The following is a 142,659-nucleotide window of genomic DNA, read 5'->3' as shown; positions in this document are numbered from 1 at the left end:
TAATGCTGGTGTTATAGTTATAGGGTGACAACAATGAGCCCTGTAACTATCAGTGGGCCTAATTCCCGCAATCTGTGTCTCTCCTTCCTTTGCGTCTGCTTCTCCAGACTCTGCTTTTTATGACCCAGGGGCCATGCCATTGACCCACCTCAAATGCTGCTCCGAAAGCTGCTTATAGCAAGGGATTTGTTTGAAATGTTTTAAAGTTGTTTTTTTAAAAACATCTAAATTATTCATGCAATAGCTTTAATGGTCCAAGGTATTATACATTTTCCTCTTTTATATATATATAAAAATTCCTGTGCCTAGTACACCCAAAACAGAAAAAGGTACTGATGCCCAGATCTCAGCGACACTCCTAGAGGTCAGAAGTAGGGTCAGGTGAGTCAGATGCAGGTAGGCTGGCTCCAGGCCACCATAAAACACAAGCTGCAGGAGGAGAATTTTAGCAACCAGAGCTCCAGACACCCAAGATGGAAATGAAGCCTAATTTCACCCCTCTCAGCCCTAGCTTTCTGTCACGTAGCCAGACAACAGCAGAGCTGGGACCTGAACTCAGAGCTTTCTAACTCTGGGGCTCTGGTCTGCGTAGCACCACCTGCCACCTTGCAGGTGAGGACCCTTGGTGGCTAAATCTTCTTTGGGGGAGCTCAGGGAGAAACGATCAAGTTAGCTCTGCCCCTTCTAGACACGTCTCCCCCATGCCAATGCCACCAGCAGCCACAGGGATCTCTTGAAACCACAAATCCGACAGTGACATTTAGGTTTAAACCCTGTGGTTGTCCCTGGGGCCCTCAGAACAAAGTCCTCCACCCTCCGTGACCTCAGGCTGGTCACAACCTGGCCGTGCCTGGCTCCCAGGCTCCCCTCCTCACCTCTTCACCCGGGAACATGACTTCCTGTTCTCAAATGTGCACGCTTCTGCTTGTCCTTTTGCACAGGTTGTTCTCACTGCCTAGAACACGGTTTTCCTGCCGCCCCAGCCCCCTTTCTCCTGACTCTTACTCACCTTTCCATTTTCAGCTCCCATGTCTCCTCCTTTAGGAAGCCCTCCTGATTGCTCCTAGACTGGGGTGCGTGCCCTGCATTAACAACATCTGTAGGCCCCCAGAGCTGCCCTATAGTTCTCATTTTTTAGTCCATGTTGTAAATACTTTAATTGTTCCCCTTGCTAATTAGGCCCCTGACTTCTCCAGAGTTAGCCTGTTCTCTTGTCCTACCTCCTCTTGTCCATGCCACCACCAGCTCTACCTAAATGATTGTAATCGACTCCTGCCTGCCCTCTCGCTCTCTGCCTCCCCTCGCGCTCTCTTACCACCTGGCAAGTGGTCTTCCTGAAACGTGAGCCCGATCATGATGCTCTCCTGCTTAAGGCCATGGAGAGACTTCTTCATTGCTCCCATAATAAAACCCAAAGTCCTGGCCACAGCTCACAGGACTCTCATTTTCAGGCCCGATCTCCCCAACCCCAACCTCCTCTTGTCCCTCTCTCCGTTTTGCTCCTTCCATTCAAGCCCCACCAGTTTACTTTCAGATCCTAGAACCCATCAAGCTGATCCTGCCTCAGGGCCTTTGCACATGCTGTTCCCAACACCTAGAGTATTCTTCCCACTCCTCACAAGATTGGACACTCTCTTTCTGCCCAGCCAGCTTGAAGGAATTTTCTCTCTGAAGCAGAGTGACCTTGGACTCATGGGTTTCCATTTACTGTATGTGTAGATCCACCCTGATTATAATTGTTTGAACTTACTTACTTTTGTTTTATTCTGCTAAAATGAAGTAGGCAGGGACATTCTATCTTGCACACTATTGTAATCCAGTTACCTGGCACACACCTTGACTCCCCAGAAGGATTCGGTCACTATTTGTGATAAACAATGCAGGGAACATTCCTGGCCAAGCCTCGAGATGCTGAGAATTTTGGTGACACCTCAGGGCGACTCTGCTTCTTAAGGCTTTGAGGTGGCCAGGGACCTGTACCCCCCTGCCTCCCTCCACTCTACAGTCACCCAACCTCCCCTGGTGAAGTTTTTCATGTACAGAAGAGTTGACATTTTTAAACAAAATAAACATGTCATAAAGTGGCCTGGTGTTGATGGGGGTTTAAACAGGCATCTGTCAGAGGAGCTACAGACAAGTAGACAGAAGGATGGATGGACAGACATAGGGTCAAGCAAGCCAGGGGATGTCCAACGCCAGCCAGCCGGGCTAGTGGGTTTGTGGCTGCAGCTGGAAGGGCGCTTTAGAATCATGGCCTAGTTCCCAGCTCTGTCAGGTATGGGAAAGCCCTGCTTGCACCCGTGTCACCCTTGGAAACCAGCATCCATGATCCCTAAGCTTTAGGAAAGCTCTGGGCCTGTAATTGGAAGCTGAGGGCTCATTTCTCTCTTTTTAAAGGCCTGCAGGGAAGGAGAAGGATCACATGATGGAGGAGGGCAGAAGAGCAGAGTCAGCTTCCCTACCCCATTATCTTTAAGCAGAAAGACTAAACTTGTCTAAAATAATGTTATTTGTTCTTGCCTCCTGCCCAATTTCTAAGGTGGATCTTAAGGACGTGCTCTTAAAGTGGGAAGGAGAGGAAAGAGGAGAGAAAAAGAAGAAAGGAAGGAAGGAAGGAAGGAAGGAAGGAAGGAAGGAAGGAAGGAAGGAAGGAAGGAAGGAAAAGAGATGAAAGGAGATGAGGAAAGAGAAGAAAAAGGGGGGAAGTATGGAAGAAAGTAGGCAAGGAGAAAAGAAAAAAGAAAGAAGGAGAGAAGAGAGGGAAAAAAGAAGAGAAGAAAGAGGGAGGGGCAAGAGAAAAAGAGAGAGAGAAAAAAAAGAAGAAAAGAGGGGGAAGAATTAACACACTCAGTCCCTAATCAGAGAAGCCCCGGCTCCTCTCCGGTCCCGAAGCCACAACCCTAGGCCCCTTTCTGGACTTGGCAGGCCAGGCTTGCTGGTGGAACCCCACCCTGGACCCAGGCTGTCCCCTCCCTCCTGGACAAGGCTGGTTACACAACCGCCTCTGTGGACTCCATCCAGGAGCTGCGGTCACATGGGGCAGCTTAGAGGGAGGGGCGGAGGAGGGAGACGCTTCCCAGACCCAGGCTGTCGCCACTGCTGCCCCCCTCTGCCCCGTTAGCTTGGCTGGGAGTCAGCTCTTCAGCCCACTGGCTCAACCAGACTGATCCGAGAGTGTTCCCAGATGTGCGCTGCGGGTAATAAAAAGGCGAACTGGTTCCTGTCAGCAGCAGGAAACTCCAGGAGGGCGACCCCCAGCAACCCCTGGGCAGATGTTTGCAACGTGTGCTCTGGTGGCAAGGAAGGGAGGCCTGGGGCACCAGGACAGCCTGGTCTGCTGCACAGGTACCACACTGGGGTGTCACCACACCCCCTTCTCCTTGGACACATGGCAGACAGGGATGGGGGTCCTGGGACATTCCCTTTGCAGGGCCCTGCTCACATGGCTTACTCCCACCTTGTTCCCATCCCATGTTGGACTTACCCTGAGTATCGACATCTAACCTTTGGGTTTGCCCTGCACCCTGATTCGTTGCTCAGTGGAACTGCATCCCTGACCATGGAGAATGGGCTTCTCCCAGCCCAGAACCTGAGCTTCTAGGCGCAGGGGCCAGTTACAGTATTTTGCCCTTGCCCAGTTGGCAACAGGGGAGAGCATGTGACCCAGTCGTAGCCAGTCACGATTTGCCATTCTCCTAGGCATTGTGATCGGTGTGGGAATGGGCATGTGACTTAACCTGGACCAATCAAAGTCCTTCCCTGAGATTTTTCTAGGTGGACAGAGATGGAGGAAAGTGCCATTCTGAGTGTCAGACCTTGTGAGAAGCAGTGCTAGAAAGATGTTCCTAGTAATATAAACTGCTCCACAGACAAGGAGACTGGGGGTACAGAGCTCACACAGCAAGTTGGTGGCAGGGTGGGAAGGGCTTCAAAGGTGCTGCTTCTCGTTCTGCTTGGCTCCTTAGCCAGAGCATGTGAGTAGAGGAGGAATGGAAGAACCACATTGAGTGACCCTTTGACCTTGAGTGTTAGAGCACCATGAAATTGGAGCAACTGGAAGGGGGGGGTGCACTGACAGCTTCGGCAGTGTGCAGGGGTGAGGAGAAGGACTGTCTCACGGGGTCCTGCAGGAAGAGGCCGATTTTTGCCTTAAAATGCAGGCTGAAGCCAATTAAACCACCTCAGCTAGGTCAGGCCCTGGCAAAGCAGCTGAAGTGACTCTGGACAGTGGAAGAGTTAAATGAGGGCAGACCTGAGCAGCCAGTCTGGGCAGAAGTGGGACCAAACTGAGTCCAGCCCCTGGAGGAAATGGAGGATTCTTTCCCTCCACCCTCCAACTGACCTTTTGGAATAACCTGCATCTTTTCCCTTTTTTTCTAGTAGGTATGAGCACCAAGAAGCACTTGCTTTCATAGCGATAGCTTATCTATTCTTCATAATAGCTCCATGAAGTAGGAACTATGTGTCACTCACTTTCCAGATGAGGAAACTGAGGGTCAGAGTGGTGATGTAACTGCCCAGGAACATAACTGCTAATAACTGACAGGACTGAGCCCGAGATCCAGCTCTCCTGACCCCCCTGACCCCCAGGCAAGGTCTCTTTCCTCGGCAGGTAGCACAGTGGCTCCCACTGATAAGGCCTGGGGGGTTGGGGAGGAGGGACAGACACATCTCCAGGACCTGGGGACCCCCGAGGAGCCATCCCTTCTCTCCCTTTATCTTTCACTTGAGTAACTCATAACACCCTCATGCCCCCTGCCAAGTCTCATGGCTTGACTGTGGTCTCTGCCTCCCTTCGCCCTTCTCCTTCCGGCCCCTCCTGCCCTCTGTTTTTATCTTCTGAAAGCCAGGCCCCAAGGAGCCAACTGTCCAGCAGGCATCGATGGTCACACACACACATACATATACATACCAGGGTCTGCTTTGGAGAAACTTTAAAAGGAAGCAACACAGCTGCTTCTGGTCTGAACCCATAAGAACCACTATTTAGACAAGACCACTTGGCTTTCTGGCCCATTCAGGGTGTTTTGTTGGAGTTACTAGAGCCAGGAGTTAGCAGTTGGCAGGGGTGGGTGGGCTGTGGGAAATGTTCTGATTCCAATATGGTCCCGAGCATCTCTCCCAGGCCTGAGAATCACAGATGCAGCCTGAGTGAGAGCTGCAGCCTGCGGAGTCCTGGGGTGTGCAGCGCCTCCGCAAGGCAGGATGTTAGAAAGGTCAGACCCTCCATATGCAGATACACCTGGGCTCAAGTGTTGCCCCAGGTTTCCCACCCCCAGTTAACTTAGTTGTGTGATCTCATCAAGTTCCTCAACCTCTCAGAGCCTCAGTTTCCCCATCTGTGAAGTGGGGATAATGACACTTGCCCATCTGAGGACGGCTGAGCAAAGCCTGAGTGAGTGTGGAGGGCACCCACATGCTGGCCATTATACACATGAGCACCAGTGTCTCAAAAGCTACCCCCCACCAAGTGTGACAACTGAGTCAGAATCATAGAGCCAGAGACGGCACCACCCCTGCCCCCACCTTCCTGCTCTGACACCTCCTTGGGGGCTAAGGCCTCCAGCCCCATGACCCTGAAAGGTTAGGGGTGGTCATAGGCAGAAAATGAAGCAGCCTTGCCAGCAGGGTGGGGGCCGGGAAGAGAAGGGGCGCTGCAGGAAAGGTGTGGCCGGAACCCCCGGAGCCAGCAGCTGGAAGGAAGGAGTCGCCAGGTGGGCCCCACCCTCTGCAGGCAGCGCCGGGTGGGCAGAAGGCCAGGGCACTTGGCAGGACTGTTCCAGCCTCCGGAGACCCCGGGATGTCCTTCAGGACTGAGGGCCAAGCATTGTCCCTGATTACAAGAGGTTCTGGCTGGTGGCTTTCACACGATTTATTATATCCCAGCTCCTGTGGGAACTGGCTCCTGTTCCCTTGGCTCAATGGGGCTTCGGATTGTGGCCCCTCCATCTGCCACCATCCCTAAGCTCAGCGCTGCCGGATGCAGACAAGGAATGGGGAGGGGAGTGAGGACTTAACTTCCATTCATAGTCATTCATTCAATCTGAATTAATGAGTGCCCACTGTGTGCCAGGCCCTGTGCTAGCACTGAGGAGAGAGTGATACCAATTGTATATAAGCCTGTCCTCTATTCCTTCTGTTCCTTCCTTTCTGACCCATCAGTGCCCTTTATCATTAGCGGTTAGAAGCTGGACTAGGGCCAAATCACAAGTCAATTAAGCCATGGGATGCACCTGGGTAGTACCCAGGCTCTGGAAAGGCAGCCCCAAGTTCAAATCTGCTTACTGATCCGGGCCACTGTGCTCAGTTGTTTAGGTTGTGCACTGCACAAGGTGCCACATTTCAGGGAATGCTATTCATACTATATATTTTTATTTAAAAAACATTTTTGGACATTTTTATTTAAAAAACATTTTTGTATTTTTGTTATAGCTTTATTGATCCTAAAGATGGGTTGTTCACACATCGATTATGTCAATTTTCTGTCAGATGGCAACAAAAGGACTCAATCTAACAAAATCAGTATAATGCAAATTCTCGATTATTCCTAACAGTTGTTATTAAAATTTTGAAATCTCCATTATTTTGTGTTCAATGGTTTATACAGAATGCCTCTATGTTTGGTATACTGTTGTTTTTGAGAAATGAATGATAGTATAACTTAAAAATATTTATTGGGGAAAGAGGCAGCTCTTTCTAAGGAGCCTGGGCCAGGCTGTTCGACTCTCTGAGCCTCAGGCATCTGTCTTATAGGCCTAATCGGTGAGCTGAGGATGCAGGGAGCATATTGGAAGTCTGTCGTGCACAGTAGGTACTCAACAAGTGGTTCTTGTGGTTATTCCCTCTGATTGCAGCTCTCCTGGAGATTTGCTCTGCAAAGGAGAGGCACCATGGTGCCTCAGTTTACCCACTGAGAAGCAGAAGCTGCTTTCCCCAAGATCACTGATGGGAGAGAATGCTTTGCATTTACAGAGAGTCCTGTTCCGCCTGAGCTGAACTTCCCACCTCCCAGCTTCTCCAAATTTGGTCTTGCCCAGACTCCCTTACCCTGTTTCCTGTCCCCCCCCCCTCACCACTGGCCCTCGATGTTGGCCATCATTGATGGGGGCCCTCCCCAGAGCACCCAGAAGCTGCCCAAAGAGGAAATCCTCTTCCTCCTATTACAGGCTGGAAGCTACAGAATGTTTCTTTTGGAATTTTTTGGCTTCCACGTTGTAGAATGTCCTAGCCTTGTCGGCCACAGGAACCCCGCTCCCCTCTTGGCTGGCAATTCTTCAGCCAAAGACGCGCTTAGACTTTACCTCCCTTCTCTCCTCCCCGCCCCCCAACCTCTTCTTATATTAATATGTTTGTTGCAAGGGAAACACAATATGCCAAGAAACCCAGAAGAACTGACTGGAAAGTACCCAACCTCACCTACAGCTGATGGTTTCCTAAACTAGGGACCCCGAGGTGGCAGGAACCTGTGTTTGTGGCCCCAACATGATGAAGGGCAAGAGAACGGGGAAATCCTAAGGGCTAGATCAGATCCTGCGTTGGCCTTTGAAGAGAAAAATCCAGCTCTTTATTCATTTAGCTCCCAACCCTCCCCTCTTGGCAGCAGAATAATTAAATATTCATGCATTTTCTCCTTCCCCTAAAATAGTGATAAGTCAGATTTCTGCACACACATAGAAAAAGTGCCCCAAGGCGAGGGGTTGGAGCCCAATTTCAGTTGAAGACAAAGCCTCCACTTCAATTTAGGAATGAAAACACCCTTCACCTTTGCTGCTGTGAATTTCCTAGATACACACGGTCAAGACAATCTGAGAATTATGAGGCTCCAGGACCAATTAGGGCTGTTTGTGTTGACGTCAAGTCTGGAGGAATTTTTTTTCTTCCCCTTGCAAGTATTTATGATACTGACAGATGCAACAGGGAAAAAAAAAAATCCCAGAACAGGAGTAAGCCTTGTGGGGCCATGCGGGTAAGGATTCAATGTGAAAAGCAGTCTCTGGTTTTGTTTAAACCACCAGATTTGTCTGTGCCCCAGTTCTGCCACTGCCAGTGGGAAGACAGGGAAAGAGAGCAATCATTGCGCACCTACTTTGTGTCGACACACTTCAGGCATGTTATAAAGAGTAGCTAGTTGAAACCACACAACAAACCTGAGAGCAAGGTGTTCAGCCCATTTTGCAGGTGAGAAAACCAGGGTGTTGAGCAGCGGAGTAATTTTTTCAAGGTGGCAAGGCCAGGGAGTGGGCTCTGAACACTGGTTCTTCCAGCATCAGAAACCAGCACACTGTTTGGAATTCCATTCCGTTTAGGACCTACTGTGTGCAAAGCACGGTGGGGTGAAGGGATGTGTCAGGTGAGGCTCCCATTCCTACGAATGGCCACCTAGTGGGAGGAAAAGGCCGGTAGCCTAGGGACTCTGCACCCAAACAAGCCTTTCCTGGGTACAAGGGAAACTGGGGGGGAAGCAATGGAGGGGAATCAGGCTCAGGGCAAACTAGGCCTCACCCAGAATGGAGTTCCAGCTGTGTCTCCCAAAACTGCCTGGGGAGGGGCAGGGCCGCGGTTATGCTTTATGCACCTGCAATTCTCACTCAAACAGGTATGTACTCAGCACTTTCTATGTGCACGGGCACGGCGCATGATGTAAGTGTGGCCTCCTCCCCCTGGAGCCCCGGACAAGCGGTTGCTCTCTCTGATTTCAGTATCTCATCTGGAAAACGGGGAAAATGAGAGAAGCCCCTAGCAAGGTTGTTGTGAGGACTCGCTGAGATGAGGCAGCACAGGACCTCTGTGGATTTATGCAGCCAGAGGCCTGGGTTCTAATTTGGCCTGCAACTTGCCCTCTCTGCATCTCGGTTTCCTCATCTGGAGAATGGGTTGGTAAGAGTGCTATCTTATGGGGCTCTGTGATGGTTAAAAGTGTGATTTATAAAACAACACATACATGTGTCATGCAGTGTTCTGTATACATGTTATGTTTTATAAAATAAAGATTGTGTATGATAGGGGAAGAGGTATAGTACACAAAATCCCTTAGTCTAGGCACAGTGACTGGTTAGGAAACGTGAGTACTACTACTACTACTACTATTACTACTACTACTACTACTACTACTACTACTACTGTTATTATTATTTTATCCTGTAGGTCAGTGGGAGCCGTGGAATTCTCAGGGTGAGGGGGTCACACTGAGCAAAGTTCTGTTTTAGGCATATTATAAATAAAGATCAAGAAACCAGGACCACCAGCTCATGCCATGCCTTTGTCTGTGTGACAAAAAAATGCTCCAGCTGGGTGATGGAACCCCTAGTCAAGGCACATGGCTTGTTGGATGGTGCCAGGTAGTTACTCTTGCAGAGTGAACAACCTGCCCCACAGTACCCAGCAGCCCTGGTAGAGAGGACAGAATGGAGTAGTGGGTAATTAGAGTCTCCCCCTCTAAATTTCTTTGCCTCCGTGGCTCAGCCCCACAGCCCTTCCACAGAGCAGGCAGCCCCGAGACTGGAAGCCCACGCAGCAGATGGAAAGGCTCCCCAGCTGGCATGTGTGGGGGTGGGGGGAAAGAGGGCTGGTGGAGCCATTTCCTGTGCCCCAATCCCAGCTCACTCATTCTCTGACCATATTTTTCCACCTTACTTTTTTCTTTATGATGTGCTCACACATTTTCCCTCAGAACATGCTCACACATCTGAAGATCTGTTTTTTGTGAATGGAATGGAACTTGAGAGCTGGAGAGGAAAGTCCCTGTGCGGCTGTACTGACGGAGAAGGTGCCCCTCTCCACGGGAAAGACAAGCCAGGCGGCCCTCAGCTGGTGAGACGGACAGGGCCAGGTGGGGAAGGTCATGGTGCCGGAGAGGCCAAGACACCGCCCCACCCCCTCACCCCTCCTCCCCAGCTGAGTTTTCTGGGCTTTGTGCTGCTCCACGCCAGTATAGGACCACCCACGGAGAATCTGACCTCTGCCGAGGATGGATCTGGGGACTTCTGGAGGCCCATTCTGCAGTCTTGGGCCAGTCCTTGGCACCAAGTAGCACTCATTCATTCATTCATTGGTTAAAAAAATACGAACGTGTGCTTACTATTGTCAGGAAGTAGCACCAGCTACTGCTGTGAACAGGTCAGCGGAGCCCCTTGCCCTCACAGACTGGTGGGAAAAAGCGACCAACACATGGTTCTGCACATTACCACGGACTAGGGGCTTCTCTGCAAGCGTTAGATGCTTTGCATGTGTTAATCCTGGCAGCAACGCTAGGCTATTGTTACCGCTCATTTTACAGATGAGGAAATTGAGGTCCAGAGACATTAGACTACTCGCAGAAGAATAGAGCCAGGTCCTGTTGACCCCTGGCCCGAGCGTCTAACCACGATGCTTCCTAAAGCTAAGGCCCAGCTACAGCCAGGCCACAGGCCTCTTGGGTATGGGGCTCCCTGGGGTGGAGAACTTCCGGCCCCTCCCAGTGGTCAGACAGGGCCTGCTTTGTAGGAAGTGCAGGTTCCTGGCAGAGTTGTACCCTTCCCAACACAGCGGCAAAAGGAGTGTGAATTGGGGGAATCATGAAACTTCCCAAGGCTCCTGCCTCCCTAACCCGAGGAAAATAACTCTCACCAATGGGTGAGTGTGAGGCTTAAACAAAGTTCATTGTAGTTAAAGCATGCTACAGTTTTGGGCATATAGTAAATATTCAATAAATGCCGCTTGCCCAGTGAACAACCTGCCCAACAGCACCTGGCTACCCTCTCTGTTCCCTTTCATTAAAAGGCTATACATTTAAACTGAGAGGGTCCAGCAAAGGCTAGTTGTGGAGGGTAGGAGGATTTGGATGGCATTTAGAGCAGCAAAGAGGTGGCCATCTCAACCTCCCTGCTGATTCTAACATGCCTATCTTTGTTGAACAGAAACTTTGCAGGCCAGAAGGGATTGGCACAAAATACTCAAAGTGATGAAAAGCAAGGATCTACACCCAAGACTACTCTGCTCAGCAAGGCTATCATTTAGAACTGAAGGACAGATAAAGAGCTTCTGAGACAAGAAAAGGCTAAAGGAGTTCCTCACCACCAAACTAGTATTACAAGGAATGTTAGAGGGACTTCTTTAAGACAAAAAATTAAATAAAAAAATATGAATAATAAAATGGCAATAACTACATATCTATCAACAATTACTTTAAATGTAAATGGATTAAATCCTCCAATCAAAATATAGAGTGGCTGAACAGACAGGAAAACAAAACCCGTACACATGCCTCCTACCTACTTCAGATCAGAAAACACACGCAGATTGAAAGTAAAGAGCTGGGAAAAAGGTATTTCTTGAAAATGGAAACAAACAAAAAAACTGAAAAAAAATTGTGATAACAATGCTTATCCCAGATAAAATAGACTTTAAAAACAAAGGCTACAACAAGAGATAATAAAAGACCCAGTAATCCTACTTCAGAGTATTTATCTGACGAAACCCAAACATTACCTCAGGGGTACGTGTGTACCCATATGTTCATTGCAGCGTTGTTTACAATGGCCAAGACGTGGAGGCAGCCTGGGTGTGTATCAGTGGAAGAATGGATGAAGAGGAGGTGGTACATACATACAATGGAACATTGCTCGGCCATGTAAGGGGATGGGTTCTTGCCATCTACAGCGGCATGGAGGGAACTGGAGGGGATTGTGCTGAGTGGAGAGTCAGACAGAGAAAGACAGATGCCATGTGATTTCACTTACACATGAAATCTAAAGAAAATAAACAAAACAAACGCATAGATACAGAGAACAATTTCATGGTTGCCAGACAGGAGTGGGGGTTGGGAATGGGTAGAAAAAGGGAAGGCATTAAGAAGTACAAATTGGTTGTTACACAGTAGTCATGAGGATGTAGGGTATAGCAGAAGGAATATAGTCAATAATATTGTAATAACTACATATGGTGTCAGATGGGTACTGGATTTATCAGGGTGATAGATGGAAGGCGGGTTGGGGGACAGGATGAAAAAGGTGAAGGGATTAAGAAGTACAAATTGGTAGTTACAAAATAGTCATGGGGATGTAAAGTAGAACACAGGCAATATAGTCAATAATATGGTAATAACTATGTATAGTGCCAGGTGGGTACTAGACTAGTCAGGGGGACCACTTCTTAAATTATATAAATGTCTAACCACTATGCTGTACACCTGAAATTAATATATTGAATGTCAACTGCAAATGAAAAATTTTAAACGAGGGGGAAGGTGAAGGGGAATAAGAGGTCCAAATTTCCAGGTATAAAACAAATAAGTCATGCGGATGTAATGTACAGCATAGGGAATATTGTCAATAACATTGTGACAACATAGTGTGGTGTCACATGGTTGCTGGACTTATCATGGTGATCACTTCTTTAGGTATATAAATGCTGAATAACTATGGTGCACACCTAAAGCTAGTATATTGTATGTTAGCTACATTTTAATTTAAAAAAATCTTAAAAATAAAATACAAAAAAAGAAAGTCCCCATTTCCTATTCCTTCTCTCTGCTTTTTTAAAAATACTGAGAAGTAATTCATACGCTATAAAATTCACAATTTTAAAGTGGACAATTTGGCAGTTTTTCATATATTCACAAGGGTGTACAACCATCACCGGTTTATAATCCCAGAACATTCTCATCACTCCCAAAAGAAACCCCGTATTCTTTAGTGTCACCCTCATTCTCCCTCCCCCAGCTCCTGGCAACCACTAATCTACTTTCTGTCTCTGAATTTTCCTATTCTTGACATTTCGTATACACAGAATCATATACTATGTGGGTCTCTCGTGACTGACTTCTTTCACTTAGTAGGATGTTTTCAAGGTTTGCCCATGTTGTAACCTGTGTCAGTGCTTTATTTCTTTTTACAGCTGAGCAATATTCCACTGTACGGCTAGACCACAATTTGTTTCTCCAGTCATCTGTTGATGGACATTTGGGTTGTTTCCACTTTTTGGCTGTTGTAAATAGTGCTGCCATGAACATTCGTGTACAAGTTTTTGTGTGGACATTTTCAGTTCTCTTGGGTAGACATCTAGGAGTGGAATGACTAGGTCGCATGGTGACTCTATGTTTAACCTTGTGAGGAACTGCCAGGCTGTTTTCCATAATGGCTGCCCCATTTTACATTCCCACCAGCAGTACACACGGCTTGATTTCTCTCACCAATGCTTGTTATTGTCCATTATTTGATTCTAGCCATCCTGGTGGGGGTAACGCAGCTTCTCTCTGCTCCTATCTCTCTCTTCTACCAGATCTTCTGAATATAGAACTGACGGGCTCTTATTTAATTGGGGGCTCCCTCTAGACTGAGACTCCAGGAAGTCAGGGCGCCCACCTGTCTTGTCCACTACGGTCCCGTAGGGCCCAGTCCAGAGCAGTTGCTCAATAAAAATTGTGGTAAATGAATGAATGGCATTGTGACAATTCTAAAGCATCCACATGTGAACACAAATCCTGACTGCATCTTGCTTTGAGTTCTAAAGATTTTTTTATTGTTTAGCAGTCCAAGGAACCATATCCAAATTGGCATTCTGTGGAAATTTCCAAGTTCTCATTAAGTTCTCCTCCAACAACTTGTCACTTCAGGCCTGGGAGGGACTTGTCTCGGGGGCGTGGGGCATGGATGACTTTGCCGGGCCCCAGGGCTGCAGTTTCCCTCCTGGACGGCGCCCTGGCCTGGCTGGGCCCAGCCGCCGCGACTTGGCCTCCGAGGTGGTCATCTCAGCCAAAAGTGGCGGGCCGTCAATTCATCAGGGCGGATGTGCCGATGCCGCCCTCTGAGAGAGGAAACACGAGAGCTCAGCACTTATTGTTTAAAGAAAAAAGTCCTGCACAGCCCTGAGGATGATGCTGTGAAGTGTCCCTGTGGAATCAGGGAGCCAGTGGGGAGGTCACCCTTTGTTCCCTCTGACAGAGGCCGCTTGGACGGTGGCCGGGCTTCAGCCGAACCCTGAAGTTAGCGGAGTTGCTCTTGGGTGCCTTCCCACTTTCCTTGCTCATGCTCCCCATCCTCTCCTCTCTGCCAGAGAGCTCCTGAACCTAAGCCCAGCCAGCTAGTCCCCCTGCTCCAGCACCAGGAATAAAAGCAGCCATCACTTACAGAGCACTTATTAGGCGCCAGACCCTGTCAAAGTGCTGTGTTCTTGTTTATTCCTCCTATGAGGAAAGGGGCTGTCTTACTATTCCCATTTCACAGATGAGGAAACTGAGGCCTACAGCGGGTCAGAACTGGTCCACAGTTTCATGGCTGGGAAGTGGAGGACTTGGGATTCGAGCCAAGCAGTTTGGCTATGGCTGTCCCCAAAGAGGGGGCTGGGGGTCTGTGAGGACCTAGGTCAATGTTATCAGGAGTTCAAAACAGAGGAGCAAAATAAGGACCCTGAGTGTTTAGCATATGTCAGTGTGAGTCAGCAGCTGGTGAGTTCTCTCTCTTTGTTACAGGATTCTTTCTTTGAATAAATGCTGTGAGACAGAGACCTTCGTTGTTTGGGGGGCTTTTTAAAAATGTTCGGACTTAGCCATATAAAAAAGTTGTCGAGCCTGCATTCGTTTCTTCCAGATTATTATTTTAAATTTTCCTGATGGATGAAATCAGGATACGGTGTAGAGGGAAGGCACGGGCTTTCACACTCAGCTCTAATCTTGTCTGGCATAGAACACAAACTGTTTCATGCTTCAGTTTCCTCTTTGGGGAACTAGGATAAAGTACCCATGACCATATCCCTGGCTGCATTGAATGTTGTTCCCCCTTTCTTGCACTGACCGCGAGGGCTCACCTGTCTCCCAGGTGATTCTGCCCCACACCTCAAGGCCTGGAGCCTGTGGACACCGGGACAGGCCGGATGGGAAGAAACTTGAGCTTTGGATTAGGAAGCAGTGGGGGTCACCGTGCCATGATGTAGACGTTGGCCTGTTCCGTCTGCTGTGAGTGCATGAGACGAACCAGATGGAGGTTTCCAGCTTTTAGATGTCTTGGGTTATTAATTCTCTTTTTTCCTCCGTTTTGGGGACCAACATAGGGTGGCCAACTTTTTGTTTTGCCAAATAAGGACGAGCTTTAAAATACTACTTACAAGCACTGCCATTTTACACCAAACAGGAAATAAGGGACCACCAAAAGCAAAAGAAGTCAGCGATCTTGGAATATTTTTTACATGGGATCAGCCCTGCTTTGTGAGTACACGTTTGCATTTCCCATATTCATTCTTGTTTGTTTGCTTTGGGCTGTGGGAAAGCCAATCAGGCCTGCTTTGGTGTGTGGCTGGTATTTGGGGACTGCTGGGCTGGGTCATCTCCCCTGTGGTGGTGACCCACGCAGCACCCAAGGCCGGTGGCTGTTACAGAGACGTGGCAGGGGAAAGCCTGGGGCTGCTCTGAGCTGATTTCCCATTGGCTAGGGGATGTCCTGGCGATTCCATCCTACTGAGGAAGTGGGCTCCAAACCAATTGGCCCAAAATCCTCATGGACACCTTTCGCCTAGCCCTAAGGTGCCCTGAGCTCCCAGGAAGGCTAGTGGTATGGCTTCTGCACTGTGGAAAATTTCCCTTCGCCCACTGGCTACTGGCTCCTTGCATCTCGACGCATCCTGTCCTAGCCTGTCCACTTGGCAAATGCAGGACCGTTTGTTCCCGGACGTGGCCCCCGGCCTAGGAGACTGCTGGGCACAGAGTAGATTCTTATTAAATACTTGTCAGTTATTGACCATGTCCAAGGACATGGACTCTCATGGACATTACACAGGCATTCAAAACGAGATTAATTAACAATATTTGAATCTAGGTGGTGGGTATACAAATTATATTGTCCTATTTTTTCCCCATCGTTCTATATATTTGAAATCTTTCTAGTAAATGGGGGGGAAAAGAAAAATGATACCAATGCAGAGTTTATAAGAAACAACATGGGGATGCCTGTGATATGTAGAGATTACAAAATCATAAAAATTATTTACCAAAGAGATCATAAAGAAAAGTACCCAAATGTCACACATGGATATCTCTGGATGTGGATTATAGGTTTTTCCCTCCATACTTTCTATCCATGTTTCTGGATTCTCTACAACTAGTGGTGGGGGTAGGGGAACGCTTTTGAAAAAAAGTGTGAATAAGATGCATCTTAGGGTTTTAATTTCCCCATTGTCCTTCCCTTTCTTCTCCTGGGGGCTGCTAATTGTACTGAAATTGTCCTCTCTGCCTAGGATAGAACAAGGCTTTCCTGTTCCATGGAAATATTTGTGCTGCCAGGAATCCAGCAGAAGAGAGAGAGGCCACTTCATGGGAAACTGAAGCTGGGTTCCCAGGAACTGGAGGTTTCCTGGACAGAGCTCAGCTGTGTGCTGAGGATTTTCTGCTCAACAGAAAGCTATACAGGAGTCAGAGTGAAGGGTGTTCTTTGATATGGGATAGACCTCTAGGGTGGCAGAGATAGAGACACTTGGTCCCACCCTCTCATTATACAGAAAGGAATGTGAGATTCAGAGAGGGGAAGTGACCTGCGCAAGGTCACACAGAAGGCAGTGGCCAAGGCGGGACTTGACCCCAAGACTCCTGAGCCCTTCCCACCCAGGGTACCCTCACCATTCTCCTGGGCTCTCCCCCAACAGTGCTCCTGGATTTTCCTGTTTGGTCAACCAAAATAGCAACTATTTCAACCCTTTCCCGACTTCCTGCATCACCAGGTTTTGAAATCATCCCTGTGTTTTCCAAGAATAACATATTTTTCTTTCTTTTCTTCTGCTCATCTGAAGAAATCCGAGAACCCTTTCTAATTGTTTGGACAAGACAGCAGACAGGCAGTCATGCCACAATCATGATCTCGAGGCCCAAGAACCTGAAGCTATCACTGGCCTGGAGAATGATGGGGCATCAGGCGTGTCACTGGTGCTTCATCATAAGCCCTGAGTTCTAGGGAACATAGGGTGTTTGCCAAGTTCCCCAGATCCCTGATGTGGGACCCCCATCAGGAAAAACTGAGGGAGTCTACATTGAGCTGCCCTGGCCTGGAGCTTTAGTGTCTATGAGTGCCGATTGAGTCCATGGGGAGTTGGTGGATGTACAACATGCCAAAGTGGGTCCCTACAGCCTAGACTACATTGTCTAGCCTCCCTTGCAGCTAGCGGTGACTGTGTGACTAAGTTCTGGCCAATGGGATGTAAGCACAACTTAAGTAAAGAAAGAGGCATTCCCTTCTTTGCCTCTCCCTTCCTCTTACTGACTGCATGGTACTGTGTTTCCCTGAAAATAAGACCAGGTCTTATATTAGTTTTTGCTCCAAAAGACGCATTAGGGTTTATGTTCAGGGGATGTCCTCCTGAAAAATCATGCTAGGGCTTGTTTTCCAGTTAGGTCTTATTTTCGGGGAAACACAGTAGATGTGATGGCTGGAGTTTCAGCAGCCATTTTGGGCCATGAGGCAACTCCAGCAATAGAAGCCAACTGAAAAACAAGATAGAAATAGATTTCCATCTTCTTAAAGCATGATCACTTGGGGTCTCCTTTTACTTGTGGCCAATATTATTCCTAAGTAATACACCATCTTTTGGTTGGGGATGAGTCATTTGCAGAGGGGCTGTAGTGGACCTATCATGTGTGAGATTATTATGATACATAATAATAATTGCGACACTGAGCAGTGTGTATGTGTAAAACCCTTAGCCCAATGCCTGGCACAGAGTCAGAGCCCAATAAATGTTAGCAACTGTGCTGCCGTTAACAATAGTTCCCCCTTATCTGCAGTTCTACTTCCCATGGTTTCAGTTACCCACAGTCAACCGTGGTCCAAAAATATTAAGTGGAAAAGTCCAAAAATAAACAATGCATAAGTTTTAAATTGTGTGCTGTTCTGAGCAGCGTGATAAAATCACACACCATCCCATTCCATCCTACTTGGGATGTGAATCATCTCTTTGTCTGACGTATCCATACTGTATAGGCCACCTACTCTTCTGTCACTTAGTAGCCTACTCAGTTATCAGATTGACTGTCTCAGTATTGCGGTGCTTGTGTTTAAGTAACCCTTATTTTCCTTAACAATGGCTCCAAAGTGCAAGAGTAGTGATGCTGGCAATTGGGATATGCCAAGAAAAGCTCTCGAAGTGTCTGTACGTGTAGGAAAAAACATAGTACACATAGGGGGTAGTACTCTCCCCTGTTTCAGGCATCCCCTGGGGGTCTTGGAACGTATCCCCATGGATAAGGGGGGATACTGTACGGGTGTTTAGACCTTGGACCCTGGTGTATGGGATACAACGGGCTGTCCAGGGTCTGAGGAAAAAGCCCAGGTGGAGGGAGCATTGGAACAAGAAGAGCAGATTGGCTGTGCAGTGACATCATCAGGCACTGTGACAAAGAGCTTCATGGATATTATTTTACAGACTGCCCCACATACTGACCCCAGTGGAGCAGGCACATTCCCTCTCACTACTTGGGTGAGGAAACCAACTTCAGAGAGTGTAGGTGCCTCCCCAAGGCACCCCACCGAGCTGGGTTTGGACTCTGCACTCTGGCTCCTTCCTGAGGGTCTGTGGGCTGAGAACAGCAGCTCAGGCAATGGGAAGAGCAGGAGCAAAGGTCACCCAAGAACGCACCAGGGGAGTGGTCTGGAGCTTAGGTCCAGTGCCCAGGAGGGGGGAGGTAAGATAGGCCAGTGAGGGAGGGCGCGGGGCCCCCAGGGTTTGAATTATTTCTGTGTCCTCTTGGGTCAGCCCCAGAGATGGGGTGAAAGACCAGGCTTTGAATTAAAGAGGAGTTTCCTGTGGATGTTGCAGCACATGAACCTAAACTTGGTGGCTTAAAACAACACACATTTATTACTTCATGTCCTGGGGGTTAGAGTCAGAGCAGGAAGCAGAGTCTGAGGGTGGGAGGGGCCTGGAGAAGGAGACCCCCTGCCTTCTGGGGCTTCTCATCGTGTGGAATGGAGACACTACTTGGTTCTTGATTACTCTTTGCCAATTCAAGGCCTGAGGTTGGGAAAGCACCCCCTGCCTATGCTTGCTTGACCTGCCTCTGCAGCCACACCCCTCCCTGAGCTGCCCCCCTCCCCCAGTGCAGCCCATCTAGGATGGAGCTATTACCTAGGGCCGGACTACCCCATTGGTTTCACCAATAGACCCAGCTGGGTCCTCTCAGCATATGCCCTAAGCTGGACTCAGAATCAGAATCAGAAAGGTGTTGGGACTGATTATGGATTCTGTAGCAGCCCTGGGATGAGTCCCTTCTGAGTTCATGTTCCAGCCTGCTGGCTTCATGCAGTCTGAAATGTCAGTACAGTGTGATGTGCTGTTAAAAGAAAAGCTAGCTCAATCTTTGGCTGCATTAAAAATGTCAGAGGCTTGGATCCCGGGAGGGAAGAGCTCCCTGAGTCCAGGGTGGTCAGACCCACATGGAGCTGGGGGTCCCCCCGGGCACTGGCAGGCCATCTGCCGATGGGCACCTATGCCTCCATCCTACCCAGGGGTACTGTGGGGCCCCTCCCAGCACCATCTCACTTCCTCCCTGAGGTGACACTATGAGGGTGGACAATTACTGTCCCCACTTCACAGGTGAGGAAACCAAGGCTCAGAGAGGAGTCCTGGCCTGCCCTCGGACCCAGCTAGAAGTAGGGAACCTGGACTCAGTGCCCTGGGCAGGAAGCTCCATGAGGCAGGGACCAGTCCGCCTGTGGAGGGCTGTATCCCCGCAGCAGCCCATGACCGGGGTGGAGGAGACGCTCAGCAAACACCTAACGGTGGACGGACGATGACTGGGCCCAAGGACGATGCTTTTCGGGGGTGGAGGAGGGACAGGGTTGGACCTGCGGAGGTGGGGGTGATTAACCTGGGAAACAGAAGGTCTTCCAGGGAAGACCGTCATAACACAGCGCAGGACCCAGGACCATCTCTGGGTGCTCCAGGCTAAGTGTTTAACCTGAATCAGTGTCCCAGGAAATATCATGGAGCCTAAATGGAGCGATATTCCCCAAAGCAACTGGCCCGGAGTCTACAAAAATCGCAGCACTGCGCCCGCGAAAGACAGCAGGTGATCCTGGCCTGGGTCCTGGACCAGGAGAAAACTGCTTATTGACTAAAATGACATTATTGGGGCAAGTGTGAAATCTGCATAAAGTCTGTAGATGAGGTAATAGAACCCAGTAAGACGTAACAGTGTTAATTGTCCGATTTGATCTGTATAGTGTGGCCGTGTAAGAAGCTGGTCCAACCCAAAGGAAGCATACGAAATACTTGGGGACAGGGGCATGGCCTCTGCCACTTGCTCAGAGGATAAAATACACAGACAGAAGGAAAGGGAGAGAGAGAGAGAATGATAAAACAAACAGTAAAATGCTCACAATCAGGGATTTGGGTAAAGGAGTTCTCGTGTTGTGAGATGTCAGCATCCGTGTTCATTTCCTGGGTGGTCACATTAGGTCTTGCAGGAGGATGTCCTCCTCTTCTGAGGTGCTCGCGGGCGTTTGGGTGAAGGGTCAGAATGTCTGCAACCCTCTCTCACGTGGTTCAGCAAAAAATACACTTATAGGAAAGAGAATGAGAAAGCCTGTGTATTCTAAATAGAAGGTGCCCTGAGGTTCACGCAATTTTTCTCGAGGACACAGACCTGCACGCCCACTCCTGCAGCCAAGGGCAGTGAAGGGGTCTGGGGCCCAGCCTGTCTCTTAGCCTTTCTCTCTCTAGCCACAAGATGTCCCTGTCAGGCCCCACGAGAAGGTGTTTGGCATATATTAAAATTTCTTAAAGTTTCTAAGATGTGAATTAAACTGTTGCCCTCTCTCTCCCACTCGCTGCTTTTTCTCCCATCCTGTGTGAAGACAGTTTTTTTTTTTTTTACTGGGATGTGCTTCCCCTGGTGTGTTTCCTGGGGCTCCCCCAGCCCATTTTTCCCTCCACCATCGAATTCCCCATTAGCAGGTCTCTGCTGCCCTCTGGTGTCCATTGCGTATAACACCAAACCCACCCTCTGAGGGGCAGAAATCCGAAAAAGCTTTGCAGTTTTAACTTGTCCTGAAGGAGTTGGAGTCTCCAAAGAAACAGAACCAAATGCGATACCTGAGGAGATTTACTTGAAAGAATTGTCTCATGCGATTGTGGAGGCTGGCAAGTCTGAAATCCACAGGGTGGGCTGGAAACTCAGATAGGAGGTGACCCTGCAGTTTTCAAGCAAAATTTCTTCCTCTCTAGGAAACCTCAGTTTGCTCTGGTGACTGGGTGAGGCCCATCCCCATTGTCGAGGGTCGTTTCCTTTACTTAAAGTCAACTGATTGTAGCTGTGACCACTGCTACCAGACACTGTCACAGCAACCCAGGTTTGTGTTGGATGAAATGATCGGTACTATTGCCTAGCTGAGTTGACCCCGAAAACTGACCGTTGCAGTTGGTTAACGGAAAAGATTACATTTTAAAGGGAAATTTCCTGTCTCAGATTATGTTTTTTCTGCTGGTTTCCAACTCCCGTTTAAAAAAAAAGAAAAGAAAAGAAACCACCCCTCTTTGCTAAGAGAAGGAGCCCAGTATGGCTTCTGAGTGTGTAGGGTGAATGAGAAAACAGACGAACAGGGTTCCGCCTGTCACAAGGCTGGCCCAGTAGATGTGGCCCAGTATCATTGTTATTATAATGGCAATTTCCTGCTTGAGTAGTTAATGAAGTGGGAAAGAGGGAAGGAGAGAAGAAGGGGGAGCGCGCGAGAGACATCATAGTATCAATGCTAGGGGGTCACATTAGAGCTTTTCTCCAAATGTGCAGAAAGTGAAAAATACATGGCATCAGAAGTACTCTTCGATCTCTGGCTCAATCAGAGATATAAAGCAGCGAGGTGAGGGGAAATGGAGCTGAGTAAGTTGGGACCCTTCAGACATGCTAAAATCCACTTTGAATTTTCAGGGTATGAGAAGGGTCCTGGCAGGCTGTCCAGTGGGCAGTGGGCATTTGCAGAGGCTTGAGGAGTTGTGATGGGAAGGGGCCAGAGCCTCCACCCCCTGGGGGAGAAGGAAGAGAGGGCTCAAGAAGGTGTGATTGGCCTAAATGCTAGGGGCAGGGGGCAGGACTGAGAAAGGACATTGGATTTGGTGACTGGAGATGGCACGGTGACCTCAGAGGCAGTGGCTGGAACTGCGAGTGGGAGGGGAGGGAACGGAGAGCGAGGAAAGGCCACTTGTTTGCAAAGTTCTTGTGAGAAAGGGAGTCAGAGGAAAAGGAATAAGGAAATTGTTTGGGGAGAATTTCTCCCTAAGGAGAGCGTGCTTGTGTTGAAGCTGATGGGAGGAGCTCGTAGGGACAAAGACAGAGCAGAGCTGCTTGTTGGACAGGAGGACCTGAGAAGGTGCCAGGGGTGGGATCCAGAACCCCCGCGGTGGGAGGGTGTCTCCTCGACATTGGCACTTCTTGACACAGAGGAGACTCAGCAAGGCTTGTGTGTGAGGGAATTAACCAACGGGATAATCAAGAGTATAAGGCACAGTCCTTTCTCTCCAGGAGCTGGCCTTTCAGTCTGGAAGTTAGAACACCTCCCTCGAGGAAAGACAAGAGGAAGCCCCGTGGAGTGTTCCTGGTAAGTGGGTGCCGGGGACGGGTGGGGTGCAGGGAGCTATGGCATTGGAGGAGAGCCGGAGAGGAGAGGAGAGGAGAGGACAGGGGACTGAGGTGAAGTGAGAGGTCCCAGAGAAACTGCAGGTCGGCCCACCCCTGCAGGGAGAGTGTGAAACGTAACGGGAGCATGTGGAGCTGTGGGCAGTCTGCTCTCCCTGCACCCAGCGTGAGTGCCCTGGGGTTGTCATAGCAAACTGCCACTGACTGGGTGGCTTAAAACAACAGTCTTATCCTCTCCCAGTTCTGGAGGCCAGAGTCCAAAACAGGTGTCAGCAGGGCCGCACTCCCGCTGAGAGCCCTAGGGGAGGATCCTTCCTGTCTCTTCCAGCTCCTGGTGCTCCTCTAATACTTGTGCTCCTTGGACAGCAGGGGCAGAAACGGCATCCCTGCCATTTCTGCCCCTGCTGTCACATGGCCGGCTTTCCTGTGTGTGTGTGTGTGTGTGTGTGTGTGTGTGTGTGTGTGTGTGTGTGTCTGCTTCCTCTTCTATAAGGACCCCAGTCAATGGACTAGAGCTCATCCTACTCCAGTATCCAGTATGACTCAGCTCAGCTAATCTTATCTGCAAAGACCCCATTTCCAAATCAGGTCACTTTCTGAGGTTCTGGGTAGATGTGCATTTGGGAGACACTATCCGATGCGGTGCAGCCCCCAAGGGTGACAGGTCCGAGACTGTAAGGGGATTTGACTGCGTGCAGGGACAAGTGTGCTGCACAGAGCAGGGCACAGGACACGCCCCCCAACACATAGGGAGAGCCATGTAATGACCCATAGAGCTCGGGGGACTGGTCAGAACCACCATGTGGGAAGTCAGGGAATGTGGCATGCCCAACACAAAGCTATCGCAGGAGAGAAGAAGCTAAGTTATGTCTATACATTACTCAGTGCTCCTGCAGGGAGCACCAGACACAGAGAAGTGTGGGGAGGGGGCTGGACACCAGCACAGGATGGGGGGCGCCTGGGACCAGCCACGGGGGAGCCATCACCACCCTGAGCCCACGTTCAAGGAATAGCAGGGTTGTCTGGCCCCTGCCCTGTCCTTTTGCCCTCCTACCAGGGACTTCTCCTAAGAACGAGGCAAGTAGATAGTGCCATGATATCACTAATAGGGGAGCAGACTGACGGCCAGAGAGGTCAAGTGACCTGCCCAAGGTCACACAGCAGAGCTGAGGTCTGACATTTGAACCTGTGTTTAGCTGACTCCAAAGGCTTTGCTTTTATATATGCTTTTTTAAAAAGGGCTCTTCATTATGAAAACCTCCAGACATATGCAAAATGAACAGACTTACACAATGAGTCCCACACAGCAACAGTGACCAGCATTCTGCTATTCTTGTCTCTCCTGTACTTCCCCCCTCTTTCCACACAATCTCTTATCATCGTTGTGGTTATTAGTTTCTTATTTCTTTTCTTTAGATAAAATGTAGGTACACAGAAATGCATAACTCTTGCAATTAGTAAAATGTACTGTACTTAATTAGTACAATTTTATACATGCGGTTATATTTTTTTGTGTGTTGCCTCTATTTTCTTACTTTTCTAACTAAACAGGTAGTTTTTATAATAAGGAGGGAAAAAACAATAAAATGATGATAAAAATGTTTAAGATGTTCCTTTGGGCATGTGCCCTGTCCCTTTCATCCAGCTCTAAGGCCTCAAGACATTCCCCCCACAAATTTACTCTGTACTTTTTCACACACCCCTCCTGAGAAACTGGATCTCCTAGGACCCTACCCACTAGCCCACCAGGGGAAGGACAGATGGCCTGCTAGCAGGAGGAGGGGCCTCCGCACACAGGACCCACAAACATACTGTGTTTCCCTGAAAGTAGACCTAGCTGGACCATCAGCTCTAATGTGTCTTTCGGAGCAAAAATTAACATAAGACCCGGTCTTATATTACATAAGACCGGGTCTTATATTATAGTAAAATAAGACTGGGTCTCATATTAATTTTTGCTCCAAAAGACGCCTTAGAGTTGATGCATTAGGTCTTATTTTCGGGGAAACACGGTAGCTGGGCCAAGGACAAGCTGCCCTAAATCCAATCCCTGCCTCCTCCTGGGGAACCACAACACTGTCTGGTTCCACAAAAACCTCCATCTTCAAGGGGTGAGTAAGGGGCTCTCTGGGCCCCCCCTGAGTCAATGCAAGTCTGGGCGAGGCCCTGCTAACCTGCTGGGAGAGGCTGGCCTGGGGAGGGGTTGCCAGGCAACCAGCCTGAAGCTCCTCCCAGGGCAGCTGTGGGTGGCCACGTTGCCCTGGAACCAGGTGGCAGCGTCCCTTGAGCCTGGCCCAGGCAGCTGCTCCCAGCCCCGCCCTGCTTCCTTGGGGCCTGCAGGACCCCTGGGGCCCTGTCCTTGTTTCTCAGGACCAGGACAGCTGGTGCCTCTGGTCACAATGAACACTGTTCTCTTCAGGTAAGTGGCTCCATGCTGGTGCTGGTCCTGCTGGCAGGGAGAATGAGCAGGGTTTTCAGGGCCTGATGTACCAACACAGATGGGGCAGCTGGGATTGCTTGGAAGGGGTGGAGGGTGGGGTGATAAGGATCGGCTCCCTCTCACACCACACCCACTGCAAGGTTGAGGGATCACAGAGGCTTCCAGAATCTGGTCTCTGTTTCTCCAGCACTACTGCCCACAGCTCTGGGTAGCCAAATTCCTAGGGTCCATTTCCACCTTCCCTCGCTGGAAAACCCCTCTTCATGCCCCAAAAATGTCCCACCAGGCATCACCCCTTCTGTGGGTTTGTCCTGACCCCACTGCCTCTGGCCTCATTCTATCACCGCTCCCTGACAACTCACTGAGCCCTCATCCCATTGTTTCTATGCCTGGTTCCTCTGAGCGTGGCAAATTCGAGGGTGTCTCTGCAGCCCCCTGGGCCTCACTCCCGTGGATTCTGGTTCACAAGTCTGGGCTGAGGGCCTGGGAAACTGCATGCTTAACTTGGGCCTCAGGTGATTCTGATGGAGGGGGTTCCAAGGACCCCACCTGGAGGAACTGATACTTCAGATAGCTGTGTGATCTGGAGCAAGAGACCCTCTCTGGGCCTCAGTTTACTCATTTTAAAATGGTGATAGTAACAGAGCCTTACTTACGGGTAATGCCTGTGGAATGTTCTGCAAACTGGGAAGTGGTGAATGAGTTAGGATTTGTTAGGAGGAGGACAAAGGGCCCTCCTCAGAGTTTCCAGCTTTAGGGACGTGATTGGAGGGCTGTGCAGGGGACTTTGGTCAAACGGAGAAGCAGGGGCTGCGCTAGAGAGGGGCCGGGAGGGAGGTGAGTACCAGAGGCTGTTTAGGGACGACGAAATTCAGCACGTCCTCCACTCATTCCACACCCTTTCACTGAACACCAGCAATGGATAGACCCCAGGCTGGCAGCACAAAAAAATGAGGCAGTAGGCTCCCATCCCACAACATTGAGAGTGACAGAAACCAAGCACAGTAGGAAGTGATCAGGGACACGCAAGAAGAACAAACTAAAGCTTCAGGTTGGGGGCGGGCGGCGGGGAAGTTGGGCATAAATGGAGGGAGCACGGGATTTTGAAGCAGTAAGACTCCGCTGTATGACGCTGATGGGGGATACAGGGCATCAGGCCTTTGTCAGAAGCCACAGAACGCACAGTGCCAAGAGTGAACGCTAGTGTAAAGTATGCATTTTAGTGAATAATAACGTGTCATCACTATCGGCTCATCTTTTGTAACAAATGTCTCCAAGTCATGCAAGAGGTTACTGACAGAGCAAAGTGGGTATGCTGGGGGAGGTGGTACACGGGAAATCTCTGTACTTTCCACTCTGTTTTTCGGTACACTTAAATCTGGTCCCCAGAAAGCTCATTAATTTTAAAAAAGGCTTTGGGGTTCAGAGAAGGGAGAGAAATTTGACAGCTTGGGTAAAAGTTAGAATTGGAGGAATTTCAGAGGGAAGAGGCCATGGCAGCTAGGGAATAAGGAATAATTCTGCCAGGGAGACAAAAGGTCCTCTAAAAGGTTGCAGGGAGGGAGAAGGCCCGGTTTGGAGCCACACACCCCTTGGCATTCCCGCCTGGCCACGGGGCAGCTCTGTGACCCAGTGAGTCTCCTGCATCCAGTTTGATGGGCTGACACCTAACCTTGAGTATTGTCCCAGGGACCAGATGTCGGGCACGGCGCTTGCCACCTGTGAGAAAGGTGGTGGGTGGGTGAGCCCTGTGTCACTGCCCAGACGACCCCTCAGGTCCCTGCCTTCCCAGGGACAGCCAGGTGAGGGTGATGGAGAACACAGTGAGCAATGCTGAGAAGTACTTTGGCCAGTTCTGCTCGCTACTGGCTGCCTACACCCGCAAGACGGCCCGGCTGCGCGACAAGGCCGACCAGCTGGTCAAGCAGCTCATTGACTTCGCCAACACTGAGAACCCTGAGATGCGGGTCACCCTGAGGAACTTCGCCGAGGACCTGGCCAAAGTGCAGGATTACCGACAGGCCCAGGTGAATGGACCTGACCCCATTGCCAGGGTCGGGTCAGAGGGTTGGAGCCGCCCTGTGGGAGCCACAATCCATATACATCTCCTCCCAAGGTGTCCCCAGAGGTTGGACACTTAACACTATTCCCTCCCTAGATGTGCGTGTGTTGAGGGGGGGAGGGAGGTCACATCTCCCTTTACAGGACTGGGAGCCAGGAGGCTTTGCAGAGTTTGATGAAGGGTGGACAAGGCAAGAAGACCCAATAAGTCAGTTCTAAGGGCTGCTGCTGTGGGCTCCCGAGTCCCAGGCAGGAGGCACATTCCCCAAGGCCCAGAGGGCCTGGAGACAGGACAGACATGCTGGGGGCTGAGGCTAAGGAGTCTGCAGCATGTTAGGAAATCATTAAAAACAAAAATCTCCTGCCAGCCCAGAACACTCCTCTCTGTGATTGTCGAAAAGAACAAAATAGCTTTTCTACTGAATGAGCATTAAACCAGACAGGCAATCCGATTAGTGACTAGTGATGGTAAGGAGAGACAGAAACCTCACTCCCCGCACAGCCAGGCCAAGAGAAGCCCTCCCATGCACATTCTCCAGACCGGTGATAACTTGTGGTCAGGTGAGGGGACAGCACCATTTGTCACACAAGACTTCCTAGTTCCACTTGGTGATGGGGCGGCCCCCTGTATTAACTAATTACTGTTATCCAAAGGAAAAGGAAAATCTCTCAACATTTCTATGACAAGCAGGTGGTTATAGCCTGGAGCCGGGCACCAGGGTGAATCTCCTTAGCTACCATCACTTTGAAGCTTACCTTTCAAAGATATGACTACCCTTCCTGGGTTGTAAAACCAGCAAGAGGTTTCTTTAGCTTTTAAAAAGGTTTAGCTCTGTCTCAAAGGGACAGAGCATGGAGTCACAATGGCATGTTTTCTAAAAGAAATGCTTTAAGGCAAGGGATGGGAAGTCGCTTTCCCCTTTGGCACCTGGGAGAATTCATTCTTTTAGATTTGTGTTTACCTTTCGAGGGTCATAAGCCTTGGTGAAGGAGCAGGGGCTCGGTGGGGAGCGCAGCTCTCTTGGCTCAGCTGGTGAGCCAGAGTTTTCGGGGGAGGCCATCCTCAAGGCATCAGCCTGACCTGGGAACTTGTTAGAAATGCAGATTTTCAGGCCACACCCTGGACCTGCTGCTGAGTCACAACAGGGTTTTCAGGAGCCCCTTGGGGGGCACCCCTAGGCCTGCTCTAGTGTGACACGTGAACAATGCCGGGAGCAGGGTAAGCACTTCCTCAACATTAGCTTTAATTGTGATTATTACTATTACTGATGTTTATTAAAATGCCTAGTATTAGGCTTGGCATGCAGGCAGTAGCTCAGCGCGTCCCCCTCGCCCCCTGCTGCGGATCCCAGGCTGTTCTGTGTCCTGAGAGGGTCTGTCTAGCCCCCGGCAAGATCCTAAGGCAGTTTGGAGAACGGAATTAGTGATGGGTCTCATGGAGCTGACATGATGTCCTGGGTGGATACAGTCATTACAACCATTTTACAGGCGAGGAAACAAGGCTCATCAAGATGAAATGAATTTCACGAGCCCTTGGGAGGCAGAGCCCTGAGCTAGACCAGTATGCCCAACCCTGAAGGGTGAGGGTGCCCCCCCCCCCACACACACACACAAGCTCCTACCATGAAGCTCCGTGTGTGTAGACGGCTCTCTATACATACAGGCTGGAGGCCATGCAGTCACCAGGCATCTCCCTGGCCCTGCCTGCTCTGATTCTCCCCCAGGTCGAGCGGCTGGAGACTAAGGTCGTCAACCCCCTGAAAGTCTATGGGACGCAGATAAAGCAGACACGGGTGAGCAAGGGCACTGCAGACCGGCTGGGTTTGGATGACAGAATCCCTAGAAAACGGCCCTCCTTCCTTCTCTTAGGCCGAGATCAAGAAATTCAAACATGTCCGGAATAATGAGATCAAACAACTGGAAAAGCTGGAGAAACTGAGGCAGAAGTCGCCTTCCGATAGGCAAATGATTGTATCCTTCCCTGGATTTGGGCCTGGGGCCTCTGGCCCAGGGTGGCCACGGCGCCTTCTGGTGGGGGCTGCTGGTTAACCTGGCTCCTTAACAGCGCTTTTCTCAGTCTCAGGTGAGGGCCACATGTCTGTCTGGGCAAGATAGAATTGCACACAGGTAATGAATGACCTCACAAAACGGCGAGGTGAGCTTTTCCTTGGGCAGGTGTGTGCTGGACCCTGAGCTTGGGATGAGAGAGTCGGGGGTGGGGTGTGGGGGGAAACTGGGGCCAGGAGCCCTGGGCTCTATCTCATCGCTGACACTATTCAGCAGGTCAGCAGTCACTCCCCTTCTCACGTTACCTATTTAACACTCCCTCCAGGTAGGCACTTCTAGATGAGGAAATCCAGGCTAAGAATGGTAACTTCTCCAATGTCACACGGGTGAGTTAACAGGCCAAACCTGAAACTCAGCTGAGGCACCTGACTCTGAAAATCCAGGTTCTTCATGTGCCTGTGTAGTCGGGTCATATAGATGTCGATCGAAGGAACCAAGGAATTAATTACCTAAGAGTGTTCCAAAGGCTGGAATTAATTATTGTCTAACGTGAAGCACCTGTTGTAATAAAAGCTCAGCTAGTACCCACTGTTGAACTCTTACAAAAATCCTCCAAAGCAGGTCTTATTACTGTCCCATTTATAGGCCAGGAAATTGAGGCTCAGAGAGGTTAAGTGAGTTGCCCAAGGTCACACAGCTAGCAAGCAAGTCTGTCCAAGCAGCACCATGCCCCTTTAGCGATGGTTCTACTTGGCCATTCCTTTGATGACCAAATTGGCAAGAAATACCCATGAGGCAGGAGAGCTGGCCCACAAGCAGGGCAGGAGACAGAATGATCCAGAATGGAACCACTGCTGATACTTTTTATCACCGGGGCAGGCAGAGACTAGTGTGCAGAGGGCCTCGGTGGATGCCAGCCACACCACCCACCAGCTAGAGGAGACAGTGGACGCCTTTCAGAAGCAGAAGCTGAAGGACCTGCAGGTAGGGGTGGTCGGTCCTTTGTTGGAGGTACTGGGGCCTGCCCCATGCGTGTGTGTGTGTGCAGGTTTCCCCTGTGTGAGAGTGTGCACACATGTGTATGTGTGTGTGATCGTGTATGTGAGCTTGTGGCCACGCAGCTCCAGGACAGTTAATCCCGGTCTAATCCTGGCTACAGGGGTAAGAGGCCGGCTGCTCAGGGCAGCTGTCCTGCACAGCTGGCCTGCCCGGAAGCCAGCATTCAGCAGCCCTGCCCTCTCAATACCCAGGCCCAGCTCCCCACCAGGAGAACTTGGCAGAGTTTATCTCCCCGGGCCCCTTTCGTTTCCACACAAGGACCCACATGACTTGGCATGACTTCCTCCATGAAGCTGTAAGCGCATGGGCACTTCCCTCCTTCCCCTGGGTGCTACCCCACTGCAACCCAGAACCCTGGGCCCAGAGCCTGGCCCCTTCTTATAAGAGGGCCTCAGAACATTGGGATCTTGAAGAACAAGCTGATCACAAAGGCCCCTCACCCACTTGACCCCTCTCTAGTCCATTTACCAAATTGCAGCCCCAAGGATCTCACAAAAGGCAGCTCCAATTTGTCACTCCTGGGTTCCACACAACCCCGTGGCCTCCCTTGTATAAGGATAAAGGCTGAAATCCTCCCCGAGGCTCCCGAAGCCCCATCCCAACCCTCCAGCCTCATCATGGACACACCACTCCAGGCTCAAGTGCACTGAGCCCCTTGGTACCTCAGGGCCTTTGCACAGGCTGTGCCCTGTACCATGAAGTCTCTGCCCTTACTCTGCCTTGAGATATAACACTCCTCATCCCTCAGGAAACTCGCCTGACCTCCAGAGTGGTCCAGCCCCATGGTTGATACAATGCTCTGCTCCCTCCGGGGGCAATTAGCCCAGTGGGATAGATTAATTGTATCTTTAATTCACTCATTAATCTAACAAACGTTGAATACACATCTATTATGTGCCAGTCACTATGTCTGAAGCTGAGGACACCATAGCCAGCAAAGTGAGGCCCCTGTCCCCATAGAGTTAACACCCTGCCTTGCCACAGGCCCCCAGTGTGCCACGCGCCACTCATCAGGGAGAGGACGGCATAGTGGAGAACTTGCTGTCCCATGCCTGCCTCCCACACCACATGGCCACAAGGCAGACCCCTGCATGTCATGTCCCCTGCTGGGTCTCGGGCACCAGGTCCAGGGCTTGGCACTTAGCGGTACTCAGTAAATATTTGGGAAATGCATGAATAAATGAACAAATACACAAGTGAGTGAAACAGTGGTAATTAGTGCTCCAGCATCCACCCTGTTTTCCCGAAAATAAGACCTACTCGGACAATCAGCTCTAATGCGTCTTTTGGAACAAAAATTAATATAAGACTGGGTATTATATTATATTAGACCTGGCATTATTATATTATATTATATTATATTATATTATATTATATTATATTATATTATATTATAGACCCGGTCTTATATTATAGTAAAATAAGACCGGGTCTTAGATTAATTTTTGCTCCAAAAGACGCTTTAGAGCTGATTGTCTGGCTAGGTCTTATTTTCAGGGAAACACGGTATGTTGCAGGCAGGACCTAAAACCACCAGCTGACCTTTTTTAACCCCTGATGTTTGTGAGGCCGGAAAGCCCGGCTCCACGGGGTGCCCAGTCAGAGCATACAAGATTCTTAGCGCCCCTCCACGGTAAGGGCCCAACAGAAGCATGCGGTTTAAAGTGGGCACCTTTCCACTTTTGGGGTTAACTTTGTAAGAGAAGCTTATCCAAACCACCCCCTAAAAAGCCTTCCAAATTTTAAGAGAGAAAATCCAGACCTTGAAATAATGATTACCACTATATTGGTTTTAGCTCACACTTCTAATAAAATGATTCCATTTGCAAAATAGCTCTCCAGCTTATATAAAAGAATGTAAATAACGCTTTCATACAGGGGTTCACATACCTGAGTGCGCATCAGAAGTCACCTGGAAGGCTCCTTAAAAATGCAGACGATGGGCCCACCTTGGATTCCCATTGGATGGGTCTGGGTGGGATGGAGAATTGGCATTTCTGACACGCTCCAGTGCGGGGTCGGGGGCTAGTGCTGATGTGGGGAGCACGGGCTGAGGGCTAACTGAATCTCTGTGAACTGGGGCCACCCTATCCCTAAAGTTCAGGTAAATAAACTGGGGCTGGAGAGGACAAATCATTCCCCAGGCCCCATACCAGCAACGGCAAGATGAGGCCTTGACCCCACTTCTTGATTCACAGCTACTATCACCAGCACTGCCTCCCAGGGGCAGGAGAGCAGGAGGCAGGAGGCAGGTAATTCCATGAGTCTTGGGCCCGTCTCCTCTTTCTTCTCCCAGGGTGCCTTGCAGACTTCCTCTGGCCCACCTCTCCCAGGTGCTTCCCATGTTACCTGAAGTGCCCTGTTTCCAAACTGCAGGCTCCTCCCCCAGCACTAAGCCTGTGTCCTGGTAGGACTCCACACACAGTGGGAGCTTGTGCCAGCTTCCCCCCCCACACACACACAGTAGGAGTCTCCTCCCAGGCCTGACACACAGTAGGAGTTTGCACTAGGCTTGCACACAGTAGGAGCCCCCACCGGGGCTGAACATGCCGTAGGAACTCTGTAAGAGCTTTCTGAGCCAACACAAACCATCTGATCAAAAAGAGGCCAACGTCTTTATCACTAATTACGTTTTGACAAGCCAACTCGTCAGGCTGGGGGCCACTGGGCCGAGCAATGTCAATCAGCAGCAACCCCTCCCTATCCTGGAGGACCCACTCACAGCCCATGGGTGACAGAGGCTGAAGGTTTGTAGCCATCAACTTTTGCAAACACCTGTCCTCAACATGAGAGAAGCAAAGGCTGAGTGCATGAGCCCAGGTTGACAGAGCAGAGAAAAGGATGCCCCTCAAAAAGTCCTTGCTGAGAAACAAGGCCTCTACATTTCTGGAACAATCCCTGCGCAAGGCAGCTTTTGAATGGGGATGCGTTATCTAGTCAAACAAACACAAATTAAAAATAACATACTGACCAAGGACCTGTCCCATAAGAACAACCTACATCCCTCAGCCCCCAGTCTGTCTGCGGGGTGTCACATGCAGGGTGACTGACCCCAGGACTCTCCTTCTGAGAGTATTCTTTTTTTGGGGGGGGGGCTTCTCTCCCCATAGAAAATTTTTTCGGACTTTGTAACTATTGAGATGGTCTTCCACACGAAAGCAGTGGAGGTGTATTCCAGCGCCTTCCAGGCCCTGGACAACTATGACCTGGAGAGAGATGTAGAGGTAGGTGACACACGCCCTAGGTTCTGTTTGGTGGCCCTGTGGGGCTGAAGTCGGTTAAGGTTCTGTCTTGATAGAAGCGGTTTCTGTTGGCAACATTTTGCAATTTTTATAATATCGAAGGCTCATTTTGATGAACTATTTTAAACATCTGCCTCTGGGTGTCCAAACCTAGAGCTGGGGAATTTCCACACACGTTCTCTCTGGAATATCTATGTGTCTGTCATCACTTGGGTGTTTAAATCCAAACAAATGAGTCAACAACGACAAAAAGCCTCTCCAGACTGACGACGCTCAGTATTGTTTGGATATAGACAGGGTGCTTGTTCCCCCCCAACCTGAGCGGATGAAAATCCAGCATGCACTGTCTGAGTGACTATCGCGCCCGCACCACACCTCGGGGTGTAAAACAGCAGTCACTCGTGATTTCCGATTGTGGCTCTGAGGCGGACAGGACCGGCTCCAGGTCCTCATTTGCACCGGGTTTCGGTCAGGAGCTGGGGCTGCAGTCCTTTCACGGGCTTCTTCACTCATGTCTGGTAGATGACGGCTGTCGTCGGGGGTCCAGGCCAGGCCACGTGATTTGCAGAGCTCAGTGGAAAATGAAAATGTAGGCCCTCTGTTCAGCAAGTATTAAGAATTTCAAGATGGTGACAGCGGGTTCCTTCTGAGCTTGGGGCCCTGGACGACTGCAGGGGCCACACACCCACAGAGCCTGTCCTGTCTGCGTCCTCAGTGGGGCCTGCAGCCCAACACCTACCTGTGGCCACTCCACGTGGCACGGGCCTGGCCACTGGTCTGAGATTGATCATCTGAGAGAGCCAGGCAGAACCTGTATCACCTTGTATGACCTAACCTTAGAAGAAACTTAGTGTCGTTGCTTCTGCCACATTCTGTTTCTTACCAGTGAGTCACTACGCCCCATTCAAGGGGAGAAGTGAATTCCAAGGCTTTGTAGATAAACTTTAAAACCACCCCATGAAGTTAAAGGCAGATGGAAGGCGCTCTTGTGCATTCAATCATCTCTGTGATACTCCTTTAGGGGTAAGAGTGGCCTCTCCTTTTCCCTGTGCGGCTACGGGCATGTTACCTAGCCTCTCAGGGCCTCCGTCTATAAAACAGGACGACATGCCCACTGACCCGGCGGTTGTGGACCCCGTAGAATAACGGACAGGAGGCGCTCAGAGAGGTCGGTGCAGGTGGGGGCTCCTGCAGTGTTAGCTGAGCACTGGCCTTGGCACCATCTTCCCTTCCCACCCACCCCCTCTTTGTTTCCTGATTGGATCTAACCCACCTGGGTCTCTCCTCGTCAGGATTTTAGAGCCAAGATGCGTGGAGTTCGTGGGCATTACAATGCTCAGCCGCTCACGGATACCACCCCCTCAGCAGCCCTCCCGTGGTCTCTCCCAGCCCAGGTGAGCACTAGGGGTGGGGCTGTCAAACCTGTGACAAAGTGAGACAAAGTGAAGTGACCTCGGGGAGGCCTTCTGAGAACATGGGTTGGAAACGAGTCGCTGCGAAAGAGGCGCTCCTGGAGGACTGGGGAGGGCTGCTGGCCAGTCTGACCTGGACTTGCCTGGAAGAGGAATCAGTAAACCTCGGAACCCAGGGGTGCTGCCGCCACGTGCCCCGAGCGCCCCCTAGAGGCATCCTGCAGTATGTCCCCTTGAGAAGAGGGCTCTGGAAGGCGCTCTTCCGCCTCCTAGTGCTTGTCCCCTTGGGTGTCAGAAGCCAGCATTTCTCAGACTTTAGGAAAGTAATACGGTGCATGTGCTACGGTGACCTCACGAGCCCAGGGAGGCTTGCGATCAGGCACATTTATAGTTCTGCAGGGAAACCTCTGAGAATTTAGCCAAGTAGCTGAGACTCTAAGCACCCTCCAGACAATAGGGTAGGTTCACTCACTCAGTGGGTGGGAGGCGAGGCAGGAGCTTGCCCCACAATGTGTGAAGGGGGTACGGGGTGTCTCTTAGCTTTCTGAATAATTCTCTCTAAAGGCAGGGGAGCAAGTACAGCCCCCAGCCAGGCTGCCTGGGTCCACACCCACTGCTCCAAGCTGAGTGACATTGGGAAAGTTCCTTAACCTCTCTGTGCCTTAGATTCCTTACCTGCAAAGAGGGTGGGGGGGCGAATAACAGTACCCCCTCATAGGGTTGGACAAATCTACACGAAGCACTTAGAAAATGCTCGATCACTTGTGGCCTCATTATCACTGTTGTTGCTGTGATGATGATGATTGATGATGATTTAGAGTGACCAGAACATCATACGGAGCCAGAGGAGAGAAGAGGAAGCGCGTGAAGACCATCCTGCCGAGGAGGACCCCGTGGAGGACCTCAAGGGACTGGGCCGGGACTCCATCAATAGGATGAGAACTCCCCAGGTGGAAAAATAGGGTCCGCCCCTGAATGCTCAGGGGGCTCTGCTGTGTACCCCCAGCAAGTCTCATGTCCTCCGAGCCTCAGCTTCCTCACCTGACAACGGGGACAATATTACTCACCTCGCAGGTCGCTCTGGGGATCACTGTGCCTCGCGTGGTGCCTGATGCATAATAGGTGCTCAATAAATGTGGGGTGCACCCCAAATTGACTTGGGCTGGCTCTCATTTCTCACCTATGACCTGGGGATTCGGGTGTTTAAACCCTGTGTGCATGTCAGCGTCCAAATTCCCTCCTTTTATAAGGACACAAGCCCCACCGAAGTAGGGATCCACCCTATCTAGTATGATCTCATTCTAACTAATTACATCTGCAGAGACTCTGTTTCCAAATAAGGCCACGTTCGGAGGCCCTGGGAGTTAGGACTTCAATGTATAAGTTTGGGGGGGAGAAATGTTTCACCCCATAACACGTGAACATGATATGCAGGGATGACCTTGGGACGAGCAACACATCACAAAAGTCCAGGGAGGTGGAGGGGTGAGGCAGGTGAAGGTAGGGGTGGGTACATGATTTTCTCATCAGCAAAGTGGGGAACACAAAACCTTCCTCATGGGATCACTGCAGGATTAATGTCCTCACCACGGTGACTTTTATTACCCCAAATCCAGGTCCCTGTCACCTCCTCAGGGAAGCCCACCCTGATTCCACCCAGGAGAACACTCCAAAAATAACTAAAATATTCTGTATTTTCTGTATAATAGATAAGTTATAGAATAACATATTCATTGATATAGTACATATAGTCACATTTTAGACTATATATTTTCTCTTATACTTCATAACTGTAAGCATATGTATGTGCACACACACACACACACACACACACACACACACACAAATGTACTTTTTTTAACCTCAGCTCTGTTGCAACCCCACTGCTAGTTTCTAAAGGAAAATAACCTGTTTATTCATCTGGTGGTCCCAGAGCCTGATGGTGCCTGGCAGATAGTAGGTGCCCATTAAATGTGCCCTCTGGCCCAGTGCACCCAGAGACCAAATGTTCCTAAGTACAGGGTTGGATAGTTGGCCAAGAGCCTTCTCCTGCACTATCTCCTTGCGGGGTAGCGGGGGGGGGAAGGGGTTGTCACTTGGAAAGTGGCGACAAAATTTCTACTCTTTTTTGGGGCCCCCAGGTGGGAGGTCGCATGGGCAGGGACAGAAGGAGCATGACTTTTGGGGTCTCTATGAACTACTGGATTGACTGTCTTCCTCCCTGTGCCTTTCTTGCTTTTCGCTCCAAGTTACTGAGAGCAAACTCACCCCACGTCTCCCTGAGCAATCCGTGAAGATACCTGAATATGGGAGAAGAGAGCAGTCACTTCTCATGACATTAAAAAATGGCTTCATGAGTAAGACCCTCGTCCCACATATGGGAAGAGCTGAGATGTTTCTTTAAGAGGAGCACAGCGTTTCTGGCACTGTGGCAGGAGGGAGCCTGGTAGCACGCTGTCGACAGGCGCGTTCCACGGGAATTTAAGGGGAAAAAGGTCACTCTGAGTGTTCCAGAAGTATCAGTGCAGTTTTAAGCTTCAATAAGGTCAGAAGTAAAAGGTTACAACTTGAAAAACAAACAAACAAAAAACCCCCACCATTTGAAAGCTTGTTTAAATTTCTTTTATATTTAGTGTTGTGATTTTGGAATAATACATTTTAAATTTGTTCCTGTAAAATTTAAACAGAATACTTTGGTTTTTTTTCTTTTTTCTTTAATGGGTAGGACCCTTCCTATGGGTATACCTCCCTGGGTTTATACTCATCGGGAAAATGAGGGAATGGATTGGACAGTGATAAGCATCATTCTGCCATTTGCAAAGTACGTTTGCATACACTGCATTTAATTTTCACAGGAACCATCAAGGATAAATGATTTCCTTCCCATTTTACAGATGAAGAAACTGAGGCTCAATTATTTGGTGAAAGGCATAGTCAGTTGTGCGGGAAGTAGAACGGGACCTGACCTACCACTCTGCCCCTGCTCTGTAGGGTTTTAGTGCCCATCAGAAGGGTCCTACCCCTTCCGTGGCGTTGCCTCTGAATCCAGTCCAGGGCTACTGCTTGTGGGATTCTCTTAGCACCAGAGGAAACATCCAGATGTGATGTCCCAGAGCTGGGGACATCTGCCACCTGGTCCCACCCCTCCATGTTTGGTGAAGAGGGGGTAGGGGTCCTCAAGACTGGGTGGGAGAGCTGGGGACATGGAGGCCCCTGTCCACACCGAGCACAGGGAGAGGTACTCCAGCGTATCTCAGACAGTGGGGAGGAAGGTAACCTGCCTGCATCTTTGTCTGAGCCTGTTGCCCGGGTACTGGAAGACTCTTCTCCCAGGCCCTTTGCTGCTCCTCAGCTCCTCAGCGTCACCGCTCAGATCTGTTTGGGCCAGAGCATTAGAATGCAATGCAGCTACTGACCTCTTCTAATCAGAAAAAGAGAAAGGCCAAACATTTCATAAAATGCATCTGTCGAACCAAGTTGGAAAGGACTGATAAAGGCGTCCTGTTTGTATTACGTAGAAGCTGTAATCAGTTTCCATTTACAACACCCAAGCCCCCAAATGCAAGAGGTGAACAGCCTGGGCTCAGAGGATAAGCGGGATCAGGATTCCAGCTGGAAAGGGTTTGAGGCATCTTAGAGGCCTGGACTGAGACCCAGTCCAGGATGGGGGGCCACTCCAATCACTGAGATACCCCCAAATGCCCAAACTGACAATTCTGGGCTCTAGATTATTCAGAGGAACGCTGCCTTTCTTAGAATTCCCCATGAGACACACACACACATCTGGACAAGGCCCAAACACTCACCACTTAAGGTGAACACTTATCACTTAAGATAAAAACATTCACCCCAGTAAAAAAAAGTTTTCTTCTGAAAAGCCACTGATGTCACTGAGAAGATCGCAAATTCTGTGAAAAATCCTCACAGATATGTGAAAACAATAATTAAAGAGACTGAATTATTTTTTTCTCTAAAGATAATTTATTTCAGTTTCCACCTTCTGACAATCTGAGGTGCGATATATATATAGACATATATGTATATTTTTTTTCTTCACAGGAAACAGCTTGATGTTAGCACTGTTCTGAGATCATCAACCTTGAAACTTTCTCAACCTTAAACTACAGCTTGTACAATATCACCAGATGTGACACAAAATTGCGTAACTGAGACACATAAAAGACCTGCACCACTGAACTCTACTTTGGGGCTCCTAAAGGTGATGTCCACATGTGGCAATGCCAAGAGCAGGTCTGAGACAAACTGGGGTGAAAGGGAAAACAGATTGTACCCCAATAGAAGCCACAGTTTATAACAAAGGCAGCTGACTACCATGTTCTAACACATTTACATATTTTAAGGGGATCTACGTCTGTTGTTCGAATTTCCTAGTATTCAGACATTTGGCTTGTCTTTCTCAAGGCGTCCACGGGAAGCGATGGCCCCAGGCTGGCTCCCAACCTCGGGGGCGGGAGACCCTGAGCCTTGCTGTCTCCAGCACAGGAGCGATCGGCAGCCCACCTGGGTCAGAGTCTCTGTGGAGATGGTGCCCAGTGAGCACTCCCCTTTCTCTTTCCAGAAGCACATTGCCCAGGGCCATGGAGAGAATTGGCACAGTTCCCCCATTCTAGGACTGACCCACACGTCAAAGGGGATTTACCAGTTAGTCCTTTCTAGTTAAAGTGCAAACACTGCTCAGGGAGCTCCAGGGGTGTATGCCAGGTGGGGGTGGTGGGGCGCTCTGGTCTGGCTTTGCCTTGTCAAAGCCTGGAATCTGCAGGTTCAGCCAGGATCTGGGCTCTCCCCCACGGCTCAGATGTCCGGTGGGAGCTGTGCATGTGGAAATGACGGGAAAATAGGCAACCCAGACCATTCTGACTCTCTCCTGGAAATGATGCGTATCCCTCTTTCCAACAGGAACGAAGGACAGGCACTGGGAGCACTGCTCCACTTGAATCCTGGGGAGCCAGCTAGGGCTGGGGGTGCACTCCTCAGCTCTCCACTTACCCCCCTGCTCAGAGCTCAGACTGGCCAACTTGGGGACAGGCTAACACCAGGTTACCCATGGAACAAAGCGGGCTGGCCCCTGAGGTGTTCCTCCCACCCCTCCTGACGGGCAGGACACACTGGCCCAGGTTGTGCAAGGGAGACCCAGGCCCAGAATGAGCCCCCCCGCACCCCCTCCCGAGAGCCTGCCTTGGTCTGAGCATTGAGTGTATCCGCTAAATGTGAACCATCTGGAAATGATTCATCCATTTGTTCTCCGGAGAACCAACACATTCCCATTCCCAGCCACATGGCAACAAGACGTACGTGCTGAGACATGTGGCTGTGTGGCTTGAGTAAACCCTGTTCCTGTCGGGGGTCTGAACATTGCACAGTAGTCCATTAGGGGCACTTCCAGCCAATACAACTTCCCTTTACCATGAAACTCGGCTGAAAGCTTTTCAAGGAAAACCCAGCCTTGAGAATCATAAAAAGGAATAAATGATTTACAGGAAAGCAGGGTGAGACGGCTGAGTCATAAGAGCAATGCTTAAGGAAAACGAAAAGGCTGGGTGAGGGTGGGAGGGGGCGAGAAGACTAACCCTCGGAGCTGAGGGTCTGTAGGGCCCTCCACCCAGCAGCTTCGTCTACAGTTGAGGAAGATGAGAGAAGAGACGAGCCTGAGACCGCTGCGCTGGGCATGGCGGGAGGTGGCTCACGGCACCTGTCTCCAGCAGTCGGGGCTGGGCCTTGAGCCCTCCTACCTTCCCTCGCTTCCCAAGTCCTCATCATTTTGGGCAAAGGACTGAGCCCCCTACTGCACAGTTGTCTGAAGTTTCAGGTGACTGGTCATCAAGCTGACCTAACCACAGGTCGAGCGGGATGCTCCCTAATTAAAAAGCCAAAGGTTAGGGTGCTGTTACACCCAGGAAGACCAGGCTTGCAGCTTGCGGCCCTGGCTTCCAGTTCCAGACACCTGGGTTAGACGAAGCCTCTTACAAACTCCTCTGTGGAGGGAACGCTGTACCTTTCACATCAGGAGGCTGGAATAGCAGGGGCCCCGGCTGATAAATGAACCCACATACAATAGTCCCGGAAAAGCACACCTCAAGCTGTTGCCTTCTTGCCGTACCGTGAAGCCCACTGCCTCACTGAGTGTGCAGAGGTGAGAGTAGAAGCCAAAGGTGGTGCTTCTGATTCTCGCCCTGGCTTCTGTCCTAGACCCACCACGGCTCGCTGGGTTAACCCAAACCCCGCAGGCTGTCATTCGGGTACAAAATTCAGGACGTGGACTCTTTCTAGTCCCCCTTTTGGTACTGTAAGAACGCCTCAGCCCACTTCTTTTGTTTTGGTCTTTTGGCAACAGGAAAATCAAAGTCTACTCCACTTCACTGTACAAATAACTTACACTATCAGAATCTGGCTCTCCTGCCTTTGGTTAAACACGCACGCGTTCGCACACACACAGCAGATGCTATGTGCCTGTCCGCGTGGCCCCTCTGGATCCATCGATATTGCTAACATTATAACAGAGGCTAAAAACACATCAGCGTCTCAGCCTCATCTTGTTTTCTGAGCGCGGAACTTTGTCCTCGAGAGTGAGCTGTCCTTTGGCTCACTATGGTTCCCACAGCCCTGAGGGACCGATGGCAGAACATCTGAAGTGACACTGCTAATGACAGGCCTTCAAAGCTCCCAGCTTGGGACACGCCACCTGCTGGTACTGGAAAGTCCCTTCTTGGATATGCTCTGTGCTTCCTGCACTGAGTAAGGTTCCTGAGTTGATGGGAAGGGCTACCAGAGCTCTCTTTGACCAAAGCGTGCTGTGTGTGCACTGGGTCACCAGCTCCCCACGCTGGCTGGCACCTCAGGGAGTGTGTCTGTGTCTGCTCTGACCAGGCGGAGGGAAGAGAATGTCACAGGGAGGGGACAGGGAGTATTAGTGAGGCCAGCTGCCAGCCCCCTTCCAGGAATGCTGTGCTTCTCCAGGTAACACTGGCCAGACGCACTCCACGGTGAGATGCTCAGCGCCAGGCAGCTGCCGACAGGAGACAGGCAGCCACCGAACCCCCTGCACTGGTCACACCATGGCGGCCCGCTGACTCTGCCAGCGTCCCCTTGTGGGGCTGAGCATGACGGGCAGTTCCTCTGGGACACACTTACTCCACCCTGAGGAGCTGGATTTAGGAGAACAAGGAGTGAGGGGAAAAACCAAAGCAACCCTTGCTTTTACCTTTAACTGCTATCTCAAGAGATTTATTTTAAAAAAAAAAAAGGGTCTCCAGACCATGTGTGAAGTTAAAGTGCTTGAAACAGCCGAAAGAAGTTGAAGCTGCATTTCCTTCCAGAGCCTGTGTGCTAGCCCCCGGCCCACCAGCACCCCTGGAATCTACTTTTCTTCCTCTGGAAATCAGACTGAATCCAAACTTCTACACAAGAATCTTAGATATGCAAGGATAAGTCTTTTGGGCATTTCGAAGTCTTAATGCATTTCCACCAACTACTGACAAATGAATACTAAAGCCGACAAGGGCAAGCTAAGGGGAGGGGCTCTACGGTGGCCCCGCAAGGGCCTCGAACAAGCCGCTCGGTGTGGCCCCACTGTTAGACGGGGGGAAAGGAGCACAGCACATTGGGGGCACGGTTGAACATTTAAAGGGGGGATGCATTATCTGAAGGAGGCATTAAGGGGCCACACACTCATCAATGTGTATTCAGTAGAGACATGCACCGTCATGGGGCCCAAACAGTGGGGCTGGGGCCTCACTACACAGCCTGTGTGACCAGCCCTGGCGCCGCAAGCAAACTGGCAACAGGACTGTGCTTTCTGTTTAGTGACATCACCAGTGAGGCTGACGTCTCTCTCCCTCCATCTCTCTCTCCCTCTCTCTCTCTCTCTCTCTCTCTCTCTCTCTCTCTCTCTCTCTCACACACACACACACACACACACACACACACACGCTGCCATCAGAAAACAAGCCGGGTTTCTGAATCCCTGCTCTCCAGCTTTTGGCGGGTAACAGTTCACACCACACGCTCAGAACGGACCATGTTTCACGGCGCCTCTCTTATGATCACCCCGATGTGCATTCAATGGCTCAACCAATGTCTGCTCTTCTCTGGAGCATTCTAGGGAGGCATGCATTCTAGCAGGGAACCCTTCTGAGCAGTGGCTGGGTAAGCGACGATCAGGTATGTATTTGCTACACTCAAGAAAAGACAGCAAGGTAATGTGACTGTGAGTCAGAGGAGGTAGTAGGGAAAACAGGATGGGCGAATGAAGGGAGAAAAGAGAGCCCCGTAGGCCTATTTCAAGGTCATGGCCCAAGAGTGATGGGCAGGAGGCAGAGGAAACCAGGCTGAAATATTCCCAGCATGCTGGATGCCTGGGGGTCAGACTTCAGTGCCCTCAGGCTGGTACCCAGCCTCCAGAAGTGAGATGAGGGGGGGTCTGTGCAGAGTCTGCAGGGAAGAGTTCAAAGCGCTGGGGCTGCAGAAGGTAAGGGCACCTTCCCGAAGCTGCCAGGGAGTGCAGGGCCCAGCACGCTCTGAAGTCACTCTGCCAAAGAGCCAAGTACAGCTGCCACCAGGAGCTGCCTGGGCCCAGCGTCTGTAACCGACAGATTTTCCTGCCTTTTTTGAAATGAAGAGCGGCACTGTTTGCTTTTAGAAAGGGTGGCTGTCTTGCAGCTCCTGAAGACACGTTTCTGTGCTGCTTCCTGGGACAGACAGCCCAATGCTCCTCCCAGGGAGTGAGTGGAAGGGCGTTTTCTGCTTCAGAAGGAAGCTGTCAGCTGCCCAGGAACACTTCAGACAGCCTGACACAGACACCTCAGTGCTGGTGTGACTGATTCAGTGATGTCTCCAGGGCACTTCACAGCCTGCATGTGGCCACGCCTTCTGCCCACAGGAAGGCATGTCCTCTGCCCCAGTCTCTCTCCCTCCCTAAAATAGGAGGTCTCGCTCCTCCTCGAGGTTCCTGTGACTAGTGCCTGTTACATAGAGGTGGGGGGCAGGAAAAGGCCAGCACCGGCCGTGGACCGACACTGAGAGGGTCCACTGCCCCCTCTGCCCCGTGCCACGTGTGAAGCAAAGGGCCCACGTCATCACCCATGACTGCCCCATGACTGCCCCGAGGGCACACACCCTGTCACTGGTGTGTGCCCTCACCCATATTCCCACAGGCACCCCACCCTCTCCTGCAGGAGGCTGCAGGCAGACCCTGCCCTGTGCCCCCCAGCTGGGCCTCCCTCCTCCTCCCTCAGTCCTATGTCACAGGCCTGACACTTGGGGGTATGGACAGTCACCTCGTGTTAGCCATGTAATCCCAGGAACACTTTGGCACGTGGATAGGGGAGCAGACACAGGCAGAGAGGAGGCGGGGAGAATGGGCATCGGCGTCTTTGAACTGCTAGTTCTGGGGCAGCATGGAGAGGCTGTAGGTGCTGTCGATGTCATGGATGTCATGCAGGGTCGTCGGGTGGGGTGACAGCCAGGCGCTGGCCCAGGAGAGGGCGTGAGCCTCAGTCTTCCTGAGGGGTGCCTTGGGCGCCCTCGGGTGGCCTACTCAGCGGCCATCTGTTCAATGTGGTCGCTCAGCAGCTTATATTGCTCTGGAAGAGAGAACAACGTTATTTTGTGAAAGAAAGATGGTGGCACGGACAGGCATGTCCTGCTCTTCTCCCTGGGGCAGTGACAAATCAGAACTTCATCAGGAGCAGTGAGTGCAGGCTTCTGAAGGTGCGTGATGACACAGAGCCCTCGGCCACCAGCATGCTGCCTGTAGGGAAGGGCACTCCTTGGAACCGAGGAGCCTCTTCTCATGGAAACGATGCTACAGAGGCTGGCCGCACAGGCCCTCCTGGTGTGGGCAGATAAACTGTGTCACGGGAGCCCCCTTTGCCATGGAGCCTGCACCGGGGCCACATGGTGCGAGACAGTGTCTGTGCTCTTTGCTGGCACTTTGGTGGGGCTAGTGACAATATCTAAGAACATCGAGGCGCCTCTAACACTCTCCCAGCTCTTGAGGCCATTCCTTTGCGGCTCCTTTAACTTGGTGCAGGAAGAAGTGGGTTTTTTTTTTTAAAGAATACTGCTCAATCCAAATACACATTTAAGTGGAAGGCTTTGGAGACCATGAGGAAGAGCTATTTGTAGCAGGTGGGGTGATGCATGAAGGTGGACCCAGGAGTAGATTAGGGAAGCTGACATGAGCCACAGATGCCCTTTTGTGACAGAAGTCAGAAACTCTAGAATAACCTCAAGACCCCCTCTCCACCTACCATACCACCCCTGTACCTCATGGCAGTGTGTTTCAAGAAACAAAGGAAGGGCACACAGTGGCCATTTAGAAGGAGGGGCACCCTGTGGCCAGAGTTGGACCATTTTCAAGTTCAGAGTCGAAGCAACACGTTACATCTTTACATTTGGACCTGCTGAGCTCCTCCTAGCCCCTGGCAAACCCTGCCTAGCAGAAACGGATTTCCAACTGGAATGAGAAGCATCCGTGCATTTACGTAGACAGAAACAGGAGGGGGGACCCAACCATGTAGTTTACCATCATGTTTCTCATTAAAATAGGAACAATCCTCTCAGCAGGGTGAGAAATCTCAGTCTGCAGAGCGTTTGTTGCTAAAAGCGTGTTCCTTCCCACCTCCGGCTATCCCTCACCTTCGTCCAGGTTGCCGATCACAGCCTGCTTCTTCAGGAAGTCATTGCACAGCTTCTTGCTCAGACCAAACGCCAGCATGTTGTGAGTAAACGTGCTGGAGGGGAAAACACCCATGAGCTAGCACCCCTCCTGCCTCCCTGGGGAGAGGGACCCAGGACCCAGGCCCTTCTCTCCTGGAGGCCCAACATGCATGCCACCTGGAATAGTCAGACAAAAGTCAAAACAAATCTTCCCTTCTTCAGCCAGACAACCACACTCCCTGCGAAACTGCCCGCCACCAGGTGAGCTGACAGGATGCATTAGGAACTGGGATCCAGGCCAACTGTCATCAATCCTACGCTTTTGAGCTGCTTAGGACCACACAGTTATACTGACATGGTGTCACGGGTGTGTGCCATCGTGAGGCGTGGCGCTCCCCTCACGGAGCCCCCAGGTAGAAGCATCTACCTCAGCCAGCGGTCCCCTCCTCCCCAAGTCTGGGTGTCAGTGTCAGCACCTCACTCTGCCCTGCTTTCATTCCATGGATGACTCGGGGTGGGAGAGGCACGGGTTCGGCCCCCAACGCGTCCCACTCTCTCTAGGTCCTGAGGGGCCCCCAGCGCTCTTACCCCAGTTGCCCGAAGGTAATGTTCTCGTTGAACCTCAGGCTGTCATCACGCTCCTCCTGGGTCATGTGGCACCACTTCTCCCTGGAAGCACAGGAGGTGACAGGAGAGGGTGTTCAGAGTGCCACTGCATGCCCAGCGACTTACCCCTCCCCCGCTCAGACCTACAGGGGTCAGGGGCACCCAAGGGTAGCTTCCCTGATGTTCACTTTGCTTTTACACAAAGTCTGCCAGAGTTCTGACACTCTGCTTGAGGGGCACGAAGTACAAACTTATTTATATCATCCTTCCTGAGATGAGAAGATCCAAAAGCTCATGTGCTTTCTACTGAGCGGAGATGACATGTGCTTAGTGGCTGCCTAGTCCATTCTCTAGGATACAAGAATGCCATCTCCCATGTTTTTCTCTACATTCAAGGATGGGAAGTCATGGCCCCCGTTTAAGGTGGAGAGACACGCAGAGGAAAGGAGCCTGCCGCTTCCTGTGGGGAGAGGGCATCCAGACCCCGGCGAGACTTGAGCTATGTCTCCATGCCTCACCAGCTTTGGGGGCTCTACCCTGCCAGTGAGGGGATGGCCCACTGTGGGAGGCAGTGCCCACAGGCTCTCCTGCCGGGAGGCCCAGGGAGCAGGGAGGCTGGAAGGCTTCTGTTACCCACACTGTCTGGTCAGGCAGCCTCGGCTCTGCCGAGTGTCACCTTCTTCCACTTGGTTTCCTCACAAACGATGCTGACTCTCCATGCCCCTCCCAGAGTGCGTGGACCAGACCCACCGTTTTCCCCACAGGGAACTGTGACCTGTGCCCACCAGGAAGACAGCACAAAGCCTCTCACACAAAGTGCGAAGCCCCAATGAGAAAGGAACTCGGTCTGTGTGCGTGGCTTCACAGGTGCAACTCTGGAGAATGAAACTGCCTGCCTGTTCTCTCTGGAGGAATATTAGTGAGCACAAGATTTGGGAAAGCAGAAGTTCTTCTCAGTGATACTAATTCAGTGCCCCTCCATGAAAGACGTCTCTCCCTCCCCTCATGCCAGAGCATCTTTGTCCCAGGGGGACGGGGGACTGTCGCACTCCTGCACTGTTCCACCACTGGTGTCCCCCAGGATAAAGAACATGACATGTCTATCCGAGAAGTGTGATACCTGCAGGAGATGCCGATGGTGAGGAAAAGCTCGTTTTAGCCTACTGCCCCTTAAAACTTAAACTCTGGATGATGCATCTGATTAAAACAAGGTTAAGAGAAAGACCAAAGAAAAGGCAGAGAAGAGGCAGTATGAGGGACGAGGGGTCAGGTTAATGGAGAAGCCAGAGGAAGAGAAACAGAACCAAGGACATCAACACTTCACCTCTCCATCCTCCTGGCTCAGGGAGGCCACTGGTGCTGCCACAGCTCAGCGAGAAGCCATCAAGGGCCCGACAGAGGCAAGGGGCCCTGCAGCTCCAGACTCCTCATGCTGATGCCCGGACACCCATGAAGGTACCCAGAATATGCTTCCAGGTACTGTGCTAAACCCTTCCCATCCTCTTTCCCACAATGGCCACGCTTAGGATTGTCCAGGCATAGGTCCCCCCATCACCACCAGGCCCACTGTATACAGTTGTGCAGGCTACAGACTGCACAAGCCCAGATCACGCATGGGAATGGCTCTCTTAGAATCATGCAGCACAGCCGCCCTGACCGCCATTCCTCCTGACCCGGACAAAGAGGTGACTCTTTTCTGTGGTTAGGAGTAGAACTGGGACATTTAATGGGATCTCTGAAGAAAGAGGTGGAAGGTCATTAGCAATCAGCAGATCAGGTGATGCTTATAATCAAATCAATTCCTCTAAACTGAATCGAACAGCCAATGCCAGTTGAGGTGTAATACTGCACAAAGGGTGGAACATGTGTCTACATTGCTGCAGTGGGAATTGGGACGTGACCCACAGCCTGCAGAATGGGAAGCCTCTGCAATGGAGCCGTCTCTGCCTCTGAGAACAGAGAGGACGCCAATGGCATGGTCGGCAGAGTTTACCAAAGAGGGAAAATCATGTTGGTGGCATGAGCTTGACCTGGACTCAGAGCCACCCTTCCTGCCCCCAGTCTCGAAGCAACCCTTGCTCCTCTTTCCAGGTGAGGCCTGGGGCATGTCTGGGTGTCCCCGGGGCAGGTCCAAAATGTGCGTGGTCAGACCACATCTGCTCCGCGGAGAAGGCCTCTGAGACCCAGAGGCTGGCCTGCACTCGCCAGCTCGGCACCGGCCGGCTCGGGGACCATAATGCTCCCACCCTCTTGGGCCTGGCTGTGGTGCTAAGAAGCATTGCTCCGGGAAGGCTGGTTAATCGCACTCAAGCAGAGATATGGTGGGAACTCCGGGGCTTTCGATTAAAGGAGATACCGGTTGTACCTAAAAGCTCCTTTTAGAGCCATAATAAGGCTGCGTAAGAAACAAGATTTCTCATAAAACAGTAAGCATTAAAAATATATAACTGATTACAGCATGCTTTGGGAAATTTCCATGGGGGGAAAAAATCACTGTATCAGAAACGATAGTTTGAATAGGTCTTGAACTCTAAAAATATATTATAAAAGATATCTAACAAATACAAAGTTCAAACAATTCAAGTCAGACCCCTCACACACAGGCTCCCCATCAGGCTGGGAAAGAGACAGCCACTGTCCATTCTCCATGACGCCTCAAATTTGTTATTGTGGGTCTGACAGGCCCCTGCACACCTCTGAGCACGTGACCAGACAGACAGACCCTCTGCACCCAGCCACGACTTCCAAGCTGGGATTCCGAGCATGACACAAGTGAAGTCATGGGTGTGGTTTCAAGGTCTATCTGGAAGGGGCCGGCAGAAAGCTCGTTTCCCTCAAAATTGGAGCCGACTTTCTGGACTTCACTGCTCTGTCCTCTCTGAACTCCCACTGGGCCTTCTGGGAGGTCTCGGGGTGCCTTATTTGCTTCCTGTCTATTTTGGGGTGCTCTGTGCTTGGCAAGCTCTCACCCGGCACCAGCCTGTCCCAGCGCTGGGCTTGCCTCCCAGGAGTGCCCTCCCCGCCCTGAGGTGGCCCTGGAAGGGACCCCCCCAGCACTGTAACATGAACCAAGTCACGTGGACACACACCTCTTCTTCTCCTCTCCAGCATCCCCTCTGGAGCGGCAGCAGAAACAGGTCAACAGAGGAACATGTCAAAGTCATGCAAGATATGTGAATGGAAAAAGAGAACAAGCGAAAGAAGGAGGGTTATTACCGGCAGAGACGGAGAAGGACAGAGAGCGACAGGGTATTCGAGAGCAATCTGTCTCCTAGGCGTTTGAGAGCTCAGCGACAAGAGGAACCCCATTCACCTACAAGCATCTAAGCATTTCCTTCCCTTTCGTTTCCTGGCAGAGCATAGAGTTCTCTCTCTTGAGTCCTCGGGAAGAGTGTCAGTGTGCCCCCCACCTGCACCCTCTGCCCCCCCCCAGAAAATGCCGCCACAGCAGATTGCTGTGGGGTATAGGCAGGCCATCGTGCCCCCACTAGGGTTTAGTTGCCCCCCCCAGAAAGATTTCACCTAAGATTGTCCCACGTGCTAGTGGACTGAAATCTTAAACAGCAGGATCTGCTGTCTCTCCTGCAAGGGAGGAAGGGGTCTCCCCAGTATTAGAGACGAGGGGATCCATCTTGTTAATGAGGAGAGGTTCAGAGGCGTCACAGCCCCAGGACTGGCGGGGCCAATAAGGGGGCCCAGGACTGGGAGGGATGCTCTCGTCCTGCCCGGCGCTGTGGCCGCGGGAGGCGGCCTTAGTTCGCTGTGGCCAGAGAGAGAACTGAGAGCCAGCCCCACAGCGTCAGTGCCCGCCCCTCACAGCCGCCACGTGCTCTGCGAAATGCTTCACCAAAGGGGTCTTCTGAAGTGGCAAGGCCACCCTCAGCGAAGCTGGAGAGGTCTGTTCAGGCTGCAGACCAGAGGAGTAAGTTGAAAGCAGCAATTGCATTTCTCCGGATGTTAGAGCAAAGTCTGGGGGTGGTGGCCAGCCCTGCACCCCAAGATCCTGTGGCAGTGGTTCATGCTCAGGATTCTGACTTCTCACAGGGAATAGGGAGAGTGGGTTTGAGCGGGTCCTGATGGTTTCATTCAGTGGGAGTCTGCGTTTCTCAGAGGGTCAGGTCAAGTCATGCCAGAGCCCCAGGACAGGAAGCGTTCATGCAAGCTGACGACCCCCACTCCCCCCACGAAGCTGTGCGCCCCGGACCCTTCAGGCAGCTTGCAGGGCACTGCGCCAGACAGGGTTGAAGGAGAAACACAGACACATGGACTCAGCCGTTCTTCTGCTCTCCTCTTCAGAAACAGGAAGAGAAAGTTCTCCCGGGTCCTCTTTCCCGAAGAAAGTAGGCCCAGACTTTGCTCCTACCTGGTCGTGGGGGACCGCTTTCTCCTCTCACAGTGGACAGCATCGAAAAAGGCCGCGTTCCAGAACCTCAGCGTGTGCCTGCGAGACGGAGACACGTGTCAGTTCTCTCCAAGCGAGGTGGGAGAGGCAGCTCTCGGCCCCCTGAGGGATGAGGAAGCCGATCTTCCTGCCTCATCTGGATGAGCTTCTAAACGCCCCACGGAGGTAGGGCTGAGAAAAGGAGCACCGGCCTTTATCCTCAGTCAGGTGCCTCCTGGGGTCCCTGGCCAAGCATGCTGAGTGCAGCTGCTCATCTCTCCTTGGGGGAGAGAGCCTAATGGCTGAAGTGCAGCCAGGAAGGTGAGAGGTGGAGCTGGGTGACCCTGGATTCTTCAGGTCAAAGCTGAAGCTGCCACAGGCGGGATGCAGACGGAGGCCGTTTCCTGTTTCTCCATCTTCCAGTGAGGCTCCCAAGAGAAAGCAAGGGGTTCGGGGAGACCTGCTTTTCTAGAGCAAGTGCTAGGAACATAAACGGGAACCTGGCAGGGACAGGGCACGTGCAGAGAGCAAGCATGTTTATAAGGACATGCAGGAAGATACATTCCTTTTAAAGATCAGGGGTCAGCAAACTACCGATTTGGTGGGTGGGCCTAATCCAGCCACTGCCTGTTTGTGTCAATCAAGGTTTATAGGAACACAGCCCCGCCATTCACTTACATATTGTCTAATAACAGAGTTAGATGGATGCCTGCAAAGCCTAAAACAGTCATCACCCGGCCCTTTAGGCTTGTTGTCCTGTTGCAGATGATATGACGGCCCCCAAATCAAGGCCCAGTGGGGCTGAGCTAAAATCACTGGATAGGAGTGACAGGGGCCGGTCAGCTTTCCCTTCGGCTTTCTTCTGCTTGTACCTGGCCCAGCTCAGGTGACGCCTCTGCACAGAGGTTCCTGGACAGCTCCAGCTCGGCCCTCCCTGGCCACATTCCTCACATGGCCCTGGTTTTGTTGTAGCCAAGTTCTCCCAGGGCTCGACTGTGATCTTTGAGGGAGGAGCACATTTGACTCCCTTTGGGTTCCAGCGGCTAGTCCAGAGCCTACTATGACTAAATACAATATGATGATGGAGAGGCTCTGGAGGGATTATAGCTGCACAAGTGGACATCCACAGAGTAAGATTCCCCCTGGCCACTGGCCTCTCACTTTCACCACTACTTTCATGTAAATAAAATAGCTTTTTGGGGCTATAATTCACATAACCCTAACATTCTCTCTTGTAAAGTATGCAATTCAGTGGTTTTTAGCATATTCACAGAGTTGTGCAACCATCACCACTACTTCCAAGACATTCTCATCACCCCATAAAGAAACCCCGTACACGAGCAGTCACTCCTCATTCCCCGTTTCCCCCAGCCCCTGGCAACCACTAATCTACTCTGTCTCCAGGGATTTGGCTATTCTGAACATTTTATATAAATGGAATCATACGCTATGTGGTCTTTGGATCTGGCTTCTGTCACTTAGCGAAATGTGTTCCAGGTCCACCCATGCTGGAGCACGCGTCAGTGCCTCGTTCCTTGATATGGTTGGATAATATTCCGCGGTGGGAATATATCACCTTTTGTGTATCCATCCATCAAATGCACACGTAGATGGACATTCGGGTTGTGCCCACCTTTTGGCTCTTATGAGGAACGCTATTATGAAGATAAGTGCACACATTGTTGCTGGAGTATTCGTTTCCAAGTCTTTCGAGGACATTCGTAGAGTAGAAGTGCTATGTCATAGGGTAATTCTACGTTTCACCTTCCGAGGAACTGCCGGGATGTCTTCCAAAGTGGCTGCCGCACATGACAATCTCACCAGCTGTGTAGGAGGGTTTCAGCATCTCCACATCCTCACTAGCCCTGGCGATCGCTAACCTGTCCTATCTGGGCTTTCCTAGTGGGTGTGAGTGACCTTGGTTTCTGTGGGAGACCAAGTGCGGTGAGTGCTGCCCCACCGCTGCGAGGTTGGTCTTACCAGATGGGCTGCTGCTTCAGGTGCGTGTACAGGTAGACCTTCTCTCCCTTCCTTTCCTCTTCTGGGCTGCACACAGTCACTGCAGGAAGGGGAGAAAGACTGAGTGTGGCTCTGGGTGCACCCACATGTGGGCACACCCTACGGTGACGCTCCCGGCAGCCACTGCTTCTGCCTGGGGACCACAGAAATGCATAGTTGAAATTGCACGATAGCTTGTCTCCCACCCCTGGGCAGGAATGATGCTCCTCACACCTGGCGATGAGGACCCCTTCTGAGGGAGGGATCCCTGAAAGGTTCCCACACCCCCAGCAAACACTTCCCTTCACCTCCCTGGGATGAGGAGCTTAGTTCCTGCATCCTCTCCATAGAGAAGGGGCTCTTCCATGGAAATTCCGTAAGAAAACAGACAGGAGCTGAGAGCAACTAGAGGGTCACCCACGGCAGCACCTTATGCTCCCGTGGAGCCCCAGGACGGTTATGGACCTGCTTGCTGGTGCTGCCAGTTCAGTGGCCTGGTTTAAGAGCCCCGAGGAGACCTGGGTTACTGGGACTGGATGGCTGGGAGGACTCACCAGTCTTCTGCTGCTTGTCCTTGGGCTTGCTCTCTTCCTCCCTGGGGAAGAGAAACCACAGCTGTGACACTAGGACCCCCCACACTCTCTCAAAGAAACCACCTGACATTTCTGAAACGGGATTCAGTCTCATAAGCAATGTGTACATTTAACATGGTTTCCTCTAAAATATTTCTATTAAGCCAATGCTACATTTGTCAATTGCCGGTCTAGTAGAATTTAGGCTTCTCTATGCCATTTTCTCTGGACCAGAAAAGGAATAAAGCCCAGTCACCCGGTTGTAACCAAGCCATCGGAGGTAAAGGCCAGGACCCCAGGGTAGCCGGCGCAGGCACTGGGCCCAGGGCTCTCTTGTTGATGCGCCCCCTTTTCTCTGTGGAAATTTGAGCTCCTACACTCTCTCCTGGAGAGAGCCTGTTATCAGGATCCTGAATTTCTGTGGAAGGACCGCTGTCTTGGGGACAGTAGTTTCTTCTGAGTCGACCTCGTTCCTTTAACACAAGCTCTCGCCACAGTTAAAAGAGAAGGGAGGGTTTGTAATTTCCCTCCTGCCAACTGATAATTTCCATATGCTCCTCATCCGTTCTAGAAAACATGGACTCCCAGGGGAAATCCCTGCATGTCAGCAAATGGAATGGCATTTGGAAACCCTAGAAAACTTGGTGGGGGGTGGGGGTGGGCAAGGAGTCAAGCTGGGCCAGCAGCTGTGCTTCTCGGGAGTGGCTCTGGGGCCCCCACCGATCACCAAGCGTGGACAGATTCTTCCATTACCAGGCCAGTGCCTCCTCATCCCTTTGGGCTCAATCGGCCTCTGTGGGTTGTCATGCCTGTGTGCCTGCCCATCTGCACAGACACAGCGGCATGCACACGAGGGGACACTTACTCATTTTTCCTGACCAGGGGTGCCTTGAGCTTGGTCTCCAGCCCCCCGAAGAACCCCTTGACGTTCTCCGTCTTGGCCGAAGTGTTCTTCAGCAGCCGCTCGGCAATGTCCTTCTTCTCCGCTAACCAGCTGTTGGCGGATTTCAAGTAGGAGTCAATGCTCCCTGCGGGCTTCTCCTTGGATTCTGAGGGGAGCAGGTGCGGTTTACCTAGAGACGGGGGAAAAGAGAGCAGAGATAAGAACCGGACTGTGTGGGAGCAACAACAGAGGGTGGAAAGGAACCCCTGCTAACTGGTGGAGCTGCTCTGGGGTGGTGGGGAGGCCTCCATCTGCAACTGATGAACGGCCTGGCTGAGCTAAGGCTGTCAGACCAGCTACTGCCAACAGAACAGGGGGACGTGGAGAGGATGGGCTGCTGGGAGAAGGACAGGAGGAAGCCAACGTGCAGAGGATGGGCATACACCAGAGGAGCGAACCCGTGGGTCCTGGGGGAGGGTGGGAAGGGAGGCCGGTGCCAGCACTGTCCTGACCCAGCTCTACTCCACGGGCAGGCCCCCAGCAACCTTCTTACAGTGGCCTGAATGACACTGTTGTAGCAGTTTAACACAGAAGCCCTCAAGCTCCAATGTACCAGAAAGTTCCAATGGAATGAGCCAGAAGAGCTGTCAGAGCCTCAGAGAAAGAACAATGCGTACTCTTCACTAAGGCACCTCCAGCCCATACCTGGGAATGCTTTCAATGCTTTCCAGCCGAAGTTCTAGACCGTTCCTCTTAGCTCCCTTCCACAGCCAACCAGGTGTTATGTTTCGCTAAAACCTAAAACTGGTGTCCTCATATCCGGCAAGTCCTGTGTCTACCATGGAACGTCCTGCTGAATGTGTTTATCGTCTCGCTGCCTAACAGCAGGGTGGTTTGCTTTGTACTGCGGACAGTCAATAGCTCGACCACGATGTAGCCCACGTGGGTCTTCTCCTCCTGTCCTAGGAATCTCACTCCTTGCTCATCCCTTCCTAACATCAGATTTCATTGTTTCCTGGAAGTCTCGTTCAGCTTTGCCTTAATCAGGAAGAAATCCTCATCTGATGCCTTGTTAGAAGCTGACACGTCTTGGGGCTCCAAGCTTGCCCCCCACGTGAGCCACTCCCCCGGGCCTTACCGATGTGGTAGTAAGTGAAGCACATGGTCATGAGGTTCTTGGCAGGCCCAAAGTCATCCATCTGGTGACACCTGAAATGAAGAGCAGGGTTGACTGGCTGAAGAGTTGTTCGACCCGATTTTCTCACTGCAAGTTCATGCAACGAGGCCAAAATACTTTACGAACATGTCTACATTAATAGCTCACTCCCCAGATGCTAGCTACATAGGAGAAGCAACAAGAATAATCCCCCTCGATTCAATTACGTGAACTGCCCACAGGCACATGGCGAAGACTGGGTCTGACTCTGGGCAGGAAGGAGTTCATGTCTGGCAGCCTGGCCTCCTTCACTTTCAAGGTCGAACAACCAAGGCCCAGGAAGGTCCATCTGCACCCACGAGCAGAGCCAGGACTGGAAGTCGGGCCTCAGGTCTCAGGTCAAAGCCAGTGGCCCTCCAGCCCCTGCTTCTCAGGAATCAGTGAGTTAGATGATACAGTCTAGTCAATGGTGCTCAGGCTTGAGCCCCATCGGAATCAACTTGAGGGCAGGGGAAGATGTGGATTGCTGGGAATGCGTACACCTACCCACCCTAGGTCACTTGCTCAAAATCAAATGATTCTATACCAGAATGTTTCACACACTAAAAAATGTTCTATACATGTAAAGACTTATATCGACTGTTATATCCTACTTACTATATTAGGTTGGTGCAAAAGTAATTGGGGTTTAAAAGGTTAAACATAAGTGCAAAAACTGCAATTACTTTTGCACCAACCTAACACGATCCTGAGATACCCACAGTCTCTTCAACTTAGAAAACAAAGAAACAAAAAAAAAACAGAATGAGGGCCGGCCCGGTGGCTCAGGCAGTTGGAGCTCCATGCTCCTAACTCCGAAGGCTGCCGGTTCAGTTCCCACATGGGCCAGTGGGCTCTCAACCACAAGGTTGCCGATTCAATTCCTCGAGTCCCGCAAGGGATGGTGGGCAGCGCCCCCTGCAACTAAGATTGAACACGGCACCTTGAGCTGAGCTGCCGCTGAGCTCCCGGATGGCTCAGTTGGTTGGAGCGTGTCCTCTCAACCACAAGGTTGCCGGTTCAACTCCCATAAGGGATGGTGGGCTGCGTCCCCTGCAACTAGAAAACGGCAACTGGACCTGGAGCTGAGCTGCGTCCTCCACAACTAAGACTGAAAGGACAACAACTTGAAGCTGAATGGCACCCTCCACAACTAAGATTGAAAGGACAACTTGACTTGGAAAAAAGGCCTGGAAGTACACACTGTTCCCCAATAAAGTCCTGTTCCCCTTCCCCAATAAAATCTTTCAAAAAAAACTAGAATGAAAATCTTCAAAAAGAAGGCTTGTACTGTTATCGTCACAAAAGCTACAGTGGTGTCCACAGTAGCACTGTGAATCAGAGAAGAAAAAGAAGAAGGATAGGGACCGGCCCAGTGGCTCAGGCAGTTGGAGCTCCGTGCTCCTAACTCCAAAGGCTGTCGGTTCGATTCCCACATGGGCCAGTGGGCTCTCAACCACAAGGTTGCTGGTTAGGTTCGACTCCTGCAAGGGATGGTGGGCTGCGCCCCCTGCAACTAAGATTGAACACAGCACCTTGAGCTGAGCTGCCTCCTGGACGGCTGTTGGTTGGAGCGCATCCTCTCAACCACAAGGTTGCCAGTCCGACTCCCGCAAGGGATGGTGGGCTCCACCCCCTGCAACTAGCAATGGCAACTGGACCTGGAGCTGAGCTGAGCCCTCCACAACTAAGACTGAAAGGACAACAACTTGACTTGGAAAAAAGTCCTGGAAGTACACACTGTTCCCCAATAAAGTTCTGTTCCCCTTTCCCAATAAAATCTTAAAAAGTAATAATAAAACCTTTAAAAAAAAAAAAGAAGGAGAAGGACGAAAAAAAATGGCGGCGTGAGGTGAGCCTCTGTAACGCTCCCCTGAAATTTACAACGAATCGGACAACAATAACTCCACAAAGGACTCCTTGCACAGCAGACAGGCAAGACGAAGAGGCCGACTACTGAATTCACCTCCAGGTGGGTGAATCGCACGAGCGGGGGAGGAGGGAGAGGAGAAGTGCGGAGACGGAGCCGCGCGGGCACAGGACACAGACCTAGCTCAGTGCTCGGAGCCCGCTGCTCCCGGAACTACCGCCGCTGCGGGAGAGGAAAAGACTCGGACTGCTAGGGCTCCGCAGGGCTGAGGGGACAGCATACAAAACCGCTGAACCCAACGCTCGCTCACGGCAGACCTCGGAGCAAAGATTGAGGGAAGAGGGCTGAAATCGGTGGTTTAAGCCCTCACTGCCGAGCGGAGAACGGAAGCCCTAGGCACGGAGACTAGCCGCCCCCTCCCTACCCTCCCAGAGCTCGCCCCGCCCCCACCTGCTCGGTGCTAGAAGCGATAAAGTAGCAGTGTCGGATCAAAGGACAGAATATTTGCTGCTCTGAGAACTGTGGACCGCAGACACAGATTCGCAGCTCAACTAGTTCCGGCAAAGGGGAGGGAGCTGTGGAAGCAGGACTGGCTGTGGTGGTGGTCGCCGCCATTGCTCTGGGCCACCTCTCACAACTCACCCCGCCCCTGGCCCCACCTATCTGGGCGGATCCCTGCAGGAGTAAACAGAACTGCTGAAACAAACGGGCTCTGAATCTGGTGCAGAAAGAGCTTTGGAACTCCAAAAGCTCTTCGCATACCTATCAACCTGTTGCAGAAGACACTCCTGTAGATGTCTAGGAAGAGAAATAGTAAATCAGTGATTGCCATGAATAACCAAGGCAACAAGATAGCTCAGAAAGAAAGTGAAAAGTCTCCAGAAAAGGAACTTAGAGATATGGACCTTTGTGATTTAAATGACAGAGAATTCAAGATCGCAATTCTGAAAAAACTGAACGAGATGCAAGAAAACACAGAAAGGCAGTTTAATGAACTCAGAAACACAATCAAAGAACACCATGAGCATTTTACAAAAGAAATTGAAATCTTGAAAAAGAACCAAATAGAATTTCTGGAGATTAAGAACTCAATAGAAGAAATTAACAATAAAATATCCAGCTTAGGTAGTAGAGTTGACCAGATGGAGGAAAGAATCAGTGACATCGAAGATAGAAACCTGGAATTTACACAGAGGGAAGAAGAAAGAGACTTGAGACTTAAAAGAAATGAAAGAACTCTACAAGAACTTTCTGACTCCATCAGAAAGAGCAATATAAGAATAATGGGCATACCAGAAGGAGAAGAAAGAGGGAAGGGAACAGAGAATATATTCAAACAAATCGTTGATGAGAACTTCCCAAACTTGTGGACAGAACTGGATCCTCGAATCCAAGAAGCAAATAGAACACCTAATTACCTCAATCCCAACAGGCCTTCACCAAGGCACATTGTATTGAAGCTGTCTAAAATCAATGACAAAGAAAGAATCCTCAAGGCAGCCAGGGAAAAGAAGACGGTAACTTACAAAGGAAAGCCCATTAGATTATCTTCAGATTTTTCAGCAGAAACTCTACAAGCTAGGAGGGAATGGAACCAAATATTCAAACTATTGAAAGAGAGAAATCATGAGCCAAGAATAATATATCCAGCAAAGATCTCCTTTAGATATGAAGGAGGAATAAAGATCTTTCCAGACATCCAGAAGCTGAGGGAATTTTCTAATACACGACCTGCACTACAAGAAATACTAAAGGAGGCTATTAGACCACCATCAACAGGGACAACTTGTGGCAACCGAAACATAAAAAGGGGGAGCGTAAAGGCCTGAACTGGAATATGGGAATAGAGAAAGTAAGCGTACTGAAGAAACTGGAATACTCTAAATATCAAACTTTCTTTTACATAAACTCAAGGGTAACCACTCAAAAAACATCCAAATCTGAAATATATACTGTAATAAAAGAAGAAACAGAGGGAAACATCATAGAATACTACCACACAGAAATAACAGACAACAACAAAAAGGCAAAGAAACAATGGAGACACAGCCTTACCAGAAAACTAAAGACAGAATGACAGGAAATCCTCACATATCAATAATCACCCTGAATGTAAATGGACTGAACTCACCAATAAAGAGACACAGAGTAGCAGATTGGATCAAAAAACTAAACCCAACCATATGCTGCCTACAAGAGACACATCTCAGCTACAAGGACAAGCATAGACTCAAAGTGAAAGGGTGGAAATTGACACTTCAAGCAAATGGTACCCAGAAAAAATCAGGTGTAGCCATAATGATTTCCGATGAAACAGACTTCAGGGTGAAAAAGATAACAAGAGACAAAGATGGACACTTCATAATGGTAAAGGGGACTATACAACAAGAAGACATAACAGTCATCAATATTTATGCCCCCAATAAGGGAGCACCGAAATATACCAAGCAACTACTAACAGAACTAAAGGGAGAAATTGACCAAAACACAATTATACTAGGGGACTTAAATACATCATTGACAGCTATGGATAGATCATCCAAACAGAAGATAAATAACGAAATCGCAGCCCTAAATGACACATTAGATGAATTGGACATAATTGACATATATAGAGCACTTCATCCTAAAACATCAGACTATACATTCTTTTCTAGTGTACATGGAACATTCTCAAGGATAGACCATATATTGGGACACAAAATCAGCCTCAGCAAATTTAAGAAGATTGAAATCATACCAAGCATATTCTCTGATCACAAAGCTTTGAAATTGGATATCAACTGCAAAAAGAAAGCAGGAAAAAACACAAATACATGGAGATTAAACAACATACTTTTAAAGAACGACTGGGTCAAAGAAGAAATTAGAGGAGAGCTCAAAAGATACATAGAAACAAATGACAATGAAAATACATCCTACCAAAATTTTTGGGATGCCGCGAAAGCAGTTTTAAGAGGGAAATTTATATCATTACAGGCCTATCTCAAGAAACAAGAAAAATCCCAAATAAATAACCTCATGTTACACCTTAAAAAACTAGAAAAAGAAGAACAAGCGAAACCCAAGGTCAGCAGAAGAAAGGAAATAACAAAAATCAGAGCAGAACTAAATGAAATAGAGAACAAAAAGACAATAGAAAAAATTAATGTGACAAAAAGCTGGTTCTTTGAAAAGATTAACAAAATCGACAAACCCTTGGCTAGACTCACTAAGATAAAAAGAGAGAAGACACTAATTAACAAAATCAGAAATGAAAAAGGGGAAGTTATCACGGACACCACAGAAATACAAAGGATTATCCAAGAATACTATGAAGGACTATATGCCACCAAATTTAATAACTTAGAAGAAATGGACAAGTTCTTAGAAACATATAGCCTTCCAAGGCTGAATCATGAAGAACTGGAAAATCTTAACAGGCCGATCACCAGTAAGGAAATTGAATCAGTCATCAAAAACCTTCCCAAAATCAAAAGTCCTGGACCAGATGGCTTCACCAGTGAATTCTACCAAACCTTCAAAGAGGATCTAATACCAATCCTGCTCAAACTCTTCCAAAAAATTGAAGAAGAGTCAGTACTCCCTAACTCATTCTATGAGGCCAACATTACCCTGATACCAAAACCTGGTAAGGACAACACAAAAAAAGAAAACTACAGACCTATATCTCTGATGAATACAGATGCTAAAATCCTAAACAAAATTCTAGCAAATCGAATACAACAATGCATTAAAAAGATTATTCATCACGACCAAGTGGGGTTCATCCCCGGGGCACAAGGATGGTTCAACATTCGCAAATCCATCAATGTGATACATCACATAAACAAAATAAAGGACAAAAATCATATGATTCTATCAATTGATGCAGAAAAAGCATTTGATAAGATACAACATCCATTTATGATTAAAACACTTACTAAAATTGGTATGGAAGGAAAATACCTCAACATAATAAAGGCCATATACGACAAGCCCTCAGCTAACCTCATAATTAATGGTGAAAAGCTGAAGCCCTTTGCTCTACGTTCAGGAACACGACAAGGTTGTCCCCTATCACCTCTGCTTTTCAACATAGTGTTGGAAGTCCTCGCCAGAGCTATCAGGCAAGAGAAAGAAATAAAAGGCATCCAAATTGGGAATGAAGAAGTTAAATTGTCACTCTTTGCAGATGACATGATGCTATACATAGAAAACCCTAAAGACTCCACCAAAAAGCTATTAGAAACAATCAATGAATATAGTAAAGTTGCTGGCTACAAAATCAATGTACAAAAGTCCATTGCTTTCCTATATACCAACAATGAAATCTCAGAAAAAGAGATAGAGAAAACAATTCCTTTTGCAATTGCAGCAAAAAGAATAATATACCTAGGAATAAACTTAACCAAAGATGTGAAGGATTTATATGCTGAAAACTATAAGACATTTTTGAAAGAAATTGAAGAAGACACAAAGAAATGGAAAGACATTCCGTGCTCATGGATTGGAAGAATCAACATAGTTAAAATGGCCATATTACCCAAAGCCATATACAGATTTAATGCAATCCCCATTAAAATCCCAATGGCATTTTTTAAAGAAACAGAACAAAAAATCATCAGATTTGTTTGGAACCACAAAAGACCCCGAATAGCCAAAGCAATATTAAAAAAAAAGAACAATACTGGAGGTATCACACTCCCTGATTTTTCCTTGTACTACAGGGCTACAATAATCAAAACAGCTTGGTATTGGCGGAAAAACAGACACATAGACCAATGGAATAGAATTGAGAACCCAGAAATAAAACCACATAAATATGGACAGATAATTTTTGACAAAGAAGCTAAAAACATACAATGGAGGAAAGACAGCCTCTTCAATAAATGGTGTTGGCAGAATTGGATAGCTACATGCAAAAGAATGAAACTGGACTGCTATCTGTCACCATGTACCAAAATTAATTCAAAATGGATCAAAGACTTAAGCATAAGACCTGACACAATAAACTGCATTGAAGAAAACATAGGTACTAAACTTATGGACCTTGGGTTCAAAGAGCATTTTATGAATTTGACTCCAAAGGCAATGGAAGTAAAAACTAAAATAAACAAATGGGATTATATGAAACTGAAAAGCTTCTGCACAGCAAAAGAAACTATTGACAAAATAATGAGGCAACCAACTGAATGGGAGAAGATTTTCGCAAACAGTTCCTCTGATAAGGGGCTAATATCCAAAATATACAAGGAACTCATGAAACTCAACAACAAAAAAACAAACAACCCAATTGAAAAATGGACAGAGGACCTGAAGAGACATTTCTCCAAAGAGGACATACAAATGGCAAATAGACATATGAAAAAATGCTCAACATCGCTAATCATCAGAGAAATGCAAATGAAAACCACAATGAGATATCACCTCACCCCAGTCAGAATGGCTTTCATCAACAAAACAAATAGTAACAAGTGTTGGAGAGGCTGTGGAGAAAAAGGAACTCTCATACACTGTTGGTGGGAATGCAGACTGGTGCAGCCGCTATGGAAGGCAGTGTGGAGGTTCCTCAAGAAATTACGAATAGAATTACCATATGACCCAGCAATCGCTCTCCTGGGTATCTACCCCAAAAATATAAAAGCATTTCTCTATAGAGACACGTGTACGCCAATGTTCATTGCAGCTTTGTTTACGGTGGCCAAGACATGGAAACAACCGAAATGTCCTTCGATAGATGAATGGATAAAGAAGTTGTGGTACATATACACAATGGAATACTATTCGGCGTTAAGGAAAGATGATATAGGAACATTTGTGACAACATGGATGGATCTCGAGAGAATAATGCTAAGTGAAACAAGTCAGACAGAAAAAGCAGAGAACCCTATGATTTCACTGATATGTGGTATATAAACCAAAAAGAACAAGACAAACAAATGAGAAACAAAAACTCATAGACACAGACAATAATTTAGTGGTTACCAGAGGGTAAGGGGGTGGGGGGTGGGTGATGAGGGTAAAGGGGATCAAATATATGGTGATGGAAGGAGAACTGACTCTGGGTGGTGAACACACAATGGGATTTATAGACGATGTAATACAGAATTGTACACCTGAAATCTATGTAAATTTACTAACAATTGTCACCCCAATAAAATTTAAAAAAAAAAAAAAAAAAAAAAAAAAAAAAAAAGAAGAAGAAGAAGAAGAAGGATAACCTTCTTCTAATACCACCAACAGATCATGAGTTGAATAAATTGTGGTACATGGATATATTAGAATACTACACAGCCATTACAGATGCAGAACTGTGTGTAAATGTAATGCCTTTTAAAAAAAAATACAATTATTTGCTAATGTGTACATTATTAACAGTGGTTTTCATCGGGAGATGAATCCAAAGTGAGAGAAGAGGGTGTGTGACAAGGCTTTCCTTTTCATTTCAGCTTCTACACCTTTGTATCTGCTCTCTTTTGTACTTTTCTTTCATATTTAGTTTTTAACCTTGGACAAATATTACTTAAAAATAAAAATCAACAGAAGTGATCTAGATAGTAGATTAGGGCCATTTTTGTTTATATTTTAATATAATCTAACAAATTTAAAGAACTAAACTACTAATAAAACCATAAAAGACTAAGTAAAAGTAAACACTAAAGATACTAATAAACTAAAAATGATGAAACTCATATATTTTAAAAACTAATAAATATTTCAAAATGTTATTTTTTTTTGCAAGCATACAAAAATATACAGAGGGTGCCAAAAAACAAAACATGTATACACATTTTAAGAAAGGAAAACTATTAAAATTGTAATAATATATACCGATAACAAAAGGTGAATACAAGTCACGTTTGAATTCTGCAATTACAAGAGGTGCTCAAAGCGATTACCATCAGCATCCAGACACTTCTGATTACGGTGAACTACTGCTTGAGCAATGTTGACCAAAGTGTCCACTTGTATACATTTTTTTGGCACCCCCAGTATATGCTCACAAAGCAATGGAAAGATTTTGTGTTTGGGCAGGGTTAGAAACTGAATTTAATTTTTCCCCAATTTTATTTATTTAAGGAAAAAAAATCAAAGAAAATTTGAGAATTAGATAAGTATGTTACCATGTGGGACAGGCCCAATCAACACACACTACGGGTTCATGAAAATTCCTATAGACGTAAATGTCTGGTAGTTTAAGTGTATTCAGTGCCCGAGGGCATGCTGCATACAACACAACCTGGGGGCTGCTTTACACAAGCTCCTGATGTGCTCCCAGCTGGGGGGGGGGGCGGCACACCCAGATTGCCCTCTTTGGGAGTGTATCCTGAACCGGGGATATTCTGAGTAAGTGCAGGACAAACACAGATTCTTTGCTCTTTTGGTCACTTTCCTCTAGTCCATGCCCCACGTTCGTGGTGGAATACAGAAAGGTGAGGAGACACCAAGACGCAGAAGAATTGAGATTGAAGAGAAGAGCTACATTTATGTTGGGAAAAGAAGGGGAAAGACAAAACGGACATGGGGACAGGGGGAGGTGGCCATGGCAGAAGCCACGGGACAGGGACCTGCTTTGAGGCCACACTGAGTGACTGTCAGATCAGGGCTTCCCTGTACCCCTTCCTTTCTTACCCACGATCTGCCCCCCTCTACCTGGATTTAGAGCCATTGCTCAGCTTCCTCCAAGCAGAGACACGTCCCCTAGATTCATAATTTGGAGGGTATGTCACCCGCTCTGATGCAAGTCTGAGATGTCTGAAGCGGGGTTGGCAGTGCTAGAGCCACAGGGTCTCAGCAGGAGAGCCCCATGAGGCTCCTGGCCGGCCTCCCACAGCTACACAGAAGCCGAGGGAGGCCCCTCCCACCACCCCACACTGCCTACAAATGCCTGTGTGAGAAAAGGCTCCAGCAGTGCCCAATTCGTCCTCATGGCAGGCTATGTCATGCAATCATATCATTAAGTGGGCGGTTACCCAGTTTCAAGTACTTCACAACAGGAAATCAAGAAAACTCCAGATCTCTGCTGGAGGAGGGAAAGGCCAACATGTATAATCACAGGCCTGTCCTGAGGTTCTGAGTGGAGGAATTTACTCACACCCAGCTGCGGCCCTCTAAGCTCTACTTCCAGGTAGGACCACTTGCTAATGACTCCCTCCGGTGAGATGCTGGTCACCACATCTCCTTGGAGCTGATGCCCAAAGTTGCTGATGTCACAGCAACTTTGAATGGATGACTCGTGCAGCTGTTACTAACACCTGGGTTACTTCGGGGCAGGTCAGGGAGGGAGGGCAAGCTCCATAGGACAAAAGCTTTGAGCAACTGCATTACTTACTCGAACAGGACCACAGCAAAAGACTGCACCAGGCGGTAGAAGGTGGGCTCGGAGACACACTTGGAATTGCAGCGCTGTTCAGGAAGAGGGCAGACATGTCATTGGGTGGACCAGGTGGCAGCTCAGAGAGGCTGTGGTCCTCTGCTGAGCATTTCTAAGCTCAGCGCAGCTGGGATGCAAGCCCAGGCCCGTAACAGCCTCCCCTGCTCTACAGAAACCAGGACCCCAGCAGAGAGCTGGCACCTGGCACTCCACCGACCACCGCTTGGCAGAGCACGGGCAGGCAGTTTCCTGCATTTCCTTATGAGAGTTTAACAACTAGGAACTTCACACACTCACCCACACACGGAAAAGCACGAAGGGACAAAACCCCCAAATGACAACACTGGCTATTTCTGGGTGGTAGATTTATGAGTAGTTTTTCTGTTTTGGCTTATCTGCATTTTCTAATTTTCCTTTGAAGAATAAATTATTTGTGATAAAAATATTTTAAGAACTAAGAGCTTAAGCCACATTATTGGAAAAAAAGAACATACTGGATATTTACAAAACTTAATTCCTTTCTGAACTTACAAGGTTGTCATTGTCATGAATACATTACTTTACAAAAACTGAATACGGAGTGTTATTTAATAAAAACAGGCATGGACGGAGCCCACACGCTTGCCTTTAAAAAACTAACCTTTACGGAATTTCATGTAGTTGACAGGTCAGTTTGCCCACTCATTCCTTTCCATTCCTCATTCCATTTGGTGGGGCATCCAAATGAGCTAGCTATTTCTCACTTCCCACTGTCCTTAATATGCCTTTTAAGAACATCTTTAGATAAGTGGGTTTTTTTTCCTTTTTTCTCTTGGGTCATTTCCCTTGACTCTTTTCTCCAGAGGGAGGAATTGGAGAGACAATTAGGATGCAGCCCACCCCCAGTTTCCTCCCCGTCACTTGCCCTTACCTGGGCACTGACGTATCGAGCAAACCACTCCCGGCCTTTCCCACTTTCACTGCTGCAGCACTCCCCAAATTTGGCTTTCTCCTCCTGGTCCAAGTCCTCCCTGAGAAAAAGAGCAGAGGAAAAAACAACTTTCAATCTCTGGAACAAAAAAGGTTATAGTAGGGGGAAGAAGACAGGGAAGAACGCCTAAGTTTTGCACCCCAGCCAAGGACAGAGCCTGACCGACATCAGCTCATCTCTCCCTCTGGGAAACCCCGCGAGGAAATGGTGTTATTTCTATTCCAAAGATGAGGAGATAAGTTAAAGGATCCAATGCAGCTGGGGAGCTGCAAACGGGGGCTCAATCCAGACTTCCTGGCTCTACAGTACACGTTCCTTCCCCCGTGTCTTCCTACGTCCAGTGTGGTCCTGGCGCAAACCAGAGTGACCAAACCCGACCCTGTGGTCTTGGTTCTCCAGCTCATCTTTGGTTCTGAAGTCTTCATGGATAGTCCCGCTGAATTCAAAAATTCCTAATGTGCTCAGTCTCAGCTGGACATATGGGTCTGACGCTGCCTCCCACCAATCAGAAGTGGTTGCTTATTCCTCTGAGCTCGTGAAAAGCCAATCTGCTCAGTCCTGCTCTACGAGTGAGGGATGGAGACCAAGGGACCCCAGGGGTCACTCCCTCCAGAGTGGACAAAGTGCTCACTGACTTCAAACCACTTCTGATCACTCTTGGTGGGGGGCTACTACTCTACCCCAAATTTAATGACAACAAAAATAAAGAGGGCCTGAAGACCAATTGGCTTATGCAATATTTCATTTATTTAAGGTTCTGTAGGAAACATCTCGGACTCATTGATCCCTAAATGCCAACATCAGATGAAATACGAGAATTTGCCAGCCATTTGCAGTGATTTTTGGAGTGCTCCTGAAAACCCATCTGACTTAATTGTTCACGTTCCACGTGGCTGGCAGGCTGAGGCAATTAGAGACCAGCTTTCCCGGCAAATTAGCAAGTTTCTGGGCTCTCTCCCCTTTTCATTAACTGGGTATGCTCAGAGAAAGCTGACTAATTTCCATGTTAGTCAAACAAAATAAGTAGGAAGCCACAGCTACTGCTCTCCTAGAATGCATTCAACACCAAACATAAATGCATTTTTAGATCATCAAATATTTGGATTAGGATTGAAAACTTTTCCCCCCTTTTTTTAACTTCATAGAAAATTGAGGGCACACCTAAAAAGGGTAGACACCCACCTTGCCAGTTTACAAACAAGGGCCTTAAATCGTGATGGAAAATAACATACTCTGCAGAGTGGCAACAGGCAGAAATTCTTACTGCTTTAATGAAAATGAAAAATTTCCCCTTCGTCCAGAGCTCCTCAGATTGTAATGTGTGTGTGAATAGTTTGGAGACCTTGTTAAAAGCAGATTCAGGCGCAGTGGGGCTGCATGGGGCCCGAGACTCTGCATTTCTAACAAGCTCCCACTGCTGCTGATGCTTTGGGTCCACAGACAACACTCTGAGCAGCAAGGCCTTGAACCATGAGTGTTTTCTGTGAAAGATGCAAGACCACCTGTTAGCACCGGACACCCATGAATTTGGGTTTATTTGCCTTCCCTTGCGCCTGGTTGTGATATTAGCACATGCGGGTAGGAGAGCTAGAAGCCGATCCACAGATTCTCTGCTCCTCCATCTGCAAGCTAACTCCCACTTCCTCTTCCTGCTGCTCCAACTGCCAATGCTCCTTACCTACCCCTTCAAGGACCACAGTAGAAAAACCAGAAAGAGGTGAGAGCAAGGGTCCTCCTCTTAGCAGCTGCTTATGGTTCAGCTGCCCATGGCATCACAAGGAGGGAGGGTCACTGAAACCTTCTTGTCTTACTTATATTGCCCCTAAACTTAATGTTAGCTAATCATCGCGGCCCTCTAGCCAAGTGAGACTGTGACGTGGAATGTCCACCAGGAGCTAACCTGGAAGTGCTCAGATACTGGGAAAGTAAAAGTAGTATCGTCTTGGATTCAGCAACAATGCCGTGAGGGTGTCAGTGGAGTGGTCAAAGCAGTGGGTGGGAGGGAAGAAGGGATGACATTCTCCCAATGGTCTTATCTCTAGCCCGGGGAGGGCTTGCCAACCACCGGGCTGGTGAGGGCCTGGAAGCCCTGGCCTCAGGTGGCACCTGGCTCGGGGGACAGAGCGGAGAGAGCAGAGAGGCCCCAGGCCTTACCCTCCCGAGAAGATCTTCTCCACGTAGCTGCGCATGAAATCCCTGAGCTCCAGGGCCTCCTCATCCTTGGCCGACTCTGTGCTCTGGTTGGAAGAGAAGGAGTCGTTGGAGGAGGACCGGTGGTACTGGTCCCAGGACGGGTGCGAGGGCGACTCGCCCATGTCGTTCTCGCTGTCCGCCGACTCCGTGGTCTCACTCTCTGACGCAGCGTCTCCCTGGGAGCTGTCCCCATCCTGCAGCTTTGGTGGCAGCCCCTCCAGGGGCGAGGAGGCGGATGGCTCGGTCCCGAAGTCAATCAGCGAGCCCACAGGGACCTCTGAGGACTCCATGGCTTGCGTGGGCTGCTGAGAAGTACGCCAGGTAGGAGCTGGCGGAGTGGATTCCCAGGAGTGTCAGTAGGAGCCCGCCAATCACATGTGAGCTGCTTGGCAGCTGCTGGCCACCAGGAATGAGTCCGCTGGGGCAGCCCACGTGGCCCTAAGGCATCTAGGATAGAAGCACATAAACACGATCAGCGGGAGAGCAGCAGCCCTTGGGTAAGGGGAACCCAGCGCTGAGAATCCAGACTTCAAGGAATAAATCAAGTCTCCCATTCCCTATAAAGAGAAGAAGCCCAAACTAGCAGAATTGGTGATATTTCTACACTGCCGTCGTTTTTCTCTTGTCCGCTTTACTGTGAAACACCTGGTATGTACGTGGTAGGCACTCAGTAAATGTTTGTTGAGTAAATGAACTAATAAACACCAGCAATCAGGATTTCTCCAAACTAAGCAAGCGGACTTCCAGAGGGCAGCGTCTGCCAGCCCTCTCTCCACTCTGGCCTCCCAGACTGAGGCCAGTAAAGAAAAAGGCAGACCCTAGACTGGCATCTGGAAGTCCCCAGAGACACACCTGCACCTGCCACCTGCTGTCGTTGGGATCAGCAGCTGTGGAAGATGGAGGGGGGAGTGGGGCAGGCAGGGGGATGTCGTCAGACGTTATCAGGAAAAGCGGCTAAGCACATGGGCCCCTCACCTCCTGGGGTCACATCTCTTCCTTCCTCATTTCTTAACATTCTTCCACTCAAGACACAGAACCTTCCCAGGCTTCAGGTACATGGCCTCTCCCATCATCCCTCTCAAGCCCCCTGAAGGTTTCTAAGCTGTATTGGCCACCTGGACCCAACCTCTCCTCCCTGGCCTTCTCCCTACAGCCACCCTGGACGATGACGTCGCCTTCCGGTATCTGTTCCTTCTGCTCTTTAGGCCAGGCGGTCCTCTCCATTCTCTTCCTTCTTCATCCCTGCCCAAAATTCTATCTACCCCTCAAGGCCTGGCTTAGTTACCAGGTCTTCTGAGAAACTTGCTTCCATCCCTATTCAAAACAATGTACTGAGTCCTCTGTGGTGCCTGGCATTCCCTTTACACTCATTTATAGTCCTGCTTGTTTGAAGGGTAGACACTACCCTGTTTCCCCGAAAATAAGACCTAGCCGGACTATCAGCTGTAATGCATTTTTTGGAGCAAAAATGAATATAAGACCCAGTCTTATATGATATTATATGAGACCCGGTCCTATACTATATTAACATAAGACCGGATCTCATGTTAATTTTTGCTCCAAAAGATGCATTACAACTGCTGGTCCAGGTAGGTCTTATTTTGGGGGAAACACAGTAGTATTAATAATTCTGTTTGTCCCACTAAAGTAAAACCCCTGGAGGCCTTAGCCATCTTTGGAGAAATCCGAGTGCAGAGTCTTGACTAAGTAAGTGCCCACTGTACATTTGTTGAATGATGAACAGACCTGATCGTGAACACGCTCTACGAGTCGGGGTAGTCGGCGACCCAAGCTACACAGCAGCAGAGCTGGGAATAGAATCTTCGCTTCTAAACCAGGCCTCCCGACAGCCAGTTCAGGAGTCACCTGCCAGTTCTGGGGCGCTCCCTTCCCAGGGACGAGTGGCAGACAGTGAAGCAGGAAGAAGCAGCCCTTTGGATGCCTCGGCAACTCCGGGCTAGAGCACCCCTGAGCCTGAGCCCAGGCTCTCTCCTCCCCCTTTACAGAACCAAATATCTAGGACAATACCTGGCAGACAGGTGGCCGCCGATATGGATGAACTAATGCATCTTCCGAGGGTAATTCAATATCAAAACTGCATTTACTGCCTGTTAAGAGCTTAATGTTCCCAAAGCACTTACGGGTTCCTCCAAATTCCCCAGCCCAGCATATTTTTAAATGCCCCGAGTCAGAAAGATGGGATGGCTGGCTCCCTGTCATCAGAGTGACAAAGGCACACCTTTAGTAGAGTCCTACAAAGCTTGCCTTGATTTAAAACAGAGAAGCATAAACCTCAGCACAAAAGAACTTTCAGGGCCAGGAATGCAACATGTACTCTTAGGAGCTCAGACAGCAGGACACTACCACTCAGGGGGCTCGAAATTAGAGAGTGATGGGCCTGGATCCCCTCTCACCGGCCGTCAGGGAGCTGTGGCCTCTGCTCTCTGGGCCGGGGTCTCCCCGTCTGAGACATTACGGCCAGGTTAGATTGCTAAGGTCCTTCAGGAAATCGTGTTCTCAGACTCCCCCAAAACCAGAAAGTCACACCTATAACACACCTGATATTAAAATGGAAAAAATCACACACTAGGAAAATGTTTGCAGTCACTATAAGAAAATTGAGTCAATCAATTTATATTATAAATTCACCCAATTCTAACTAAAAAATACAAAAACTGTATTCTAATGGATATACAAACTATTCAAAAGCACACAAGAAGAAACACCATTATTAAATGCTTAGACAATTCTTCAACCCATATTAACAGCCACACATATAGATAGGCAAATTGAAACAATTACGTACTACCTTATACTACTAAATTAGCAAAAATTTAAAAATTACAACCCAAATACCAATGAGGTTATGGTAAAACTAATAGTCTCACACAATCCTGGTAATTGGGATAAATAAGATCTTAGAAAGCAATTTCTATAATTCTTATTTTTCTCTCGTCTGATTCAGGAATTTAAATGCTTGGAATTTATCCTAAGAAAATGATTAAAAACACTCCAAAACAGTTATGTGGGACAAAAAATGCTCACGGCAACAGTACTTCTAATTCTGATAAGTTGGGGGGCCAGGGGGTGGGGGGGTGAGGGAATCTAAATATAGGAAAATGGCACTGAGGTAATTTCCCCTTTTTTATTTTGTTCTTTACCATAACAATGCAGTTTGCAATAACTCAAAATTCAGAGGGAAAAGGAAACAAGTATCTTGAAACGTTTCTAGTGGTCGGAAGGGCTGCGTCTATTTACCAAAGCAGAACCCCCACAGCACAGGACGTTCAAGAGCAGACCAAATCATCACGGCTATTTCTGGTCTACCCTGAGGCTGGTGAGCCGCTCTCCCAGAGCCTTCCTAGCTCAGAAATTCTGGGAGTGCATGAGTCATCCTTTCCCAGAAGCCTCCTCCGTGGGCTCACAAAGGAGGGGACAAAGTGACAGGGAGAAGCACAGGGTGAGGGCCCAGTGCTGGACCCCGTGAGGGCATCGCGGCTTCAGTGCGCAGGCCTTGGGGCCCTGTGCAGTCATCTCATGCCACTGCCCCCCACCCCGCCCTCGGGCCCACAGCCCAGGAATCTCATCTCTCTCAGGACTGAAGGCGGGGGTGCCAAGCCTGGTCATGGAGCTAATAGGGTGAAGGGGCGGTTTGTGCTAAGGGTCTGGGAAGCAACCCCACCTTCTTTCTCTAGGAAGGAAGCCTAATTACAGGGGCAGGACAAGGTGAGCATGCGAGGATCATACACCTCACATGACTATCTGTGTTGAGATGGCCAGAGAACACAGAGGAAGCGGGCCCAGGGGGACTGTTCAGAACCAGCCAGGTGTTGCCATGTAGGACCTCGGGCCCAGTGGTATCAGACCTACAGAGCTTTCCAAAGAATGTTGAAATCCACAGTGTGAAATCTTCCAGTTCTTCAACCCTGGCAACTAATTTATTTCAAAACACACTGTGGGCCAAAGAAAACACGTGTGGATTGTGCCCCGACCCATGTGCTTTGTTCTGCCTCTAAAGAGGCTCCGAGAACCCCCGTAGATCCAGACTCTGAGACTCAGGGTTTTAAATCACGGTGGAATTTCTGCAACTACAGAACATGAATATTGAAAATGCTTTTCTACAGACCCAGAGCAGAACAAACTTTCCCACGTTTGCTCTTTTACAATTCATTTCCTAAACCTATGGCAGAAGTTTCTACTAACCAAATTAGGCTAAAATTCTAAGTCAGCCTATAACTTCCAATGACCTTAATCACCCATTCAAGTACTGTGCAAGGAACTGGGGAAACAACCATGAATAAAGCCCTATGGAACGTGTGTGTGTGTGTGTGTGTGTGTTGGAGGGCAGGGGGAGGGTAAGAGAGAGTTAATAAAATAAAAACCCAGAGACGTCTCAAGGCAACGTCCCCGAGAGTGCTGAGTGGGGGCTTCTCTGGACTGGGGATCCGGGAGGCAGACATCTGAGCTGAGACGGAAGAAGGACCAGCTGGGAAGACTCCAGGGTCTGCTGAGCAGAGTGGTCGGGGCAGAGGCAGCAGCCTGCACAAAGGCCCGAGGCAACGCTAACTGTGGAAAGTTCAAGAACAGGGAAGGCTGATGAGGTGGAGAGCAGCTGCTCTTGGAGAAGAGGTTGGCCGGATGTGCAAAGAGGGCTCCTCAGCCCCGGTGGGTGCCTGGAATGTGTTCTAGGAGTGCTGGGCACCATGGGAGAACAGGGAGCCACGGAGAACAGGATGAGAGCAAAGGGGCCAGTGGAGGCAGGTCTAGTGGGAGGTTTCCTGCCCTCCCCTGGCTACCTCCTCCCCCCAGCCTTTTCCTGCCACAGGGGGCCCTGCTGCAGAAGGAACTGGGAAGGAGATTGCCTTCTTGCGGGTGCTCAGCCACATCCCCACAGGGCTTTGCTCAAACTCTGATTTCCCCAACACCCCAAAGCCACCAGAGGGAGGACTTCTTTAGCAAGCTGATCTTGAGCAATCAGACAAGGTTCCCTGGGGGAGAATCCGGAACTTTCTATCTCTGCCCTTTGCCATAGACCTCAGGCAGCTCCCTCTTTTATGGTCCCCAAGAACTAAGAGACATGCTCTTCTTCCCACAAAAAGAAGAGCGTGCAAACAACTCGCTGGACCAGCACACGTACATGCATGGCTGCCATTCACGTCCACCTAGCTCGTCTCTCATCTCTCATCAGTAAATCCAGGCTTGGCTCGGCTCAGCAGGGGGCCCGCCTGCACTCGGCTAGGACGTGATGGCTCACAGAATCCAAATATGGGTCGCCTGCAACGCCCAGGCTCCTGACCCCAATGCTGTCCCCACGTGTTCTGAGAGCACTGGGCAGCCACGGGAGAACAGGGAGCCAGGAGAACAGAATGAGAGCAAGTAGGGCACAAAGATCCCTGATGCTCTCCTGAGGATACATTTCTAGAAGTGGAGGTGCTGGGTCCAAGGTTTGCACATGATGAAAGCTATGATGATTTTGCCAAATGACGTTCCCCAAGTCTGTACTGTGGCGATACATACTGGGTGGGTGTTTCGTCTGCACCTTCATTTCAACTGGAGTTCAAAACACCTCCTAACCCCACATTCAGAACTCTGATCTGTTTGTTTCACTCGTGGTTTAAGTGCAGGATACTAACAAGGAAGGGCAGGTGCATTTTGCAGACGAGGGAACTGGGATCTGGGAGGCCAGCTGTGTCTCTGGGCGGCCAGGACACCCCCTCACCCCCGGCCTTTGACGAAGACGTCTGGTTTGATTGCTTTGCCTGATGACTAGTCCAAACCAAAAACAAACAAACAAACAAACAAACAAAAAACACTAGTCTCTTCTTCCTTGAAGTTCAGCTCCACTCAGTCAGACTGGGAGAATCATTTAAATCTGTACCAGTTTCCTATTTTTGGAACTTGTGACTTGGAATTTGTTTGTCCTAATCATTTGGATTATTACCAAGTAAAGGAGATCTCACACATGGCAGGCGTTAGAAGCAGCACTGTAGGGAGATAAGCTGGCCCCTCCTGGCTCACAGGGGGAAGCTGAACAAGACCCCCTGGAACAACATGAGAGGGCTGAAAACAGAAATCGAGGCTGACATTATCAGAGCAGTTGATGCTTTCCAAGGCACAAAAACATGTAAAAATGGAGCATTCTCTACAACTCCATCAAGCTGCTGGGCAGTATTGCGCTTTTACCTCCACTTTAGAGATGAGACGCCTGGGGCTAGAAGAGGGAGGTGTGTGGCAGTGTGGGATCACCAGGTGGGTGGGAGCAAAGCAGGACCACCTATTGTTCGGACTAGAGGTCAAAGGTCCCTCGCAGAGGCTGTCTGAGCTTGGGCTATATTTTGACCTCTCTCTCCAATGGGGCCTCCTGTAAAGCAGTGAGCTAACCTCCCCATACAAAACCTCCCTTGCTTTGCCTAAATGTGGTAGACGGCCAGTGAAAATTAGGAAGCAGAACCGCGCCAAATGTGGATATTAACAGACCCTTTGCCCAGAGACCCCAGTTCATAAAACTGTCAACCCTTCCTGACCCCATGCAAAGGTTCTGTCCAAACAGAGAGAAGGTGAGGCTCTTGGGTGGGAAGCAGAGTAATAAACTCTCCCCTCACACTCACCGGACTTAGGTTAACACTGGGATTTAACCCTCAAAGGACAGTTCCTCTTAGATAGGGGCACCCTTCTTCATGCAGCTTTCTTTAAGTAACACAGCTACTGACCAATTGAATGCCCTCTGTGGCTTTTCAGTAGACTTCTTTCAGGAAAAATGCCCAAAGATCCCAAGGAAAGCCAGTCTTTTCTGCCTCTGTGGTTGTGATCAGAGGGCATCCTGCCGCGCAGGACTTTGCATGACCTGTAATGGAAGGGCAGGGTCGATGTGACTTGCTAAGGAAGACAACGAGCCTTATTTGCCCATCCGGGAATGGGGCCAGGGCTCGGCCAGGAACAGGCTTTGGATGTGATGGCATCTTCTTAGCTTGATGTCTCAGCTGGATGCTGCCCAGGAGTAGCAGGAAGAGCCTGGCCAAGAGGAAGCACCCAATTCTCAGCACATGAGGCTCAGCCTAAGGGGCCCATGGGGAGGCTTTTCACCTAACGTCGTGGTTCTCCGCTGAGCCAGGGCACCGCGGACAGCTGAGCAAAGCCGTAGGTATCCCCCAGGGCTACTGTGGGATACTTCCATTTTTTGAGGGAATACCTGGGAATAACCTGACACCTGCTACACACACAGCAAGTGACTAGCGTGCAGTAGTTCACTGTTCCCCATCAGGTCACGCGATATGCCTGTCGATGTGATCATGTCCTTGGGCAGCTGGATTTTCAGCAGTTTATCGTGATAAAAAGCAAGTAGGGCACAAAGATCAACGGGACAGGAAAGGAGAGTGGCCATGTCCAATCTAATTCCATGGACTCGAAGTTGTGCAGAACCCAAAAGGCACAGATGTCCCATTAGTCAGTAATTAAGAATGAAATGCAAATGTTTTCTCCAATGGTGTGGTACCCTCGCCAACGTCCATGTCCTAAACCCCAGAACCGGTGAATGTTACTTGACATGGCCAAAGGGCCTTTGCAGCTACGATGAAGCTCAGAGCCTTGAGATGGGGAGATGATTCTGGATTATCCCCCCACCCCAGGTGGGACCAACGTAATCACAAATGTCCTTATAAGAGGAAAGCAAGAGGGTCAGAGTCCGAGAAGGAGATGTGACAAAGCTAAGATGCTGGCTTTGGAGGTGGAAGGAGGGACAAAAGCCAAGACATGCCGGTGGCCTCTAGACTGGAAAAGCCAAGGAATGAGATTCTCCTCTGGGGCTTCCAGTAGGAACTAGCCCTGCCGACACCTTGACGTTAGCCCACTGAGACGGATTTTGAACTTCCGTTCTCCAGAACGGGAAGACAGCAAACATGTTGTTTTATGCCCCTGGGTTTGTGGTAATGTGTTCAGGCAGCCACAAGAAACTCACATGAACAGCTAGTTTGCTGTTAGGACATCAATACGTGAGTTGCTTGGACGATCAGGTATTTGTTTTAGCCTAGGGTGCCGGGGAAAACGAGCGAGACAATAAGGTGCTGTGAAAGTTAGAGAACCTCTGGCCTGGAGAGAAGGCCTGGGGCCCACGCCCAACAAATCCCTTACCTGCCACTTGAGCTTCCAACCTGAAGTAGGATCTCACATCCCAGCACTCATTAGCTGGTGGGGATCACTTAGCTTTTATTTCCCGTTATTATAAACATATTGTCAGAGGAAGGTTCAGAACTACAAAAGGGAAGGAAAACCTCTTGATCCCACAGTCCCATCTCCATTGCTGTGTATTCCTTCCTAGTCTTTGTTAATAGGCAAACATTTATTGTGACCATTTCAACGCTAAGAGAAATCTGAATGTTTGTTTTGCACCTGGCCAGCGGCTACCCCTCCTGTGACATCTACAAACATGAAGGTGACCCCGTGAATACTGTTCTCTGGTCCTCTGAAGAGTGTTGTATTTCAAACTGACCTAATCGAGATCAACAGTCAGTCTGGGTTTGGCTAGAGGAATTAGGGGAGACTGACCCCGGGCTTAGATTTCTGGTCTCTAGGGCTGTCTTGAGATAAGTGAACTCGATCAATTATTAGATTACTGTTATCTGCTTTTGTTCAGCTATTAAGTGACAATAATGAACGGTTTCCAGGAAAATCATGCCTCACTGAAATAGCTGGAAGAGAGGAGAGGGAGAAGAAGGAAGCCTTTCAGCACACTGCTAAACGCAATCACTCTGTAAGGAAACGTGAACATGATGGGTGAAAATGTCAAATGCCCCGGTTCCACAGAACCTCCTCCGCTCCCCTGTGCACCAGTCTGCGCTGGCCATCTCACAATGACAGGTATGGGAACTGCTGTCACATCCCCCCTTCCCCTTCCCCCTACTCCTCCCTCCTCCCACCCAGCCTGCCACAAATAATCAGCTTCAGCAGCAGTGGCAGGGGCTCCCTCCTGCAGCTCCATCTGTATTTGTTCAACCCACTCCACACTCCTGCTGGTGCTCCTCTCCCCTTGCAGTCACAAGTCAGAGAAGGACCCCAATGGGCTGGCTTGGGCAGGCTGTGGGAAGGACGCCCCAGGAGCCGCACTGCACAGCCCGGCCCTCCAGCTTGCCAGCCAGACCAGCCAGACCGTAGCTTGGGCTTGCAAAAACACGCTTCCTGTTGCTCAGAACCTCTCATACTATGAGACCACAACAAGGAGACTTCCATCTGCCTCTGCCAGGGGCTGAAGAGCTCAGTCCCAAAGCTCCTGACAAATACACCGACTCATCTGGCTGGCTGATAACTGACTTTGCCTTGGAACCAGGAAGAGACTTTTGGGCCTTTGAGGCTAAGAAGCAATGGTCGGTCTAACGAATGAATACATGTCGAATAAGACGAGATGTCACTGATGGCCTTTTAGATGTCAGTGTATTCCGGCAGCTGTTCAGACACAGATTTATATCTAGTCTATGTGGGTCTAGGGCTACTTACAGGCCAGTGCAAGCAAAGAAACCCATCACATTTGGGCAATGAATGTAGTGGTGTTTTCTGGCAGCCAAAGCAAAAACGGGAATCACACTGGGTCGTAAAAATCTTTCGTTGTGACAAATTCATTGGTAGACTAACCTTTCCCAGACACTGAATTTAAAAATGAATTTGTCAATAAGGTCCTCACATGGAATGACACTGATGATTAAGTGAAAATCTCTAACAAGTTCTGTAAAAGACAAAGATGTTGAAACATACATTTTAAAAATGACTCTCTAAGAATCTCTAAGAATCATTACACTAATTCAGTATCGGTGTTTGTCTGGCTGGAACACGCTGGTAGGTGCAGATGAGATTCCCCTGGTGACACAGGGACGGGGCGTCACATACCTGGGGACCTCGTACTGAACATGCCCGTGAGGGCCTCTCTCCCTCAAATACCAGATGTTCCAGAGGGCTTTCGGCAAGCGCCGGATCACAGACCATTTGCGGCTGATTCCTCCGAGAGCGCAAGTGCCCACATTCTGATTTAATAATCAAAACAGGATCGATGTGCTGAAGCTCCCGGTGGGAGAGGACTGTCATTCTGTCGTGACCCTTGAAGGGGCTGACTTACTCCCTGGGATCCGGACAGCCGCAGCGTCTCAGGCAGCTGCAGAGGGACTCTTGTGGGGAGTGTTGCCCAGGACAAGAAGGGCAGTGGCAGCTCCACCCTGTTTCTCCACAGCCGCCTGCAGGCACCCTGGGGCGCCCACAGGATGACCTGGAAGAGGTAGCCCTCTACAAGGGAGCACGTTTGAACTGGCGCCTGACAGGATGACAGGAGACGGCCACTCCTGACTGCCAGGCCTACTCTCTAGCTGGCTGCACCTCTCTGTGGTCCAGGATTAACCTCACAACCTGCTCCCCCATCAGAAGTTCCCCAAGACTCAGTAGCCTTGTGTGTTTCTGTCACTGCGGGATTCTCAGCGCCAGAACAGTGGAGTGTCTATTGTTGTTGAAAACTCACAGGTCAGGGTTCAAAGGTGATCTCCATGGCCACAGGCTGCTTCCCCCACCCCTGCAGTAGTTTGTCAAGTCATCTGGCCCAAGCCGGCTTAATCACTACCACACATTTCCTGCCACTGCCCTTGGTGCTCCGAGAAGGGAGAAAACAGCTTCAGAAAGACTGTCAGAAAAACCCCTCACTGCCAGTGTACTTAGAGAGCTGAAAGGAGAAACAGCTACGGGATCACTTTTTGATCTTTCAGTCAATGAAGTTTATAAGCCATTCTGCTAGGCTGAGGCTGCACAAGAGACCACCACACAATTCCTGACCCCCATGGACTTCCGCTCTCACCCACAAGGCAAAGAAAACTCATTCGACAACTGAAACACAAACCTGCTTTCTGCGTAGGGGCTGTGTGCAAAGCAGTATGCAAAGAAGAGTCATTTATAGACCCAAACTTTAAAAAGTGCACGCCTAGTAAGAAGAATAAGACAAGTGTGTAAGTAATTGTGTGATTGGGCAGAGGGCACCAGCAACTGGGGTACCAGGGTGGCTCAGGAGATGCGAGACCACATAGAAAGGCAAGGGAATTGTCAGGGAAGACTGCCTGAGCGGCATCTCTGACAGCTGGGTCAGTTACTGCTAAAGAGATCTCAGAAGGGAGGCATCCCCGGAGAGCGATCCACATCAAACAAGCGTGGACACTTCCCGTGGGGTAGGCTGTGAAATGTGTGTACCTCCCTTTGGTGTGTGGAACGCAATGAACTAGCACTGCAGTGTGGCCTTGGGAGAAACTTACTTATTCTGTCTTGAACCAGGGACTTCCAGGGCATTTCAAAGATTTCTGATGGCAAAGTGTTGAGACGTGGCCTCCCAGGGCTGGGCTTTTCTAATATGGCTCTGACTAAAAGGGACACAGCGTGGGAGGTTTGGGGAGGGTCACGGGCGCCTATGGCAGATCAGAACCCATGTTCAGGACCCTCATGCCATCCCTCGCAACACAACCTCCAGCTCCCTGAGTTCAAGGTGTCTGCTGGGATGCGGACAGTTGCAACTGATCAGCTATCACTCCCAGGAGAGTCCAGGCCAGATGTGGATTTAGGATGAGGAGTCGGGAGCAGAGAGAAGCACAGAACCACTTAGAGAGCAGAGAAGGGCTGAGCTGCACTGCTGACGAGGACAGCTTGGGAAGCCCGGGGAAGGGGCACCGCTGGAATTGCAGAGTCGCTGCTCTCAGGAGAGCGAGCACAGATCGCCCCCAAAGCCCTGCACAAAGCACCAGCATAGGGGTCTAAATTGGGCTGACAGCCCAAGCTGGTCAAGGAGACTGGAATTGAGCACACGGCTGCCACAGTAATGAATTACGACTCAGCCTTTACAAGGGAAGTCTCCAAATCATGATCGCTCATCTCTGAGGAAGTGACAGTAACAGGGGGAGAGGTGAGAAAGAGCAGACGTAAACCTCACTGCAAAGAGGAAGACGAAGACAGCAGACTCTGTGGAATAGATTAAGGGAGGTAGCCGTGTCAGGGGATACCTTGAAAGAGGTTACTAACAGGAGGGTTCTGTGGGCACCACGGAAGGGAAGTGGTGAGGACAGGTCAGAAGGCGATGCCACGCTTTGCTGCAGTGCTGTCGTGTCGTTTCTTACAGACTCGGAGATCACGAGACACTGTGTAAGGAGTGCACAGGTCTTAGCACAGTACTCGACAAACGTACGACAGCTTTGAGGACAAGACAGAAAAATCTGGACTGAATATTGTGTGATTAAGTGCATTTATAAATATCGGATTTCATTATCCTAAATTACACGTTTTTAAATTTTTTTGGTTTTGCAATCTATGATCTCTGAAATTGGGTGTGTCTTACCATTGCTCCAGCCAGGCCCATCACGATACAGTTGTCATTGTCTGGAGATAAGAGTGGACCCTCTTTTTTTTTTTAAGCAATTAAAAAGATAAATTCAAAGTATACACAAATCATAATCATATCACTGAATGAATTCCCTCCAAATGCATATCCCATGTAATCACCACCCACTTCAGGGAGCAGGACGTGCCCCTCTCCGTTGGGCCCTTCCTCCAGGACGCCCCTCTTCCCTAAAGGGAAATGGACGGAGCACCCTGAAAAGAGCATGCTGATAGCAGAGAGTAAGGTATTTTACAGAAACCCAGGGGCTTCCCAGGGCTCTGCGACAAATTCAGAACGGGTCTATGAACATGAAGAAGTTTTAGAAGTCCTTTAACCAATTTATTTTGCAAATATTTTCCTCTTTATTATGGACAAGAATGATATTTGATAATAATCTATGTCTAAGTAATTCTAAAGGAGTTCTTTCAGTAAAGACAGAATAAAAGTTCTAAGTCAAAAGAAAGCATTGTGTGAGAGTTTAAATGGCAGTGTTTAATCTTTCTTCATAGTGCATAAAATGATGGTGCCCTTTACAACTGATGAGGTCTTAAATTCAATGAACTATGGTGGTTGAGCCCTTTACCCAGAGTCAACTTGGAAAGATGTTCTATTGCTAACGGGCAAAGGCCTCCAGTCCAGGCTCTACCCGACACGTTCATTAAATACTCATATTTGAAATGAAATAACATGTTGATGGAGAATGTGGGGACACAGAGCCAGAGGGATAGTTAACTCAGAGAATGACACAATTGGGATCCAAAAAGATTTTGGCAGACTTCAGAGGTGGGCTGAGTCTAAAAGACATCTCTTCAGAACCACAATGAGATATCACCTCACATCTGTTAGAATGGCTATTGCCAAGAAGACAGAGATAACAGATTCTGGTGTGGATATAGAAAAAAGGAAACACCTGTACACTGTTGGTGGGAATGTAAATTGATTGGTATACCTATTACAGAAAACAGTATGGAGGTTCAAAAAATTAAAAATAGAACTACCATATGACCCAGCAATTCTACTTCTAGGTATTTATCCAAAGGAAATCACTATCTAGAAGAGATATCTGCCCATCATGTTCACTGCAGCATTATTGATAATAGTCAAGACATGGAAACAACTTGTCCATTAATGGATAAATGGATAGAGTGTTGTATGCTACACACACACACACACACACACACACACACACACGGACACACACGCGCGCGCGCAGAATATTATTCGGCCATAAAAAAGAATAAAATCCTGCCATTTGCGACATGGATAAAACTAGAGGGCATCATACCAAGTGAAATAAGTCCGACCAAAAAAAAAAATACTGTATGATCTCACTTATATGTGGAATCTAAAAAAACCAAACTCATAGAAACAGAGATTACATTTGTGGTTGCCGGAGGCAGGAGGTGAGAGAAAGGGGTGAAAGTGGTAAACCGGTACCAACGCCCAATTACAAGACAAATAAGTTCTGAGGGTGCAATGTACAGCCCGGTGACTATAATAACAACACTGTGCTGTGTGTGTGAAAGTGGCTAAGCGAGTAGATCTTAAAAGTTCTCATCACAAGAAAAAAACATTTGTAACTATGTGAGCTGATAGATGTTAACTTCATGCAGTGATCAGGTCACAGTATACACATATATTAAATCATTATGTTGTACATCCTAAAGGTACACAATGTTTGTTATATGTTAATAGCTCATAAAACTGAGAAAACTTAAATAAAAAACGCCTCTTGATAGAAAATTTGTTCATTCCCTGGGTGCTTGCGGAGGGCTTTCCATGGGCTGGCCATACTGTGGGAGCAGAGGTGATGACATGATTTCTGCCCTTGAAAACTCATAAATTGTTAGCGAGGGAGTCCGATATTTTGACCCAAAGTTACCCAAGTCCAGTAGCGAAAGGCAGCTCATCAGTTGAAGGCACGTGCGCTGAGTCAACGTGTTTGATGCGAACCACAGAAAACTCTCCACTGGCCTTCAGCTGCACTGACAAAAGTACCTGATCCAAAACAAGAGCGACGGTTTCACTCGCTCTGCTTCTGCCCGTAGGGCTGCCCGAGCCACACCTTGAAAGGCAGATCAACCTCTCTTAGGGCGAGTGAACACATCCAAGAACCCATAGGCATTACTCTCCTCAACCGCCACGTGCAAAGCAACCCATCAGAATGTGTCCTTTTTGGAAAAAAAATAATAAACTTGCCAAGACATTTTGATTTAATAAATGCCGGTGAGACTTTAAAAAACAAAGGAAAGGAAAATGGAGAGAACTATTGAGACTCTGAAGAGCACGCAAAAAAAATAAAAATAAAAACAAAAGCCTGCCTGCTAATAGTCACAGGAGCAATGGTGAGGAAGTCCAGGACATGTAGTGTGGGCAAAGGAACTTGGGGGACAAGATGGGCGGTCTTCAAACGTTCGAGGAGTGGCCACGTAACCGAGGATCAGATCGTTCTATGTGGCTCCAAAGGGAAGAACGAGCGTCCCAGTGGAGCCCTGGCAAGGCAGAACGGTCCCTCCAGAGTCCCCTTGTCAGGGAAGCTGGAAGCGGAAGGTGGACATCTGCTGTTAGCAGCTTAGTAGTGGGAGAGGCTGCTGGACCGCGAGGGCTTCGCGCCGTGTCCACTCTGAGATATCCTTTTATGATGCTCAGTGCAGGCTTTTCACCACGGCAGCTGTCATAATGGTTCTACCTGACAGTAACTTCTATTTTATGACCTCCGGGAAGAAGAGAAGGTCTGAAATGCTCATAGTGCACAGGAAAGAGATAATGGACCAGCTGCTGCTTCCCCAATGCAATGAGAGAACAAGACGGCGTCGTAATCCATAAAGACTTCCTAACAAAACTGTGACTTTGCTGGATCAGTAAGCGCTGGGACGGAGCCTTGGAAGAGACACATTCCCTGCCTCACGGAGCACGCAGTCTGGTGATCCTGTCTCCCTTGGTTCAGGAACAGTGCAGAAGGGTCCAGAACAAACCCCAATTCACCACAGTGCCAAAGCCCAGAAGGGTCCAGGGGTTCAGTTATCCCCCAGTGCATTAGAGAGGAAGGAAAAGGAATATCTATTACAAACCAGTGGCTCCTCCACAGTCTAAGCCTCTGATGTTTCTTAGTTCTTCAAAAGTTGTACTAAGTCCCAACGCAAAAGTCACCTCACACAAGCATTTGGATGTACATTTTGCACTTCACTAATGTTTAATGTATTCTAGGAAATTCCTCAGCGAACTGGGGAGCCCTCTAGTTTAAAGCAGAAAGGAGGGATTTGGTGACAGCCGTTTTCCATTAGTTTTTGCTATTAACTTACTAAGTTGGTTCCATTATAACCAAATGTTGGAATTTACTGCAAGGCATGCCCCTCCCCCCGTCGGTAAGCAGCTGTACCTCTTTAGTAAAAGAAGGACACAGCTGACAATTCAAGGACAGCTGGATTCAATTTGGATAGAAACCCCCTGGCCTTCCATCCTTTTGGGTAATTTGGCAAAATAAATGCATATTGCCCCAACCCCTGGTATGAAGATAGCTACACTCTAGTAGATTGGGATAGGCTCCCCAAAAGATCTGAGACGTGATCCTTCACCAAAGAATTGAGGGAGGTTAGAGATGGAACTGAACAAATGTCCATTTTCTCCCAGCTTGGTGCTTTGCTCCCTTTGGCCCAATAAAGGGCTAAAGCAAAGAGCTGTGCGCACCGGACACCTGCATCTCTGGGGGAGAAAAAGGCTCTGGTAAAACCCTCCTGGACACGGGGATCACCTGGCAAGTTGCAGAAAGCATTCTGCTTAACAACTGCCAGTGTTTGTCACTGCTTCACCATGACATCCGTCATCTCTGGATGGTGGTCACGGCGCTCTGCAATCTGGAGCTGCTCAAGGCTGCCCACGCCGCTCTCCAAGGGCCACATGCAAAAGGGGACACTGCCACTATTCAAAAGCGACCTTGAATAAGCATTTGGTTGTTGGTTTCTTCAAGACGGAACTTCTGCTTCAGTCAGGCTGGTTTCAACTCTCTCTCTCTCTCTCTCTCTCTCTCTCTCTCTCTCTCTCTGTCTCTCTCTCTCTCTCTGTCTCTCTCTCTCTCTGTCTCTCTCTCTCTCTCTCTCTCTGTCTGTCTCTCTCTCTTTCTCTGTCTCCTAATGCTTTCTTCATTTCCCTATACACACTACCCACCTCTCTCTGGCTAAATCTCTTGGCACGTCCTGAGCCTGCTCTTCGACATGGAGAAATCTGAAAATTGTTATTGTGCTATGCTAGTGTTTTGCATAGGTCATTTGCGGTCTTTTGAAATCCTCCCTAATGTTGAAACATGTTTATTTTAAAAGTCTATCTATTTAATCTGCCCTAAGGAAATAACCCAAAATATGGCCAAGAAACATATATGCAACATTACTGATAACAGCAAAAATTGAAAATAACCCAAATGCTCAGAAAGAAAATTGTGTATACCCTGTTATATTGGTTATGGCACTTCACTGAACTATTACAAAGAGCAATAATGACAACCTGGCATCATGAAAATGTCTATGTTAAATGAAAATGAAGTGAAAAATGAAAAACCCAAGATATGAAATTATGCTCTCCCCATTTACAATGATGTAAAAATAACACAGGACAACGCCACAGCTCTCCTGTGTGCCCTATACTATTGCTATAAGGATCAAGTGAGCTAATTAATAAAACAAAAAAAATTGTCAAATGACGAAAGTAGTAGACAAATTGTAAATGGTATTAATATGAGGCTTTTGACGAACGTTCGGTACCTGAATCAACAGGGCAATGGAAACTTTAAAGATCACATCAGTATCAGAGGCCCTGGAGGAAGTGGCCGCTTCAAAAGTTCTGCTTTACAATTGGCACGTGGTTTTGTTTTCATCCATAGCAACGTGCGTAGATGGAAATGTGTGATAGAGTTAGCAGCGTCAAGAGTTCACTCCTTCAGAAAGTCTGTTCACAAAGCAAGAGTTATTCTTGCAATAAAGACTTTGCTTTATTTGAGTGGATGTGTGCCTGAGTGAGAGAGAGAAAGAGAAATCTGCTTTATGAGATTGACTTGCTTATCAAGCCCCGGTCAGATTTTGCAGCATGAGCTATACACTTTGGTGACTACCTGGATACAAACACTTGATATTCTAGATTAAAGACTCTTCATTCTCAGAGCAATCTTTCTCCACTGCTCCCTGTATACTTTCCCTACGATTCCCGGTGGGGGGAAATAAAGCTCATTTGCTTACCATTCACTTCAACCTGGCAGCCTGAGGGGTGCTGAGGAACCCCCCACTCTGCAAGGGCAGATATGTAAAGAGGGGAATAAGGACATTTCCAGGAACAGGATTCCATAAATCCTGTATGTGACCCTGCAGAGCAGGTAATCCTGTCAATATCTACCCAATCTTTCAATTTTTATTTTCCTCTTTCCCCATACAAACCGCAATTTTCCTGAGCCAGATACATCCTGACTTCCTCATTTCTTTGGTGAATGCCTCTACAACATACGTCTTCTGGCTTCCTTATGGTCCTGAGCAAGATGGAGTCACTACCCGCCACCCTGTCTTGCCTATTGATTGGCCTATTGATTGCAGCCATAGATTTGCACAGAATAAGCAGAGCAGGTATTTGAGGTCTCTGAAAAGTAAACCGTGGCGGGCAGATGAGTGAAGACAACCAGAATTTGAAGTGTCTCCAAAGGGCTGGTGAGTTTGCCATCTCCCACTCCAGGACCCACAGCCTGGACTGAACGCAATCGGGTGCCCAGTAACGAGCATCAGCGCAGACAGCAGAGCGCCACAGGGATACACCTCGTCCTGGCTCATGGAGCAGGAAGGGGGTGGCCTACTTCTCGGAGATGGTGGGCTAAATCACAAGGGTTTTCCTTTTTTCATGCCTCTGTCTTCTCAGCTGCCTTGTGTCCCCATCCCCACGCAGGTCTGTAGCAGTAGAGGCTCCACAGGTGCCCGAAACTGTGAGGGACGGAAACTTCCTTTGCGATTGGAGATGCTGTGGTCTCAGGAGGGTGAAAAACCCATTGGATTTTCTCTCAGTCTGCCTCTCGCTTGGTCATGGATGTGAGCTAAGGAAGAGGGTAGCAGGCCAAGAGGAATAAAGCCCCTGCTTTCTGGCTGAAGGACCAAAGGCAGGAGACCCCAGAAACTGGTAAGTACTAGAGAGATTGCCAAGAGGGAAGAACTCAGGAAAACAACCCCATAATCTGTTTATGAGCTCCTGGGCTCACCCCTGAGCTAAGCCTGTGTAGACATAATGCTAACCAGCCTCCCATGGACTCTCAAGTTCAGGAGAGACCACTGCCGAGGAGCCACATGGGCCTAGAGTGGCACTCAAGGGGCAGATCTGAAGAGTACATGAAGACTTTGAAAATACCACAGATACTGAAATCCACAGAATCCAAACTCAAATTGGTTCTCATAACCTAACATTCAAAATATTTAGAATCAATTCAAAATTACCCCCATCATACAAAAACATCAGGAAAACCCTCAACTTGCCTGGGACGAGATAACCAAGAGATGCCAGTGCCAAGATGACAGCTACTAGAATTAGCTAAGACTTCAAAGCACTTATAAAAAATACTCCACGAGGTACGAGGAAACATTCTTGAAATGAAGGGGAAGATTAAAAGTCTCAGCAAAGAAACAGAAGATATAAAGAAGAAGCAAAAGGAAAATTGAGAACTGAAAACGAACCACTATCAGATCGGCTCAACAGCAGTATGAATATGACAAAGGAAAAAAAATCAGTGAATAGGAAGACAATAACTGATAAATAACAATGATTTAATATGAATAACAGAGAAAAAAAGGTTTAAAAAAAACCCAATGAACAGAGCCTTGGGGACTTGTGGGACAATACTAAAAGACAATGTGTGTGTCGTTAGAGTCCCAGAAGGAGAGGAGAAAGAAGGCATAAGGCAGTACAATATAGTGCAATATATATATTCTTCTACACATAATCCATTGGTCAAAAAGGAAGTCTCAAGGAGAATTAGAAAACGTTGAACTGAATGAAATTGAAAATACAACATAGTAAAACCTATGAGATTCAGCCAAACCAATGCCTAGAGAGATGTATTAGGTTGATACAAAAGTAACTGCAGTTTAAAAGGTTAAAAATAATTGCAAAAACCGCATTTACTTTTGCACCAACCTAATACATAGCATGGAATGCTTATACTAGAAAAGAAAGGCCTTAAATCAATAATTTAAGCTCTACCTTAAAAACTAGGAAACAAAGCAAAATCACCCAAAACAAGCAGAAGAAAGGAAATAATAAAGAGAAGAGAAGAAATCACTGAGATTGAAAAGGAGATACAATGGAGAAAACCAATAAAACCCAAACCTTTTTCTTCGAGAAGACTGTAAAACTTGATAAACAAGATAGATCAACAAAAAAAGAAAGAAGACACGAATCATCCATATTAAGAATAAAGAAGGGGATGATAAGGACAAACTACAGACAACTCTACACACACAAAGTTGACAAGTTAGATAAAATGGACCAGTTCCTTGAAATCACAAACTGCCTAAACTCACCCAGGATGAAATGGATAACCTAAATAGTTCTGTAACTATTAAAGAAATTAACTTCATAAGTTAAAATCTTCTCAACAGGAACTCTCCAGGCCCGGATGGATTCACTGGCAAATTCTACCAAACATTTACAGAAGAAATAACACCAGTTCTACAAATCTCTTCTTGAAAATTCAACAGGATGTAACACTTTCCAATTCATTTTATGAGACCAGTATTGCTCTCTACCAAATCAAAGACAATACAAGACAATGACAAGGCAATATCCTTCAAGAACACAGATGCAAAATATTAAATATTAGAAAATAAAATACAGCAACATAGAAGAAGAAGAGTATACCATGACCAAGTAGAGTTTATCCTTGGAATATAATGCAAAAATCAAACAATGTCACCTACTGTATGGACAGTCTAAAGAAAAAAAAAACATACGATCATATCAATTCATGCAACAAAACCAACAAAAAAGCGTTTGACAAAATTCAATCCCCATAAATGATAAAAGTTCACAGCACACGAGGAATAGAAGGGAACTTCCTCTACCAGATAAAGAGCACCTACAAAAACTCTGCATGTCACACCATACTTAATGAGGGGAAAAAATGAATGCTCTCTCTGTTAGACTGGGGAGAAGGTGAGGATATCCTCTCTCACCACTCCTATTTACACAATACCAGAAGTCCTACTTAGTGCAATAAGGCAAGAGAAAGATATTAAAAGGCATTGGAAAACATATTGAAGAGGAAAAACTAAACCTGTCTCAATTCACAGATAACATATTATTTAAGTAAAAATCCCAAGGAATCTTCTTTTTAAAAATCCCTAGAACTAATAGGTGACTTTAGCAAGGGAGCAAGATACAAGGTTAGCACAGAATTCAATCATATTTCCAGTTACTAGCAACGAACATTTGGAAACTGATGTTAAATACTAAATGCCATTTACAATAACTCCAACAAGTAAATACTTAGGTAAAAAATCTAACAAAACATGTATAGTATTTATATGCTGAAGACTCCAGCACACTGACGAAAGAAACCAAAGAAGACTTAATAAAGGAGACACTTCCCACCATGTTTGTTGAGGATGGGAAGAGTCAATACAGTAAAGATGTCAATTCTCCCCAAATCGATCTACAGATTTCATGCAATTGCTATGCTAGAAGAACTTTTTAACAGACATAAACAAGTGTATTCTAAAATGTATATGCAAAGACAAAGAAACTAGAACAGCTAAAACAAACTTGAAAGAGAAGAACAGAGTTGGAAGAGGCCTGCTTTCTGATTTTAAGGCTTACTATATCAGCTATGGTAATCAAGACAGTGTGACGGTGTGTGACAGACATACAGATCAATGAAACAAGACCAAGTCCGGAAATAGCCCCACACATGTACAGCCAACGGTTTTGGACAAATATCCAAAAGCAATTTGGTGGAGCAATGATAGTCATTTCAACAATCAATGGTGTTGAAACAATTGGACATCTGTAGGCAAATAAATAAATAAATAAATACAAAGAACGTTGACCTAACCTTCACATCTTATACAAAAATTAAATGGATCAGACCAAATGTAAAATATAAAACTGTATAACTTTTAGGAAAAAAGAAAAACAACAGGCAAAGAGTTCTTAGACATGACATCAAAAGCACTATTCATGAAAGAAAAATTTGATAGACTTGATAAAATTAAAAACTTTTGCTCTATGAAAAACGGTGAAGAGAATAAAAAGACAAGTTACAGACGAGAAACATCTGCAAATCACATATCCATCAATGGACGTGTATCCAGAATACAGAAAGAACTCTTAAAACATAACAATCAGAAAACAAAGAAGCCAACTTAATGGGGGGAAAAACAGACACTTAACCAAAGATGATATGGATGGCAGGTAGGTAAGTCAGTCCATGAAAAAATGTTCAACCTCATTAGCCATTAGGGAAAGCACATGGAAAGAGACAGAGAGGGAGACAAAAAGACAAAGAGAGACAGAGACAGATAAAGAGACACAGAGAAAGACAGAGACAGAGAGACACACAGACTTACTGATGGATCTAATACCGGGCGTCATCCATTCTGCAAAGCGGTCTGAAATGTGAAACAAGAGGTCTTTTAACCCAACATTTGAAAGATTTTTATACCACCCATTATAGAAATTATATACAATCACATTTTGCTAAAATGTTCCCACCTTACAAATTCATATTTGAATAAAAGGGTGGCATTTTCAGACATCTCAAAAGAGTCACTGTTCCTGCCTCTCACGTACTCGCATGAGATGTTCTGTCACACCTGAGTGCTGCCGTGGTCCCTGGTGTTACATGCTCTGTGGAAGGTCAAAGCCACAGCTTTCTACTGCTGCTTCGGTTCATGACAATGGTGTGAGAAAGCCATGACGGTTTGGGCTGTTCTTTCACACAATGCTAACTATTACTATCAGTTAATACTTTTTAATAATTAAATGATAATTACACCTAACATTCATTGTACGTTCACTACACACTAGGCAGAGCTAATGTTCTATACTGATAACCTGATTTAATTTTCCAGTAACATATGAGCTGGGTCTCTTATTAGCCTCCTTTTATGGCTGAAGAAACTTTAAGGCTTAGCAAGGTTAACTAGCAAGGTCAAATAGATAAACCCTTGCAGAGCATAACTACACAGTTTCGCTATAATGCAAACAGGTAATTTGGGGTATGGCTAAGGACACTCCACATAGCGGAAGAAGACTGTGGATTGACACTACTTTGCCAGTCTCTAGAGAACTGAATCTATAGGTCTTCCCGTTTGCAAGTGATGCAGGTAACATCTGACTCAGCAATTTGATATTTACTCCAAAGCATTTAAAGTTTTCTAATTTCCCATTTTAGTAGAGATTGGCAAACAAGAAGGAGGGCTTAGCACTTTACACCCACCGATACGGGTTTTCATAGAGGTTACTCGGTGCCTAAAGGAAAAACTGAATGACTTAAAAATAATCATGAAAGAATAAAGGAGACACTTGCAAAGGAACAAAACAATTCTAGACTTTATTTTACTCAAAAAAAATCACAAGATGATAGGGTCAGAAGAGACTTCAGATTTCTGGAAGATGGTGGGAGGGAGGTGGGCAGACAGGTAACAATAGGACAGGGGGATGGAGATGGAGGGGAAAGGCACAGATGCATGGAAGTGTTCTAAGATGGGAAATTGAGACCCGGAGAAATGAAGTGACAGGGTGACATCATGTGAGGAAAGTCACAGGGTGATTCATACGGAGCTGCGTCTCGAACCCACCATTTCTACCCACAATGTCACCAACTGGTTAAAACAGAGAATGAGGGCAAATGCAGGGCCACTCTAGTCACTGGATGGTTTGTCACGTCTTTGCTCAGTGTCAAGTTCTGGAACTTTACCACCTGAGGCCTTAGGTTTCATTAATAATTTTTATATTGATTAGATGAAGAAATGATCATATTTTGGATATACTGGGTTAAATAAAATCTACTATCAAAATGATTCTGCCTGTTTAGTTGTCTAGTGTGGCTGCTAGGAACTTAAGATGACATACGGGGCTCACCCTGTATGTCTACGGGGCAGTGCTGGCTCAGAGAAACCTGACGGAGGCAGGAGCTCCTTCAGCTTGAGACACCAGGGAAAGTCCCTCCGTGATCTGGAAGACCAGTGTCCCAGCTCGAGGAAAAGGCAAATTCGTGGAGCTCTGCGGTGGGAATGAACCCGGCTTCTTGGAGCCACAGTCAGGCAGTGTGGCCCAGTGAAGGTAAAGAGCAGCAGGGAAGGAGCTGAGGCTGGCAGACCTGGCACTAGGCAAGAGGCTGGAGGCTAAGTTTCGGAGTTGGGATTCCATGCCAGGAGCAACGGGAGAGCACTGGAGGGTTCCATCAGGGGAACGCCACTCTCTCATTTAGATTTTGCAAAGATGCTGCATGCTGGGCGCCCAGGTGGAGAGCGGACTGGCATGTAAGCCAGAACAGAAGCGGGGCTACCAGGCAGGAGGCATCAACCTCACCGGACCCCCCGCAGCTTTTGGCCACTCCAGGTGACCTCAGACAAGGATAGGCGACAAAGTCAGAGAACACTGCTAGCTCTCTCCCACAGGATACCAAGTCTTGTTCGATTTAAATTTGATTCCATAGAATACCTCTTTCCTCACAGGAGCAGGTAAAGGAAGTGTTTGTTATCCCAATGGAGCCTGGGATTCTGAGAGTGATCCCACTGCTTCATGGAGCTCTGCATAACCGTGCCTCCTCAGAGAAGAGAGGGTATTGGGCTAGCTGCCCTTTCCCCACTGCTTTCCCATTGCCTTTGTTCCACCATCACCACACTAGTTAAGTTTTTAAAAATTGGGGGGAGGGGTCTTAGGTTTGTCGTTTGGATTTCAGTTAATTCTTTTACTTCATTCTTCCTATTTATAATGAATGGAACATTTGGTTTACTTCTCTCATGAGGCTCCCACCCCTTTTAACTGGGCCCTATTTTTGTGTTTTAGCTTCCTGGGTTCACCCCCGAAACCCCCTTACTCACGGTACGTCAGCTGAACAGCAGCCCTCTAAGCCCATTTGCTCTGGCTGTTTCCACATCCCATTTGCTCTGTTGTTTCTAGATTCTCGTTTCTTCCCCAGCTCAGGGGTCATTTTGCCACTAGTGAGTCATCTGCTCTGAGTCATGCTTGGCGATGATGCAAAGGCCAGGAAAATGCCTCAGAGCACACCTGCTTTACAAAAAGATGTCACTGAAGGCTGTGGCCTGCACCTACGCACATGTGTTCCTAAGCCCGTTCAGCACGTAAGAGAAAAAGATAGCCCCCTTTTCTCTTTTTTTTTTTCCTTCCAAATTTACCATTTGTCTCAGCATTTGTTGGAGATTATTCCTATGGTGGAAGGAGTCTTAGTCATTCGTTTCGGACTTTCAGAGGCAGGAGAATGTTCCTGGAATGAGCCCAGAAGCCCCCCGAGGAAGAAAGCAGGTTTTCTTACGTGCCGTTCTTCCTCCATCGTACGACATGGACCCCCCACATGGCCACGTTTGGATCCTTTGAGAGCTATGAAGGTGCTGTTTTACACAGGGGCCACCAAACTGTACGTAAAAAACCGCCCCTCATCAGAGGAGACCGGGGAGACAAGTAAATACATTGTGCCCAGCCTGGATCCTGGAGCAGGAAGACAAGCTGCCTGGGTCTGCATGCCAGCTCTGCCCTCACAAGCTGTGTGACGGGAAGCAAATTAACTCTGCCTCTCCATGTCTCAGTTTTCTCATCTGTGAAATGGGGATGGTAATAGTGACGACCCCACGGGGTGTTTGGGAAGATTAAAGTGACAACCCATTAAGCACATAGCACATTGCTGGGCGTGACAGAGTAAACCCGGTAAATATGAGATGGAACAACAAACTTCCCCCTCAGGAACATACCATAAACTGCCTTCCTGCCTTTCTTCTGGGAGAGCTCTATGCTTGCCTTCTTGTCCAGACCAACTCTGAAGTTTAAGCAACTTGGCTCTGAATACCATCCCGTAAGTATAAGCGCTTTCCCTACACTCTGGCCTCAATTACAGACTCATTTCTTCCTTCCAAATATAAAACTCTTGGCAGAGGTGTTGTCATCCGCTCTTAGCACATGGGAACAGGACAGCCTCTCAGGTCCCCATGGAAAGGGATTTGAAAAGGCAGGAGGAAGAATGGAAAGTGGGGATGGAAGCACAGCCCACGGGATGCGGCGAGGATGACACTCAGGGACATTAAAGGACATCTAAAGGAGACACAAGAGAATGGTGGTGACAGTGCCACTGGGGAGAGGGCTGGGAAGCTGGAGGAGTATGGAAGGCAGAGCCTGAAATGACTTTTCACTGGACAGCTTTTTGTATCATTTGAATTTTGTACCATCCACATGGATGTATTACCTAGTCAAAAATTAATTAAATGAGGGTGGCCGGTTAGCTCAGTGGGTTAGAGCGTGGTGCCCTTAACAGCAAGGTTGCCGGTTCGATCCCCCCATGGGCCACTGTGAGCTGTGCCCTCCACAGCTAGATTGAAACAACTACTTGACTTGGAGTTGATGGGTCCTGGAAAAACACACTTAAAAATAAATTAAAAGTTTTTTTTTAATTAATTAAATTAGGGAAGGGGCATATTGGGTATCCAAGTGAGAAAGAGCAAGAAATATAAGTTCTCTGAAGGTGAAAGTGGAAGTCATTTCAGATATTTTGCTGGCTTGCTCTCATCACTCCCCTAACCCTCAATCCCTGATCTCCAAATGCGAAAAGTTACACCCGATGGACTCCTGGATGGCTCATTCTTAGAACATCAGCAATACTTTTTCAGGGTCCACAACAAATCTGAGACACTGAAACCCAGAACTCTTAAAACCTCATGAAAAAGCCCTCCAGGATCACTGGAAAAGCTCCACAAGGGAAAATGCAACTTCTGACGACATCACCTCGCATCAAAGCCGCTGTGTGAGGTCTAATGCTGGAGCGTCAAGTTCAGCTGTATCATTGATTTCACTATTGGACGTCAGTACGTTATTCCTCCAGCACAAGGACAGGGTAAGCAAAACACCAAGGAAATAGCAAAGGCAATAATCCCTCCGGGGCCCCTGCAGAGCCATGAAAGAAGCCCCACATCCTACGCCGGGCTCCTGATAAGATCTATCCACTAGCAGGGGGTGGGGTAGGGAAGCCAGGGGACACCACCGTCGGGATGCAGCGAGCGGGTCCTGCTCGGACATGGCCAAGTCACTCAATCGTCCCGACCCTCATCCTCCTCTCCTGTGATGCATCCAGATCACCACTTACTTTGCAAGTTGTAAGAATCATAGGCGCTTTGTGTATAAATATCCAAATCATGTCATTACCCCTACAAAGAACACAGCACCTCCTGCCAGTTTTCCCTTTTAAAGTGTCACGGGATCTTGAAGTTGAAAGGTGTTGTGCATTGAGTTGTGCCCCTGAAAAGATATTTCAAAGTCCTAACCTTCGGAATCTGTGAATGCGACCTTTGGAAATAGGGTCTTTGCAGATGTAACTAGTTAAATTAAGACAAAGTCACAATGGAGTAGGGTACACCCTAAATCCCATTTGACTGGTATCCCTGTAAGAAGAAGCAGAGAGACACACATACAGAGGGAAGGTGATGTGATCCTACAAACGCAAGGTCACATGGGAGAAGAAGGTCATGTGACCAGAGAGGCAGAGCTGAGAGTGACACAGCGGCAAGCCAAGGAACACCAAGGATTGCTGGGAACCACCGAAGGCTAAGAAAGAGGCATGAACAGATTCTCCCTCTGAACCCTCCCGAAGGAACCAACCCTGACAACACCTTGAATTTGGATCTCTGGTCCCCACAACGGTGAAAGAATAAATTTCTGTTGTTTTAAGCCACCCAGTTTGTGGTACTCTGTTAGAGCAGCCTTAGGAAACGAATACAGGAAGTTATCTAGTTTTACTATCTAATGCTTGAATGCTTGAATTCTCTTGCCTAAAGGTCAGCTAGCCAGCTTATGTATGACTGACTCTAGGAAAAAAAAAAAAACCCACAAAAAGAAACAAACAAAAAACCTAACTTAATATCTACCAAGGAAGCAATCCCTCCCATGTACGAAAAGTTCTGTCATAAATACCGTTCGTTCAACAAATATTTATTGAGCACCTACTATATGCCAGGTACTGTTGTCTGAGGTACTGTTGATACAGTGGCACATGGGGAGCAGACAAGAAAAGCATTCTCAAATAAGGTCATTTTTATATTGTTATAAAGAAAATAAAACAACGTAACAGGATAGAAGGAGTGGGTTGGGAACTAGAAAGGAATTATTTGGATTGTTAGGGAAAGTTCCACTAAGGATGTGATATTGGAGCCAGTCATAGGAAAGTCTGGAAGGAGGACCAGCCAGTGCAAAGGTCCTGAGGCAGAGCAAGCTAGACGTGCTCAAAGCAGAGAAAGAAGGTGGGACTTCTGTGAGTAAGAGAATGGTAATTAAAGAAGCTGGAGAAACAAGCAAGGTTAGTCAGTACTCACAGACACACCAGCAGACCAAGGTAAGAAGTTTCAGTTCAGTCCCATGAGTACTGGGAAGCCACTGGAGAGAGACATGATTTGACTCCGTTTTTTTAAAGATCATTCTGGCATGGTTTTAAAGTTCTTAAAACTGGAGTGTTTCTCACTATAACTTTTGTCCTTTGGTACGTGGGATCTTAAGCCTCTACAGAACAAGTTCAATAAATGACAGCCCCGAACCTTCTGTAATCCTGGCTCCCAAGATCCTCCTGGCTTACCAGCTTTAAATCACTCACCACTGTAGCATTTCCAATAAATATGCTTGACTTTTTTTTCTATGTCCTTCATTAAATACGATGTCCAGAAAAGCGCACAATATTCTAAGCACGAAGCAGATGGGAACTAGCACGTTACTCAGTCCATATCTATATTTCTATTGACGTGCTTCAAGATTGTCTTGGCTTTTCATTCTGTTTTGTACCACTGACCTGCAGAAACCCATTTCCAGTAACCTTCTGCTGAAGTCCTTCTTTTTGATCCTCAAATCGAGAAAAAAGATCATTATCCCTAATGAGAATGGCTGTGCCATGGTTTTTCTTTAAAGTGTCACCATTACCCAAACAATGCCACCTATTAAAAAAATGGATAAAATAAACAAAACGACTGGGTCAGCTCCTGAGGTTTCACAACCACTGCATTTCCCTTCCGGATGGAGGACAAGGAAAACTATTATGGCAAGTTTCTCTACCATTGCTTTGGTTTCTTACAACACACCTGAAGACATCTATGTGGAAATACTGAGAACTTGAGCAAAAGACACTCCCTGAAATCATACTTCCCACTAGATTTCTCAAAGACTTACAAACAAATCTGAGTAGACGTAGACTACCTCAAGCTTGGAGTAGGGAGAAGAGGTGAAGGTGCCTCTACACCAGTAAGCTAAGCTGACTTAGTAAGCAGGGCAAGGGGTGGGAGAGAAGGATGTTCTGTCAGTGGGTGCAGGGAAAGCACTGGGGCTGCGCAGATGTGCGTATCATCTGCCCAGATCCTTCCCACATCCCTTTCCACACCTGGTGTCGGATCGCTAGGTTTAACACTTTGCTTGGACCCCTAGTACCTAAGTGACCTTGGACAAATCACTTAGCCTTAGTTTCCTCATCTGTGACACTTGAATGAGAACACCTCCACGTTTATTGTGAAGATCAACTAAGATTTTGGGTGTGCAAGTCCTTTGTACTGTCATATAAAAGTGAGGGGTTATTATTGGCAGTGGGATTTTTATACTCATCCCTTTGCAGCTCTTTCCTGCTGCCAGTTGACTTTTCATGACTTTCTAAAAAAATCTTCCAAGGCTGCTTTTGATGTTTCTTTTAACGTGATTATTTTCTTTTTGGAGGGAGGAAGGAAGAGAAGGAGGAAGGGAGAGAAAGAATGAGGGAGGGAGAGAAGGAGGAAGGGAGGGAGGCGGGAAGGAGGGAGGGAGGGAGAGAGAGGCATGTAGCATAATTCATCCCACCCTAAGCCTTTCCTAAAGATTGTCCTAAAAGAAGTCCCTTCAGAGCCATTTGGCATGACCATAAAGCAATTTACCTCTGAAGAACCAAAGTGATAGCCATGAAAAGAGAATTCCCAACTAAAATGTATGGATGTTCTCCACTTTCTGGAATTCTGTAGCAAGTTTATAAGGTTGGTGATTTACTCAAGTCACTGAGTAGCTTTCCGTTGTCTTCAGTTGCTACGTTCTCAAATAATACAAACTATCTTTATATGAACTAACACGTGCCATACAAAAGGCAAACTGCAAAAAATCACATGGGAACACATTCCAGAATTAAATGAGAGGCTAGAGCTCAGCCATCTTCATTTCTTTAACGGAAAAAGAAAACCTCGTGAGTCAACTTTTTCATTGTGAGCCGATCTCAACAGCCTGTCGCTTTGCACTTCAAATATGCAAGCAGTCCAATTTCTGAACAAAGTGGAAATAAAATTGAGTGACAGCTGAAGGGAAACACTCTGAACAACGGGAGGACATACACACTTCCAAACAGAAATATGGAAAGACGGGCAGGTGCAGTCCCACACAATACAATCCAAATCTCTCTCTTTTTTTTTTCTTTTTTTTTTTTTTTTTTGCTTAATCCAGTGTTAAGCATCTTATTGCCCTGGCTTCGGTTTAGGGAGCCGATGCCGCTCATGAAATGCATGTGAAACATTGGCATTAGGTGACGATGGCCTGGACGGCAGCCTGGCTAAAGCAGCCTGGTCCCTGACAGCTGTCAGCTTGCCTGGAACACTGAGTCACCACAAGGGCAACGGCCACCTCCGGGCGCCCTCACCTGTACCTGCTCAGAGGCAAGTTCCTGCTCATTCTGCGGACTGGCATCTCGCCTAGCAGCTAAGCAGAGAGTTGGAGGAGCTGGCTGGTGCCCACTGCAAAGTCCTCTTCCAGGTTTCCTTCTCCCCAATCCAATCAACGTGCCGCCGAGGGGAGCACAGACCTCGTACAGGGGAGGAAACGTTCCCAGCTCCAGGACCACCGCCTGTGTTCTGCAAGCCCCTGGCCACCGGCGTGGCCCGCCCGGAACCCCAGTCCTACACTCGGCTTCGAACCCTGCGTGTCTCGCGCTGTGCCCTCTGCGAACCTCCTCTTTTCTTACCGGCACCTCGGGAGGAGTGGGGGAGCCCGGGAAGGCGCGGGCGGAACCCACGCGGCGGGCGGAACCCACGCGGCGGGCGGCCCGTCCCGAGCCTTTCCTCGCCGCCCGCGCACTGCCCGCGTCTGCCGCCCAGGAGCAGAGACGCGGCAGACCCAGGAGCGAAGGCACACGCACGACGTGGCAGGTGTGCTCCCCACGGCGGGCTCTTCCAGGAGTCCGGAGGCTCTTCTTTCCCACAAGAACGAAGAACCGGCTCCCTCTCGGAGCCCCTTGGCCACACCGTCTGCCGCCGGGATGGAGACACCTCCCGTGCCCTACCCCGCGGGCTCCCGTGCCCGTTTCCCAACCCCCAGCGGACGCGGACCCTGCAGAAACCCCCGAGGCCCCCGACTCCGCGTCACTCCACGGCCCTCTCTCCCCAGTCCTACCTCCCCGCACCCGCCGGTCCCCGGGGAAGCCCGTGCTGTCGCCTCGGGCGCTCCAGCTGTCGCCCCTCGGAGAGTCCCCGCGCTGCCCGGAGACCCCGGAGCCCGCCATCCCCCCTCGGGCGCCGGCGGGACCCCTCTCACCGCGACGGATGCCGAGCGGCTGGCGGAGCCGGGAGCGGGTGGGCACTGGTGGGATCCGCCGCGAAGCCACAGAGCCGGCGGGAGGGCCGGGTCCTTCCGAGACGCCGGTCGGCGCGAGCTGTCAGTCAGCGGACGGCGCCCGCCCACCCAGTGCCGCCTGCGCAGGCGCGGAGGCAGCCCCGGAGCGGCGTCACGTGACGCGGCGGTCCAGCTGCGGGTTCCCAGAGCTCGCGAGGGGCCGGGCTCGGTCGGAGGCGCTTTGGGCCCCTCGGCGAGAGGCCTGGTCCCCTGTCCCCGGGAGCACGTTCGGAGACGTCCCGGGGGTCGCTGTTACGAAAGGTCCTGCGAACCCCGATTTCCTGGGTCTGCTCGAAACGGGTGTTTCCCCGGGCCGGGAAGAGTTGGGTGGGGCAGGCGGTTCTGCCAGCAGATGAGGAGGGGCTTTGTTGTTTTCAGTTGTGATGGGCAGCTCCGGCAGGGACCCAGGAAATACAGCTTGTTTTTGGTTACTTTCCAGCCCTGAGTGTCCCCACCTTGAAAACAGGGATGCCATTTGCCATTTCCTGCCCTCAGTAACGAATATACTTTCAAGCCATGGAGTTAACGAACATACTTTTAAAATAAGTCAGGCAAGGATGCGTGGTATAGAAAGGCATTTTGAGGCTGAATTATGTTTTGAAAAGGGGCATCTTAAAGGCTGATAAGATTCCACTTCACCTGCTCCAAAAGTTCTAGGCCAGGCTGCATCTTTTTCAGCAAATACAATAAACAGCTTTCAAGCCATCCTGTTCCTTCCACATACCTGCAATTAAAAAGAAAAGAGAAGAAAATAGAAGTGTGACACTGAGAAACTGAGCCCCCCTCACCCCGCCCCACCCCCATAAGTTTGGAGTTAAGTCAAACTTGGTTCCAGCGCCTAGCAAAATAAAGAATCTGATTCCGGAGTGTGGGCTCTGATACCTCAGATTCTAAAGACATTTTCACAACTACACTGAGCTGAGCTATCGTGCTCCTTCTGGTGAAACGGGAAGAACTGGAGTTCTGCCACTTAGGAGAAAAGATGAATTATGGATTGATGATCAAGGATCTTTTCTGTGCCCCAAGCACGGAGCTGTTGGGTCCTGCAAGAAGACCTATTTGAACTTCGGACTTTCTAGGGAAAGTTTAAGGGAACTACAAGAAGAAAAAAAAGCTGGGAGCTGCAGTGCCACAGGTCATAGCACCATAGGTGCTTCTGGTCCATCCCAGATTTGCTTGACAAGCTTGGTATGGCCATCATGTGTGAGAAATTGGATCTCTGGATGTTTCAAACTTGATGTGAACTCAGGAAGGAAAGGGGTGTAAGGGAGCCTTCATTCCCCCATGAGACACTACAGATAGGTGGGCGTGCTGTTGGTCCCTGTAAGGTTCTGTCCAGCAGAATATGAGCCGTCTTGCATACTTTATGAAAACAGAGGGTTGCCTCTGTAGCTGGAGAAAGTCCTCTTCTAGTTCAGTGAGTGAACCTAACACAAAGCGCCATCTCATGTAGCCCTGACCTGACTCTGCTGACCTGACCTGACCTGGCAGTAGCAGCTATTCAGGGAAATCGAAAAATGTGAGCTCATTCAGGGTCAGATTCCATTTGAGGGAAATATCATTTCTCAAAAGATTTATATAGACCTTCTCTCTCCCCATCTTGCCAGAAGGTTGAAGAGAGAGAGATGGCATAGCCATTTAGCAAAAGGGGAAGAAAGTTAAGTTCTGCAAACCACAGACCAGTACTTGACATTGGGCTTGAAAAATATTCAGGTTACTCGCAAAAAAATATTTGTACCCCTCAGAAGAGGAAGCACCGATGAAAAGACAAAGTCATGCTAGATTAACCTTATTTCTGTTGTGAAATAGGCATAGGCTTCTAAACCAAGGAAATACTGTAGAAGTCATGTATCTGGACCTGGAAGGTATGTATTGACCAGGATTCTTTCAGTTATAAGTGACAGATCTCAATTCATACTGGTTTTGTGAAAGGGAATATATTGGCTCCCGTAACTGAAAAGTTCTGGGATTGGCCCAGCAGGATCTAGGGGCTCAAATGATGTCATCGGAACATAGTCTCTTTCCCATCTGTCTGCTTCACTCTGAGCTGGCTTCATTCTTAGATTAGGTTCTTTCTAGAGTGGTCTCTAGCAGCAACAGGCTTATATCCTCTCAACTCAGCAGCCTCAGTGGAGAAAAGAATTCTCTCCGTCAGTATTTCCAGCAATGGAAATATTGCAGGACGTGGTCAAAGTGGACTGTCAATGCTCAGGTGCTTATCCCCTTGAACTAATCTCTGAGGCCAGGTTGTTGGGATAACTGGATTGACCACATCTGGACAGAGGTGAGGATCAGCCAGGGAAAGGTGGGTCCCCAAAGGAAACCGAGGTGCTCTTGTGTGGAGAAGGGGACGGATTCTGGGCAGGCAAAGGAAAGCAACAGCAATCCAACACAAAGTATTTGCTAAGATAGCTCATGGTATTGTATGAAGAACAGGAAGACAAAGAGGGAGAAATAGTAAATTTACTGGATGACTGAATTAATATTCAAAAATACTTTGAATAGAGAATGAGTCCAAAAAAACAATTATACAAGGTAGAGCTGGTGGTGTGATTTAGCAGCAGTTCTGCTGTCCACCATGCCTATTTCCCCCGCCCCCTTTGTAACATATCGCCACACACTTAGTGGCTTCAAACGACACCAATTTATTATCTTACAGTTCTGGAGGTCATGTCCTATAATTGAGGTGTCAGCAGGGCTCGTTCCTTCTGGAGGCCCTGGGGGAGAATCATTTCCTTGTCTTTTCCAGCTTCTAGAAGCCATCGGCATTCCTTGGCTCAAGGCCCCTGCTTCCTTCATCTTCAAATAGTTCGTTTCCTCTGGAATAGTTCCCAGCTTTTCTTTGTCCTTCATGACACTAATATGTATTAAGGACCATTGTTTTGTAGAATGTCTCTGTTTAGATTTTTCTGATTGCTCCCTTATGGTCAGGTAACACATTTTTGGCAGCAGTATTGTAAAATTGATGGGCATCCTCAGTGTATTGTATCAGGAGGCACAAACAGTTTGTTTCATTACTGCTGATCTATATTTGACCAATGGTTGAGAGGATGACATATTTCTCTATTATAAAGGGACCTTTTTCCCCTTTGTAAGTAATTAGCAATCTGTGAGGAAGGTACATTGAGACTATTTAAATATCTTATCATCCAATGAACTTTCACCCAGTGGTTGAACATCCATTAAAAATAATGCTGTGCTTTTTGCATAACGTGGTGTGTTCTAATTCAATTGCTCCAATGGCATTTACTACTTGACATTTCCCTGTATCTATTCTTGCCCTTCTCCAATACATTCTCCACAAAATAGATGGAATGACCTTTAAAAACCACAAATGTGATCAAATCTTCCAGTGGCTTCCCGCTTCCCCTCAGACTCTGCTGGAATCTGCTGGAATCCCTCATCTGTTTGTTAGGGCCTGGCATGACCCGGCCCCTTCCGAGCTCTCCAGCCTGGGCTCAAGCCACTTCGCTCTTGCCCTCCACACACAGACCCCTTACGAAATTCAAACAGTACAGGCCACTTTCTCCTGAAGGGCCTCCCCACCTCCCCCTTGGCCTGGAACCCTCTTCCTCCAGCCTCTGTATCCTTTGCTTAGCAAATACCCAAGTGTCCTTCACATATCACATCCTCAAGGGAGCTTTCCACGTGACTCCCAGACTAGACCAGATTCCTGGGTATACCCTCTTACCTCACAACGTCCTTTTCCTTTATAGGAACACGTCACACCAGTTTGTAATTCTGCACTGACTTATTTCATGAGCTTCTGAGCTAATCGACATAACAGACAGGAACTTTTGGTTTTGCTGCAGCACCGAGCTGGCACCAAGCACAGAGTCAGTCATTAAATGCTTATCGAACGAATCCATTTGAGACTAAGACAAGGATGGTGGGGAGGGAGGGACAAGAAAAGAACCAAGTTATTGGAGCCAGAGCACCAATGGGCAGGGGCTTGCTTCCAGGAGACTTGGTGGATCAAGTCCTGGCAGCAGGAACAGGGAATCACGTCACAGGCCAGCCCTTGGAGCTTGGGATAGAGCTGCCCTGGTGTAGAGCACGGCCTCCAGCTCCTTCGAGAGGGAGTGTGGTACACTGTAAAGAGAAGGATCTTCATCGTGGGAAGGAGGTCTGCAGGCTAGCTGTGCTTCGCTGGTTCCTTGGGGCACTCACTCAGTTCTGAGCCTCGGTTTCCTCAGCTATACAAAGCGGTCGCACAACTTCACCAGGATGTGACAATGAAGTGAGTCTGGGAGGCGGTATGATCGCAGCAAAGAGCGAGACGTCTGGGTCTGAAGCCTGGCTCTCCACTCCTGACCTTACGGGGCCTGTTTCTTCATCTACGGAAGGGGCCAACCACACATTGAGTGCCTACTTTTTGACAGGTACTGGGGAGATAATAGTGCACAAGACCAACAAAACTCTCTCCTTTCATGGGGCTCGCACTCCACTGAGGGATAAACAGTGGGATAACGAAGTGAAAGATACAGGAAGTTCACTGAGATGTGACAAGGAGCAAAGCTGGGAGGGGGAAGTGAAATGTTACAGGAATGGGAGGGAGGGAAAACATTTAGATGTGGGTCCAGGGAGAAAGATGCCTTCCAAGTCAAGTCCCAAAGGACATGAGAACGAGCTTGGGAAATCCAGAGTACCAAGCCCAGATCCTACACTCAGTAAGTGCTCCATACATGCCCACTAGCCATGCGCCCTCCCACCAGCAGGCTCTTCCGATAGCTGGAGGCACAGCTGCCCACTGAAAAGGAATTCAGGAACACTCCATACCACTTTGGGTTCTTTAGACTTCCTGGGCCTTGTCCAACACCATGGGCTGTTGGAAGCCTCTCGCTTTCCTAGTCTGGCTGTTGCATGCAACACCACAAACAGAGGAAACAATAAGGCACAACCCAAAACACTCTTCTGCAACAAACCCGAATTGCCTCTGTACAACCTTTGTCTCTCTCGCTCCCCCCTCGCCCCCAGGGTTTACTTGAAGTAGAGCATACAAATGTTAAGTGTACCTGGCTGGAGGAAGTTTTACCAAGTGAGCACGTGTACAGCTGGCACCCGGATCGATTACTAGATTCCCTAGATTCCCCCCTCGGTGGTAACCATTGCCCTGCCCTGTGTTTGTACACCCAAGATCCATTTTGCCTTTGAACTTCTTATGATGAAATCATACAGTACGTCCTCTTTCGTGTCTTGCTTCTTTTACTCAACATCATTTTGAAGTTGATCTGTATTGTTGTATGTACATTGTACTTCCCTTCTGTATAGTATTTGATGGCATGAATAGACCCCAATTTATGTATTCACTCTGTTGTTCATGGACTTTTAGGGTTGCTTCCAGTTTCGAGCCGTTACAGATATGCTGTGTGAACATTCTAGGACATGTCTTTTGGTGAACACAGGTACGGTGTACTCAGCTTCGGCAGATACTCCCCACAGTCGTCCAAGGCTGTATACAACGCCATGCCCACCAGCGGTGTACGGAGCTTCTCGTTATGCCAGTGCTTGTCAGCACTTGGGGTTTTTCATGTGAGCCATCCTGGTGGGCGTGTAAACAGTATTTCATTGTGGTTTTAAGTTGGCATTTCCCTGATGACTACTGAAAATGAGCATTTTTTTCATGTTTTGGACAGTCTCTTTTGTGAAGTACTTGTTCAAGTGCTCTGCCAATTGTTCTATTGGGTTGTCCCATTTACTTTTCATTACACTTTTTATAGATTTAAAAATGAATACGTGGTTAAAAAATAACAAGTTACACACCCGTTTGTTGTATTTTTTGGGGGGGATGTTCTATGGACATGTGTCCCCACTTTCCTTTTTTACACCAATACACACTCCGTTTTACACAACAGACTTAATATGCCTGGAAGACCATCCACACCCATAAAAATCTGCCTCCTTCTCTTTTTATAATTGCACAGCACAGTATTCCATTTCATCCTCACAGCACACTTTATTTACTATATGGATGGGCACATAGGGCGATGCCAGTTTCTTGCTTCTACAAACATGCTACTGTAAATACTTAAGTGCAAACATCTTTGTGCAAATGGGTGAGTCTATCTGTAGGATAAATTCCTAAGGAGGAAAGTGCTGGGTCAAAGGGTATGTATGCCAATTTTTGTGATTTGTATTGCTAGCTTGCTCTGCAAAGAGCTAAACGAATTTACTGTTGCACCACTTGGGTCGGCCTGGCCAACACAGAGTATCGAAAAACTTTTGTATTTGCCAATCTACTAGATGAAAAATGGGATCTCCATGTGCTTGAAATTTGTGTTCATTCCTTTTACTCTGAATGAGACTGAGCCTCTTTTCACATATTTGAACAGAGCCTCCACTTATAAAAGGGCTGTTTCCTGGAATGACGGGTTAGCTGGAAACTAGCTCCCGAGGGGTAAACAGAACTAACCCTGGAGATGGGATGTTGTTACCACCCTTGCAAAGGCCACCAATGTTAGGGGGTTTTCTGTTCCCAGGGTCTCAGTGAAATCAGGGAGAGGCAAAAACCTCTGTGGTGAGCCACAGTCTTCAAAACAGGAAGAAACCTTAGAAATCTAGCCTAATCTTATGTTTTAGAGATTAAAAAAGAAAAAGTTGAGGCTTGGAGAGGGGAAATGACTTGCAGAAGACCACATATCAATTCTGTTGAGAAAGAGACGAAAATCTTTGATAGGAGTGGAATTGTTTTTGTCAGCGGCTGCCATCCCTGTTAAATATTTTAATGAATGACTTTATTGTACTATTTCCTTAGCAAGGGTGTAATTATAAAGTTACAATAAACAAGCTATACACATTTAACAACATAGGCAATTAACAACATAGGCAACATAAACGAGTGTGGGGACTCAGGAAAATGATGGGGTGAGGCTCCCTCCCTCTTCATTTTTTGTGAAAGACTTTGGAATGGGTTAAAAAAGCTTATTGGGTGTCTTCAATGAACAACTAAGCATGGTGTGGCGTACCCTTTTTGGGTTATCTGGTTCCGTGATGGTTTTTCTTTTCTTTAAACTATTTAGAATCTATAGGCTATAGAGAATTGATAGCAATACAAGTGATTCTTCCCCACAGATAACAAATGAATCTTGCGTGGTACAAGTTCCACTGACTTCCGTCCGCCACAGTAGAAGCAGCCAGTTTTGCATCTATTAAGCACATTTATCTGAGCATTCCTGATTGTAAATATAAGGGCCTGCCGTTTGGATTCATCTCTCAACCGTTTGTATCATCTTACATCCTTCCTCATTAATTAGTGAGTTAAATCTTTTACATGTGTTTATTTTGTATAAAAGTCATAATTTAACCTTTTTTTCTAAAAAAAAATATATTCTTTTAACGTTGCTCGTAGCAAGTGCATCTCAAGTATAGAGCCACTTACAGCCTACGGAGAAGATGTGACCACTGATTGGAGGCCGACCTCGCTTCTCTCCCTGGTGGAAACAAAGGCACCAGGTGATGGGAGGCTCAGTGAGGGGTGGCTGAATGCAGAACACCATTTTGAATGGAGGCACAGGACACTGTGGGTGAAACAAGGGGCCACAGACCTAACCTGACAAGTTCAGGGAAGCCAAGACGGCGGCCCTACGAACTCAGAGACTGAACATAACCACATGGGATGGTCTGAACGTGAAAATTCCTAACTAAAAGCGAGTCGTGGCGGGAAGTCCCGTCTTAGGCCTGTGGCTTCCTTGACAAAGGTCAATCTTTACCTTAGGTGAGCCTGTCTAGTGTCCTTTTTTTCTTTTTTCTTTGAAGGAGGGTGCAGCTCAAAGTAGCCGATGTGGGGACTGAACCAGCAACGTGGGTGTTAGGAGCACCACGCTCCCACCAGCCGAGCCAACCGGCCACCCTCTAGCGTCTTTCTTGATCTGAGATAAGTTACTTTAGAAATGTCAGCATCATTGGGCACAACGTCCTCCCCGGGCAGGAGACCACACTACCCCCCCCCCCCCCGTTGTTATCCTTTTCCTTGCACACCAGCTCTAGGTGCTGTAAATGTTAATTATTGGCTGCCCCGCACCCACCCGCATAAAAGAAGTGTGTGTCTGTCTGTTTTGCCGTTTACCCCGTCTCAGCGACTTCCCCCTCCTTGGCTTTCTCCCGCCCCCGGCAGCCACTACAAAGGATTTCATGTGACCATCCTTCTGTTTCCTCCTGTGACTCTAACGAGTGGCATAAGCTGCAAAAGGACCGTTCTCTGGGGCATGTTCTCAATCCGTGGAGCATTTTTGCTTCCTGGCAGCTGTCATCGGTTTGGCTCAAATACACTCCTAAGAATTCTCTACAAGGTGGGACGTTCCTTACCCCGACAACATGCTAACAACGCCGTGAACGTTTGAAGGCTGAAACGTCGGTGGTTCCCGTAACGCCCCCCAGACTTCCAAAGGGTTATAGCGGGAGGACGCTTTCCGGGGGCAGTGAGAACGCGGCTTGCAGGCCGTGGGACGCTGACAGGTCCCTGGGCTGTAATCACTGCTTTCGTCCACCTTCCTTGCTGCTTGTCGTCAATTCGGCGCAGCCCTCCCCAGTTTCCCCATAAACGCGAACGGAGCACCTACTTCCCAGCCCTGCGGAAATCGTCCCAAACACCATAGGACACCCAAATAAATAATAAAAACATGTGTCTACCTTTAAAAAATAGATAGGACTTGTCATCTGGGAAAATAAAGTCGTCGGTGCCCCGGTCCCTCAGCGCGAGCCCAGGGGCTCAGGACCCCGGGAGTCAGGCCTCCGGACCCCGGTCCTGCATGTGCCGCCCTTTTCCCCCACGTGCTTCCGCCTCCGTCGTTTCCATGTCCCCATTTGCTGAGTTTTCACGCCTGCACACGGCACCGGCCACCCCGAAAGGTGACAGTTCCCCGAGCCGTCGCCGCAGGAGCCGTTCACCTGGGTAAGAAGGCTCCACGGGGGGTGACGGCCCCAGCGCGCGGCTTGGCCCTGGCGGCAGCCCGTAGCCCCCTCCTTTCCCTTCCGGATGTCCGTGTGGAGGGATCCCTTTACTTTAGCGAGCGGAGCTTGTACCTGGAAGCTGCCTTTTCTCAAGGACCTGTCAGTCCTCAAGAGCCGGTGTTCCAGAGGACTCCCGGCCACCACTTCCCCGTAAAGCGCCTCCCGCCCCTCTCGGCCGCTAGGAGGGGGCGGCGGGAACTGCGCAGGCGCGGCGCCGCTGACCTCGCGGGGTTAACTTCCGGGGGTCGCAGCGCTAACTTCCGGGGGTCGCCGCGCCTGCTCTCCGGGCGGCGCTCCGGGCTCTCGTGGGTGCTTTGCCGCCGCCTCCCTGCGATCGGCCCGGCGGGACCGACCCGAGCCGAGCCATGGGGCCTGCAACGGGCCGGCCGTGAGCGCGGCCGCACGATGCGTCCCTGGCTCGGCTGCTGCAGTCGCCGCCGCCGCCGCCACAGGTCAGGAGGAGCCGCAGCGCGGGGCGACCCCGCCCGGGCCTCGGGTGAGTGCGGCGGGCTGGGCCGGGCCGGGCCGCGCGGGGCCGGCTGGCTGCTCACCGCCGGGCCTCCCGGCCACTCCCAGGCCCCGGCCCCCGGCCCTTCACCCCGCCGCGTCTCTGCGACCTTGCCAGACGCCTCGGGGCCATGTCTGTGCGGGCACTTGACTTCCGCAGGGGTCTCCTCGTCTGTCGCGCCCTAGTGGATCCTTCTGGACGGGGCCCGCATGGCAGCCCCGGCTCCCTGCTTGACCTTGGGCTTGACAGCTCCCCGAGCCAGGGCTTGCTTCTCCGCTAGCGGCGTGGTTCTTCGGGCAGGAACACAGGGTGGCTCTCCACCGTTCTGTGAGCTACAGAGAGTGAATCATAGGCACACGGTGCGCTGGCCCTTCTCCCACGTCGTCCGTGGCTTCTTGAACGCCCGTGTGCTTCCCTTCCTGAAGTTTTGTGTTTTACTTTCCTCCTGCTCTCTGCGCATCTTTGTCCTTCTCTTCCCTTACCCCTGTCCCCGATCTTTGGAGGGGTTTTCCCGACAGGGGACCGTCAGGCCCGCCTCCAGGGCCATCACCGTCTGCGTCTGTGCTTCGTGCAGCCGCGGCGTCCTTGCTGCTGGAACGGAGTCTCTTTCTGCTGCTACATGGACACCACTCACTTGGGAGCCGCCAGTTTATTAGGGTAGTTACACTGGGGGGTAAGGACAACTGTTGATGCAGACGCCTGGCTTCTTTTGCTGCCCAGGTTGTGTACAGTGCTTTCCACACTGATGCTCCAGTGTCCCATGTGTAATGCGCTCAGGGTATGTATTTAATCCACATATATTCATGTATTTTACTCTCACTGCCTCCGATGGCCTAGAAATCGAGCTCGGTATGTCTCTCTTCCTTAAACTCTTCACCTCATAGACGATGAATTTCATTTCTTTGATACCGTCTCCCAACTTGGACTTCCCTCCAGTCACCTTTTAAAACGTCACCCTGTTAAAGCTGACGGGTTAGGAAGTTACAACTTGGTTGAAGTGAATGGCTCTTGGGATGTTTGAAAAATGGAATGGAGCACACGTGATAAATTGCATTCCTTGAACGTTGGCGCAATAGAAGGGTTCGATTTTATTGAAGTGGTTTGGATTATGTACTTTTGGAGTGAAGGCTGGTAGGTTCACGTCGACTTTTGAGTTGCGAGGCAGAGGAGAACAAGACCATCGGAAGAGATAATTTCCTAAAGAATTCGTAAAACAATTGGAACTCTTTCCGCAAATGTCTCATACCAAGGTAAAGTAGGTAAAAATGTATACGGAAGTGTTCTGTTCCCAGTGACTCAGAGCCTGCCTCAAATTACAGTGAGTGAATTGGAACTTTATAGCCATGCTAATGAATGCAGTATAAAAGCAGAAATCCTCTTCTAGAAAGGACAAGGGCAGTCACATGCCACTTAACAATAGGGATATGTTCTGAGAAGTGTGTCGTTAGGCGATGTCGCTGTTGACTGAATGTCATATAGTGTCCTTATATAAACCGAGATGGCCTACCCTACTACACAGCTAGGCTAGATGGTGTAGCCTATTGCTCCCAGGCTACAAACCTGTACAGCATGTGACTCTACAAAGTAACACAAGATTAAAGAAAGCACAAGAGAAACGGATGCAATCGAGATGGAGTAAACACGAGATGTCTGAGGCAGCTGCCAGGGTAACACAGCTTGCTGTTTTATAGCAAACTTGTTTTTATAAGTAGCAAGAACATCCTCTTAACAATAAAAAGTATAGTGTGGTAAATACATAAACCAGTAACATAGTCGTTTATTATCAAGTATTATGTACAGTACAAATTGTAGTGTGTGCTATAATTTATATGACCGGCAGCACAGGTTTGTTCACACCAGCCTTGCCACAAACACGAGTCATGCACATGACACGCACTATAATTCACTAGGCAATAGAACCTTTTCAGCTCTATTTGAATCTTATGAGACCGACGTATATGCAGTCCGTTGTTGACTGAATCATCGTTATGCAGCACGTGACTGTATTAGCACGGATAGAACGGCCCTCTCAGTGAGGCAATAGTAAAAGGAACTCGATGTAAGACCAGTCTCGATTCAGTCGAAAGTATGGATATACTTTTACATTTTTCAGAAATTGTCCCTGCAGGCTTAGACTCCTTGGTGATCTATGTAATATAGTCTGTTAATCGGAGGAAATGGGACTCGAAATAAGTTCACATACGAAGTTACTGTTTGGGATTGATGAATTGAGAAGTAGTTTTCCTGATGATTCCAGAACTTCCCGCTCCAGTCCATGCAGAACAGCTCTACGGGATCGCTTTCTTGAAGCTGGTTTTTGAGGATACGTTTCTTACAAGGAATGTTTTCATTATAAAAGCAATACATGCTTATTTTGTAAAAAGTTTAAATAGTAGAGCAGAGCATAAAGTGTAAACACTCATTCACACTCCCTCTTCTCCCCAAAACCAATGTCCAGGGTCACTGTTAATTAACAACTTGCCGTGTGACCCTTCAGCTGTAGCACCTGAGCGTTTAGGCCAACTGTGAAGTTAGTCAACCACAATTTTACAGAGAACAGTCGCCACAACACCACCTTCACTTGTGACACCAGCTACAAGTTTGAGGGTTTCCCAAACCACCTTATATTTGATTAGTAGTTAGAAGGACTCACAGAACTCACTGAAAGCTGTTGTACTCACAGTTATGGTTTATTACAGGTAAAGGACACAGACTAAAATCAGCCAAGGGAAGAGGTTCGAAGGACAGAGTCCAGGGAAGTATCAGAGATGGGGCTTCCGTTGTCCTTTCCCCGTGGAGTCAGAACATATTACTTTCCCAGCGTTCCTATGAGACAGTATGCATGGGGTGTTGCCAGCCAGGGAAGCTCCTCTGAGCCTTGGTGTTCAGTCTTTATTGGGGTTCCATCACATAGGTGTGACTGATTAATTGCTCACATGGTTGATCGCGGTTTCCCGGTCACTTCTTAGTGTGTGACCCAAACGCCCACCTTAAATCCAACCGTTAGTCTCTCTGGTATGGCCAGGCCCCACCATAAATCACTGTCAGCCAAGGACAAAGGCCGGACCTCCTTTTGGGCAAGGTTGAATACTGCGCAGCATCCTTCCTTTTCTCATGGTCCCGTCCTTAAAATGACACTTCTCTCTTGCTTTACCATTGACACATGACTCACCCGTCTAGATCATGGAGGAGACAGAGGCCACTGGGAGAGTTCTTTCAACTTTGACTCCTTTCTAGGTAAAATATCTCGGAATATCCATCCGTCTTTTTCTTCCCCTTGTCTCTGAGGAAGAGAGAATCCCTCTTGCCCAATGCTAACTTGTACCTGTCCTTTGGTCTTCCTGTTGTGGGACACGCATTTAGTCATTTACTCTCACTTGCCCCTTTGATTTTCTTCCCTTTTACTGACTCTTTGTCTCTTCCTACAGCCATGTTCTTGTCTTGCTCATCTTAGCCTTGCTTATACTTCATTCTAGCCTCGAAAAACTTGGAATAAACTCGCATTGCGTCTCATAAAATCCAGACTCCTTACCGGGCCAAGGTAATGCCTTGTCCTGATACAGCATCTCATAGTTTTCAAACACTTATGTTATCTGACAGTGCCTGGTACGTGGTGGGTGCTTGGTAAATGTTAGATTAATGAATAATTTGCCCAGGCAGAGAGAGCGAGTCTTCTCATTGGAGGGAACAGCAGGAGCAAAAGCACAGAGGATGAAAGGGCATGGCAAGGGGAGCCAGAATGAGCGCTGTGTGGAAAAGAGTGGTGGAAACAGCCCGGAGAGGTCAGCAGAGCTGACTCAATGGCGCCTGGAAGGCCGTGGTCCCAAGGTTTGGGACCAGATCGAGTTTGTGACCCACGCTGTGATTTTGATGGTAAATCCTGCAGCCACATAGAGGGTGTTTGGAACCTGGCGACCCTCTGAGGTTAGGATTCTGCAAGGTTCAGGCCAGAGGTGAGGGTGTCTATGTGTGGGTTGTGGGAAAGGTGAGAAGGGAAGAATCAGAGCTGTCAGTGGGAAGTGTCTGTCCTCAGCTTGTAGGAATGAGGGAGGAGGAGGCGTTGTGTGCCTAGAGGTTAAAAGGTGCCTAATAAATATGGGTGGTGTGAGGAGTGTTGTCAACCAATGGAAGGAGAGGCCAGTTCTCTTAAGCTGGTGGTTTGGTGCCTTCTGGGAAATGGTGCAGCTCACCTGCTGCACCCAGTAAGCAGGGGGCACTCAGAATAGAGAAGGTTCCAGTTTCTCTTGGGACAGTCTTACAGTCTCATTTCTTTGTTGAAATGTTTTGAATTCTTAAAGTTCCACGTTTCCCGAATGCAGTGTATTCATTACAGAATGCATTTTCTAAAACCAAGTGCTGTGGGAGATAATTGAATGGAAGAACATGGGCTTTGGAGTCAAAACAGTCCTGACTCCACCCTTTACTGGCTGTGAACTTGGGCCAGTTACTTCAGCTCTAAGGCCCAGTTTCCTTATCCCCAAAATGAGCTAATAATAGTGCCTAGCTTTTAGGGTGGTGGCAGGAGTAACTGTGATAATGAATAGAAAACTCCTGACACACAGTAGATATGGTTAATTGGACTTGCCTTTTTTTACACTGTCATTAACTTGCAGCTCAGAGCTAAATCTATTGGCATGTCAAGTGTTCATGGTGTTTCGGATTTGGGTGAGTCCAATGTTATAAAAATTCACTACATATTAAACAAGGAAGCCCTATTTAGGAAAATGTGGAAAGAGGTTGGGATTCATCAATCTTCAGGTTCAGCTATTCCCTAAGACAGGACGGTTAAAGAGGTTTGGAACTCTGGGGCTCTTTTTTTTCTCTTCTAGATTTGGGATTCTTGAAGGTTTACTAACCATGTTTGTCTGTTTAAAAATCACAGCTCCATTTGACATTCAGAGTCAGGCTGTGGCTCTACTACAGGGATAAAAATGAAACCTTTGGTGTGTGTGTGAGCACACCTTAGGTGCTCCAGGTGACACACCTGAAATTGAGACTTTCCCATGAAAAGCCCTGCGAGTGTGGGTTTCTCTCCTCCTCCCCTTCTTCCTCTCTTCCCTTCTCCCTCTCTCCCCTTAACCCTTCCACATTTCTCCCCTACTCTTTTTCTCCAAGGCTCCCCGACCTTGTGATCCCACCCTCCTGCCAGTCCTCCCACTTTGATCCTCTTTCATATTCCTTTCATGTTGCTGTGGGCTTAATGTCTGCTTTTTCTGGTCTTCCCCAAGCACGCTTCCTGATGCTCTCACTCATTCACTCAACAAATATTTGCGGAGCATGTAGTGTGCCAGGGGCGTGCTGGGGATATTATAAGGAACATTCTGTTGAGCTGATGACAAAGGAACAAGACAGCCAGCAAGGGGAGGATGGTGAGACGTGAGGTCAGCAGGCTTCAAGATGGGTAAGATTTTATAGGCCACGGGGAAGCCTTTGGTTTGTATTCTAAATGCAGAGGCAGTCATCGGATCGTTTTAAGTGAGGGACTGACTCCGTACTCTGGGTGCTGCATGGGGAATGGAGGGCAGGGTGAGTGTAGAAACAGCACTGGTTAGGTGGTCTGAGTCCTGCCCAGGTGAGGGCTCACGTGCCTTGATCTGGCTGGGTGAGGAGGTAGAGGAGAGCGTCCGATTTGGGTCGGCTTTGGAGGTAGAGCCCACAGAACTTGCTGATGGGTTAGATGTGCAAGTGGGGGAAAGAGTTAGATGAAGGATGAGTCCTGGAAGGATGATCAAACTCATCATGAAGGGTGAGTTTTGACCTTGGCAACTAAGTGGTGGTGCTGTTTGTCGAGATGGGAAGAGTGGGGTCGTAACAGTTTGGTGGGGGGGTGGGTAGTGTTTCAGCTTTGACCTTCCTACAGTGGAGTTTTGGAGAAGCCAGTTGGATATATTCAATGATACATTATTAGCTTGGGAGTTTCCCAGATGCACTTTTTTTTTTTTTTTTTTAACGGGCACACAGCTCACAGAGGTTCATACAGCAATCGAACCGGCAACCTTGGGTGCTATTAGCACCACACTCTAACCAACTGAGCTAACCGGCCACCCCCCAGATGTACATATTTTAAACTACATGGGACTGAGATCCTATGAGACCATTTAGAGAGCATCTAGATAAAGGGGAAAACCCAGGACTGAGCCTGGGCACTCCCAACATTTAGGTATCTATGGAGGAGAAAGACCTAGTAAGAGACTGAAGTATGGCTGGTGAGAAAAGAGAGAAACTCAGTGTTGGCTCCACCCCATCCCCCACTCATGAGACTGACTTTCCTCTTCTGGTCCCATGGCTTCTTGGTGTGTTTCCATCATTTTGATCTGCAGTGTCCGAGTGCTATTTTTGAGTGACTAAGTATTTTAGTGTAAAAGATCTTTGTAGAAAGGTTAAATAAGTTTACTGTTCACATTAAGGATAATGTGCCAGCATATTATTGAAACTTGGCTTTAGTTCGCTTAATATTCTGTTGGGTTTTTTTTTCCTTAAAGGTTATATTGTGTTCTTCAGAGTCAGTAATTTGAGAAGAAAATAGTGGTTTCATATGGCATCCATTATTGGTCGGTTTTGAAAGCACAAACTAAATCTTTCATGATTGTAAACTGGTGGAAAGAACATTTAAGAACATAATTGCAGTAAATACACTGTAGTAGATTGTCTGAATGCTCCGTTCATTTACCAAGGTCAGTGAGAATTCTGGCTCTCTTTGGTGATAACCTACCCTGACTCAGGCCCCATCCGGGTCACTTATCATTCAGGTAGTCGGTACAGCTGAGACATTAGTGCTTGACATTCTCCCTTCACTCCCCTCCTGTGTAGCAACCTGTTTGCATGAGATCTGAGCCTTCGGCTGAATGGTACCTCCTCCGAATTCTGAAAAATCCCCCTGCTGACCTTGCCTCAGGCCACCTGGCTACCTTGTCACTTCCTCCAAACCTGATTCTCAGTCTCACCTTGATGTTTCCACCTCCAGTTCCTTGATGTTTCCTCTTCCTGGCTTATCAGGCCTCCCCCCTTCATCTTAACATTGGTTAATCATTTCAACTCAAGTCTTGCCTTTGACACCCTGGTGTTCTATCATCACCTTTTCTAATGTCCACCCCAGTCAGCATCTGGGCCGGACTTGGCATAAAAGGGCTGGCTGTTCCCATGGCTTTATTAGGAACCGAAGGTTATCAGCACTGTCTGCACCCACAGTGTTGGGTTTCAGTCCTTTCTTGGCTGCCCGCTCCCTGCCCCGGCGTCTTTTTTCTAGTCTTAGGAGCTATTAAGCTTTCCTCCACTTTATCACCCACAGCCCACCTCCGTACTCTTCCCTCAGAAAACAGTATTAGGGAGTGTGAACCTCTTTAGCTCCAGTGCTTCTTCTCTGTAGCCACTGCCCCCCCGCCACCTCCCCTTCCTCCAGTCCAGGGAAGAAGGGTCATCCTCTCTGTTAGCCGTCATTCCCCTGAGTCTGGAAACTTGGATCCTCATTCTTTAAAAACAGAAAAAAAGTGAGCCTATATTGCTTTTGCAGGAAAAGTTCACATAAGTACAAAATTAGAAATAAAAAAGAAATGAGAGCAAGCATGGCAGGACCTCTTAGTTTATGTTCTCTTAGCCCGATAGCCTAATTGGCTTACCTAGGCTTACTTATATTCTTCATGCTCTTTACATTCAGTCACTTTTGGGGCTGTCCTAGGCTTTTTAAAATTATTTTTCTAAAACTTTAAAAAAATTTATTTAAATGTTTTTTTCCAGAACCCATCATCTCCAAGTCAAGTCGTTGTTTCAATCTAGCTGTGGAGGGCGCAGCTCATAGTGGCCCATGTGGGGATCGAACCAGCAACCTTGTTGTTAAGAGCACTGAGCTCTAACCCACTGAGCTAACCGGCCCCCACCCCCAGGCCTTTTTTTTAAAGTGTGGCATGGTCAGGTCAAGATGCAACATGGTGGGATTCTCGTAGAGTCCCAGGGACTAACTGTGACTTTGGGTGGGTCCTTAAACCCTGTGGGTCCAAAGTGGTTCAGCTGTAAAATGGGGAGACCAAGTACTTCTTTAAGATTGTTATCTCAATTTAAGTGAAATGATACATGAGAGGGGAAAATTAAAAAATGTTTTTCCTCTACTTTTCCTTTAGGCTGCATATGTCCTTCCTTTAATTGCATTTTTTTTTAATTGCTTCTTTAATTTTCTCACCATCGAGTCTCCAAGCTTTTGGCAATTTACTGAAATTGAGTCTGCCTCGCCTCTCCTGGCTCCCCGTGTGGTGTGCTGACTGCTCCCGTCTTCCTTCCTGCCCTTAACTCCCTCCTGACTTCCATTCCGGCTCTTCTTACCTCTTTCTCCCCTTTCACACCTGTGCTCCCCAGGGTTCCAGCCTCACACGCTGGCCTTCTGGGTGATCACATCCGTTCCCACTTCATCGGTTTCCTGTGCTGGGGTCTCTTTCTGTAGGTCTAGGGAGGGGGCTGGAGGAGGTCAAAGACTAATTGTCTGCCAGTCTATTCTGTAGGTGCCTCAGAGTCCCTGAGCCCCAGTCTGGGTGCTTTCTCCCCAAGTCTGCAGCTCCCACGTTCCATGAGTCAGCCGGGGCAGTCATGCCCGAGGCCCTTTTACTCTCCTGTACTCTTTCCCGTCTATTCCATCTTATTGGTCACTGCTATGCCTTTTCTTGCTGTGACAGTCTCTCAGGCAGCCCCCTTCAGGCCCCTGCTCCCCTCTGGCCTTGGCCTGAATCACTTCTGCTCTGGGTCACCGCAGCAGCCTTCTGGTTGCCTGTCTTCCTTCTTTCATCCTACTCTCACTTTGTTGTCAGTTATCTTTTTAAAAGCATCTGTCCGTTTACTTAAGTTCTGGTGCTTCCCATTGCAGCAGAATCCAGACTCCTTAGCTTTGCATTCAGAGTGCTTTGGATCCCAATCTATCTTTGGGTTCCATTTCCCCTCTCTTTCCCCCACCCAACTTTGCCCTGCGTGGGGGGCCCTTAGGTGCATGGTATTCCCCTCCCTGGGTATGTACTTTCTCACACTGTTCTCTCCTTCCACATCTTGGTCATCAGGGCCCACCGTGCTGTCTTCTTTACTGAAGCTCTGTCATCTCTCTCATCACGCCCTGCTTCTAATTTGGGGATAACACTTAGCGCATTATTTACAAGGCTGATTTCCACCTCTGCTGCTCTGTGAGCCCCTGTGGGCACAGCTCCTGTCTGTGGTTGCTGTAGAGGAGGGTGCCTGGAGGGCCCCAGGTTTGAATTAAATGGATCTCTCATGGCTGGTGTTTGCTGCATATGCTGCTTCTGTGCCTGAAGCAGAGGCTTGCTTGTTTCTGTGTTACAGGTCTTCAGTGGGTGTATGAATAGTAAAACAATGAGTTTGAACAGCACTTGAATATAAACACGAATCCCAGACTCTAGGGTAGACTTCCTTTTTTGTTGGCATAGTGAAATAATTGTATCTTGATTTTTTTTTTTTGTAGTAACTGATCACCAAAGAATACAGGTATCTTTTGTTTACTTACTTGTTTTCAGTTTGTTTATGAGAAATACATTTTCTGTTTATAAGTGAAGGAAAAAGGTGAGGGGAAGAGATTAAGAAAAAAACTTAACCAAAGATACAGTTAAACGTAAATCTAAGGCAGGGTCTTGACTCCTGAATGCAGTTCCTCTAGGAAGAAAGCTGTTTGGGCAACCCACCCTTTCACACCTGCCACATGGACCTGCGCTGGTTGTTTTTCCTCTTTATTATTATTAATTTTCTTAGGCATAATTGATATACAATAACATGAACACTTAAGTGTGTAGTTCATTGTTTTGGACTTTTTCTTAACAGCTCATTGAATTTTGTTTTAACAAATGCATATGCCCGTGTAGCCTACTTCCCTATCCAGATACAGGGCATTTCCATCAACTCAGAAAGTTACCCTGGAGTCTTCTCACTCATTCCCCCCTGTGCTCAAACCCCTGTCCTGTCTCTTTCGCAATAAAGTAGTGTTGCCTGGTTTACTGTGCCATGTAGATGGACACACACTGTACATCTCCTACGTCTGGTTTCCTTCTCTTTGCAGTTACCCATGTTGTTGCATGTAGCAGTAATTATTTTGTGCTAAGAAGGATACCATGGTATGAATATACCATAGTTTGTTTGTGTATCTCCTGGGGATGGGTATTTGGGTTGTTTCTGGAATATCATGAATAAAGCTGCTGTGACCAGTTTTGTACATGTGTTGTGCTCATATTCATTTTTTCTTGTGTAAATACCTAGAAGTGGAACTGCATAGGATAGGTGTGTGTTTAACTTCGAGAAAGTGCCAGACCGCTTTCCGAAGTCGTTCCTGTGTTGGTTACTTTTTTAAATTTATAAAAGTAGTGGGAATTTGGTCTCATTGTAGAGAGTCTGCTGTGAACCCAGTGCCTGTTATTGGCAGTCTTGTATTTTGCAAAGCCAGTTTTATTCTAAAGCATTGGTAACATAAGCTCATTTTGAAAATACTCAAAATGAATGTGAATAGAACATTGAAAATATTAAGGCATAATTAGGCATTATTAGTTCAAAATATTATTTGGCATTTAAAGTTGTTGGCTATTGCATAGCTATTTGAATAAAGTTACTATCTTTAAGTACCATGTTTAGAAAGTCACCACCGTTTGTTTAAACAACTTGGCATTCCACATTTGTTATTATCAAGTTCAGAAGGGCCTCAGAGCTGGAAATACTAGGTTGGTGTGAAAGTCATTGTGGTGTTTGCAATTATTTTTAACCTTTTCAACCGCACTTACTTTTGCACCAACCTCATACGTTAGGGTTGTGTGTGGGGGGGGCGGGAGGCTGTCCAGCTGAGTGCGGAGGGAGAACCAGTCCTGCGGAGACTTGCAGTGGATGGTGTGGGCAGGGGAGGCTGACAGCAGAGCCTGGCGCAGGGTGGACGTGCGGCAGACAGGAAACAGGAAACACCGGGAAGCTTCTGGGTTACTGGGAGGAGCACTAGAATCTGTTTGGTGGCAGAGGCTGGGGAACCATGCCCTCCCCTATCTCTTCACCCTCTTTCATGCCAGCCTTCTGGTGTTCAAGGTAGGGGTCCTGGTTTCAGAAACAGACACTATATTTTAATTGGATTGTTTCTAATTAAACATGGGCAGAGGACCGGAACAGACACTTCTCCCAAGAAGACATACAAACAGCCAACAGACATAATGAAAAGACGCTCAACTTCACTTGCTCTAAGAAAAATGCAAATCAAAACCACAATGAGATACCACCTCACACCTGTTAGAATGGCTACCATGAATAAGACAAATAACAAGTGTTGGGGAGGCCGTGGGGAAAAAGGAACCCTCCTACACTGCTGGTGGGAATATAAATGAGTACAGCCGCGATGGGAAACAGTATGGAGGTTCCTCAAAAAGTTAAGAATAGAATTACCATATCAACCCACAATCCCTCTTCTGGGAAAAAATTGGAAACACTTGTTTGTAAAGATATAGGTATCCCTCTGTTCATTGCAGCATTGTTCGCAATAGTCAAGACATGGAAACAACCTGAGTGTCCTTCCACAGATAATTGGATAAAGAAGATGTGCACATAGGTAATGGAATGTTACTCAGCCATAAAAAAAGATGAAATGGCCATTTGCAACAACATGGATGGATCTTGAGGAAAATCATGTTCTAAAGTGAAATAAGTCAGACAGAAAAGGATGAGAACCATATGATTTCACTTGTAGGATATAAAACAAAAAGCAAGAAACAAACTCAGAGATAGACAACAGTATGGTGGTTACCAGAGGGGAAGGAGGTTGGGGGGATGATGAAAAGGGTAAAGGGGGTCAAATACCGTTTCCCCGAAAACAAGATGTAGCCGGACAGTCAGCTCTAACGCGTCTTTTGGAGCAAAACTTAATATAAGACCCGGTCTTATCTAACATAATATAATAGAAGACCAGTTCTTAGGTTAATTTTTGCTCCAAAAGATGCATTAGACCTGATTGTCCGGTTTGGTCTTATTTTGGGGGAAACATGGTATATGGTGACGGTAGGAGTCTAGACTTTGGGTGGTGAACACACAGTGCAACATACAGGTAATATATTATAGAATTGTATGCCTGATATTTATATGTTATTAACCCATGTTACCCCAATACATTTAAAAAAGGAAACATCAGAAAACAAAAACAGATACCACCTGAGGGTTTGCTTAAGCAGAAAAATAATGTATTGGAAGGCTATTGGATAAAAGCAGAATGGACAGGCTGTAAGGTGCATGACCAGGCAATAGAATGGAAGCCAAGCTGTGTGGGAAGGATATTTGTTTGGCGGCTGCCTCTGCCGGACCTCCTGTTTACAAGCTGGACCTCCGGGACTGGTCCTCTAATCTTATTTTATTTTCTCTCCTAAGGTCTTTCTCTTTGACCTTTAGTTCTCCTTTCTGGGAGATTTCCCCACTCTCTGGTCTATTCCTATTTTTAAGATTTCAAAATCCTTCCATCACATTTTTATTTTTCAATAACTAGGAAGTCCTCATAATGTTCCTCTTTTTGTTTCACAGATACAATTTCTTATTTTTGCTTAAGTTTTCTTCTCTGTACATCGTGCTTGCTCTGAATTCTTTTCCCTCCCTTCTTTTTTGGTCTCTGTCTTTCAAGAGACCTGTTTTGGGCTTTCTTCAAAACACCTGACTGTTGGCTGTTCATTCCTATGTAAGAATGAGATGTGCTAAGCGCACTGGGCCTCTGTGTCCATGGTAAGGAGTCCTCTGGTTGCCCTCGTCTTAGGAAAATGTGGCAGTGAATCTGACCTCTTTGTGAGGGTTCCCCTGCCTCTTGGTATCTTTAGGCCTTTTCTCTCAGGCTCGATGAGTGCTTCTAGAGAGCCTGTGTCCGTGCACTCGCCTGCCAAGTAGGAGATGCGAACTGGGAGTTCCTTCATTCAGTAGGCGGCCCTCACACAACTTCCACTGTGTTCCTTTCTGTGACTCGGCCCTCCCTCCAGCATCTCTCACCTCTTTTTCTCCCTCTCTCCCTCTTTTCTGTAATTCCTTTGCTTTGACTAGTAAAACAGTTGTTGACTATTGAAATGCAGGCTGGTCCGATTTGGTCTGGATTATCCCCTGGGGTCTTTCTCAAGAGATTTTTGGCTTAAAGATTTATATTTAATACTGTGGCTAAAATAGCAAGAGGATAAACTGGACAGACTTAAAATAAATGACTTAATTCTCAGGATCGCCGGTCAATTTACTAGTAATGAAACTTTAGGGGAGTAATGATTTATAGTTAAGGGTAGTTCTCAATAACAGAACTTTATGTGTAAAATGTTACGCTGGTTATATACGCTCCAAAAATTAGTCATACCCTAAGAAATTATAAAATAAGTAACTTTTCTAATCAAATTTTCTTGTCTTTCAGATCCTATCACATAGGAAAGCATGCACCTTAAGATCCTGAAGAAAAGGCGCAAAATTTTCAAGTAATGTTTCGAAATCAGTTGTGAGGTAAGAGTGTGGTTCTTTATTTAGGAGTCTAATCACTGCTTCCTTTCTGACAGCTGACAGCAATGGTATGCTATTGAGAAGGCAATATGGACAGTACAAGAGGCCAGCAGCCATAGGGAAGTCTTTCTCTCCACCTTTTGTCATTGGTTCGCTTCCTGCCTATCCTACAGGGACGGTGTGTCTCCGGAAGGGGGGTCCAGGAAGTGACCCGAGAAGTTAATGAGCAAGTATTACAAGATGAGGTGAATGTCGAGTGTAAGTGTAATGGCAAGGTTTTGCTTGTGTGGCTGTCACCTTAAATAATGGAGGTCTGCAGTGCAGCTTTTCACGTTCTGGGAAACGGGGCTTTGTTTCACATAAGGACAGACAGCTTAGGGACAGGAGTGCAGACAAAGATCCCAGGAAATCGGTCACTCAAGTAGGAAGACGATGATGTGACATCTGCTTGGCCAGCGGTCAGTGCATAGTGCTTTCGGGTCTCTCCCAGAAATGGTCTACAGGAGCAGTCCATCGGTAGCGATTTTGGTCTTCAGTGTAGAATGAGACTGCAGCCCTACCCTAACGAGTGTGCCCTTTTTAATATTGCTTTGCAAATTGCCATGCCATGGCTCTCGTGTTCCCAGTATTTTTATATCAGTACAGAGTAAAGGAATTGTTTCTTCATTTCCTCCCCTCCCTTCCTGTTGCATTAATGAAGTGTAAATACAGTGACTCAGGGAACACTCGTACAGTTTATGACAGAATTCGAATGCGTCCGCCCCCCCTAACCTTGCCGTGTCCACTGATTGCTTTCTTGAAAACAGACTTCTGGGTGTCAGATGGTTTTCCCTTTGTCTTCTAGTGGATGTTACGAATTTGGCTCTGAAGCTCATGAGCATTGTGTACCAGCATCCTAATATGCACTCCTGGGAATGCCCTACCACGCCAGTGCGTGGTGTCTTTGTGGTTGCTCTTCCTGCACAAACAGACCTGCCGTCTGCACCCCCAGCAGAGGCCTGCATACCACCACAGGGCTGCGTCCTGCTCTGTCTGGCAGTTCTCACCAGTACCTTAACCGGAAGGTTATTCATGCCTTTAGAAGACGTTCAGAGGCCTGATTTCTGGCTGGAACTCAGACTGCACAAGCGTTGTACTCTGACAAAAGGCTAGTCTGTCTCTGGACATGTGGCTGTGCAACTTAACACCTTACTGCCCAGCAAGCAAGCACCTGTTTCTCGTAGACGGCATCCTACTGAGGAGTCAGCATAAAGCAAAAGGATTCTGGTCGGAGGAATTTTTCAGCTTAAGGTCTTGATGTGCAGTTACGATTCACTTAGAAACTCTTACGGAAATCACAAGGAAACTGTTCAAATCTGAGAGCGGTGCCAATTTCTTGTTGTTGCGCCTGCCTGTAAACAAACAGACACTTGCCAACAGCATGCAGGGACTGAAAGGGAGCACAGGGAGAGACCCTCCCTATTGCGGCGCTGGCAGTCAGGGAGGGAGACACAGAAGCTCTCTTATGGTAGAAAGTGGTAACTGCACTGCAAGTGGAACTGATGAATGTGCCCTGGTAGTTCAAGGGCAGGAGAGAAGCTTCCAGGTACTCTCTCGGCCCCCGACAGAATCAGGTTTACAGTGGTGTAGGCAGAACCAGTTGTATCCTCTCTAAACAGTCACGTCTGACGTTCAGAGACCCTTTTCTAAGTGCCCCTCAGAGGAAGGAGAACTGTTTTTTTGGGATGAGTTGCTTGGAAGAGAGAAACATTAGGCACTACAGGGAGAGTGGGGTTAGAGAGAATGGACTCAATAGAGATGTTTGCAGGGGAAGGAGGGCAGACAAATCTGGGTGATGCAGGGTTCAGTAAGTGCTAGCTAAGAATGGCTGGCTAAGGCCGCCCCAAATTCTTGTTTTTGTTTATTCTATTTCACTTAAAAAAATTTTTAAAGCTATTTTTGTCTGATCTATTGGGCAGGGTTCTTTTATTGACCTTGGGGAACAATTTCTCTCTTGTACCAGTCAGTATTTTTAAATTGAGAGGGAATTCTGCAAAATATTTGTAGAATGAACTCTCATCAGGACGTTCATTCATTCATTAAATGTTTTCATAATTACTATGCTCCAGTTGCACTTAAGAGAAAAACACCCAGATGCGAAAGACTGCTAGTAACTATTTGCAGCAGATTCCAAGAGCATTCGTTCTCATCACTCCTGCTGCTTTACATTGGGTGAGGGTCTCTGGCGCTGTTCTTGTTTGAAAGATGAGCAGCATGCCTGTGCTGAGGAAGCACCTGGGTCCTTTGATAAAAAGCTGTCATTGTTTTCTATCCCTTGTACAAACACTGAGGCCAAATGATCTCTGACTTCATTTCCCTTGTCTATTTATCACGAGTATTAGTGCTCTTATATCAAACCCTGATAAGAGAAGGTCATATGTTTAAAGAAGCAGCAAAACAAGTTACTAGGAAAAGTGCAAGTTTCTCTTTTGTTTTGTTGGACCCTGTTATATTACCAGGTATCGGTGACTTTAGGAAATACAGGAAAGGTGTGAAAAGAATGGATTAAAGAGTGAAGGAAAGTTTAGAATATTAAAATAGAGAGGAAGGGCATTCTAGAAATAGTATAGAGTTGAAGAAGATAGAGATTAAAAATGGGGGCCTGCATCAAAAACATGATCCCATGTTACCAGAGTTCAAACGAGGGAGAAGGGAAACGGAGAATCGCATTGAGAAAGCCCAGGTAAGAACGATGAGCTCAGTGTCTAGCATACAAGTGAGCAGAGAAACAGTCATGTTTTCCTCACCGTGCCATCGTGCTGGTGGTCTGTGTGTGCGAGAGCTGTCAGGTGTATGGTGAGCCCCAGCACAGACCGATCAGGCTGCCCGGGCTCGTTGGCGTGGGCAGTGGATGGCAGCAGTGGGAAAGCTTCGTGTCCACCGCGGCGTGGGCACTTGGGTTCTGTGATTCCACCTCTGGTTTGTTCTTTTCCTTATTTTTGTCCATTGGTGGCATATCTAGCCCTAGGGGATGGTGTGTTCCTTGGGAGCCTCACGAGCTCTGTCCAATCCCCTCCAGGGCGCGTCGGGGAAATCATGCCGTCATCAGGACACCGGCTCCGCGATATCGAACACCATCCGCTCCTGACTGAAAATGACAGTTACGACTCCTCATCCTCCTCTTCCTCCGAGGCTGACGTGGCCGACAGACTCTGGTTCATCCGCGACGGCTGCGGCATGATCTGCGCCGTCATGACGTGGCTTCTGGTCGTCTATGCAGACTTCGTGGTGACGTTTGTCATGCTGCTGCCTTCCAAAGACTTCTGGTACTCCGTGGTCAATGGGGTCGTTTTTAACTGCTTAGCGGTGCTCGCCCTGTCTTCTCACCTGAGAACCATGCTCACAGACCCCGTGAGTACTCCCCGTCTCGCAGGATTTTTCTCTTGTGTCTGGCCTAGGGTGACACCACAGACCAGGTGGCGAGGGACTGCTTGCTCCTGGAACCTCAGGTTTTTAGTAATTCCCGGATACGGGCTTGTGGTATTTTTGCAAAAAAATAAGCATCGCTCAAATAAATGCAGTATCATGGTATGTTAATGAAAAATATCCCCAATGGGCTGTTGATTCACATGGAGAGATTGCACTAATTTCTAAAATCCCTCCTAGTTTAAATACTTTGTTTCTCTAACGAATGGACTGAAAGTTCAGAAATCTGCGATCTAGGTTTAAAACTGTACTAATCTCTTCAGTTGCCTTTTGACCATAAGTAACTAGTTGAACTTCTCTGGACTCAAGGTTAGCTCTTATAGCTAAGGCCCTAGTAGAGGTCTTAGGCCCAGGACAGTATTACAGACCCAGCCAGATGGGCACATGGGAGCAGCACTTAGGGGACAGCTCGGAAGCTAAGTCTGCCCATGGTTTCGTGGCCTCACCTGATTGTGCAGTCTTTGACCATAACCCAACCAGATAGCCCTCAGAGATTTTTAAAGGACTCTCTTTTCCTTTCCTTTTGCACAACACTGCCTCCCTCTGGGTACCAAACCCTGCTCCTGACCCCTGTGTGTCTCTGTCCTCTCTCCTTGCTTCAGCAGAAACACCACACGTCAGGTACTCAGGCCACAGAGAGTACTGTTACAGGGATAGGAGCCAGAGTAATGATTTCTACTCAAATATCCAGTGTAGGAAAAGCTCTGTTAGTGTCAACCATCTTCCTGGATGTTGAAAACCAGGCCGGGTCCATCTTTTATAGGCATTTTGGTGATGGGATCACCTCCATATGACAGTTCCCAGTTGTGAGAGTGCACGGGGGAAGAGGGGACGTAGGGGAAGGAGAATTGACCAGGCTGAGGTTCCTCATCAGAGCGTGTTTGTTTCTTCTACCAAGTATCGTCGTCCCTCGCGCCTTAGCAGCCCACCTCCTGCCACCACACCCTCTCCTCCGCTGGAAAAAGGCCTCAAATCTCATACAGGAAGCCCCAGGAGCTGGGGGAGATGAGGTGGTGAGGAGGCAGTGTGTGCAGGACGCCACTTCTGTTCCTGGTGGGCATGTCCATTCCACTTGTCGCCTCACGACAGAGAGGCTCACACGGGAGACTGAGAGGGAGGCGGTACCCAGGCAGAGGAGAAGGTTGAGATCTTGGGTGTCAGACTTTTTCAATTGAAACTTAACTCACACACCACAGAATTCATCCTTCGAAAGTGTATACGAGTAGTTCACTGATTTTCAGTGTAAGTCACAGAGTTGTGCAACCATTACTACCATTAATTTCAGACATTTTATCCCCCCCAAAAAGCCTTGCACCCCTTAGCCATCACTCCCAGTCCCCCCATTTCTCCCAGCCCTAGGCAACCACTAATCTACTTTCTGTCTCTGTGGATTTGCCTATTCTGGACCATTCATATCGACGGAATCATACAATATGTGGCCTTTTACATCTGGCTTCCTTCATTTAGCATAAGGTTTTCAGGGTCCATCCAAGTTGTAGCGTGTGTGAGAACCTCATTCCTTTTTATGGCTGAATAATATTCCACTGGATGGTTAGACCCCATTTTGTTTATGGAGATCATCAGTTGATGGACATTTCGGTTGTTTCCACTTGGGGCTGTGATGGATATTGCCGCCATGAACATTTGTGGACAAGTTTTTGTGTAGACTTATGCGTATGTTTCATTTCTCTTGGGTAGACAGATACCTAGGAGTGGAATGACTGGCTCACATGGTAACTCTACGTTTAGCTTTTGGAGGAACTGCCAGACTGTGTTCCACAGCGGCTGCACCACTTTACATTCCCACCAGCCGTGCATGAGGGACCAGTTTCTCCGCGTCCTGATGTTACTGTTCATCTTTTATTATCATAGGCACCCTAGTGGGGGTGAAGTATTTCACTCTGTTTTTGATTTGCATTTCCCTCGTGACACTGAGCATCTTTTCATGTGCTTTTTGGCCATTCCTATGTCTTCACACAACTGTCCGTTCAAGTCCTTTGTCTATTTAGATGTCACTGTTTCAGCTGTGCTACATATTAGGATTCAGGTGGCAATGACAGAAACCACTGAGGAACCCAAGGGCAAAAATCCCGCCAAGAACCCTGCAGGCTGCAGAATTGGGATGTGGACGCTGTTAGAGAGGCAGACCGAGGAGAGAGACAGACAGGCCCCTCGGGCTGTCTCAGAACGTCCCTGGGCATCCTGTCTGCTCAGTGACCTCATTCTCCCTGCCGCCCAGTGAACAACGGTAGCCCCCGCAGGCCAGCTAGAATGGGAATTGTTAAGTTCCAAATCCACATTCCTAAAGAAGAGATTTCGTGGCCCAGCAGAGTCAGGTGTCCACTCTTTGTCCTCTCAACGGAGAATTTGCTTTCTTCTCTCTACAGAGCACGGCTTTACCATCTCAGCGTATAGTCTGGGCTGAATTAGAAATATCTTGCCACCCCAGGGCAGGGCCGATATCCCAGGGGGACTTCATGTCATTCTATTAAACCAGTAGGACCAAGGCAATCTTTACTAGCTTTGGGTTTGGTTGTTACTTGAGAAAAGTCATTGGTACTTTGAGGAGTAGGAAAGAAGATGGGTCCATGACATTTGATGGCGCAGAGATCCGATAATAAAAGAACAAGCCCCACTGTCGGAAGATGAGAATTTCAGCAGTCTTAACATTCGGAAACATTGAAAACTTAAAACTGTGAAGGGACACCGACTGATTGAAAAAGGGCCACTTGCTATCCCAGAGCCCCCAGACCCTCACCCAAAGTCCCCACCCTTTTATTTTCATCAGCCTTCTCAGCAGATACTTTCCGATTATCCAGTGAAGGGCTCCCTTTGAGGAGCCACTGGTCCTGTTCCAGGTAACCTGGCATTCTTTCATTAATACTCCAGCACCTGGAAGAGTGGTGGTAAAGCCATATCCAAAAATGAGACCCCACAGCTAGTAAGAGATAGAGTTGGGATTTGAACAAGATTTATCTGTCTCCAAAGCCCCTGCTTTTTGTTAGTCTTACATTTCAAACACATACAGAAGTAGAGAGAAAACAGTGTCACGAACCCCAGTTAGCACTCATGGTCAGTCTTGTGTCAGAGACACCCTCACCTAACTCCCTCTCTTTCCCTCCCCAGAGTATTTGGAAATAAATCTCAGATACTATAAAACTTTATGTGTAAATATTTGTGTGGATCTTTAAAAAGTAAGAGCTTTTCTGTGTAAAAGCAGAGCCATGATGCCAGTAGGTCATGTGGAGCAGCGGTGGAATCATTCCTTACTACCTGTCCAGGTTGGGTTCAGACTTCGTTAGTTGTCTTCAGTCCTTTCACATTCATCTTGTTTGAATAAGGATCCAAATAAGGTCTGTACTTTGCGGTTGGTTGATGTGTCTCTTAGATGTCTTTTAATCTCTGTGGTCCCCTTTCTCTTTTTCTCTTGGGATTTGTAAATTGAAGAAATCGTCTTTGTCTCATAGCTTTCCTCCTACTCTGGAATTTTCAGCTGACATCCCTCTGCGTGTTTTAGCATGTTCCTCATCCCGTTTCCCATAAATCCATAGGGAGATAGAGGGGAAAGCCTATAACTTTCCCTGGGTTAGGTCCCGGGGATCCAGAATGCACGACGGAATTGGCGGTGGGGGTGGGTGGGGAGAGGCGGGGCTGGCTGGTTAAAGAAGAAAGTATACGAGAAAAAAAAGAAAGAAAATGTGCTTTGAAAAGTGTCACTTCCCTGGATATGACGTAGCTGACGGCACTTTTCCTAAGCATGGGCATCTGGTTTCCTTCTCCATGGTGGATTAGAGGTAGATAAGGGCAGGGTGTGAGATCAGGCACTAGGAGAAGCAGCAGTAAATCCAAAAGCCTCGAGGAGCACTTTGTGCAAAAGGGGCGTGGGGGGGCTGTTTGGGCTAGGAAGCAGCCCCGAGGCATGGCTACGGCCTGGTGCTGGGACACAGTCCTGGGAAGATGGGCAGGACACATGCCAGGTGCGTCGTAGAAAAAACATCCCCTGAAAATGGTCCAAATACAAATATGAGCTTAAGGAATGAGCATAAGCGATTTCCTAAAACAGTGGGTGGTGTTAGGGTGTTCTGCTTTCCAGAAGGAGGGTATTCTATTACGTTGTTGTTCGTTTTTTAACACTCTGAAAGAGTACATGTGTGTCTCAAAAATTAAGGTGTGTGGAATTTTAATAATTTTTTCCCCCTTCTTCCGCCTCCTCCCCCACTCCAGTTCCAGCGTTGTTTCTCAGTCTAGTTGTGTAGGACACAGCTCCCTCGCCCAGGCTGGTGTTAGGAGCCTTGCACTTCCCCCGGCTGAGGCAGTTGGTCTGCCACTCACTGCAGCTCACAGCAGCTCACGATGGTTGCTGGCCACTCACGCTGGCCACCAGCCTCCCATGGCAGCCCACAGCAGCTCACAGCAGCTCACGATGGTTGCTGGCCACTCTCGCTGGCCACCAGCCACTCATTGCAGCACACGGTAGCCCACGGCCGTTCACGCTGGCTGCCTGCCACTCACGCTGGCCACCGGCCGCTCTTGACAGCACACGGTAGCCCACGGCAGCTCATGGCAGCTCATAGCAGCTCAAGCGAGCCTCCAGCTGCTCACGGCAGCCCAGCTCCAGGGAGAGCTGTTGTTCACAATCTTAGCTGTAGAGGGCGCAGCTTACTGGCCCATGTGGGAATCGAACCGGCGACCTCGGCGTTAGGAGCTCGGCGCTCCAACAACCTGAGCCACCGGGCCGGCCCCAGGTGTGTGGAATTTTAAATCTGGCCCATTTCTTCTTCATGTGGAAGTGTGTGACGCTGAACTGTCACCAGGAGTATATATACAACATCGTGATATTTTATAAAACCATAACAGTGTTAAGACTGGATTTGTGGAGGAAACGTGAAAGACTCCAAATTCTGGTATGTAAATTAAGTAAAAAAGCCAACATTTTGATTTAAATGTTCACAAGACTGTAAACCCTTAACTTTTTTACCTACTTAAGGAGATACTTTGAATGTTACAAAACGCTAGGACCTTGACCAAAACAGCTTCCCCATGTCAGGACGATGAAACTGCCTGATGCTCGTTTGGAGGGAAGTCAGCTCTGGTGGAGAGCTGGACAGGAAACATTCACATTTTGCCCGAAGTCCTTTCTGTCCCCACTTCCCAGGGCACCTCCTGGAGGCCTTACTTCCTGCTGGTGATGGGGCTCCACGGCTGGCTCACTGGGGGCCTTGGAGCTGGGGGTCCTCAGTCTTCAGACTGTGGCACCCTCGCCTGCAGACCTCTTTCATGTTGGGTGTCAGCTCTCACCCTGCAGCGGTTTGGAGCTGGCTGCCATGTCCAGCCAGCACGCGCAGGCTTTAAAGAGCTCCAGTGCTGCTCCTGCTGGTCAGCCCGGGAGTCCCTTGCCATCCCTCTCCCCTCCACCTCCTCAGGCTCCCAGTGCTGTTAGTTCCCGCCCTTGCGTCTCCTCCTGCTGCTTTTCCTTATGCTTCTTTATTACTGTACCCCTGGCCTGCTATCTTACTGGCTCAGTGGGGCTCCTTCTCCAGAAATGTGCGTTTCTGCATGAAGTACAGGCCCCAAGGGGGTAAGAAATGGGATATAGACCTTGTTCCCTATGTTGAGACATTAGAACAACCCCCCCAGCCCCTCGCCATCCACTCTAGTCAGGCCGCTTAGTCCACCATGCCACCGCACCCAGAATCATCTTCCAAGCATGTGTTTCAGGCATGTCTCCACTGCCCAAAGAGCAGGCCCACTCAGGTCCTCACTGCCCACTGCACAGGCCTCACTTCCCTGCGTCTGGCCTCCCGCCTACGTGGTTCTGTGGGGACGACACCTGGCCGGCAGCGCTCTGCCTCCTGCCACCAGTTCACATTTCCCTAACTGGCCCTCCCATTGCTTCCTCATTGCTCGGCTGTCCCCAGCTCCCCCAGCACTTGGGGCATGCGTAGCGTACTGTTACAACCCGACCCCATGCCAGACGTGGAGTTGGGTTGGGTACTGGGGCCACACTTCCCAGGTTTCAGTATGTGTGCTCTTGAGTAGGTTGGCAGTGACAGAGGCATTACATATGAAAACACGAGATCACCTCCTTTGTGAGATTGTTTTGTTCAGTGTGTTCCCCTGCGGCAGCTGATAGGAAACCATGTGGGCAGTGTTATCAGGCCAACCCTGCCCATTAGAATGGGGCGATAGGGAAACGCTGTCAACCGAACGTACTGGAATCCGTTGAGGACAATCAGCTGCCCTTGAGTTGGCTTAACAAACAAACCCTGCCTCTGGTGTATCTTGCACTAACTAGAAAAGACTCAGGTGACTTACCAGTTTATGAAGGATAATGACGCATTTATTTTGAGTTCGTTTTAATGCGTTATTTTTCGTGGAAAATAAAACTTCTGGTCGTGCCTGAGTAATAGTTATTTTTCACATTAATTATGCTTTCGTGGTAGCTACAGCAATACCAATATTTTGTGACATGTAACATCTAACACTAATGCCTACATTTATTGATTATTTTTAACCTTTCCTTCTCCCCAACTAAAACACATTCTTATTAAACTGTAGGGGGCAGTACCCAAAGGAAATGCTACTAAAGAATACATGGAGAGTTTGCAGCTGAAGCCGGGAGAAGTCATCTACAAATGCCCAAAGTGCTGCTGTATCAAGCCCGAGCGCGCCCACCACTGCAGGTACCAACCCCCTTCCCTGGGGCAGCCTGAGCGCCCACCACTGCAGGTACCAGCCTCTTCCCTGGGGCAGCCCGAGCGCGCCCACCACTGCAGGTACCGACCCCCTTCCCTAGGGCAGCCTGAGCGCGCAGGTACCAGCCCCTTCCCTGGGGCAGCCTGAGCACCCACCACTGCAGGTACCAGCCCCTTCCCTGGGGCAGCCTGAGCGCCCACCACTGCAGGTACCAGCCCCTTCCCTGGGGCAGCCTGAGCACCCACCACTGCAGGTACCAGCCCCTTCCCTGGGGCAGCCCGAGCGCGCCCACCACTGCAGGTCCTGACCCCCTTCCCTGGAGCAGGAGGTGTCCTTCGGCAGCTTCTGACCAGCATTACAATTCCCATGTACTGGACCCGTGGCCTGGGCTTGTGTTCCCTCTGAGCAGGGAATACTGAAAATCAAACCTGTCTTTTTCAGTATTTGCAAAAGATGTATTCGGAAAATGGATCATCACTGCCCGTGGGTGAACAATTGTGTAGGAGAAAAGAATCAGAGATTTTTTGTGCTCTTCACTGTGAGTAGAAATATTTAAGTAATGACTTAAATATTGAGTTTTCAATTCTTTACCTAGAATCTTGCCTGGATCTAGTAAATTTATCCTAACATCAGACCAGTTTCTCTGCAACCTTTTCTCCGGAATTCAAATTCTAATATTATTCTGTGATTGGTAGGAAGTCATCCAACAGATAAATGTTGCTTGCGTTGTTTTAGGTGTTCTACTGTCATTTAATTCTCCCTCTGATACTTTGAATCGCAGTTCTTAATAGGATCTTGCTGAAATGTGTTAGAACTTATTTCCTACTGTATATGTTTCTATAAAATTATTTTACTTGGTCCAGTGTGATCTTGGGCAGGCAGTCGTCAACTACCGCGAGTGACTCCATCCCTAAACATTTTTACTGACGAATGAAATGGAGGAGTCAACATAAGATTAAGCGGCCTTTGCTCCTCGAAATACGAAATTGCTCAGCAGTTGTAACCAGTTTCTCCCTCGTTCCAGATGTATATAGCTCTGTCTTCAGTCCACGCTCTGATTCTCTGTGGGCTCCAGTTCATTTCCTGCGTCCGAGGGCAGTGGACTGGTAAGTTTAGGTTGTGTGTGACCTTCCTGGAAGTCGTACTGCGGGGTGAAGAGTGGAAAGCTTTACAGGAAGAACTGATTTTCCAGTTTTGAAAGAAATCCTCGCAGTTATTTTAGGAGTTAATTTTTTTCTTTTTTAAAGAAAAGAACGTGGGTAAGTTTTAAAACACTGCCTTTTTGCTTAGTGTAACGAAGCCAAATATATAACTGTTCTTCCTTAGTCAATGAATAATTTGTATGAAATAGCCTCATTTGTATTTTGCCAATACTGAGACTAGATGGCAGTTAGTATTGTTCCCACCAGACCTGGTGTTTGTTTGCTGGTTAGCTGACCGGGCATGGTTCAAAGCACTGCTTGCAGGGCTGAAGGTGAGAGTAGTGAAGAGGGGCGTGAAGTGCTCGGCCCTAGATGTGCTGTCAGGTCAGACAGAGTCGTCCTGCCCCAGGGGCGGGTGGGGAACAGCCGTGTGTACCGCCCGTGTGGAGGGAGGTACACGTGCCTCTCTCCTTCTCTGGCTTTGGTTGCATTTTAATCAGCACTGTAGTACACAGGTAGAATCTTGACAGAAACCTCAGGTAGTACGGAATCTTTGCAAACTGCTGACCAGGAAGTGGTAGTGGGAACTTTTGCTTGGAAAGGCCGGCCTCCTCCGCCCCTCAGTGAACAGTGAAGGTGCCTGTTACAAAATGAGCACCTTCTTCCTGGAGGGCGACCCAGGGGCTGTCACTGTGAGCTAAGCATGCTGCCGTCCTGCCGTGGGGTGGTATTCGTTATGCTTCGATGTCCAGTCAGAACCTACTCTCTCTTGTTCGCAGAATGCAGTGATTTTTCACCTCCAATCACTGTAATCCTGTTGATCTTCCTGTGCCTTGAGGGTCTCCTGTTTTTCACCTTCACTGCAGTTATGTTTGGCACCCAGATCCACTCAATATGCAATGATGAAACGGTATGCTTTGTTCTTGGCCGTGTTTGCTTACTATTTGGTGAAAGCTTGAGTAAATGGGCAAACCTCATGTCAATAGCAGGTGCATGTACGTTAACTCAGGAGGTTAATTGCGCAGCTTTGATAAGTTCTGGTAGGTTCGCTGCACTTGTTTCTCCTGTCATTACGCTCACTGCGTATTTCAGGGATCCGTGTGATTTGAGAGTCAACAGAGCCAGGCAGGTTCCCAGTTATGAGACCCAGCCCCTGGAGCAGCCGTGTGAGTTGCAAGGAATTGAATGCCTTCACGCCTTTGAGCTGTAGGTCTAGAGCAGGCACTCAACAATTATTTGTAGTAAATGAATTAAAGGCTGCCCCAGGCCTGGAGGACTAGCTCCCTCCTGCAGCACTGTGACTGCGTGGGCTGTCCAGCTAACTGGTGGCCACTGCCCAGCTATCTGACATTTGTGTGGCCAGATGGCTACAGACGGCCTGTGCTCATGGAGGCCGGGGGCGCTGGCACCAGGAAGGAGAGCCCACACTTCACCCAAATGCCTCGTTCTCAAATGCAAGGGGACAGCATAGTGTGGTGGTGTTTCCCCGTTTTAACTGCTCGGCCTAACTTGGATATGTTGGGGGTTTTGCTGGCACTGTCACCCACTTGCTTTTCTTTCTGCTCCTAGGAAATCGAGAGACTGAAAAGTGAGAAGCCAACTTGGGAACGGAGGCTACGATGGGAAGGGATGAAGTCTGTCTTTGGGGGGCCCCCCTCTCTCCTCTGGATGAACCCCTTTGTTGGCTTCCGATTTAGGCGACTGCAAACGAGACCCAGAAAAGGAGGCCCAGAGTTCTCTGTTTGAGGCCCCTGTCATCATGCTGGAACTTGTGAATGGACTTTAAGTTATTTATTTGGGGTCTGAAAGGGTATCAATAGCTCATCTGTGACCAATAGGGCAAATGGAACCTACACAAACCAATTGCTTGCAGCAAGCAGCGTTTTATATAAATTTACAGTCACAGATTGCAGATTTTCCAAACTGGTAACTGGATGATGATGCTCTCATCAGTTTTACACCTGTACAACTAATGAAAGGGATGTGGCCACACGAAGAAGCCAAATGTCATTATCTTCCTGCACAGTTAAGATTTCTGTTAAGAGTACTTTGCATTTTCTAACAAGTCGTGTGGGATATTACATGGGTTATTAAAATCCTGTGTACTAAGCTGCTTTTTTCAATCATGAAGGAAAAACGTCAATCCAGTGAACAAGAATTCTCCGATGAGTGGTTTCAGGGAGTTCCTGTCGGCCCTGTGATACCCCTTGGTCAGGAAGGGGCGTTTACGTAGAAATACATTTTGGTCTCCATTAGCTCTGACACTTTGCACTGAAGTTGCAAAATATCTGTGCACTGAACAGCGAAGGTGGCTTCAGGTACACGTAGGCCCACTGCCCCAAAAGAGGCATTCTTTGACCCTGCAGCAAGTCTGTGTGTGTGTGTGTGTGTGTGTGTGTGTGTGTGTCTGTGTGTGTGTGCGCGCGCGTGCACACGTGTTTTAAACTTGACAGTGTCGCTGAGGCAGTGTAATCATTAGTGGTTGTGTGCAGCAAACAAGCTATTTTTTAGCAACCGACGTTTCAGGGAAGCGGGGAGAGCTGCCCCGGGATCCTCCTCCCGTGGGGCTCAGTATGAATGTATCGCAAACTGGAGAATATCTTGATCCAAAGAACAATCATTCCTATATGGTCCTTTGTTGCCCTCCTGTTTTCATTTTATCTTAAAAACCTTGAATGTGTGAGGGTCTTGGAACTGACTTTTCGTTCCCAGCCAAATGAGCAGTGTGCAAATGGCACCTCCGTGAGAGAACAAAGTCTGTTGGCGGCCTTCACCTGGTGCACCCTGACACTCCTGCAGCTTGCTGGGTGTGTAGGAGGAGGGGCAGGCAGCGCAGCCATGAAACAGAGGGAGACAGGTGTTGGCCTTTGGGCATCGCTGAGATGGTGAGGGGCCCGCGAGGCAACAAGCCCTGGACTCCGTATCCCTCATCTGTAGAGAATATGAAGGATGGCAACAGCTTGTTTTTCTATGTTGTTTTTTTGAGGGGGGTGGTATCCTTTATGTTTGTTTCCCTGCTCACGTCACAAGTGATAAAATAGGACCTTTGGGTGCAGAGCTTAAAATGATGCCAGAAAGCAAACAGCTCCCCTCCTTGGGGACTCGCCTTAAACTTGCCTGGTCTGTACCTGTTTTGCGGGACTCACAAGGAAGCCATTGGTGACAGTCTGAGGGTCTCCCCTAAGAGTGCCTCCCACGCTGAGAAGAGTTGGTGTTTCCCTCTTGGTCTTCACGCCTTTCTGTTCATCTGTGAACCGTTTCCTTTTTGTTTTGAATTCCTCCATACCCTATCCTCATCAGGGCTTCTACCACTGCTGATGCAAAACTGAAGGGACCTACTTGAGACACAATCAGCCAACTGAACAAAGCTGTAGGATGTTTTTAAAATGGACTCAGTCACTGCAGAAATGTGTGAGCTATTAGGAGATGGCCTGTGTGACAGCCAGGAGGACAAAGTGCAGGAGAAGATGCGTTTCCAGAGGTTGTTTTGCATATTCATTTGCACATCTGTTGTCTGGGTTGGACATGTGTATTGGGCTTCAATGTGAGGCTTTTAATATGTATATCCTGTTCATGAATAAAAAAAATTATCAAAGTGGTTGAATCCTGTGAGACTTGGCAAGTATGTGAAAATCAAGTATACTTGACTTTTCAGCCTCTTCTTTCAATGTAACTTTTATATGAAATAAAGTCACCCAATTGATGGTTCTCAAACAATTGATTATATGGCACAGTGCTTGGTGGGTTGTCCATGTGTTTTCGGTGGCTGGCATTTCCTTGGCTTAACACCCGCCCTCGGGCTGTCTCTCCTGCTTCCAAAGCCCCTAGACAACTTCAGTGCCCATGACAAGGGACGAGCATTCACCTACTGCTCTCACACACTTGCCTATATTTAATATTTTACTCTTAAATGGACACACATCAGCTTACTTCGCTTTATCCTAAACATTTCTGTCATTTTTTAGTGCTCTTCAAAAAAACACAATTTTAAACAATAATCTCTCTTCAATCCAGAATCTTGGCTACCTACAACTTCATCAAATTTGTCTAATATTTGTGCTTGAGAGACCCGGAGATGCACGAAGAGGGTCACCGTGCCTTCTTCCCGTTGCTGGGCAACTATATGAATGATCAAGTATGTGTGCCCACGGGGTTGTTGCACACACACTGTTCCATGAGGAAGTCGCTGGCCTTTCAGACACGCACAAACAGGATCCTGGACACGGAGACGTATTCGTGAGCCTGGACGCTAGGCCAGCAGCAGGTCACAGGTTCCTGTTTGTGGCTGCAGAATTTTGCTGCCATGTTCATTTGTATTCCTCCTATTTAGGATGGTATGTAGGCTCATTACAGAGACATTCGCATTAAAATGGAAAATGAAAATGGTACCTAAACAAGGTGGCTAAATCTAGTCTACATAACTTCAGTTTGGCTGCTTAAGCAGAGAAATCCTGAAAGATAGTCTGGGAAAAGCATGGGAACAGCGGGATACCTGTGGAATCCACATTGCTTCCAAAGTAGCATTCAGGTGGCTCCATGAAAGGGCAAGCTACTCACAGTACTGACTGAGGATCACGTTTAAAACCATATTGTTCTCTATCCATCCAACTGATAATTTAAGCAAAGACACCAAGGGGAGAAAGATAAAGGCTGGTTCAGTTGGCTGAAAGCTGAGCTCGTTTTTGGTCTGTAAGATAATGGCTTGGCTGCCAGGCCTGATAGAAAGGTTGAAGAATATGGAAGAAGGTTCTACCTATGATGCATTTTCAATCCAGAGAACACAAGGTTTCCCAGAGTTCCCATTACCCCTGGATTCACCGCCTGCTCACCCTGCCCCTCTCCACTCACCCAGTACGTTTACATCCCACGTTTTGTTCATTATGTAGTTTATATTATGATTATTTCATTGCTAAGCCAAGTAGGGTCCCGTGATGTCCAATTTTTCACTTTCCCCAGAGAGAAAATTGCCTTGTGCGTGCCCTGAAATCCATCACTCAGTCTCTACCGCAACAAGCCTCTCTCCTGCCTGCCCTCCGCAGCCCTCCACTCCTGCTTCTGCTCCTGGCTGCCGTGGCTTCTCCGGATGCACTGCATGCCTTTCGGAGTCTTTCGGAGACTCCTGCATTCAGGCTCCGGCTTCCTGGATCCCTCATCTGATACAATCCATATTCCATAGTAGTTCTTTGAGAAGAGATGCGTTATCCAAAATTGTCAAGATTTTAGCCTGTCCGAAAAGTGCCTCATTTTACCCTCCCCTTGGGTCGATGGCTTTGCCAGATCGCGGATTCTCTGTTCACTACTTTTCATTCAGCAGATTGCACACACCACCCTGTCATTTCCACCTTCCAGTGTGGCCATTGAGATGAGTCAAGTCCTGGTTCCTATTTATGTGACCTAGCTTTTTGGTTTTTTGGTTTTTTTCCAAATCTCAGGACGCTTTTAATATCTTCTTTTTAGACCTTAATTCCTCAAATGTGACAATGATCTGCCTTGGTGCCCTGTGCTAATGGATGACGGCCCTTTTCCCTCTGAGATACCTGCTCTTTGGTTCTGGCAAATGTGCTGTGTTACATCTTTGGGACTTTTATCTTCTCCACCTTTTTATTTTTGTAACTCTTACAAACGAACATTGCACTGCCTTGACTACCCCTCTCATTTTCTCTCTTATTGTCTATTTCCTGGAGCATATCCTGAACTTGGTCTTCTAACTCTTGTACTGGATAACTTATTCAGGCTATGATCACTTTAATTTCCAAAGGCTTTTTATTGTTCCTTTATCCTTTTCAAAAAGCACTTAATTTTTTTTCAGAAAGTTTTAGGTTCCCATCAAAATCGAATGGAAGGTCCAGAGCTTTCCCATGTACCTTTTGTCCCCCCCCCCATCAGTATCCTCACCACAGTGGTACATTGGTTACAGCTGATGAACCTACACTGACTGACATATCATCACATTAGGGCTCTTGGTGTCGTACATACTATGGGTCTGGACTCATGGATAATGACATGGAGCCATCGTTATGGTATCAAATAGTATTCTCACTGCCCTAAAAATCCTGTGCTCTGCCTATTCCTTCTCCCTTCCCTCCCCTCAGCAACCACTGATCTTTTTACTGTCTTCATAGTCTTGCCTTTTCCAGAATGTCATAGAGTCGTATGGAGCCTTTTTAGATTGACTTCTTTGACTTAGTCATATGCCTTTAAGTTTCCTCCATGTCTTCTCATGGCTCGATAGCTCATTTGTTCTCAGCACTAAATACTATTCTATGGTCTGGACATACCATAGTTTATTTATCCATTCACCTACTTAAGGGCATCTTGGTTGCTTCCAACTGTTGGCAATTATGAATAAAGCTGCTGTGAGCAGGTTTTTGTGTGGGTATGTTTTCAACCCCTGTGTGTTCTGCTAGGAGTTTTACAGTTTCAGGTCTCCTGTTTAAGTCTAACCCATTTTGAGTTGGTTTTTCTGTATGACGTAAGGGTCCAGTTTCATTCTTTTGCATGTGGATATCCAGTTTTCCCAATACCATTTATTGAAGAGACTATCCTTTCTCCGTTGTGTATTTTTGACCAACATCAGTTGACTATATGTGCATAGATTTATTTGTGGTCTCTCTATTCTGTTCCATTGGTCTATATGTTGTCTGTGATTACTGTTGCTTTGTAATATATGTTGAAATCAGGAAGGGTGATGCTTCCAGCTTTGTTCTTATTTCTCAAGACTGATTTGGGTATTCATGGTCTTTTGTGGTTCCATATGAATTTTAGAATTGTTTTTTTCTATTTTTGTAAAAAGAAAATGCCATTGGGATTTTGATTGGCGTGGCATTGACTCTGTAGATAGATTTGGGAAGTCTTCCACTCTGTGAACATGGGATGTCTTTCCATTTGATTGTGTCTTCTCTAATTTCTTCAATCAGCCACTTGTAGTTTTTCAATATACAAGTCTTTCACCTCCTTAGTTAAGTTTATTCCTAAATATTTTGTTCTTTTTGGTGCTATTGTAAATGGGATTATTTTCCTTATTTCCTTTTCAGATAGTTTGTTGTTAGCGTATAGAAAGGCAACTGATTTTTTTTGCATGCTGATTCTGTATTCTGCAACTTTACTGGATGTATTAGTTTTAACAGTTTTTTGGCGGAATTGTTAGAGTTTTCAATAGATAAGATTATGTGATCTGCAAATGGAAATTTTATTTCTTCCTTTACAATTTGGATGCCTTTTACATCTTTTTCTTGCCTATTGCTCTGGTTAGGACTTCCAGTCCTGTGCTGAATAGAAGTGGCAAGTGTGGGCATTCATGCCTTGTTTTTGATATTAGAGGAAAAGCTTTCAATTTTTACTGTCAAGGATAACGTCAACTATGGACTTTTCATATGTGGCCTTTATTATGTTGAGGTGCTTTCCTTCCTTTTTATATTTAGTTTTTAATTGCAGTTGACATTCAATATTATATTACTTTCAGGTGGACAGTGTAGTGGTTAGACAGTTACATAAACTTATGAAGTGATCCCACCAATAGGTCTAGTACCCACCTGACACCATTCAGTTATTACAGTACTATTGACTATATTCTATATGCTGTACTTTACATCCCCTGGCTGTTTTGTAATTGCCAATGTGTACTTCCTAATACCTCTATCCCATCTGGCAGAGGTATTCTTTCTGTTCCTAGTTTGCTGAGAGTTTTTATCATGAAAGGGTGTTGAATTTTGTCAAACACTTTTTCTGCATCTGTTGAGATGATCACGTGATTTTTATCCTTTGTGTAGTTAATGTGGTGTATCACATCAATTGACTTTCAGTTGTTGAACCATTCTTGCATTCCAAGGATAAGTACCACTTAGTCACGGTGTATGATTCTTTCCATGTGCTATTGGATTCAGTTTGCTAGTATTTTGTTGAGGATTTTTGCATCTATGTTCATCAGGGATATTGGCCTACAGTTTTCTTGTGGTGTTTTTGTCTGGCTTTGGTATCAGGGTTATGTTGGCCTCATAAAATGAATTTGGAAGTGTATTTTCCTGTTCAGTTTTTTGGAAGAATTTTGAGAAGGATTGACATTAATTCTTCCTTAAATGTTTGGTAGAATTTATGAGTGAAGCCATCTGGCCCTGCACTTTTCTTTGTTGGGAGGTTTTTGATTACTGATTCAATCTCCATATTAGTTATAGGTCTGTGAAAACTTAATAAAAACCAGAAGTGAAAGAGGAGACATTGTAACTGACGCCACAGAAAGAAAAAGAATCATAAGAGATTACTATGAACAATTATAGGCCAACAAATTGGATGTCAGGTGAAAAGGATAAATTCCTAGAAATATAAACCTACCAAAGCAAAGTCATGGAAGAAATAGCATACCACTTAAAAAGAAAAAAGCCAACTGAGATGAGTGCTATGGAATGGTTTTGTAAAGAGTTAATGTTCTATAATGTTCTAGGGAATGCAAACATATGTATTAGCACAACGTTTGTTTTGAGGAAGAATTTTTTTTGAGGGAGAGGGCCTTGAGACCTCAGATTGATAAAGAAGCAACATTCAAATAAAATGAAATGTTTTGGGTTTAATTGTGCTACCTCTCTTATTGCATCTCCTTATTTTTTGATTGTCATCCTTGAAAACATCACGTGGAATGAGTTAAGAAGGAAGAAACGAGGGCTCCTCTCTAGCCCAAGATCACGGGAACTATTTGGTGACAAGTGCTCCAAAACAGGCACAGGCACA

At 47.9% G+C, this 142,659-nt stretch overlaps 3 protein-coding genes across 5 annotated transcripts; 2 read left to right on the top strand and 1 right to left on the bottom strand.

Moving 5' to 3' along the window:
- The first annotated feature begins 24,860 nt into the window (after positions 1–24,860).
- Positions 24,861–35,961, top strand: CIBAR2 (CBY1 interacting BAR domain containing 2). The gene is made up of 10 exons (XM_081031481.1): positions 24,861–25,004; positions 26,818–27,052; positions 28,811–28,879; positions 28,956–29,057; positions 29,164–29,182; positions 29,433–29,479; positions 29,973–30,077; positions 33,263–33,376; positions 34,687–34,788; positions 35,625–35,961. Exons 1-10 carry the CDS (start codon positions 24,985–24,987, stop codon positions 35,766–35,768), a joined length of 957 nt encoding a protein of 318 aa, XP_080887607.1. The 5' UTR covers positions 24,861–24,984; the 3' UTR covers positions 35,769–35,961.
- A 6,097-nt stretch (positions 35,962–42,058) lies between these two features.
- Positions 42,059–99,794, bottom strand: KIAA0513. 2 transcript variants are annotated; one of them, XM_081030832.1, is made up of 13 exons: positions 99,646–99,794; positions 68,469–68,954; positions 66,255–66,354; positions 65,303–65,376; positions 55,062–55,132; positions 53,906–54,113; positions 53,023–53,063; positions 52,451–52,529; positions 50,453–50,530; positions 49,179–49,205; positions 46,072–46,152; positions 45,463–45,557; positions 42,059–44,405 (listed from the first exon to the last, which is right to left on the bottom strand). In XM_081030832.1, exons 2-13 carry the CDS (start codon positions 68,795–68,797, stop codon positions 44,356–44,358), a joined length of 1,233 nt encoding a protein of 410 aa, XP_080886958.1. In that variant the 5' UTR covers positions 68,798–68,954; positions 99,646–99,794; the 3' UTR covers positions 42,059–44,355. The 2 variants fall into 2 exon arrangements, with proteins under 2 accessions (XP_080886958.1, XP_080886959.1); XM_081030833.1 differs by lacking the exon at positions 49,179–49,205.
- Positions 99,795–108,885: 9,091 nt separating this feature from the next.
- ZDHHC7 (zDHHC palmitoyltransferase 7) lies at positions 108,886–137,670 on the top strand. 2 transcript variants are annotated; one of them, XM_081030830.1, is made up of 8 exons: positions 108,886–109,168; positions 122,553–122,638; positions 125,694–126,025; positions 132,659–132,783; positions 133,238–133,334; positions 133,821–133,902; positions 134,718–134,848; positions 135,508–137,670. In XM_081030830.1, exons 3-8 carry the CDS (start codon positions 125,711–125,713, stop codon positions 135,682–135,684), a joined length of 927 nt encoding a protein of 308 aa, XP_080886956.1. In that variant the 5' UTR covers positions 108,886–109,168; positions 122,553–122,638; positions 125,694–125,710; the 3' UTR covers positions 135,685–137,670. The 2 variants fall into 2 exon arrangements, with proteins under 2 accessions (XP_080886956.1, XP_080886957.1); XM_081030831.1 differs by having other exon boundaries at positions 108,907–109,124.
- Positions 137,671–142,659: the final 4,989 nt, after the last annotated feature.

The sequence above is a fragment of the Rhinolophus hipposideros genome (genome assembly GCF_964194185.1).
Source record: "Rhinolophus hipposideros genome assembly, chromosome: 21".
Classification (NCBI taxonomy): Eukaryota; Metazoa; Chordata; class Mammalia; order Chiroptera; family Rhinolophidae; genus Rhinolophus; species Rhinolophus hipposideros.
The sequence above is the reverse complement of the archived record's forward strand: the minus strand, read 5'-3'. Positions and strand labels throughout refer to the sequence as shown.

Excerpts from the sequence above, each read along its gene's own strand:
- CIBAR2 (XM_081031481.1), top strand. The coding sequence starts at position 24,985 with ATGAACACTGTTCTCTTCAG. Across the intron at positions 27,053-28,810 it reads AGGATTACCGACAGGCCCAG|GTCGAGCGGCTGGAGACTAA; the intron begins GTGAATGGACCT and ends ATTCTCCCCCAG. Across the intron at positions 30,078-33,262 it reads AGAAGCTGAAGGACCTGCAG|AAAATTTTTTCGGACTTTGT; the intron begins GTAGGGGTGGTC and ends CTCTCCCCATAG.
- KIAA0513 (XM_081030832.1), bottom strand. The coding sequence starts at position 68,797 with ATGGAGTCCTCAGAGGTCCCTGTGGGCTCGCTGATTGACTTCGGGACC. Across the intron at positions 50,531-52,450 it reads CTGAAGCAGCAGCCCATCTG|GCACACGCTGAGGTTCTGGA; the intron begins GTAAGACCAACC and ends TCCGTCTCGCAG. Across the intron at positions 46,153-49,178 it reads GCTGGAGAGGAGAAGAAGAG|GGAGAAGTGGTGCCACATGA; the intron begins GTGTGTGTCCAC and ends CTGTGCTTCCAG.
- ZDHHC7 (XM_081030830.1), top strand. The coding sequence starts at position 125,711 with ATGCCGTCATCAGGACACCGGCTCCGCGATATCGAACACCATCCGCTC. Across the intron at positions 132,784-133,237 it reads GAGCGCGCCCACCACTGCAG|TATTTGCAAAAGATGTATTC; the intron begins GTACCAACCCCC and ends TGTCTTTTTCAG. Across the intron at positions 133,335-133,820 it reads GATTTTTTGTGCTCTTCACT|ATGTATATAGCTCTGTCTTC; the intron begins GTGAGTAGAAAT and ends CCCTCGTTCCAG.